General features: G+C 45.7%; 3 protein-coding genes across 4 annotated transcripts; 2 read left to right on the plus strand and 1 right to left on the minus strand.

Moving 5' to 3' along the window:
* Nucleotides 1-5,404: 5,404 nt before the first annotated feature.
* On the plus strand, nt 5,405-63,720 carry LOC119432683 (type 2 phosphatidylinositol 4,5-bisphosphate 4-phosphatase-like). 2 transcript variants are annotated; one of them, XM_037699849.2, is made up of 9 exons: nt 5,410-5,829; nt 17,057-17,208; nt 19,517-19,623; nt 29,270-29,414; nt 36,910-36,959; nt 52,117-52,201; nt 54,302-54,353; nt 59,182-59,290; nt 63,585-63,720. In XM_037699849.2, the coding sequence occupies exons 1-8, from the start codon at nt 5,757-5,759 to the stop codon at nt 59,262-59,264; spliced, it is 747 nt and encodes a 248-aa protein (XP_037555777.1). In that variant the 5' UTR covers nt 5,410-5,756; the 3' UTR covers nt 59,265-59,290; nt 63,585-63,720. The 2 variants fall into 2 exon arrangements, with proteins under 2 accessions (XP_049527064.1, XP_037555777.1); XM_049671107.1 differs by lacking the exons at nt 36,910-36,959; nt 52,117-52,201 and having other exon boundaries at nt 5,405-5,829.
* A 9,111-nt stretch (nt 63,721-72,831) lies between these two features.
* LOC119432700 (proteasome subunit alpha type-7-like) lies at nt 72,832-87,712 on the plus strand. Its single transcript, XM_037699860.2, has 6 exons — nt 72,832-73,050; nt 73,265-73,391; nt 73,468-73,592; nt 81,902-82,024; nt 86,508-86,684; nt 87,561-87,712. Exons 1-6 carry the CDS (start codon nt 72,946-72,948, stop codon nt 87,648-87,650), a joined length of 747 nt encoding a protein of 248 aa, XP_037555788.1. The 5' UTR covers nt 72,832-72,945; the 3' UTR covers nt 87,651-87,712.
* Nucleotides 87,713-98,384: 10,672 nt separating this feature from the next.
* Nucleotides 98,385-99,931, minus strand: LOC119432711 (probable nuclear transport factor 2). The gene is made up of 4 exons (XM_037699870.2): nt 99,683-99,931; nt 99,332-99,403; nt 99,039-99,137; nt 98,385-98,667 (listed from the first exon to the last, which is right to left on the minus strand). The coding sequence occupies exons 1-4, from the start codon at nt 99,788-99,790 to the stop codon at nt 98,554-98,556; spliced, it is 393 nt and encodes a 130-aa protein (XP_037555798.1). The 5' UTR covers nt 99,791-99,931; the 3' UTR covers nt 98,385-98,553.
* Between the last annotated feature and the right edge of the window lie 44,248 nt (nt 99,932-144,179).

The following is a 144,179-nucleotide window of genomic DNA, read 5'->3' on the forward strand; positions in this document are numbered from 1 at the left end:
TACTTATAATGTGAAACACGTCAAGCAGCGCAGTACACAATACAAATACGAGAGTAGCCCAGCATAAATATCGTCTGAAGCTGCATTCTCCCTGCTTTAGCAGCACGCCGAACACGATGAGAAGCCTTCGCTCGATTCCAGATTGCGATTCCATTAAATAGATGGCTATCAGTGTTTCTGTAAGATGTAAACTCAGTGACTGACAGCATTAAGTCCACCTGGCCTGTGCGAAAATTGTGGGCATGTACTTCATGCACCATTGGCAATAAACAATGTAAAAGCTTACTTGTTTTAACTTTTTTTACCAGTCGAGGCCTCTCGGTCACCTGGCGACATAATAAAGATATCTGTAGTCATGTTAGAGTACCGTTCACACGAATACCGCCCCGAAAGCAGTAACAAAATGCCCAAAACCAGCGAACAAGCAGCGCGACGAGCCCCACCAGCCGCTACCGCAGCGGCCATATTGCTTACTACGTAATGATGATGTTATTAGCATAGAGAAATAAATTCCTTTCTCTATGATATTAGTTTTGATTTTTTCAGCGCCATCTCTTGGTCGCATACTTTAGTTCACAACGCCACCACTGTTTTCCGTTGCACTGTGGAAGGTAAAGTTTCCCTGGTGTTCTGTGATGCTACCAATGCTACTCCCTACTTCTGCCAAAAGCGGCACCTACCAAAAGACACACACAGGGACACATAACCCGATAACATCGGCTGCAACCACCTGCCTATTGTGATTACCTGGGGTGAAATTTTTTCTCGGGCAACTGAAGGTTCATTCATTGACTGGGACAAGTATCAATCCTATGTGGACGGATGCTCACAAGCTCTCACCCTGCAGGAACTTACAGAACATATATGAGAAGCAATGCGAAAGGCCAGCACAATCTACAAGAAAGCACCTCAGAAACCTGCGCCCGACAGGCACTTCCCTGACTTATAGGAGGCACGCATAGATGCATTATATGCATACAGGAAAGAAAAATCAACTTTTAATCATCTGAAGCTTAAGCCCCTCACGAGACAAGCAAGTAGGCGTGCAAGTTACGCAGGCAGCAGTTGCAGGACTGCTGCAACCAGTTACACGGCCGGCTAAATAATCAAAGGTTATGGAACATTGTGAAATCATTGGAAGGTCGGAATAAAACTCGAACAGCCGCTGAAAATATTTGCTTGGCGTCCAAATCTACAGCATGTGCCACTGCCGATACTTGTGTCATTTTTCCCGCAACCGGCCAAAGATCCGGAATATCCAAAATGGTCTGAGGAAAAACACAGCAATGAAGCAATGGATGCTCCTTTCACGATCCAAGAGCTTATGACAGCACTGAAGGAGTCAAACAGTAAAACAGCACTGGGTCCAGATATGATTATACATACAAACAATTGCAGCAGCTCACAGAAGATCAACTGACTCCAGTTCTTGCCATCATTAACCATGCCTGGGAAGAGGGGGCACTTCCTGCAGAGTGGAAACATTCCTCTGTAATACCACTCCCAAAACCAAACAAACCCCCAACAAGTGCCAGTAATCTCCGTCCCATATCATTAACTTCAGTTATCGGCGAGGTGATGGAACGCATGGTTAACAAACGCCTCTCATGGATGTTGGAACATATTGGGGAATATTATCATTGGACCCAAATTGGCTATAGGCCCCACCTTTCTACACAGGACACACTTCGGCGCTTGCGCTCTGATGTGCTAAAGGACCCCTCACTATATTGGCCGAGCACTATTGTAGGCACAGACGTAAAGAAGCTTGGCCTTTGACTCGGTGCCCCATGACACTATACTCCGAGAGCTGGCTGGACTACCTGTAGGCAGAAGGCTGTACAATTAATTATGTTCGAAGGTTTCTGCAGAACAGAACGTTTGCTATAAAAATAGGTTCATTTACCAGTGAACCATATCCTAATAAAATAGGAGTTCCGCAGGGAGCTGTCATCTCCCCAACGTTGTTTAATACAACAATGCGTCCACTAGAGCTCGCATATCTTCTAAAAGAGGTACACTCCATCTCGGCAGGAATCTACGCTGACGATATTACAATATGGTTTAACGCACGAGATATCCCTCTGCAACAACAGCAGCTCCAGAGATGGTTAGATGTTATTACCAATTTCCTTGACAGACAAGGTCTCGAAGTTTCACCAGAAAAAACTCAGTTTGTAGTGGTTCTTAAGCCTACAAACTACAGAAAGCAACAATTTATTCGAGATAAAATTCAGCTTCATATTCGGAACACAAGCATCCAGCGCAACGAACACATCAAGATTCTGGGTATCATATACCAACAAAACGCAAAGTCCATGCAATGGGTAGAAAAAATGTTGCGCACGACAAGACAGACAACAAGGGTGCTGTGAAAGCTAACAAGCAGTGCATGGGGCCTATGCGGAGGTCAAGTCAAACGACTTGCACAAGCGCTGGTCCACTCAAGGTTCCTCTATGGCCTACCTTTCCTTCCAATCAAGCCGACCCAGCTCAACACAATTGAAAGCATCAACAAAACATGCATCCAGATCGCTACAGGGCTGCCGAAGTACGCAAAGGTCGAAGATCTCTACGAAACAGGTCTACTTCTCCCTATAGGCGACTATGTAGAACCTACACTGCAAGCCCAGAATGAGCGCCTTAAACTGACCCGTGCAGGAAGAGCCATCAGAAGTGACATAGGTGTTTGTAACGAAGACCTACCTAAAAGTCTGCCCGCCACTCCTCCATGGGAAGATATCACAGTTACCGACAACCATCCATTTCCGAAGCATATGAATCAAGCTTCAGACAAAGAGAGAAGGGAATACTATGCTCAAAGGCATACGCAATACCTCAAAAGCTTATCTGAAGAAGAAGAAATTATCTACACGGATGCCTCGTGCAGATCTGGAAGGGTCCAACACTGGGGCATTTTTGAACTTCAGTACAGGTGAAGCATCCTCATTTTCTATCACACAACCATGCTTGCTACCCGAAGCAGCCGAAGGGTACGCTATTGCAGAAGCATTAGCTTACTGCACCCAAATGGACTCATCGCCAAAAGCTATCCACGTCTTCACAGACTCTCAGCAAGTAATACAAACACTCCAAACACGAAAGAAGTTACCGGCATACGCCAGGTAACTGAGCCAAGCCTCCAGACTACAAAATCGATCCATCCAAGTAAGAATCCATTGTATTCCTAGACACACCAATATTCCGGGGAACAAGCTAGTACATCAGCGAGCCTTGCAGCATCAAAGCAAGGAACAACTCGGAGATGACACTTCGAAGCAATTCAAAACGTGCATCCAAGGCGACGCTTATGAAGCCAACTACAGAGCGAAAGTACACCGCCGGCGAGAATTAAGAGCTAAGTTAGCAGACGCAACAAAACACGCAGCCCTACCACTAAGGTCCAGCCGCCTCTACGAGTTCATCCTAAGAAGACTACAAACTGGAAGCTTTGCTACAATCCCTGTACTTCACCAGATGTACCCGACTAAATACCCCGACCCCGATTGTGCCTACTGCCAAGCCCCAGCAACCACGGAGCATATCCTCTGGGTATGCCCAATTCATAACTCAAGCCAAGCCGCTTTTATAACAAGAGCCCAAACTACGCTACCAAACCTACAGCAAAACATGCAGGAAACCGCCCACTGGATACTCGAAGATCCGCTCATCAGAGCCAGGCTGAACATATGGCTCAAAGGCTTGCGCACTGTGGCAATCCCCTGTCCAGCCCCTACAAGCTCACAAGAAGTACACCTTTGTTTACAAGTGTGTTTTTCGACCGTAGTGCTGACGCCGACAAGCGAGAGCACGCTGTATATATTCAAATAAAGTTTTATTCAATTCAATTCTGCCAAAAGCATGGGAAAGACGACTCGGTTAGACCGATGCCTCCTTTAAAAAAACGCATTAGTTCAGGCAATGCCGCCCGTTTCACATGGTGCGATTTTGCAGTGCGTTTTTCGCATACTCGTTAAGCATTCTGACGTCTGAGCGAGCTGCCTCCTATTGGTTGTCTGTTTCCACCGCTACAGTGGCTACCCACCGCATCTGCGTTTTTCGCAGAGAAGTTCGGCATGCCGAACATCGAAAAAAATGTCACAGTTTCGCCCTAAGGGCGAAGCAATGAATGCGATAGCAACACAGCAATGTCATACTGAAGTAAGGTGAGCGGCTTTGGTAGCAATATGAATTGTAGTAAACATGAGCTGGTGTGCTGCGGCGTAAGTAGACCGACATGAAGAGAGACTCGATGACCACGAGAAGGCGCGTGTGAAACGGTGGTGTTCATGAGAAGCGCTTCCCGTGGGCAGCGCGTGCGAAGGGACACACCTGTAGCGCTGCACTGCCGATCCGGGCAGCATTGCGTGTGTAGCGTGCGTTGGAAAATGTGGCCCGACTATTACGAACTGAATGAACAAGCGTGGTGTGAGCGCGCACAAACACGAAGAGATCACACTGAATGACAGCAGACAACGACTGTCAAAACGCTGGCAGCAAGCATACGCCGCAGCGGGCGAAGGTACGTGCGGTCTATCGCTTCAACGGAAACTGAGCGGCGAATGCACTTAAAGGTCAGAGCCGTGTGGAGATAAGAGACGGTGCGAGCGAGCGACGAGCGCGGTTGTTGGCAGCGTAAGAAGTGCGCCCCCCCCCCCCCCCCCCCCCCCGCCTTGCTCCCTCCGGCGCTGGCTTCCTGCTTCCTTGCTTGCGCGTGGGAGATTGAGTGCGTTCGCTCTCCGTGATAGCGCGCGTCTCCGCACGCTTCCTCTCGGGCTTACGGCGCGCGGCGAATATTTTATCTATAGGGAACCTCACGGCGACGGCGACGACGACGGCAGAAATCCGGTTCAAGTGTCCATATAATTGCTATCGCAATAAAACGCACGCACGAAAGGTCCGGCGGCCTATTTTCCGCACGTGCGAATTCGCAGACAAAATCGCACCATGTGAAACTGGCTTTAGCTATCTCAGCGGGTACATATGTTAATTTCATGTTTGTATTTAAAGGAGGCATTGGTTCAGGACAGTGGCTACGATGCCAGTCATTGCCATCATTCGGATGCCATCATTCAGTTTGTATGGGTGTTCTGTGGTGCAACGTGCACGCGACTACGACTTTCGTGGGCACTACATTGGGCACTATTCTTGGCGGTTCACTACTATTGTTCTCTTGTGTAAAGTTGGCACGAAATGCATGGCCTAGCCCTGTTTGGACCATGCACTCTCTGTCGTTCATTTCCCGCGCCGTAATCCATAGAATAAACGCCATAGAATAAAAAACCAGGAATAAAAATGCTACGACTCTGCAAGTCTGTCATTCGGTATTGATGATGATAGTGGGCACTTTAAGAAAAAAAAAAACTTTCTTAAATGGCGTGATTTTTTTTTTCTCAATTTTTCGTCAGGCGAACGGGTCTGTTGTGTGTGGTCGTATGTGCATTTTTCAATCTTTTATCTCGCTTGCTTTCTTTAGCGGTGTTAGTATTTTTACCGCTGAAGCTGACGCCGTTGAATCGGTTGAACATGCGGTTGAAGGCACAACCCAGCTGTTGTAGCGGTAAAGTTAACGAGTTCTGGCACAACCTGTGGCGTAACAGTTTATATAGGTGTTCTGTGGCATTACAGTAAGCGGAACACCTACAACTTACAACCAACGCAAGGTACCAACGTTCCTTATTTGCGACAACCAGCCGAGGCGGCGCCCGGCACTTTGCTGCGCTGTCAGTAAACGCTTATATCGTGCGCGACTGGAGATGGCGTACGCCGAAGTGGCTCCGCTACTAAGAAATGCTTCCAGCGGAAATTACTCGTCGATGTATCCGTCAGGTATGTAGTTTCAATTTTTTGTACGTGCTTACGCTAGTAATTTTGCATTCACGAAATGCAAAATACAATAAGCCCTTGTTTGTAAGCAAGTCTCTTTGTTACGAATTGCTGGATTCTTACCGGCGCAAAATCAAACGTCACACAGCGAAGCACAGACACGTTTGTGTTGTCTTTGACTTCTCTGTGTGTCCCGTTCGATTTTACGCCGGTAACGAGGTTTTTGTGGCTGAACTGAAGTGCGTGCACGTGGGGCGAAATATTTGAAGTGCCGTAGCAGCGAACTGCTTTTACAATGAAGCAGTGAAACCCAACGATAATCTATCGTTTTCAGACTTGTACACGTTACAGAAAAAAAAAAATTAACCGATTACAATTACTTCATTAAAACGTGTAATTGATTACAGTGACTAATTACTGCCTCATGAAAGTAACCGGACAATTACGATTACTTTTACGTTACTTTCCTCCCAACTTTTGTTAACATCGCACAAATACTGTAAATAGAACAAGCTGGCCTGGCTTTTTCATTGCTTCCTCTGTAGCCCTACACACGTTGGTGATTTTCGCTAACAGTTGCGTTTCAGAATTTTCGTCGGTCATCTTCCCTCGTTTGCTTTTGAGGAAGTCAGCAGCAACACAAAAACCTCGCTCGTTGTGCGCGCTGTTAGGAAGGGCGGTGTTTTAACGTACCGGACGGGGAAATTAGCTGAGATCGGAAACTATCCAATCACAATGGAAAGAGTGAAGTCTGAATTCACTGAACATGAGCATTCTTATGTGGTAGTGCTCGTGCCGCATAGAAACTCGAGACCATCGCGAGATGCAGAATGCAGTGCCGGCAATACAGGCTACGCGACTAAAACACTGAGCGTTTTCCTGTCTGAATATGCACATCCACGGGGCTGCTGCGTGGCACGACTGCGGATGTTCTACTGGAATTCCCAGCAAATTGAAGTGCTAAAAGCTGTGTTGCCATTACAGCTTGTCTCGTCAATAATGTAACTGGTTGGTTACATGTTTACGTGTGATTGGTTACTGAAATAAGTAATTTAATTACAATGGGTGTTACTGAGTAAGAAAAGTAATGAATGATCAATTAAAGAACTGCTGAAAAATGGTAATTACATGTAATTTGTTACGTATAAGCACGGCTGCTGGATAAAGAAAAAGGTGTGCCCTGCCGTGTCAGGCGGGCTGCAATGGGAGCTTATGAAGCCGTAGTTGCATTCTTCGCTGCTTGGCTGGGCCGAACAGTGCTAGCCATCAGTAATGGAATGCGTCGGCTTCCACGAGTGACAGCGTTCCCAGCGCGTTCCTGACTCATTTTGTATGCCGATCCCAGGCAACAGAACCGATGTGTGGCGCCACTGCGGATCACGCCATTTTCGATGCACGCGGCAGGCCACACCTTTTTTTATCCAGCGGCCATGGTACAAGTCTGCTTGTTTTATCTTGCTTTACTCGCAAACATTAGGCAGTGCTGCGAAAGTTACGCCATCGTGTTACCCGACCTCAAACTAATTGATGCCACCGGCACACGCTTAACGAATGCTCATTAGCACAGTTTTATCTTGCTCAAGCTGAGCCTGGAGCATAAGCACGTGAAAGTGACCGAGGCGCTTGCTAAGAATAGGAGAGCAAGGGCAGTAAACAAGATTTTCTGAGAAAATCAGGAGAATGCCAATACATGGGGGATGTATTCTTGGAGGATAGCTTTCGGCGATATCACTTTCAGTGCAGGCTTATTGGCCGGTTGAGCAAAACCGGATGAGCTGATTAGCTGGTTGAGTACTGCGTCACGCGAAGGTGATAGAATCGCCGAAAGTGATCGTCCGAAAATACGTCCCCATTTCGCCACAAAGCTTGCAGAATGGTATCTATAAACTTGTGTTATTGTTGGGATATGTACAAAGTGAGCATTGAGCACTGACTGACTTCGATTAACAAGAAGTTATTTAGTGAAGATTAGAATGGTCGGTAATCGTAGCTCAATTTCTGGTGTCCGTCTACGCAAGTGTGACTGTATTGACGGAAAAATGATATATATAAATCTATGGCACTATTTTAAAGGATTACTTTTTTGACCCTTGAGGGCTGGTATAATGTAAGGATTCATTTTCCTCGATTCTATTCCTTTCTTACCACCCACCGTTCACAACCAGCCGATCCTGGGAATGTAGGCAGAGTGCCGCTCAGACCACTGACAATGTGCGAAAAAGAGGAAAAAAATGGAGTAGACTCATTATATTACCCATGCCTAAGTATGCATAACAGTATATGCAGGTACTTTCAAACATTGAGCTTTTTACTATATTGTGTCAAGGTAGTATAATTATGTAATAACATGTGGCAACATCTCATTGTTGCCGGTGACAGATGGTACTGTGTGTATGGGCCAAGCTGGCTTAAAATATAATTCGAAGTCAGTAAAACCTTGTGCAGTGTCTCTCGACAATTATGTCGTCACTTCCAACTGGTGCTGCCTCACTGGGTGTTTTACCATCAAGTGACTGCACACTTCTGAAGCCGCTAGCCATAACAACTGCTCCCCCATCTCTACATCAACCGTTTTCTTTTTCAAACCCCTCTTACATTTCAAGAAACAGTGTCTAAAGGTACATCGGGTGTAGTTTTGCTTCCGTTTCAGTTGCTCCGCGGCTCCTGCCTACTGATTTTTGCACGTGTTTTTGCAGAAGGACGTTAATTTAACTCAAAGGGGACATTAAAAAAATGCTTTTGAAAAGTCAGGGAGAGCAGCATACGAAAAGCCTAGCACGAGCGAAGATACTGTTCCAGGAGAGCAGGCCTGGGGAGGTATTCTGTAAGAGTCCACCTAGTGGACATGTCCGTTTCGTCTGCTGCTGAAGTGCTCATTGGCTGTGTCGCGTGCTAAAGCGCACTCCAGCCCAGCCAATCAGAACAGCAGACAAAATAATGAATAAGGACATTTGCACAGGTGGTGTTCAAAATGTAAATGATTAGACTGCTAGTCAAGCTTCGGTCGGAGGTCGGTCTGAAATCGACTGCGTTCTCTTGTGTGAGCGAAAACTGCACGCAATGGGAAGGATTGCTCGTAATAATTTGTACGTGCGCTGTCGAAACGCTGATGGATTAAAGCAACTCACAGTGGGGAAGATAAAGTTGCAATTAATATTAGTCGAACACAATTACCAAAATAACACGCACTCATGAGCATCTACATTTGTTTGAGACATTGTTAAAGCTGCCAAGGCGTTGGATTGGAACATTAAACAACCCGAGAGAAGCTGCTGCTGTCATTTAAAACTTTTGTTGCGGAGTTGACTAAAATGCAAATTTTGCATTGTTTTGTTGAGGAAGTGCAAGAAAGCACTGGAAGCTAGCTTCGACATTACCCCCAATCGAAGTTTTACTTTTCCTGACTACCTAATTTACCAAAACTTGTGAAATCTGACAAATTGTTAAAATTCAGTCGTAATTTTAGTTGGTTTATGATGTTGCTAGTAGAATTCCAACAGAAATGTTTAACAGCCCGTAGAAAATCTGTTGATCAAATTGATCAATTTCTATAGGTGCAGTAATGAAAGAGTCAAGATGAGGAAACAAATACTGTGCCCCCGGGTTTGCCTGTCTAAACATGCCCATTCGCGAGGCTGCTGCGTGGCAGTATCTCGGGCGTTGTAGTGTAGTTTTCACCTAGTTAATACCCGTGTCATACGGGCGTTGGAAAGGCCTTCCAACCGATAGAAAGGTAAAGTTCGAGCTGCTACACGGGCGGTTTCGAAGGCCGCCGAGTCAATAGTCTATCGAGTCAACGGAGCACCCTACAACTTTATCGAAACCCCGATGGCCGTTTAGATATGGCAGCCGCATCGAGCGGTGCAAACGTTGCCACAGTTTTGCTACTCAACAACTTAAAAACTAAACATATATGTATAACAATGTATAAACAATTTATTAAAATGTTTAAACAAAAATAAAATCAATTTTTGTGCTTTTAAGTGGATATAATATTATTTAAGTTTTGGTAACATGAAAACGAAAATAAAGATCTGCAGCGCCACACATTTTTTGCGAGAAACGCTTGAACCACTCAACGGCCTTTCAAAAGTGCCGTGTGGCAGCGCAACTCCTTTGAGTCGATAGAGTTGTGGCATTTTGAAGGCCGTCGACTGGAAGGCTTTCCAAGTGTGCTTGTGTGACACGGGTATAAGGGTCTCTTAAGTTGTGTCGCTTGTTACAGCTTGTCTCTTCAATAAAGTAACTGGTTACATGTGTTCGTTTACTGATAAAAGTAATTGAATTACAATGAGTGGTACCGAGTAAACAAAGTAATTAATTGCATTTAATTCGTTGCATACAAGTCTGATCACAGTGCAGGAACGCCGGTATTTCGTATCGCTCTATGTAAAGCGCTGAGTCTTTATGACACACGGCGGAAGAAACTGTTTGAAGTGGTAATTGACGGCAGCCCAAGAATTATAAAGGTCTCTCCACAAGGTTCAGAGAAAACTAAGCTGCATTGGATCGTTAACCTAGCATCTCACACAAACTGCAGTGATGGAAGTACTGCGCCAAACTGCGCTGTGAAGGAATTGCTGCTAAATGCTGCAAGAAATTGTTATCACAGGTATTTTGCTATGCCTGCGCTGACATGCACCTGCTTCGAATATTCGAGCAGACTAATAGCAGACTAAAAAGACGAAGAAAACAGCTAATTTTGTGCTTCATTGTTCTTTGCTGAAATAGTATCTACTTAAAATAATGCGATGGTCGTGGCTGCCGGGGAGCTTTGAGTTCACCCACACCTCCCGTCGCCAAGCCTGATGTGCATCGTGCGTTGTCATGCACTCGTCGCGAAGTGTGCAATGCTAACAATTTTGTAAGTTTGGTGCTTTCTGCCTACACCGTTTTGTCTAGTAAGCGCACAAGCATAGTATAGGCAAGTTCGCGGTAGTTTCCGGCAGATTGACCATGGACCCGATCTTCACTATACTGTGGCTGGCAGTTTTGCGCGTGCGTGTGGTCACACGTCCGGCGTCCAAAGAGGTCTTTGGTATGAACATGCAGACAGGGAGCATTCCACCACAGCTTTCCTCCTGCCACTCCGCTGGCCGACCGACGCCTACTTTTCGTCATGGCCATGTTTTGCTAGGTCGAACCAGTGCCACTTCGTCAGGATCCTGCAGTGAAAGTTGCGATTTGGTACGGATTTGATGAAAATCTCTTAGCGGCGGCCATATGGCATTCTGAAATCACATTCAACTTTGTTGGCACTGAAGTAAATCAGCACGTCTTGGGAAGGACCCGGGACCACTCTCCCTTTATGGATCCACTAGTGTCTGTGGAGAATGCGGCAGTTCTGTGAGAAAATCCAAATTGGAGCAGGTACAAAAAAATCTATCAGTGCCGTACGGACATATTGCAATAGAACCGATACTTCAGCTAGTTGGCTGAATTGCACTTTTTTTTTTTGCATTTATTGATGCCTGTTTGTCACTGTGCACTTCTTTGGCACATTATTTCTCGCTACTACAAGTACTAGATATTTGTAGTCACTTCATGATCTGTCAGTGCTATCTACATGCCTTTGATTAGTGTTTTACATCTGGTCTGTGTAGTTTAGAAATAATTATTTTATATAATTATGGTGACGTCCAATTCTGAGGGCACAGCTGCTTGATGCGCCTTTTTCACGGTTGCTTAGTGGTTTCAACAAGTGCGTGTGGCGCATTTTATTATGACTAGGCAGCCCGAACATGAAAGAAAAGAATTGTGAAAATTGGACAAGGAAGTAGACACGTACTGGCAAGCATAGGTCGGCGCACTCACTCATGAATGCACTCACTCACACTCACTCGCACTCATTTCAAAGGCGTGAGTGCGAGTGAGTGCCACTGAGTGTGAGTGCAGGTGAGTGCGAGTGCGAGTGAGTGCCAGTGAGTGTGAGTGCAGGTGAGTGCGAGTGCCAGTGAGTGTGAGGGCAGGTGAGTGCGAGTGAGTGCCAGTGAGTGTGAGTGCGAGTGAGTGCCTGTGAGTGTGAGTGGAGGTGAGTGCGAGTGTGAGTGAGTGCCAGTGAGTGTGAGTGCAGGTGAGTGTCAGTGAGTGTGAGTGGAGGCGAGTGCGAGTGAGTGCCAGTGAGTGCGAGTGGAAGTGAGTGCGAGTGAGTGCCAGTGACTGAGTGGAAGTGAGTGCGAGTGCGCGTGAGTGCCAGTGAGTGGGAGTGCCAGTGCCAGTGAGTGCGAGTGAGTGCCAGTGAGTGTGAATGCGATTGAGTGCCAGTGAGTGTGAATGCGATTGAGTGCCAGTGAGTGTGAATGCGAGTGAGTGCCAGTGAGTGTGAATGCGAGTGAGTGCCTGTGAGTGTGAGTGGAAGTGAGTGTGAACGTGACTGAGTGCCTGTGAGTGTGAGTGGAGCTGAGTGTGAACGTGACTGAGTGCTGTGTGAGTGGAGCTGAGTGTGAACGTGACTGAGTGCTGTGAGTGTGAACGGGGTGAGTGCTTCTGGGTGTGTAGAGGTGAGTGTGAACGTGAGTGTGAGTGCAGGTGAGTGTGAACATGAGTGAGTGGAAGTGAGTGTGAACGTGGCGAGTGCTTGAACGATAAGCAGAGGTGATATCGGTTCACCTTGCTTGCGGAAAAATGGAGGCACGTTGTTTGTACAAGCTCACTCGCGGTGATGACTTATTGCACTAGCAGATTGTGCACGCCAAGATAGAAACCACTCACTAAGGTCGTAATAATCCAAGCATCAGGCATGAGTGAGAATGTATAATGAGATGAGCGGATATATTATATTGCGACAGCAATTATATGGACACTCCAAGCGAACTTCTGCCGTGGTCGAGGACGTTGTTGTGCGGTTCCGTATGATGTCCAAACACGGTAAAATCGTCGCAGCGTGCTGGCGGTCGTCTTGCTCCGGTGGCGGCCGCGTGGGTGTCGTATCTCGAAAGCAATCTGCGACGTGGAAAAAGGGGCGCGCGCGCGCGCCTCCTCTTCAAAGCGATTTGCAACGTGAACAATGTTCAACTAGAGCTGGTAACTTCTTACTGCACCTCCTTACTCCAGCGTTCTGACAGCGAGTTTCCGCAGTTATAGAGCGAGAGGCGTTCATGTTTACCTGTTCGCGCGTCACACCGTGCTTGTCTATTTAGTTAGTAGGCGAATGTTTACAAGTTGTGGGGGTCTTCCCCAACCCGTAGCGCGTGTAGTCGCAGCTACGTAGGGTTCGGGCGAATAAGGCAACAAGCGAGTCAACTCAACGTTTATTGCTGTTGGCAATAAAACACACTTGCAGAGGGAAGTCCGCTCTGTATAATAAGTAATAAAATAGGCTTGCCTCGTCGCGTGTGGTAGTCACGCAAACGAGGTCACTCACGGGTTTCAGCGGGTAAATCCGTATCGGCAGGTAGGTCAAGCGAGGTCAGAGAGGCCGGGGGTCTCTCAGTCGCGCTCTTTTATATCTTTTTACCTTTCCGCGAGGGGAGTGTCCTCCTCGCCCGCCGGATACTTTCCCTCTTCCCGCGCGGGAGACTCCCGCGCGCGCCGCGGGAGCCGCCCGGCTCCCGCGCGCGCGTTGTGCGCGCACGAGATGTCCGCCCGGCTACCGCCGCGTGCGCTCCGTTTGCAAGCGACGGGCGAGCGCCCGCGGGAGAAGGTGGCAGCGTGTGCTCCCCACAAAGTTTATACAGCCCATTAAACTACTATCCTTGCTTCGTATAGCTCTCTACTAATTTGCTATCGCAACCGAAGCTTCGCCTTACGGTCAAAACTGCGACATTTTCTTTAATACACCAGGGAATATGTATGGGCTGGAGCGCTGATGGCAGACATATCCAAATCATGACCGGCAAATTTTGCCATGACTTCCACTGAGTGAAGACGTTAATTACCGTGTGATTTGCTACAGCTTCGCTAGTCGTCCGCCTTCAGAGGGTGGAACGGCTCCTCATTTTCTTCCTGCTTCCCTCTTAAACGTACACGTACAGGCTCCTTATATAAACAGGCAGAGCGGAAGAGGGACTAGCCAAGTTAGCACAGAGTAACAGACACGCACGCTTGCACACGTGGAGAAAAAGTGAAGACGCAATGATAGATACCGCTTTGTTCTCCCTTTTGTGTTTGTTTCGGCGTTAAGTGGCTGACTATGCGGACAGTCAATCTCTCCCTCTATTTCCCGCTCTCTTGGCTCAATCCGACCGAAGGGGAGCTTAGCGAGCATGGGCGGCAAGCATGCCTAATGTCTAATGTCAATGTCTAATGCAAGCATGTCTAATGCAAGCATGTCTAATGTCAATGACAGAGAGAGTTTGGGGCTGACGTCAATGTTTATGTCACCATGAATAAAATGAAACGAAAACTTTAGTCGTGCTAATTTTGCTCTACTTTGCAGTGTTAATAAACCAGCTCTCTTTAATAATTTAGTCAATGAATCCGTTAATTTGTATTTATTAAAACAACCTTATTGCCTTCCTCTGCACCCATTTATACAATGCAATGAGTTATTTTGTGTACGGAAACCAAACAATATTGGCGTGCTCCAGCACTGTTCGAACAAGCATTTTGTAGGCCAGCAAATTTTATCTGGGGGCGAAAGACGAAGGTGTCTTCTCAGAAAGAAGAGTCGGTTTAGTGCTCAGCATGTACATTGATTTCCACTTTGAGGTTATTTTGTTAACATGGCTTTCCCATCGGAGGGCGTATGTTAAAGTGACACCTAAATATTTACGCTGAAATGCACAAGTGAGAGGTGTATCATTAATAATGTAAGTAAACTCAGATATCTGTTTCTTTCTTACTGTTAGCGTTATAGATTTTTCGGCATTTAGAGTCATCTGTCACTCCTGACACCAAGGAAAAGGCAGAATTTTGTATATGGTGATTATCACTGTGAATAATTTCGCGGTACGAAATACAATAGTCAGCGAATAGACGGATGTTACCATATAATCGGGAAGGCAAATTTTTTATGTATATTAAAAATAAATCTGGGTCCAAAACTGCCTTGGCGCACTCCCGATGCAACAGGTGCTAAATTGGAAGCTTCGTTATGAATATACACGAATTGTGAGCGGTATAGATCGGCACAGTGACTCATGAGTGCACTCACTCACACTCGCACTCATTTCAAAGGGGTGAGTGCCAGTGAATGTTAGTGTGAGTGCGAGCGAGTGCCAGTGAGTGGGAGTGCGAGTGAGTGCCACTGAATGTGAGTGTAAGTGAATGCGAGTGCGAGTGAGTGCCACTGAATGTGAGTGTAAGTGAATGCGAGTGCGAGCGAGTACCAGTGAGTGTGAGTGCAGGTGAGTGCGAACGAGTACCAGTGAGTGTGAGTGCAGGTGAGTGCGAGTGAGTGCAGGTGAGTGCGAGTGAGTGCCAGTGAGTGCGAGTGCCAGTGAGTGCCAGTGAGTGCCAGTGATTGTGAGTGCGAGTGAGTGCCAGTGAGTGCCAGTGAGTGTGAGTGCAGGTGAATGCGAGTGCGAGTGAGTGTGAGTGCAGGTGAGTGCGAGTGCCTGTGAGTTTGAGTGGAGATGAGTGTGAGTGAGTGTCTGTGAGTGTGAGTGGAGGTGAGTGCGAGTGCGAGTGAGCGCCAGTGAGTGCGTGTGGAAGCAAGTGCGAGTGAGTGCTGTGAGTGAGTGGAGGTGAGTGTGAAAGTGTGTGAGTGCGGGGCCTGGAAAAAATTATGGTGAGCGAGTGTGAGTGAGTGTTCTCCCACAATGCCGACCTATGCTGGCAAGCTACACTACACAGACACTATTCCATCTATGCCTTGGAGGACAGCAACAACAATAGTGTCCTTGTTTCTGTTCCATCTCATTTTGTGCTGCTTAGTCGTGCTTCTAATCAGCTTGTAATATATGGTGTCGATATAGTGCAGCCGCCCAATCTTTTAATATTATCACGCGAGTGCCGGCCAGAAAGTGTGCGAATGCCTTGCAGTGGGGCAGATGTGTCGCTGCGCATGGAACAGCCTAACAAACAATATGCTGTGACTAGAATGTGCTTTAAGCACATTATTATTAATGCTGGAGGATACAGTGCTCATGTCATGTTATTAAATAATTGGGCAGCTGTACGTTTCTACCTGTGAACATGAGTTTAGTAGATGAAACGCTTTAAGAGATAAACTTTTAGCAAATCAAACGGATGATGAAGCCAAGGACAGCTTATGGGGAAATTAACGCTTTATTGAAATGCCGAATTAACTGTGAATTTGGGTTAAATCTGCGTTTATCTTTATCTTCTTATATAATATTAAAAATATAGAAGCAAAGAAATTGCACTTAAGATGTATTATACTCGGATGCAAATTTTCAGAAAGTGCAAACGTATACGCCATTTTTTTTTCTTATTTTTTTCCGTTAACTGCATGCGGAGATTCCTCTTTGCACCAGAGCGAGAAGTTACTGCTCTAAAGTATTGTTTCTTTGCTCCAAACTGCCAATTTTTCGGCTCCAAAAGCATATATTTCTGCTCCGAACTGCTATTTTTCCTGCTTAAAGAACTGCTTCAAAAGACCAAGTACCGCTTCCATCACTGAAACTGTCAAACCCAGAAGCTCTGCCCCCTGACCCTTCTGCTTGGGCAAAAATTAGCCTCATTACTTTTCGTATGCACCCTGATCGAGGCTGTGTTAAGTCCGGAACTGTTTAAAGAAACCCTGCACTGTCCAGAATGTAACCAGTGTGCACAAAACCAAAGATGTGTTGTGTGGCTTTGAAAGACAAAGGAAACAAAGCAGTTTATCCTTTTTTGAAAATGCATTGTTATTCAGTAAGTGTGCTGAATAATAGAGCTTAAATGGTGAATAGTATGCCTGAGACTGGGGTGATGTCAGATTATTGCTGCTTGCATGTGCTAGCTGTGCTGGATGTTAGTGCTTGGCCACACTGTAGCATTGGCTGGTTTCTCTTGATGAAGTTTGATGAACGCTTCTACATTGCTGACCTTATGATCCTAAAATTCACTATTATGGTTAAAAAACAAAAGTTAGGCAGCATAGGAACATGTGTTTATTTTGACGCTCACATACTTAATTGATAAGTGCATCTCTAAAAATAGCAACATTTTTTAATGATAATTTGACAAAGATACTTTCACTTAAGCTGAATGAGAAATGAAAATTAATTGTGTGGTTTCATCTTGTTGCGCTGCATTAGCTTGTGTGTGTGCGTGTTGTGAAACTTACAAATAATGTGTGCATGATACAACACTTTTATGTGTAACTCAAGATGTTTTATTTCAGCTCCTGCAAGAGAATCCCCACCTCCATCATATGATGATGTCAGTTTTATACCATCCAGAGTAAAGGCATGTGATGTTTGCAGCTACCAGATTGACATATTAAAGCATGTCAATGATTATGTGGTTCCATGTCCTCGCTGCAACGAATTTACAGTAAGTTGGCCCATTATTTGCATGAATTTGCTTTTAGGTATCGCCAAGTCCGAAAGAATCCACCTAAAGGTTAAATTGTACACTCGTGCCTCAGTATATGTTCCTATACTAATTGTCTCACGGCAGTTGGAAACTTGTGTTTCTAAAAGCGGAAACTAGCACAGTATTACTGCAGACCATCTTATGTAGGTATATACTTGTTCTGAAATTAATTATATGCCTAAACACAGCACATAAGCATAGTGCCAATTTGCTGTATTTACATTCTTGACTCCTGCCCGCTGTGGCAACATTTTAACTTCCAATTTATTTTCACACTCTCGGTGTCCAAACTTACTCTGAAACCTTTCAATGCAGCATCCTTTATAGCTGCTGGCGTACTTTGTGCATAAGTAGGTTGTACTTACACTTGTTGCCTTATTTCAAAAATTGCTACTGGAGAGATCATGCCGAGTAATGGTGTTTTGGAAGGAACTTTGTCATGAAAGGTTTCTTGAACAATGAAAGAAATTGTGCAAAATATAAGCATTCATGGGTATTTGTTTGTATTCATGATACCACACAGTATTTTTTGCAAAGTGCTGTATGTTAGGATATTCAAACATACCACACTTTGAAAAAACAGTTCTCTGGAAATCGACAAGGTAGAGGAAGTTTCATGAAAAGGAAAATTGTCATCCACCTGAGAGTAGCACGAAGCCTTGATATTTGTGAATTTTCTAATTTTGATATTTGTACACCCCTAGTATGTATGTACAGCATACAGCAATGCTATTCTTTCAGGGCAGGCATTGAAAGTGTAGGCCCAAGACAGGAAGTATTGTTTGCTTTATTCTCGGTTCTGGTGATATGCTTTGGCTAGAAAAGATAATTAATAAAATGTATGCAAAGATAATTTATCTTTTCTCATATCCCATATACAGAAATTGTTGAAGTAGGAACTAGGTGTATCTAGTTTTTGCGAAACAAACATAATTGTATTTTGTGGAAATTAAAGCTGTACTCCAAAAATAGCACCAGAGGGAAATATCGTTTAAATTTGACTGAAGGATGTTTATGTTATTTCTAAATTTATTTCACATCATTACTTAACCATAGGGTGTCTCATTGTTACCAGTTGACGTATAGGGTTCCATGACATTTAGGGTGTAATTAAGACCAGCCAGTGTTTGAATTCAATTGGTGCCTCTGGAAACACTAAATAACCAATTGGTTATTGTTGATCTAGACAGCTAATCCTCTTGTTCCAAATATATGCGAATGGGTCAAACAGTGAAACTGAGGTGGAACTGTCAGTACTAATTAAACATGCAATAAGCCGGAAACGCAGCTTTGTGTCAGACTTTTTTGGTATCTTGCTGTGTGCCAACCACACTTAAAAGGTACTACAGTAATAGAAAAGAGCAATGGCCAAACCATACAGGAAATAACAGGAACAGTTTAAATCACGGTTCAGTGATGATTGTGTCAATGTGCCCTCTGGCACTGTAAAAAAACAAAAAAAAAAACAGCTTGCATTCCTTTCACGTTTGCCTTGACCTGCTGTGGTGGCTTAGCGGCTATGGTGTTGCACTGCTAAGCACGAGGTCGCAGGATAAAATCCTGGCCGCGGCAGCCGCATTTCGATGGGACCAAAATGCAAAAGTAGGAAAAGGAACATCGAGCAGAAAGGTTAAAAAATTTGGTTCATTTTATCAGTGCACGCAGTGCTATTTGGAAGTTGGTCTAACAGGCCTCACTTCTAAATAAACAAAAAGTTGGATAACCACAGTTCCTGCATGGTTCCCTTACAACAAGAGCTTTAAGTGGCTGGTGGAGCATATGGAAGAGCCTTTTCCATGGCAGGCAGTTTGCCATAAGTGTGGTAAATTTGTATGTTTGCCTGTAATTCATATATCTAAAGAAATTGAATTACAATTTCTTGATTAGATGCCTCAGTTCAAAACATGTATTTGATTTAGATTTGAAATTGAAATCTTTGCATATATCTCAAAATAACAAAAAGCAAATTCCATAACAAAAGAACTTCATTTTTTCTGGTGTGCATAACAAGAAAGGTCATGGACTTTCATGCGAGGCAACATTAGTTAACTGAGTGGCTACCAACAATGGTTGCTTGTTCTTGTCTTGTATTGTTTTGGACATACCTTTGAACAAGCTCACACAGTTTGCTCTTTTCTCTTGGTAGAGTCAAGCTTCTCTGTATGAGTTTAGAGTTGTCTCTAATACTTCATGTGAATGGAGTAATGCAGAAACAAGATGGCTGCAATGTGGCAGAACATTAAAAATTTTGGCGCACATTTTTCAGGCTTTAGGGAACCCCCCGAAGGGAAAACGGTACATACGGTGTGGTTGCAACAAGCTTTTGCAGTGTGTCAAAAGTGCAACCAGCATAACATGCTCAAGACCGGGATGGTGAGTCATTCTGCTTTGTTTATAGTGTACTACGAGCTGTACACTTTGAGGGTTATGCCATGCACAGTTGCTTGCTATATATTTATAGGCAGAACCCTGAACTGGGGAAGCACTTTTACAACTGCTATGCCTATATTTTATTTAATAAAGTGTATCTCTTCTGCATTGGTTAAAAAAAGAACCTTATCTGTGCCACCTGTACTTGTTGCTATTATATTGTTATGGGGTTAACAATATTTTACTATACATATCTTTAATTACTTTCAGGAAATTTTCAGTTCTGTCGCTGCTGATGGATTACGCCTAAAAGCATAAATTCTGCTGGCCACAGGTCACAACATACAATTAGCTAATTAAGAAAATTTGGCTGACTGCTTAGTATACAGTAGACTCCAATTAAGACTAACTCGAAGGGGCCGTAAAAATCTGTGTGTCTTATCAGCAGTTCATCTTAACTGAAGTGATCCACAAAACTCAAGATATACAAATATCCACTACACAAAAAATAAACTGCACTAAAACCAAGAGGGAGCTATAACAAGAGAGATTGAATTTTCATGATAGAAGGTATTGCTTTATGCACTCTTACTTAATCAACTTGGTAGTTTAATTCCACTGTCATAACCTGTGCACTGTTGCAAAAGATGACGTTTCACATAGCTTGCTAAAAGATTCTTTGGTGCCTTCACATGTTTGGAAAAAATATTCCAAAGCATTCAGGGCATTATCAGCTGCATCATGTGTGACCACCACTGGTTCTTGTGCCTCCTAGGCAGTGTCCTCACCACAGTTATGACCCTGCAGGTCTCTGCATCATTGTTGACGCTGGCATAGCTGTTCATGTTTACAGAAATGCCATTTGCTTATCATGTAGCTAGCAGAGTCGCCTCCTCCAAGTCTGCCAATCCAGGCCTCTTGCTGAGCCAAGTAGCAGGCATCAGAGGCAGCTGCAGAAGCTTGCCTCTACCAAATTGACAGTTTGCCTTAAGTGGACTTTTTTTCTATGCTGGGTCTATGGGACATCAATCATGCATTGTCATATCTGAAAATTGGCTCTGCCAGGTTCATTTTAATGGGAGCCTACTGTATTACTTTACATCTTACATTGCAACTGTACAATAGAAGCCCATTGATTTTGAGGCAATTGAGCAGGCATCCTGAAACTTGTGCCAGTTTAAAGATAATAATCTACAAAATATGCCTTGAAATACACTGGCATTCTATGTGCTAGTTTTCCAAAAAGCCTACTTTGCATGCTGTTCGACAAAACTGCTTGTAAATATACTTTGTGGCATATCTCCATGTTGCGAAGCTGGCTCTAGTTTCTTGATGCCTACTAAATGTGCATGTTTTTCGCACTGAAAGGCGTTCAGTTCTGCAAGTCCAACATATGGCCTAAAGTAATTTTTTATTTTCAATACTGCTGCTCCCCTTCGAGAGCATGGCAGTTGTGCAGTACAATAATTCTTCTGTACAGTGCAACACAAACAAAATGCAGGTTATACAAACTATACAATAAATATGATATTAAGATCAAACGGAATACTAATAATGAAGAAAAGAAAGGAAAAGAAAAGACGTGAAGTTTTACGAAAGATCGCCAAGGAGAATAACGATAGCACAGGTATCACAATGGGCAAGTAATGAAACAGAAGTAACTAAAATTAGGCTTCGAACGTTGGGAATCATTATGACAAACAAATAAAATGTCCTAAATGAGAAGGTTTAAAATTAAAACAGTGCACTTAATGACCTATGTGATTTGGCGCGTAACTAATGTCTGCCTCATCAAATAATCCAAGAAGCAGCAGAATCGCATTATCTGCATCGGGTCTTTTGTTTTTTTCTGTGTTGTCTGCAAAATAAACAGCTAGTTTAGTTGTGAATCGTAGTCAATAGTCTTGGCATTTAGCGTATATATTATTGCTTCTACAAAATTTTTTTTTGTTCACCTATGCAGGAAATCAAATTTTTCTTTGAAAATAAATCCATATAAGCAAGGTTTACTTTTTATGTAATTTTTTTCCCTATTTTCTTATTATTATTTGTGAGGTACAGAAAGAAAACGTTTTTGACAATTTACATGTTGAAAATGTAATTCTTATTTTACATTTGCGCTGCAGAGAGTGTGAGACTGCAACTAAAGTGGGTGGGGGTATGGCTGCAGGTATTTGACCCAATCCTACACTAAATATTAAAGGGCTGTCATCCTATTAAGATATGCCCACACTATCAGAAAATGTGTGTGAAAAGCTGTTTGCATTATCATGCGCAAATCTCATCTTGGCCAATCCTGGCAGTCCTGCCAGGGATCTTTCTACCACAGCAGTCACGTGATGGCTTCATGCCTTGCTCATGTTGCTTAGGCTGAGGTCGGCAGTGATTGCTGGCAGAGTCTAAAGAGGGTAGTAGTTCCTTACGGCACTTACTGACGAGATTGGTCAGGCTGCATCTCATTGGTTTATAGCTGCATCTCATTGGCAGCGTGAGGCGCGCCATAAAAAACAACAGCTTCAAGATACCTTAGCTTAGTAGTAGAAACATGTTGATATTTGTTTGCTCACGCAAAGAATGTTCTGCTGCTTGTGGCACAGTGCAAAGATTTTTCCGCTGGTGTGGTCGTACCTTTAGTATTGCAATAAATTTTGCAATAAGTTTCCCAAAAGTGCATTCTTGCTGCGCAAGCACAGCTATTGGCCTTTGTGAACACTACAGGCATTTATGAAATTGTCACAGCAATTCCCATGTATTATGATTTAAGTGCATGCTCCTTGAATGTAAGTTCACACATAAATTAATCAAGAGCTTCCCTGAACTCTGCATTATCCTCCATAGCCGAGATGCTTCATTGACATGGTAAAATTAGTTAATTCTGTCACTCTGTGTGTCCAGTCCATCATGTTGCAACTGTAGATGTCGAAAAATGCCAACTAATAGCAACGCTAGCGATTTTTCTAAGAAAAAAAAAAGTCATAAAATGGGTATGGATTAATTCCTGTGGCTCAAACGGCTTCAACTCAACACTCTTCTGGATGGAACACAGTGGCGCGCGCTGCTTGGTGATTTCTGCGACAAGGAGCGGCTTGAGACTCTCCGCTTCTGTACCTCTGAATAGATGCTGAGTGTACTTGGTTGCAATATTTTGGCTCAGGAATGACTTGGTAATCAGTGTTGTCTAAGCACAGTGTCTGGTTCAGTCAAGAGGCACCGCTTTCCTCCACTTTCTAGAGCTGGAGTGTCTAGTGGGGGAACATTCTACAAAGTAAGTTGTCTGGTGAGTTAGTACATGTCCATGAACATGAAAAGACAAGCACCAAATAGCACGAAAACATAGAAGACTATAGGATGAATGTTTGACACGATCACAGGAACACTCATCCTGTCGTTTTTATTATTTTTGTATTTCATGCCCGTCTTTTCATATTCATGAACACTCTCAAACCTGCCAAGTCTCCTGAATTTTCCCTAAGGTTTACAAATTTGAGCTTGTTTTACAATTTTACGAATGTTGTGTCAAGTTTTGCTACTGTTCATGAGAAATTTTCGCTCGTCAGTCTCCAAATCTTCCATTGGAAATCTGATGATGAAAGGATGCCAAAGGGGTACTTGCTTCACAGACAAGTTCCTGAAGTGGGCAAAATCAACAACAGCAAAGTTTATGTAAAAGTCATTGTCATCTTTAAAGAGTGTGTTGCTTGTCAGTCTTTGCTGTTCCAAGTTTGCTGTTGCTTGTGTGCAGTAACTAAAGGTAAATTGTCGTTTACCTGCAGCGGTAGCCTAGTGGCTATGGCATTGCACTGCTAAGCTTGCGATCGCAAGTTCAATCCTAGTTGTGACAGCTGCATTTTGATGGGGTGGAATGCAAAAACGTTAGTCTACGTTGTATTGAATGCACATTAAAGAACCCAAGGTGGTAAAAATTAATCATTAGTTCGTCATTATGACATGCCTCATAATCGGGGATATGGTCTTATAACGGTTCAGAAAGTGAGCCGTTCTCTTGCCCTACCATGATTGCTTATAATCGCACTTATGCTGACAAACGTGCGATTCCGACCAATAATGTGAGAGTAAGCAAACAGCTTGCTTTCTGAACTACAGTGACGCTACCGCTGCGCAAATTGCGCCGAACTGCACTAAGAGGTGAACCGATATCCTGCTACATTTCAGCAAAATATGAGAAATTTGCGCCCACTTTGCGCCAAAAGGGTTGCTTGGGCTTTCGAATATGAAACTCAAATGCCATTTCTCCGCACCATCGAAAGCAGTATGTTGTGCATGGACCAGTGGCTGCGTTAGCTTTGCAGTGGACTGAGTCAAGCCTGCCCAATTAAGCCTGCAGATTGTACCTCAAGTTATCTATTTGTGCAGATAACTAATGGCAAATACCCATTGGTCCAAGTTGTATAATTGGCAAGACAGCAGCAGCCAGCGTCACAAAGTGGGGAGGAGAGGCTAAGAAAGCCTCACTTTCAAATAAATGTCCGACAATTACGATACTCCCTAATGCGAAATTTGAGCGCAGCTGTATACGTGTTTTCATTTCGCAATATATTGAGGCAAAGAATTTGAGACTGAAATAACTGCACCGACTGGCAGTGGGGTAGTGCCGTCAGCGCCTTTGCAGGGGGAAGGGCAGTATGGGAACGCTGGTATGATGAGCGGCATCGGAGCCAGCTGTGGAAGAAGGCGATGACAAGCGCACAAGCAGTGGCACGAGCGTGTTTGCGCAGTACGCTGAGGGACGCCGACAAGCCAGCTGTGGAAGAAGGCCACGAACTCGCGAGCAGTGGCACAAGCGCGTTTGCGCAGTTACGTTGAGGGACGCCGATGCTCAACCCAGAAACGGGCACCTAAGCGCTCTAAAAGCTGTGCCCCCTACCTCCACTGCATTGTTCGCGCTTTAGATAATCAAAACCCCAGCAGACTAGCCTTATATAACACGGTATTTTGGCTCATAAAGTAGTGCCAATGAGCGAGTCTCCGTTCTGCAAACCTAACCAAACACTAAATCACGACATAATACCTGTATATTTAAACAGTCAGCTCATGATCTAAAGCCCACAGACTTGCTAATAATAGAAGAGCACATGATATTCAATGGTTTCATTATAGAGGTGTAACACCAAAGTTGTAGGAACATATGAATGTCAGCAAAACGTATTGTAGGCTAGCCAATAAGCACTTACACACTTCAAATAAAACTTTACTTACAACCATCACTGGGATTTGAACTCGTTTTCCTTTGGCAATGTGGTCTTAGAAGCTGGACACACTGTGCTATCGTGTAAAATTCATGTGGTAATTTGTGCAAGGTTTTGCCCTCCACGTACTCTGGGAGTGGTGGTGCCTGTATAGATAAATTCACAATTGTATAAATAGGGGCACATAAAAATACACATATGCTTTTTCCAGCCAGTGATCACTGTGGCCTGAGGTGTGTTCACTACATGGTGTCAGAAATGAAGCCGGCCGGCGGGCTAACTGTTCCGCTGATCACGCACGTCTGTATGCGCCATGCTTTTTTGCCGTGCTCTGTCGCTGTATCATGAGTACCGGCGAAACTAACGAGGGACTGGACACTGCTGCCGTTTCTCTGACAGTCGTTCAAGGCTTGGCACTGCTTCTATGAGCACCACCACCGCTTGACTTCCAAAACTCAGGCTCTTAGCCTATGTGGATGATCCAGTATGACGATTTCTCCTTTACTACGGATCTCTACGTCGCACAACCGGAAATCCAAGTGCACGCAATGCTATGCTGCCTGTGTCCCAAAATCAGAGATATTATCGCCTGTACTATGCTCGGAGAACCGATCTCGGACGTGTTTGCGATGAAGAAGGCCTTTACCGACCACTTCATATGTCAGTTAAATAGGTTGTACAAGTCACTTAAATCGCTGTGCCCAGCAGCCTGGGGAGACAGACAATAGATGCATTTTCCCCACACTTCAAACCCTAGTCAAGGGTTGTAATTACCAGTCATTTGACATCTAAAAAAGGCTGGTCAGGGACAGATTCATTGTTGATTTGCTGTATCGAAAACTCTCAGACCAGTGTTGTCAGAATCTGCGACTGACTTTGCAAGAAGCTCTCACAATGGCCAGGCAACACGTAAATACCAAAAACAAGCGGAAAGCTCATAAATAATCTCCACTTTCCATCGATGTTGTCCGTCTGAGAGGGGTGTCGATCTCTTGCCACCACGCATGCAACACCTGTGCATCAAGCGCATGTGCTATCAGCGCTAAGTGCTTTATGCCCCGACAAGCTACTTGCTACACAGTGAGCACTGCAGTAGACTCGATCGAGCGATACACCGATGTTATCGTCAATGCAGTAAAGAAGTGTCTGCATATCAAGTGGAAAACAATCAAAAGGCATGAGGCATCAGGTGGCGTGTGCTTGGCTTTACTCAGGTTCTGCAAATTCGGCTGGCCAGCAAAGTCAAGGCTATCTGGACACCTGACAGCATACTGGAAGCATTGTGCCAAGCTCGCAGTTGCCAATTCCCTCCTGCTTAAAGGCGGCAGGGTCGTAGTTCCTGTGGCGCTTCAGGATGACGCCCTCCGCCTGATCCATGAAGGACATCTTGGTGTGTTCTGCTTCAAGGCAACAGCATGTGAGTCAATCTGGTGGCTGGGATTCAGTTGTAAAATCAAAGAAGTTGAAGTTGTGGACAACTGTGAGCAGTTTGCAATGGTAAGGCAATAGTGAGAAGAGCCAATGTTGCCGTCACCAACACGAGATCATCCATAGCAACAAGTCCACGCAGACCTGTTCCACCACAAAGGTCAAGACTATTTGCTGGTGGTCAATAATTATTCCCATTTATGGGAAGTGCTGCCTCTAAGTGGAACTTCCAGCAGTGTGATTGCCACTACATTGAAGAGCACATTTGCCTGTTTCGACACAGCGACTGCGGCCAGCACTTTTCTTCATATCAATTTGTGGTGTTTGCTTTGGAGTGCAGTTTCACCCATCGCCCAGGCAGTCCAGCATTCCCACAGCCAAATGGGGAAGTTCAGGGTGCTGTGTGAACAGTGAAAGAACTATGGCACAAGAATGCTGACCACTAGACGTCATTGCTTGTATTCCAGGACACTCCTGGGTCTAATGGTTTTAGCCCTGCATAACTCCTGATGGGCAGATGTCTTCGGACCACATTGCCAAAACTCAAAAATAAGCTGGATCCTCAATGGCCAGATCCCGAGGTTGTGCTCGAGCAGGACACAGCCATGTGGCACAGACAAGCGTCCGACTTTGACCGTCACCGCGGATCCTGGGAGCTTCAAAAGCTAGAACCAGGCCAGCGCGTCTAGGTGACAGATGCAAAGGGTACCGCAACAGTGTTTAGCATTGGACAACAGTGCCGAAGCTACATGGTGGAGATGCCAAGTAGTGTTCTGGTGTCAAACAGGCGTCATCTCGTTCCCCACAGTTCACCTGGAATGCAGGCTTATGGGGATGGCGATATGGGTGACCATATGTGCTACCCAGTGAAGGCTGAACTTCAGGTGAAAGCGGCATGCCTAATCCGGAACACGCTCGCACAGGTGTTGACGCTCCCTGTCGCCTAATTCCTACTGTTCACAATCAAGGCGAAGAGTTGTGCCACTAAAACGACTGAATTCGTGCGAATTTCTAGGAGGCGGGATGTAGTATAATGTATTAAGGCAGTGCTATGTAGCTTAGGTGATGCTGCATACTGTCTTGTGCCTGTATAGATATGATACACGACTGTATAAGTAAATGCGCCAATACATACACAGGAGCTTTTTCCCACCAGGGATCACCTTGGCCTGAGGTGTGTTCACTACAATGGTCCGCATGGATCTGAACTAAGCTGCGCAAGCATTGCACATAAATTAAAAAAATGTAAGACATGTTACATATTAATACAGTTAAACCTGCTTATAACGAACCTCTATATAATGAATTCCTGGATATAACGAAATTTTTCTATTCCCCACCATTACTCCATAGAAGCACATGTATTTGAGACCTCTACGTAACGAAGTGGCAGCGGGAGACCCTCTCGATATAACGAATTTTCCCCGCCGACAACCTAGAGATTTCGCCCCAAATTTTGTCATGGTTGCGCGAGCAGCAACCGGAAGCACCTTCTCCGCCGCGACGGAATGCGAAGCGAGCGCATGTGTGCGTGCGTGCGAACGTGTGCGAGGCAGGCCTGCGTCCCTCGACCCGGCGATCTTGCCGCCGCGGGCGTGACCTGTCCCCCTCCCTTCATTCAAACCTGAACCTGCCGCTTGCTGCAGCTGGCCTAGCCTGTACTCCCCTTTTCCAGTTGATGTTGCCGACGTGCTGGCAGACGCTGTGACACGTCACACTCGATGAGCGCGGACACGCGCTGTCAAACGCTGGCGGCGTGTGGAAGCGCCGCTGCAGAAGCGAGCAAAGTGACCTTCGTGCTGTTGTCTATCGCTTCAACACAAACTGAGTGCCGAGAACACACAGCACGCACAAAGCTACGAGCCGCCGACGCACCTACACTGCCTAGACTCTGTCCCAACGCAGATCGCTTTCAAGATATGGCCCGCGCGACCGCGCGCCGCTGCGCAGTACGCAGTTGATGCCAGAGTACAGTACAACGCCGCCCACTGGCCCCCCTCCCTCGCTCCCTCGCTGGTGCCTTGAACGCAACAGAAGAAGGCGCACTTCCTCCCTGCTTTTCTTTCGTGCGCGCGCAAGGTTTAGATGCGGTCGTCGGCTCCCCTCGCACGTTTTTACTCGCACATACAGCATACGGCGCACGGCAACTGTGTTATCGCTCTTGGACTTTATACGGAACATCTATGAGTCAAAACAAATTTTAGGGCCACAATGCATCATAGACACCATCTTTAGATGGTAAATACGGATCTCAAGGGCCATACTTTTGTTGGTGGAAACCGAAAATATGTCATAGTTGTCGCCCCCGGCACTTTGGGCGGCCAATGCCATCGTCAAGTCACTAAGCCAATCGACATGAAAAGTCAAAATGGCTGCTCGGGCCGGCGCGGGGTGGCAGTTCGCAACGTATGATGCGGGAACGGTCCCACAGTTGTGACGCAATAGCGGGGCAACCCCTTGGGGTTACCGATGCATTGGGTTCTATGGGAGCTGTGCCAGGACCGGCCGAAAACGACATAACAGCCGGGAAAACGCAGCACCCGGGAACGGAACAGCGGGATCCTACTGTAACACTATAAGACGCTACGACGCCATCGTGAAGCTCGCTCTTCGTTTCCGATGCCTCGCGCTTGTGCGAAACGACACGCGTCCACGCATCCAGTACGTACCTGGTGTGACATTCCAAGGATGAGGGCTTCGACGAAAACAGAAAACGGGTGCGCGTTACAATCGAGGGTGCGTTAGAATTGAGTAAATACGGTAAGCGTTTCTTTTTCGAATTTTCGGGCCGAACCTGCACATAACGAAATCCTCTTTATAACGAAGTTTTTCGGCCGAAAGAATTTGTCACTTTCGTTATATCCAGGTTTAACTGTAGTTAAAATAATTATAAAGTCTGGACTATGTAAAATAGCGTTGCTTTTTCTTTTTTCCCTCATCTCTGGTAAAACATGTACCTTTACTCTGTGTGTTTATATTTTTAACAATAATTTTGCATTCTTTTCTGGTGTCAGTGGTGCAGTCATAAAGCCCGAAGGTTATCCAGCAGCGAAGGCAAAAACACAGCGGCCAGGAAATCGGACGGGAGAAGAATTGACAGAACCACATGCAGAGCCTTCATACAGATTTGTTTGTGGGCACTGTCAGAGTGTTTCTGTGGTGAGTGTGTCTGCATAAAAATATTGCAACTTTTATGTTGGTGGTTACGAAATAGGGGCCTCTTAGCCTCGAATGGCCTACAAAGGTATCTATTTATGTTGTCTGCAAGGCCCTTGCTCATTTGTAATCACACCTTGCCCCCACTGCTCTTTTGTTGGCAACTGCCTAACATGGCAAAATGAGCCTAGATACTACAAATTAATAAGTGGTCTTTGATCTAGTGCACTAACAAAAGTAAAATATACAATGTCCTCAAAGGATTGAGGCAGGTGTGAGTGGCTTTACCCATGCTCAAGAAGAAAATGGATGACTATAATGAGACATCTGGATATGCAGGCAAGTGAAAAGTATGTTGAGGAAATGCAAGTATGTCTGACGGTCATGTTTTTTTTTTTTTCTTCTTTTTTGAAGCACCACTATAGAGAAAAAAAAAACTGACACCAAGGAGACGGGACAAGCACTACCGCTGGCTGACGTTATTCTAGACATGCATTCATTTATACCATGTGGATATTGGCACAGGTAGAAAGGACACCACTTAGCTTTGATAGCATAACTGAATGACAAGGATATTATCCAAGGTTAAAGTGTGTGGTCCAAGTAGCCCATAAAGTGACATTAGGTGGCATAAGTGACCTCTTGTGTTTGTTTAAGTAGTCTTATACTGTATGTAATCTTTACTGTACCGCAGCGATGGCCTAGCGGTAGAGCATCTGCCTCGTATGCGGGAGGTATCGAGTTCAAATCCCGGTGCCGCCGGGAACCCACTGGTTTTTCTAATGGGTAGAGATGTCCACTGGCCTGGTGCTCGGCTGTCGTTGGGGTCCTCATCTCGAAAGAGGGCCCAATAGAGATTTCAGCTCTTGTCTCTGGGCGCCTCTTGTCCAACCACAGACGGCCTTGTAGACGAGCATCCGCCGCGGCTGTGGGAGGCAAGTGCTGCCGCCGGGCACCTACCGGTAAAATAGGTACAAGCGCGCTTCCGGCCTGGTGCTCGGCCATTATGGGAACTCAACGCTTGAAAGGGGTGTTTGACCTCAACCCGAAGGTGCCCCCACCTCAATAGGTTCTTGGGGCGCCACATGGGAAATGACCGCCATGGGAGCGGCCCAGACATCACTTTTTTTCCGTGCTCACGTTGGTTTCGACGGGAATTCAGGGCGCAGGCTCCTTTCCCAAGCGCATCACCCCAGAGGAAAGCCGAACGCCAGGCCGGAGCACGCTTGTACCCATTTGAACCAGTGGGTGCCCGGCGGCGGTGGGAATCGAACCCATAGCCTCCCGCAGCCGAGGCGGGAAAAGTCAAAGGTGGGGGAGAAGAGGAACTTGTCAAGCACCAACTGCTACTAATTTATTTAGCATATGAAATCCCTATAGACATATCGAGTGTGTTCCACTAAAGCTTTTATGGTCTTGCTGATCTAGCTGATTTGTTTGATGTTTCATGATATCACCAGTCTTGCAGAACCTCACCAAACATGGTTCAAACACTGATGATCAGTGATGAACCAGTACGTCATGGGGTAACAAAGCAGGGCACAAAGATTTCTTCCTGTGCCACTTTGAAGCGCTGTCATGGGCACCTCGGCTAAAAGCCAACGATTCTGTTGATAATATAAAGCAAGTCCAAGGTAACAGTTTGTGTCAGAATGGCAAAGTTTATTGGAAAATTTTTTTTAAACTGTAACGAAGTAGGGCTTCACAGCACACAGGTTGGTTTCACTACGCATCTTGGCTTTTCTTATTTACACGTTTGAACAGAACAAACTGTATCGCAAGATTGCTCTCACATAAAGAAGCTTTGCTCTCTGAATCGCCAAGCTTTCTTTTCTTTTAACACTGCCCTTTTGAAATAGACAGCTGGCGACACAATAACAAAACAAAAATTTGTCTTTGTTGAACAGGCGCCTTCTGCCATCTAGTGTTGTTTATAACCACAGAGCAGAGGACAAGCTCGAATCGTCTTGAGAGCTACACGAGAATTAAAACAGCACTGGACGAGTTGGGCTTATCATTCGTCTTTTATGCAAGTGCACATATGACGAGCTTTGGTTAATGCAACTTAAAGGGAGTGGAGGGCGAAAATAAAAATGCCATATTCAACATGCATGCATGTTAGAGAACTCAAAACCTAAAAAAGAAAACACTAAAAAGATAAAACAAATAAATCCTCACCTGCTAGGCACAAGTATATTCCTTCATTGTTATGATGTGCTATGGAATTGGACAGTCCCACGTATAGCGGTGTTACTAATGTTACTGTTGCAGGTCTCTTCAGTTCTTTTGCTGGCATAGCACAATAAGCATGTCAAGAAACATTTAGGCTGCATCTCAGCAAAGCTATTGCACTGTTAGAGCACAATGACCACTGACTGACAATTTTTGATGTGGTTTGACTAAGAAATATTGTAAGCTAGAAACGCTAGATAATCAGCCTTTTTCATGATCGCTTAAACCCCCCTGTTGTAGTGGAAAATAGTACCACATGTATTCATCAGAATGATACTGAGTGCTCAAATGGGCATCTTTATTTTGCACTCATGGCATCCTGTGAGGTGTGACCATCTTTGCCTTGTGAGGTACTAAAGGTTGGTTCAGGAGAATGCCAGGAAATGGGGAGTTTTAGTATAGCGGAAAATAGCAAACGCAAGGATTTAGCGTTAACGTTGCCTGCTGCTAACTGCGCATGCGCGGAATGTAAACGTTGCCAGAACTTTTACGTACGTACGCTATTTCCGGAATATAGCGTTCAACGCTAACGCACGCAAGGGATTCCGTACGTAGGGCAAGATGGCGGCGCCTGTTGAAGAGAGAGCTATCCACTTCGGATCTATCGAGTCGTCGGTCTGCACTGTTCGGCTCATTCGTTCCCCACTAATGCTTGTGTTTGCTTTAGATTTGTGTGATGATGCTTCGACAACAGCGTACATGCGACAAATAGACGTTGTTTTCGATATATGTTCCCGATTAGCGGCGGAGAAGGCTTAACGAGAGGGTTTGCTCGTGTTTGCTGTATCCGCTTCGAGATGGCGCCCAAGTGTATTTGCATTAGCGGTAGCGTTTTGCTCTGTTCCGCTATTCTAAAACACTACCGTGTACCGCGCAGTGCAGCCTTTCTTTGTGTTAGCGTTGCTTCGCACGTTAACGCTAACGTAAGCGTTTTCCGCTATACTAAAACTCCCTAATAAGGGGAAAGCGTTATGTTGCCAATGAAGTCCTGTAGCTTTTGTTTTTCTGTAGTTTGAGCAATTTCTGCCTGGTTTGTTTTCAACGTGAGGCTAGCTTGTGCCTCATGCAAGGTGCTTTGCACATGTGCTATTTGCATTCAGAAAATATGCTTGAAAAAATGAAATTGGCATCTGGTTTTGTCCCACGGTTGATATCATAGTCATGCTATAGACAGATTTTAAGAAGGTTTCCTTATTCCATTGTAGTTTATTTATAGAATCATTTAAGAACAATTGTTCTGTAATACCTAATGAGCCATTAAGGGACCCTGAAAATATTTTGACGATTTTGTACAAACGTATCAAGTCATTAGGGTTGGCCCTTCTGATCGTTAATGACGCATTTAAGCATTCCGCGTAAAGCGTGTAATTTATTAGAAGGCTTTAAATATATACATCGCTACCGATCGCAGTGGCACTGTTCCCCTGAGATATCAGCTGCCCCTGACCAAGTGATGCGTGGTGACCATATGACGTCAGTAGGGCAAGCTATCCGATTCCCTGCCCAGGGCGTAATCAATAATTTTTCCAACTATAGGGTGAACAAATGTTGTTTGCAATACAGTATAGGCCACTTATAACGTAACCGCTTATAGTTCAGGACCGGATATAATACGGTCTCTTCAGACTCCCATTAATTTTCCCGTAGCACTCTATGTCTACGCGTATCGGTTATACTGCAGTTGCGGGACACAAAATACCGGTTACAGTGCGGCTGCCTGGAAGTTCGGCAGTCAACCTAGACGGCAAACGCTCCCCTCAAGCCACTAATACCGTATTTACTCGAATCTAACACGCACTTTTTTTTCCGATAAAACAGGTCCAAAAATTGCGTGCACGTTAGAATCGAGTACGACCCTAATCTGCGTTACCATATAGCCATCAGCATTTCAAATTGGCCGCCTTGCACGCACGTCGAGCCTAGCTACCGTAGCTTCCTCCATGTGCTGCAGTACACGTGCTGAGGCAATCGTCTACCGTCTGTCTTTACGTTCTCTGCGTCTGCTCTATCAGCATGAAGTACCGAGTTCATCATGATGCCGCATTTAAAAGGAAAGTGATCACGTGTGCGGAGACGGACAGAAATCGGGCCCGCATCACGGGCATTCGGAGAATCTGAAACTTGCGTTCTGGACTGGTGCAAACAGAAGGAGAGGATTTTCGCCAGCAAAGCAATGCAGAACGGTTTCAGTGGACCGAAGCAGGATGTAATCTGCGACGATCCACTTCGGCGATATGATTGCCTTGGCCCTATCTTGAAAGAAATCTGCGACGGGGAAAGTCCGCCGCGCGCCGTGTTTTCGCCGCTTATAGGTCGCGTTGAAGCGAGAGGCATGATAGCACGAAAGTCAATTCGCTCACCGCGTTTCGTCACTCAAGCATTTTCACAGTTCGTTTCCGCGGTCAATGAGCGAGATGTGTTCATGTTTGCTTGTGCGCGTGTGACACCGTGGTTGTTAATTTATTTAGTAAGCGAATACGGAACCCTAGAGTACGGTGACAGCGACGGCAGAAATGCGCCTGCAGTGTCCATTACGGCAATAAAACAGTTGTTTTGGTTATAGTGCGGTACCGCTTATAGTGCGGATATTCGCGACTCCGGCGACTTATGTTATAAGGGGTCTACACTGTAGTTGGAATGTTAGTTAATTTGTTTCTATAAAAAGGAAGCAACAGAAAGAGAATGCACAAGCACAATTTATCACTACGCTCAAGCACTTCCGGCACACAGCAAGTGTCGTCTGCTTGTGTTACAACGTGCTCCGTCTTGACGCGAGTTGTGCGGTCTGTGTTGGTCTCGATCTGTCTTTTCGCAAGCACCATGGTTCGTCCTTGTGTTGTGGGCTACAAACATAGCGATCAGCGACATGTCAAGCTGCAACATAGTGTCCCTCAGCAAGACAAACATGCGATTGGAGTGGCTGCTGCGCTGGTTGTTGGTATCCGACTGGCACCAGCATCTACGCGTTTGTGGCCATCACTTCATGCCGAAGGATTACTACCACAATAGTGTTTCGCGTGTCTGGTGTGCGCGTAAACACAAGTGCATGCGCACTGGGCCTGGCCGTTTTATGGAATGAGCAGAGGACACAAACGTGAACGGCCTGCACGGTGCAGCCAACCAAACACAGAACTAATATACCGTATTTTCCGGTGTATAAGTCGCAGGTTTATTTTTTTCAGAATTTTTCGTCGGTGCGTCTTATAGAATGGTGCAACTTATGTACGTATTTTTTCTTCTTCTTCTTCTTTCAAAAAACTGTCATCAAATCGGATTGTAGGCTATGGCCACGCGAAGCATGCTGGGTTGACCACTTAATTGCTAGGGGTTCTGTGCGCGCTATCGAGATACCAGGTTCTTCTCGTGATCGAGTTCCCGAGTTCCGTGCGAGAAGGACCGAGCAGCAGCGCAAGCGGCGGCAGGCCGACCACGAGTCGACCGACCCCGAAGATATCACATCTGCAGATAGCTTTCAAGATATGGCACGCACTGCTGCGCAAACTACACAGTTGCTACAGTACAAGCCACCCCCCCTCTCCCTTCTGCGCTGCCTTCCTGCTTTCCTCCCTTGTGCGCCATTCAGCTCACCATCGCACGCTTTCACTCGCACATACAGCATATGGGCTGCGGGAACGATGTTATCGCCCTTGGGCTTTATACGGAACATCGCGGCGATTACAACGGCAGAAATGCGCCTGGAGCGTGCATATCATTGCTATCGCAATTATATAGGAATGGCCCGCATATGCTTCCGCATGGCCCGCATTCACGGAGTGAAACGTCACTAATTTTTTAAAATCGCTTACCGAGCGAACAGATGCATCTTATGCACCAGTGCCACTTATATACACTTATGGGGGGGGGGGGGGAACTGCCATTTTGAGCGGGGTGCGACTTATAGCCCGGAAAATATGGTAGTAGTAATGAAGTGTATTCTACTATGCTGCTAGTGTAAATTTTTGGCAGCAGCGCGATCGTGAACACGTGTTTCTATATGTTTAAAATGTTTTACACTTGGTTGCAGCATTATTAGCTCTTTGTTTGGCTGGTTAAGCTCTGCTCCATCAGGTGGCTGGACCGTGCAGGGCAATCAGGCATCTCACGTATGTCTATGCTGAAGCTCCTTTATCACATCAATAGTAGTATGGAGGGGCTTTAGTTTACAGCTCCACCCATCCGTCAAACCCAACCCACCCAACCGACATGCTCGGCACTGCCACAGAATGCTCGCAACGCATGCTGCTTCTATAGCTCTCGCTTGGGATCGACTGCCAGGCAGCTAGCAGAGAGGTTGGAAAGGCCTTGGGCGCTGGCTTCAAGACAACTGGAAGTAGACAACAGGACGTCTCATCATGACGCAGAGCCAGTGGAGGCGGAGCTTAGCCCGCCTCCAAAAGTATGGCTATGGAGAAGGGTAACTTGTAAACGTCTGTATCGCTCTTAATGTGAGACTCTTCATGCAAATATTGGTGCGAATGTTTTACTGTAGCTGTACCCTACGTGTTGTGGGGATGCGCAACTCTAATGCGTCCCCTGATGTTGCTTTCCTCGCATGGCTTCCGTCTCCTGTAATCCGGCTTTGCCGCGTGGCTTAACACTTGCGGCGGTCGGTGTGGTTGCAGAATAGTCTGAGAGATGGCGCGAGTGTTGCACTGCTAACGCCACCTAACGGCAGGATTACTCAGCCGCAAAAGGGAGCAGGCTGTTTCTCTTTGGCTTGGGGCTGACATTCCGCGCATACGCCGACACGCTCTCTGCGAGATATCTCACGAGGCTTCAGAGTGGGTCACCGGAATGGACGAACACGATCGTTTGAATGTGCTACCGTTCGTGTGACCGTACACACGAACGACATAGGCGTTGGTGTACAGCATGGGAGCGAACATATTAGCTCACTATTGGGTCGTGTTTAGTCGGACTTCCTCGATCTGTCGCGCGCCCGTTGGAATGTTCTATGGGTAGTAATTTAGCTAGCAGGCATTTGCGTATGAAAGGTGTAATAAATGCCCTTTTGATTGTCTGCACTACTGTGTGGTCGTTCCTTTGCCCCAAGAGCATGTGTGAGATCCCACAGCGTCTACAAAATTTGACCAAACCATTTCAGGGACCCTTTAATGCTATAAATACATACTTAATATAAATAATTGACTCATTATAGTGAGATTTCTTTTTACTTTTGGATATACATGCATCATTTAATGGTATTTTGATTACATGTATTTGAATGCAAGCATGTCATGGACTTTTTTCTCTGTTTCATGTGCAGTTGGATGCAGCACCTCCTTCTCGCTTTCGCTGCAGACATTGTGGAAAGAGGTACTGAATCTTTTGCTGATACTTATCATTATCGTGTCATTACCAACCTGATCACTGTTGCTCGTGGAGGAAGGAAAATGACTAGAAGGGAGTGTCATGTGACAATCTTGGAACTTAGTCATAAAAAAATGTAAAGGAAAGACCCATGGGAAATGGGCCCTTGCCACGTGATAGGCAAGCGGTAATTTCTAGCTACCAAGTGCACGAAGAGTATGGGGTAGTGTAGAGCGAAAGAGCAAGTGGGGGCAAGGGCCGACTGTGGCAAGGGCACCACTGAAAGCTACCACAAGCTCTACAGTGCCTACCATGTAAGGCCTATTTCCCAAGAATCAACTTGTAGGTGGGCCCCGAAGGAAAGGAAGAGTGGCATCAGAGAAGGGTGCCTTGCCAAGGCTGCTTGCCTTATGTCATGCACCCTCCTAGTCTTTTTTTTTTTTTTCCTTCCTGCATATTGTTGCTGCTGCTATGTCATGTTTTGATGCATTTTGTCCACTTCCTGACCTGCTTTGTTCACTTTCTGGTATCCATTTTTTTTTCTTGGTGTATTCAACCATGCTTATTTCGCACACAAATTTTATGAATTAGGGAAAATATGTAATCAGGAATATTAAGCTAAAGGGGTTGAGACATCAAATTTGTGGCTTGCGCGTTCTTTGTTTCAAACATTTCTTATTGCTCCAGGAAGCATGACACACACTCGAAGATTCATATATTCTTGGTAAATAATATCACATTATTTATGTGAACTATTTTCGATCTTGGTTTCTGGGTGCCGAGTTGGACAGTGACGTCACTGTCTAGGAATCTTGGTCACGGGGGCCGATTAGGCTGTGACGCACGTACTGCTGCATCGTGTGCTCTCGCACACACGTTATGTACCAGCGCAGGCAAACAAAATCACGCGGACAGTTGTCATGGCTAGCTGTGACAGCTGCGATTCCTACTCTACGTCTGCGTCCAATGTGGCTCACTGCACTCTAGACTTGAGGCTCTCTAGGCTTGCCGGTGTTGTGGGTCACCGCTCGTTGTACGTTACTCTAATGTGGTATGATGTCTAAACTTTCGTTACGCTTCCAACACAGTGACGTTGGTGTCAATCGCGCTAGCGATGGGTCTCGATCACGAGAAGGAGCATTTAGGTTCTATTTGGAAGCGAATTAAAATATATTTTAAACGTTTGCTGTGTCCAGCACTTTATGTTGAGTATCCTTGCATACAGAGGAAGCCTACAGCAGGATAAAGCCTCAAAATTTGGTGTCTCAACGCCTTTAGCGGCCATGCGGCATAAATCTTGCTTGTTGTGTTTATTCCGCGTTTCCTTACTATTTGACTTGACGATGCTTCAGCAGCAGTGAAAGTGCTGAGATTACTTTAATTTGCTCCAGAAATCAGTTACCGTGCTAACCACATCGTCCCACTCCAACAACTCTAAGCAGTAGGCGTGAGGCAAAAGGCACATGACGCATAGGTCTTATGCTGTTCGTTCTGATTGGTTGACCATGGAGATCATACTATGCATGCTATGTGCATGGGTAGACACGACTTTTAAAGAAAAGCGTGTTTTATGCTTTTTAGGACTGCAAATAAGTTCCAGCTCTGTGCAGTATTAATTCAAAACATTTACAAATGACATTAAGTGCACTGTCTGATGGTTTACACGATGGACATTCTTCACTTTGTATCACGTCGAACTCTGTGCCGATTCAGGTTTGTCGCCGCGCAAGACGGTGCATAGCAGCTCACTTATTTGCAGAATATTGCGTTCCAATTCTGTCATACGAGAAAAACTCATTAGGGAGTTCTAGCCTATCTGTAAATGTATAACAGCTTACTAAATAACCATGACGGTTTCCCCGGAGATACTGATATGCATATCAGCACTGCTTTTGTAATCTTGTGACACTGATGTCAGGTAGAGCAAGAAAAACTATAGTTACAATGAAAAAAGTTCTACTATCTGCTAGTGCAAAGGACACTGGCAGCAACAATCATTAGCGTATACAGTACTAGTATACACTAATGTATACGCTTTAGTACTACAGTATAGACCACTTATAACGTAACTGCTTATAGTGCACTTTTCAGACTCCCGTTAGTGCGGTCGTTTCAGACTCCCGATATGTATACACGTATCGCTTATACTGCAGTTATGGGAAACGAAATACTGGTTACAGTGCGGCTGCCTGGGAGTACGGAAGTCAGCGGAGACGGCGAATGCTCCCCTCCAACGGGCGCTCCAAGGAGTGCTCGAGGAAGAAAGAGAGACGAAGTGGAGGAGAAGGGCACGTGGTGCGAACGAACAGCCAGTGAGGCTGAAACCAGAATCTTGAGTTCGAGTCGTGAAATATCACGGCGTGCATAGCGAGCGAGGGCCGCAAAACTGCCAACGCTCGCTTCACGATAACGGCAGTAAACAAAACTTCAGGGAGCGAGCACTCGACCTTCGCTCCTCGAACGGGCCGGACGTGTTTCGAGCGAGCCTCCTCAACAACGACCACCACCGAGGCCAGGAGCAGGGAAAGCAGCGTCCGTCTCGGCTCCCTTTTTTCCTCGGCCTGGAAGCCGGTGTCCAGTGCGGATGCCGCGGTCCAGCTGCGGACCGTCAACTGGGCTTTGGAGGTCGCCGAAAGTCGAGGGCTTACGGCCATCTCACGCCGCCTAGCAGAAGAAACCCAGTAATTTAAATAACTCTGCATCTGACGAAAATAAAGTTTTCCTTCCTCCTCTGATGGTCGGCTAATGACTCCGAGTTCGTCGCCATTTTTACGAGACGTTCGCCCCTCCACGCTAGCCTAGCTCTCCGGCATGAATGCAGGATCGGAGCGAGACGCAGCTGGCGTCGGCAGCGCGCATAGCTGGCGTGAGCTGCACACCAACATCGCCCGTCGTCATCAACAACTCTCACCACCTACCATATCAGCAGCATCACCAAGAAAGCACCGAAACCTCCACCATTGCCTGCCAACGACTACAAAATCGTTGTCAGGATCCGGGGCAGTCTCGACTGCAGCAAAATTCACTCCTGCATCCTACGCCAGATTATCCTCAAGGCGGCCGGCCTACCAATTAACGAGCACACTGCTCAAGACCAACTTCGCATCAACAAAATCAGCAATACCATCCTGTTGAGCGTTCCGAATATGGACCGGGCCAACTTCTACAATACCATCCGCACCCTCAACTTCAACGGAACCACCTACGAGGTGGCCACCCACGTAGCTGACCCCTCGGACACCTGTCGCGGCGTCATCCTCCTACCTATAGACTCACCCGAGCAAGCCATCCTCCCCACCCTCATCAGCTACAATCCTGACCTCACAGTAGGATCCGCCAGGCGATTGGGCAACACCGAGTCCATCCTCATTACCTTCCATGGGAAGCGCATCCCCTACTACATCAACTACGAGGGTTGTGCCCTCTGCTGTATCCCTTACCGGCAGAAGATTGAGGCTTGCACTCGCTGCCGCAAAGTCGGCCATTGCCAGGACGTGTGCTCGTTCTCGACAGACACATGCTGCCCGAATTATGGAACCCTCGACCCCTCCATAGACCACGACTGCAAACCGGTGTGCATCGTCTGTAACGGTGCACACCCTACGGGCTCCCAGCTGTGCAAGCAGCGCAACAAGCCCCAACAGACTCCCTCCAAGGCAAGGAGCCAGCAAGCACCCTCATTCCCGGCCATAGATCCTGCCCAAGCCTGCGCCAGGAGCAGCAGCAAGACCCCAAGGCCCCACTCTACCTCCCAGGGTAAAGCCTGGCCCGCCCTACCACCACCATCGCCGCCTCCCTCAAAGCAAGCAACACCCCCACCCCAGGTAAGCTGGGCTAGGGTAGCCTCCACCTGCTCCTCGCCATCTCAGCCCTCCAATCTCAAAACATCTCTCCTTCGAGAGAACACCACTCTCAAGGAGGAGATTTGCCAGCTAAAACTGGCGCTTCAGTCCACCCAGCCGCCCTCCACCTCCCAACCTTATACTCTCCCATCATCGCAACCTCTCGCACCATCACTCCCACCACCTACCCCTATGTCCAACGAACCGCCCTCTCCCATGGATGTGGCTCCTGAATCTCAGCCACCTACGACACCCTCTCCCCCCAACAAACGCAAAACCCCCAATACGCCGCGCACGGAAGATCGCCTAGATGATACCCTCCTTGGGTTTAACGATCGAATAACCACTCTTGAAACCAAAGCCCACCAACTACAACAAGACTTCATGGCCTTCCAACAAAGCTGCACCGCGCAATTTGTCGCCCTTAATGACAAACTCGACCGCTTTCTTGAGTCCATCATGGCACAACTAGCCACTCTCACCCAAGCCATCACTCCACCCCCAACTAACTCCCCACTCGCGCTCCCGAGTGATGGCGAGTAGTCCTGCCCGCTCCGAACTCGTAGTCTGGCAATGGAACTGCAAGGGGTTTGGCCATGTGAAAGCCAGCCTTCAGCAGTACATTGCCAGCTGCAACAATCCGCCTGCCGTCATCGCCTTACAGGAAACCCATGGAACTGTGCGATTCACTAGTTACAATATCATGCAAGCAAAATGCAACACCAAACCTAATACAGCCGTACTCATACTTAAACACCTAACCGCCACCCACTCTAAATTCGAAGACATTGACATAGAGCACGACTTTATAGAAATTCTTCCTTGCAAAATTCCCACTCCGGCATTATACATTCTGAACGTTTACAGTCGCCCTAAAGACAAACATCACAAATCCGACAGACTATTCGCTCATGCCCTCTCTGCTGCCGGTAAACACCCCCTCCTAATTCTAGGCGACTTTAATGCCCCTAACCAATTATGGGGTCATTCCAGCAGTACACCCAAGGGCAGAGCCCTCTGGGCACACATTTAAAACCACCGCCTTACACTCCATAATGACACTGACATACCCACACGACTTGGTAACAGTGTTTCCAGGGATACCTCCCCCGAACTAACACTCGCACACAGAATCCAGCACGCCAACTGGACTAACTTGCAAATCAACCTCGGCAGCGATCATTACATCATCCAAACAACCTTACGCTTCCGCCACAAACCCCTCGCACCAAAGCCCCTCAATCTCACTAAATGGGACCAGTTCCGCGATGCAATGCAAATGTCCACCCCTGCTGACATTGCCGACATCACGAAATGGGTCGAACAACTCCACGCCGATACACAGGCACACACCACAACCCTCCCTCTTGACACACCGCTCCCCACAGTCGATGCCAGGCTCCTACACATGTGGGAAGCCAAGGCATCTCTCCTGAAACGCTGGAAAAAGCGCTGTCACAATCGAAGGTTGAGACTTAGAATTGCTCAGCTCGATCTCCAAATTCAAACATATGCCAACCAACTGACTAACCAACAGTGGGGCCAAATATGCGACAGCATACATGGTCAGCTTAGTAGTAAGCGGATGTGGCAACTATTACGCCACCTCATAGATTCCACCACCTCACGCACACCACAACCATCACATAAGCAAACTCTTACATGCTCACAAAGACAACTCTTTGCTGAGCTTCGAGAAAAACACCTTCCCCCCGCACGTCGTTTCTCCATTCCCCACTACATCAGCATACCTAATCCGGACCTTACTACACCGATCACAGAAGCCGAGGTGCGCTACGCATTGGCTAACCTCCGCACGACCTCTGCTCCTGGCCCCGACCAGATTAATAACAAAATTCTCCGCAACCTGGACGACAATTCTGTCAAGGCACTCACAATGTACTTCAACCACTGCTTCGACACTGGCACCCTTCCATCCTTGTGGAAGGATGCCAAAGTCATCTTTATTCCCATACCCCACAAAGCCGTAAACACATCAAACCTCAGACCAATCTCACTCACCTCATGCATTGGCAAAACTTTCGAACACATTATCCTCAACCGCCTCAACAAATATGTTGAGGACAACAACCTCTTTCCACCAGAGATGGTGGGATTCCGCCGCTTCCTGTCGTGCCAGGACATTATGCTTCACTTGAAGCACGACCCAACCCTACTCACGACACACAAGCAATTGTGGGTCTTGACCTTCACGGCGCTTTTAATAATGTGGATCATTGCGTCATACTTCGGGAGCTCAACCTTCTGGGGGTAGGCGAAAGGATCCACAATTACATTGCCGCATTCCTCTCCAACCTCACCGCGACAATATTTATTGGCGCGAAGCAATCCCCTACCTTTCATCTTGGGAGCTTTGGCACGCCCCAGGGGTCCGTGCTATCTCCCCTGCTCTTCAATTTCGCCATGCTCCACCTTGCACGCTCCCTTAAAACCATTCCAGGACTGAACTTCTCCCTATACACGGACATCACCCTCTGGGTCACAGGTGGCTCAGACGGTGAGATTCAAGATGTCCTGCAGGCCGCCGCCGATAAGGTGGAAGCCATTGCGGGATGCATGGGTCTTGTCTGTTCCCCCGAGAAATCTGAAATCCTTCTCCTTCCTGCCCACACGGGCAACCGTAGACACAATCCCGACATCCACATTCTCCTTGGCAACAAACATGTCCCCAGGGTGGACAAGCTCAGGCTTCCCGGTCTGCATATTCAGAGCAATCGACACAACATGCACACCCTCCAGACACGCCAATCCACCGTCGACAACACTCTCGGACTGCTCGGCCGCGTGTCCAACCAACACGGCGGTCTGGGGGAAAATTATCTTCTCCGATTAATACACACCTTTGTCATCACAAAGGTAACTTACACACTCCCATACTTACACCTTCTCAGAAAGGAGACTGACTGGGTCAACACCCTCCTTCGTAAAATCTACAAATTCGCCCTAGGCCACTGAGTAAGATAAACAGGAGCTACTCCTGTAAGATACTCTGCCGCCGCACAACGCATTCGCTCGGGACAAACCGTGCAACGCAAATTATACATCGCGTAGCGCCATCTGTTGAGGCGCGTGGAAAACAGCTTGCTTCCATGTGCGCATGCGCTGAGTGGCGGAGACCGGCAGTGACGGCGGCGCCGGCGCCGCAGAACCGGCAGCGCGGCACCCGTAGAGTGTGTCGTCTGCTACAAACGTGGACCCTCGGCCGTCTCAATTTGACAGCAATCAAACACAAAAAATATATGCGCACAAATAATAAAAGTGCAAATAAACACGTGGTAGCGCTTTTATGCACGTATGCGAAACATTTTTACGTGTCTTTAGAGGAAACAGACGATAAATGATGTTGTACAAAAAGACACAACAGAAGTACTTGTTTTTCACTCTACGTCTACGCGGAAGTGAAGGTGCGAAATTTTCGTCTTCCTCGCTTTGTTTAACATGTCTGCAGTATGTTTATTCATGCCTGACGGAACAAGGTATCTTGAAGAGACTGAGCAACAGGACAGTGTTTTGTTCCCGGCTGTAAATCTGGGTATGGCAAAGGACGCGAGAAGTTTTCGCTGTTTGCGACGCCATCTGATCTTCAACTACTGCACCAGTGGCGTAAAAAAATTCCTGAAGGTAAGCGAGCGCTTAAAGCAATGGACAAAATATATTCGCGACACTTCGAGAAGCAGCTTATTCTTGATAGTTACTTCAACAAAGACAAAGGCGATGTCCTACTTAGATGTAAAGAAAACGCCTCGACTTCGAAGCGGAGTCGTTCCTTCAATTTGTTTAGGGAAGCCTGGCGTAGCTCAATGATGCTGAATGCCAGGAAGAACCAGAAGACGCCAATGTGGAAGGACGAGAGGAGCTCAATTTAAATTTGCATACAACTACACACAGTGCAGGTGCCTTTCCTTGTCCAGAGACATGCCGTAATGTAGAGAGAGAGAAAGAAAGGGAAAGAAAGACAAGGAAGTTAGCCAGTGTAAATACCGGCTGGCTACTCTGTAAATTCTCAACCTCGCCTTCGAGATGATTCCCCTAGTTATGCAGACACATAATCAGAGCTTCTCTTGTGAAATAATGAGTAGGAAACACTGGCAGGAATTCCCAATTATTATGTTTAATGAGAATGTGGGGATTCTGCTTGCAAGAGAACCGGGCGACATGAAAAGCACCGTGAGAAACAAAGAAGCAAGCGAAGCATCTTAGCACTTGATGCGTGCTCAGATAAAAAAAAGTGATAAACGTCAGCTTTTGCATAAAAACTTCTTTTCGCTGTCGTCTGTCATTGCTTGAGACCACCCGAACTGCCATTATATCGCCTTACCATTTGCTATAGTTTTTCTTTCCGTCTTAGTTTCCGTAATTTGTTTATTTTCTGTTCCTGTGCCTTGTAAAGTTCCATGTAGGCCCTGCATTTGGCCTGTATAAAATAAATTAAATAAAATTATACATGACTTGTTTCTCCTGCTAACGTCACTCCGTGAACCGCAAGAGCTATGTACACTACAGGCGTCAGGGCGTGCGCGGAGCAGACGACAAAACGGATAGGCAAGCAGATGCCGCGAGAGAGTCCCCGCGCCTTTGCTCCTTCGGTTTGTTGGGCCCGTCTCTCCGCTGCAGAGTTTTTCATCATTCGTAGCGCCGTCTGGCGAACACGCCGTGAAGCAGGAGCCGGCATTGCAGGATGTGTCCCTTCCAGACGAGCAGAGTCGGCGCTCCTGTCTTATTCCGTGCCCTAGGCCTCCCACTTCGCACGCCCACGGAACGGCTCATGCAGACCGGTACCTTCAACACCCTCGACGAGCTCGTGGAAGCCCATCTCACCTCCCAACAAACCCGCCTTTCCAAATCGAAAACCGGACAACTCCTTAGGGCATTTCTCCACCATCTCACTCACCCCAAACACACCATTCCACAGCACATACACGCGAATTTACACATACCACCACTCCCTAAAAACGTGCACCATATACATCACATCCCACGCAGGAGGCAAAGGGCCAAGGCCGTACACAGAAAATTCTCCAATTCAACCGACGTGCTCTATGTCGACGCCGCCGAATATAGCACTGGCTCCAAATATGCCCTCTCAGTAATAAATTCGCATGCCCAGTTGGCTACGGCCGCCTCCGTCTATGCTTCTTCTCCGGAGGAGGTGGCGGAGGCGGCCATAGCCCTGGCTTTCGCTATTCCAGATTCCTCCGTCATTGTCAGAGACTCAAAAACAGCCATCAGCAATTTTGAAGCGGGCAGGGTGTCAAGGCAAGCCCTTTCCCTAACCCTCTCTCGCCCTCCCACACAAGACGTAGGCCTGATTTGGACCCCAGCACACGCCAGCGCCTGAGGATTAAGGGAGCAGGCGCGGGCATTAGGTGAGTCGCAAATCGTTGCTTTCGAGAGGCTGTTTTCCACGCGAGATCGCCTTCTCACATTCCACGACATCTGTGCACATTATATACTCGATCGTCTGACATTTCCTCCCTTGGCATGTAATTCTCCACGTAAACGCGAGATCCTGAGGCGGCAGCTGCAGACTTGCATGTTTCCCTCCCCTCACTTTCTACACGTCATTCACCCTTCTCTCTACCCTTCCCCGGCCTGCCGCTTCTGCTCAGCGGCCAAGGCCAATCTCGACCACATAATGTGGGGATGCCCTCAACACTCATTACCCCCTTCCCTTAATAATTTAATTGCTAGTGAGGAGCAGTGGGGGGCTGCCTTGCGCAGCTCCAGGCTTGACATTTAGGAGGCCATCCTGGGGTGGGCTGAGAGGGTAGCGGAAGACTACCTCGAGTAGACCCCTTCTCCCCTCTACCCCGCTGCCCCTTTCCTTGCAAAATGGATAAATAAAGTTGTTACTACTACTACTCGGGGAGCAGGCGGCTCCGGCACAGCACGGCGAAGGGCGCACGCGGAGACCGTGGAATGTGAGGGAGGAAGGCAGCGGGGAAGCGGATTTCGCCTCGGCAACTCCGCCGCTTCGGTGGCTCCCCTCGCCCTCCCTCGTAGCTCCCTCACTTTCGACTGTCACCGTGCACGCCTGCCGCCGTGCAGGCGCCGCCGCTCCAGTCGGCCTGGCGCCAGCTCTCCGAAGCTTCGTTTTCTGCCGTTATCAGGAAGCGGGCATTTGCCGGCGTGGGCAGTTTTGTTGGCTGGCCTGGGACAGCGCAGCTGCTTCCCTCTGCACCGTAGCCGCAGAGTGCAAGTTAACACGTGACTAGAAAGTAGAGGAAGCATAAAGGAGACAGAAGGGTTCACTGCCATTTTCTACGCGTGGCTACGGTAGCGTGGCTGAGACGTCGGCATGTACATGCATGTTCTCGCACAATGCAGAATCGGCGACCTTGCCATTTGAGAGAGGGTGAAATTTCCGCCGCTTTTTTTTTTTTTTTAGATGCGAGAGCATCTTATGCTTGGGGCAGTGTCCGTTCTGCGGCGTCCGCACCCATACTGCGCATGCGCAACTCCCTCATTCTCCTCTCCTACGCAGGTGTGCGCTCTCCTCCTCCCTCACCCTTTCTCTGCCACAGGTGTGGCGCAGCAAATCATTGCATATAACTCTCTCTCTCCCTCTCTCTCTAAGGGTACGTTTGTAGGCGGCGCAAGTGTCGCAGCGCAGTATAAAGCACGCGTTCGCTGTGCTTCTGTCATTCTCTCTCTGTGCAACGATGTGCGAAACGCCATGAACAACGTCAATGTCGGCGCTAGTTGCAGCGGCAGCGCCACCGCCGTGGAGCAGAGGAAGGCTCGGGAAGCCGAACGTAAACGTCAGCGTCGGCAAGCGGACCCCGAACTTCGGGCCAGGGAAGCCGAACGTAAACGTCAACGTCGGCAGGAAACTTATACGGAAGCAACAGGGGCTTGACAAGCCGAAGTGGAACGTCAGCGTTATCAAGCCGACCCCGAACTCCGGGCTCGGAAAGTCGAAGCACAACGGCAGCGTCGAGCGGCAGCTCCCGATCCCGAAGCGACGAGGCAACGCGAGTCTGCAGCCAGAGCAGCAACACGTTCGAGGCCATTACAACGCCCGGGCTTCGACGGTGCTGATGCGCGGGTCAAGTGCAACTTCCTCGATCGGAGCTTCGGGCGCAGCTGCAACGTATGTGACCGGCTTTGGTTCGACAACAACCTGAGCAAGGTCGGGAGCATCCAGAACGAACGTCAGCCTAACGCAGCCGTCGGCGTGCTTTGACGCCAGTTCAGCAACAATACAATACATTCTCAATACATTCTCTCACTCTAACTTTCATTGGGTTGTGTTGCCAAGTGAAACGAAATAGAAACTCGATGGCACCCCCCGCGATGCTTTCGCATCCCACCATGGTTGCCCATAGGGTGAGATGATGTGATTTTTTTTTTTTTTTTTTTTTGTTCACGCACGACAATGAGGGGTGCGCTTACTTACTCTATGGCGGTGCCGGAGCAATGCCGGTCGGAGGCGTCGCCGCGTGATTTGGTTCGAATTAACGAGATTCAATTGTAAATTGAATACAAACGTTCTAGCCGCATTCCTCGACTGTTGCATACGCGTGGCGGCTTGGTGCACATGTTTTGCATATGTGTGGGCCTTGAAAATGGTTGCTTTGGTTATAGTGCAGTACCGCTTATAGTGCGGATATTCGTGACTCCGGCCACTTACGTTATAAGCGGTCTACACTGTAGTATACTATTTATTTATACTAGTACAGTTGAACCTTGATATATCGAACCGACCTATAAGGAATTGTGTATATCGAAAAGCTGTGAAATCCTGTTAAAAGCCTATGCAAATGTATAGGGCTGGTGCACGTGTATATCGAACACAGGACGGTGCATAGCACTTCTTTGTGCACTTTGAGGTCTTCTGGCGCCTTGAGGTGGGGAAGAGAATCGTGTGCTGGGGAAAGTACGGAGGAGCACACTGAGCGCATGGCAAAGCAACGCCCCCTAGAGGAAAGTCTAGATGGCGTTGAGTGTAGGGGGGGGGAAACAAGGCGAAGCGTCGCGGCAACCCATACGCCTACGTGTTACCCGCGTTCACGAAGCGAAACGTCACTGTAACTTTTTTTTTTTCACTTCTTGCTTCTTGTGCGCCTCATGTGTGCAGTCAGTTGAGCCCCGTCGAGCTGTTCGGCTAGCCCGCATCAACATTCCTTCTTTCTAATTTTCATGCTGTCATCGTGTGGGTTGAATGCCTATTCATGGTGTCATTTTCCGCAAGCGATGGCCACTGCAAGTGTAAAGAAAAGAATCAACATGGACTTTGCAATGAAGTTGAAAGCGATCCAGCTTGTTGAGGCAGGCGAGAAGAAGTACATGGTAGCAGATGACATTGGCATCCTGCGCAGCATGTTTAACGTGCTTCTGAAGAACAAGGAGAAGATAAAGCTGCAAGCCGCTGACCAAACAAGATTGGGAGCCTGTCGTGTACACGCTCCTGCCCACGAGAAAATCAAGGAATGTCGCAGGGCATATTTTATATATGAAATTACCTATCTAAGTATTGAACTTTCTTGTGATCCCCTTCAGATTCGCTATATCCGGGTTCAACTGTATATGCTTTAGTACACTTTCTGCCCTTCTGCAAGAACAATGAAGCGACACAAACATTTCTCTTACGTTGTGTTTGAAGAAAGCGTCACACAAGATGTCACTGCCAGCACTATTGTAACATGTGGTGTGCATTGCAATTGTAACCATAGTAATGGCACCCATCAAAAAGCGTCGTTGAGTGCTGTCTTGGGAAGGCCACAATGAGAGAGCAGCTTTTGAGAGTTGAACTAATAAACCATGCTTCATTGGAAGCACCATAAGTCGTTGCTGGGTGAGTGAAATGCGAAAGGGTATGCCTATTTATTTTGCCTGCTTTAATTCTTAATCTGTAAATTGAATAAATTTCATATGCCTGCATCAATTTTCATAATTTTTTTTTTTTTTGCATTCACCTCAGTACCGTACAAGGAGCCCATTGTTGTACAACACTTGATGGTTAAAATAGTGTCACAGGGCCTTTTAGGTTAGATTGGTACTAGGAGTATTCATTAAAGATTTCCCCTGACCTATTTCCTGTGGACCGAGAGCAATGGAACTTGGCACAGTTATTAGCCCTTTTCTACATAGGTGCCACCTTGGGACACACACTTCTCCCATCTCTTTATGCAGTGTTAAATACCTCACTTGTAGAAGTGGACAAACTGCTCCAAAATCCATGTTGTGACTTCAGAAATCAGTCTCATCTGAAAAATGCTTGCCCTTCAAAAATGACTTCATTGTTGGAAAAAGGCGGAAGTCCGGTGGTGCAAGGGCTGGTGAATAAGGGGGATGCAGTAGAATTTAAAATCCGCAGCAGCATGGCTTCCATCTGAGCAACATGCGAGTTGTGAATTGGGGCACCGTCTTGCCGAAGGCAGACATCTTTGGCGAGCATGCCACATCTCTTGGTTTTGATGGACTTCAGTAATTTCCACAGCAGTAAAGCATATTATGTCCCAGTTATCATGGTACCTGTTGCTACACTGTGCTGGTCCCTGAAGACTGTGAGCATGACCTTGCCTGCCAAGGATTGGGCATGTGCTTTCTTTGTAGTCGGTGACCCCAAATGCTTCCATTGCATCGATTGGACTTTAGTCTCTGGATCACAGTGATGGACCCAGCTTTCTTCCTGTGTGATCACTCTGTTGAAAAATTCCTCCTGGTTTCCATTGCCCATCGTCAAAAGAGCCTGGGAGCATCAGACTCGTTCCAGTTTCCGGAAAGGTGTGAACAGCATCTTCATATGCCTAACGCTATGAAGATGTTTTTGAATTAGTTTTTAATATACCCCGCACTAATCTTGACATTTTGGGCTAGGTCTCAAAGGGTTACGTGGTGTTTTTCTAAAATGGCGTCTTCTGATTGCTGAATGATTTCTTGATTGATAGCAGAGTGGGGTCACCCTGCAATTGGAGCTGTTTCCACCGAAATCTGACCACGTTTGGACTCACTATGCCAGTTCTTGACTAATGATGTCCTCCCCATGAACCTCTTTCGTCTCATCGAAAGTCTTACTTGGTGTGCAGTCTTTCAAGTAATTATGGCTTTAGTTTTGTGTGCCTCGTGCTTTTACCGTTCTTGTACATATTAAATCCTTGTTTGCTGTGCTGCCAGTCGTATCTCTCCTCCATCGAGGGTAACGCCTGCGCGCAACCCTCCGGCTCCCAAGTAAGAAGGTGACAAACTTGTTGACTGCTCTGTAATCCACTGAGTTCATTAACACACCTTGCACCACTTCAGCGCCCGTAAAAGAAATAGCTTAATCAGTCCAGGGTTGCGAATTGGCAAATAACCTATAGTGACTTACATTATTATACATGTGCAGTTTCAGTATCCTGCAATAAAAAGAAATGGGTCAGGGAAAACCTTTAATGAATGCCCCTTATAATTGCGCTTCTTTGATTGCGAATACACAAGAGCCTTACTGTAATTAGAATCTTGGTATTCTAGAAAGAACTGAAATAAATACAGGAGGCAATGCTACCTCTAAATTGCATACCTGCCAAGTCTCCTGGAGTAGTTGTACAATGTAGATTTTGGCCATTTTGTACAGTTGAATGGCTGAGGAACTTATCTCCTGGAAATTGGGCTCACAATGTATATGATCATAATGTTATTTTCCGGTGCTTTATAGGTGCTTATCTCTTATTTCTTTCTGTTGTGTACAAATATTTGTGAAAGGTACTTTTGCATATTCATTTATTACAGCTTTCTCTGTGTTTGTTGCCAATAATATAATGAGAGAAGTTGACTGCTGCATACGTGCAGCTTGGCAAGCAAACGTGCAGCTTGGCAAGCAAACAAAGCATGCAGGCTTAGGCTATAGGTTGTTTGTGTGGTCAATTCTTTAACTTTGTGGCATATTACAAGTGCCTAATAATTGCTTTGCACATTGTCTGGTGATATGTTAGGATACCATGACATTTAGCAATGTAAACATGGGATGTCTAACTCTTTGTATGTAAAATGCACATATGTGTACCTGTAGAGTTCATATCCTAGTACAAATAAGGAATCAATTGAATTGCCATACATGTGAATGTCACGGATGCATAATACGCATAATTGAAGGAGAACTGAACATATCTCAGCTGGCGCACGGTGAAATTCAGATAGTGATAGCTTTGGTCTATGTTGCAAGTGGAAATCCTCCCCCCCTTTCCCCCCCCTTTCTTTCTGTTCTTCTTTCTTTTTTTCTAGCTCTCCCTCATTCACACTCTTAACACATGCAGCGCTCTTAGAAGCATTACCATAATGTGATGTTCATATTTTTTTTCACTGTCACTCTTTTACAGATCCTCTGTTGATCGCTCTAATAAGAAGGCTTTTTTTTGCATCTTTATTGGAGCGGTTCTTGTTGTATTTGTGATGATTCTCATGGTATGTAGTCATTGTTTTGACCTTGCATATCTCGATACATTAACATGACTTAAAAGGGAAGCGACTTTTAATTTTTATTGCATCCTTTTTTAATATTGTGCATGAGATCACTTATTATGAATAACAGTGCTAAATATGCAATACACAATCATTAATGAAGTCTTTTTTCTTATACTAAGGCTCCAGTTTCTCATACTTTGTTATAGCGCAGTTGACAGCAGTATAGGCCAACGTAGGGGTGTTATACCAATGCCACAAGAGAATTTCTAGAGGTCTCCATGTGGGACTCTATTGGCCAAGTGGATGCTGCTACATTGCTGCCAATGTAGCAGCATCCACTTCAGTGATGCTTCAACAGCCATGAGTCTATAGTTTATCAACAGAGTAGCATAGAACCTTATTGAAATGTGAAAAGCTTCCAGGTGGCAGAAATAAAGCAGGTGTGCATGCTGTCATCTGCTGTCTTTCTCCCTAACTCACTAAACAATGCATCTGAAAAAAAGTCATAATAATCATAATGCCAAGAAATTATCAACCATTAAAAGTAATTTATTCTCACACATCAAATAAATGGGGGCGGCTGAACCATGACAAAAACGCAGCTAGAAGCATCAATGTTGACAAAGCACAGAAACAAATTCAACTCCAGTCTTTGAAAAATTTGCAGATTTAACAATAACATGGCTTAAAATCAAACATTAATTCGGTGAATATTTTAAAAATCTTGAAGCAATAAAAATGCAGCAGTTACTTTAGGTTAATTTTCTGGGGTTGTTGCTCTTGGCAACACAGAACTGTTGCTAACAATGCTTTCACCATAGTAAGTGCTTGGTACCAAATATCCCAGTGTCCACTGGGTTTGCTGTGGTAGAACTGCTCAAGTCTGATCAAATTGGAAAATTAAAAAGCTATTGACTTGCTGGTTATTAAAATGTGCCCATGCCATACAATGATTGCACAAATGTTATTATGTTGAAAATAAGCTTCTGTAACAGAAATAAGCAATGTGCACTTGATCCTTTACATTTAAGAAAGTTGTATGCTGGGTGTTTTACTAAACTGTGTTTCCATACTAAACTAGAACTGAATATTTAAGAATGGAATGGTACACCTTAGGTGAAAGAGACCAATGGTATATTGTTCCGAGTCGTCTTGAGTTACTTCGAGTATTTTTTAGTGCGACTAGTGCAGCTAATTAGTTAAGTTTAATTATTCAAACTTTAAATATTAATTTTAGGGCATAAGTCATATTTGAAAAATTATAGTGCTCAGAAACATCCAATAAAGTGGTTTCCTTGACATTATCCTCTCCTGTTTTTCTCTCTTTCTCTCTCCCGGGCTCGGAAAAATAAACCTTCGATGTATAAAAAAACTGACATAACTGTGCTCTGGTGCTAATGGATGGCAGTGCTCTCAATTGTTTTATAAGAATGAACCCCCATGAACATCGCGGAAAAAAAAAATTGAGCAGCCGCAGCATCCAGCGTACGTCAGCGCCTTTGTTTTGAAGATTGAAATCCACCACGGTACTAAATGATAAGAGAGAGTCCGGTACTGTACACAAATGCAACCACACTTGTTGACTTTTTTACAACTGGCATGTGGACTTCTTTTTACCACACAGTGCTCATATTGTGTTTCGTACAGCAGTAGCCAGAATTTGCTTCCTTGTACACTTCATATATGTTAATTTAGTTTGCACTGTCGACATGTGTGCCTTCTTTAATATTTTGTGCCGATTCCATCAGCCGACTAATATTACATGGTTCTTTGCTGAACTATTTTTCTCATGTACCCTCAATATGCCTATTTAACAAACTGCCTGCTCATTGCTTGTAGAAGTAGCTTGTTATTTTCTTGGAAATTTTTTTAAAAGTGAACTGCAATGAATAGTTCTTTCGAATCGATGAACATTCCATGACAACTGGTGTTATTGAATATATTTATATTAATATGCATTATTCTTGGCACCTTTGGTTGCCATTGCCATTTTGTAAGGGGAAGTTGCAATTTCATGGCTGCATCTATTGTTTCTTTTAGCTTATTTGTATTTTGTTGTGCATAAACCTTATATTCTTTCTTCTTTCTGTCTGTTTGAAGATATCTACCATGATGCTAAAGCACAACTCAGGCTATTGGTGGGCATATCTATGTAAGTGTGAAATTTTTATAGCATTTCCACCTAGCTATTTTGTCCTTCATTAGTAGGAGTGCTGTCTCATTATTGGTCTCAGAGGGAGGTCACAGTTCTGAATTAAAAAATGCATTTTGAGATTTTTGTTGCTTTCAGTTTTCTGACATGTTCTTCACACTTCTCTCTGATAAAGACTATCAAAAATTGCATCCATGTTTGTTGGCTTGTCCACACCTTAAGCATGCTGTTGCATATCACGGAGAAAGTGCCACTGTTCACTTTTGTTCAAGTGTGCTCATGCTTTTGGAAGAAAGCCCAGCGAGGAATGTGTACCCTGTGATTGGAAACACGTTTCTGCACTTTCTGACTTTGTGCGCTGCCATAATGTGTGGTGGCACATGCATAGAGCCAAAAAACACTCGAAATCCAAGAAATAGGGTATCTCAAGCAAAAGGAAGCACCTACTGGAATTGGTTTAGTCAATGTCATGTAAGATTTCAGTGGAATCGCAAAGGATGCCAGAGCTAACTGTGCTAAAAGGTGAGAAGTTCTTGCCACAGATCAACGCTGAATTGCCGGGCCAAGTCCAGCACATCCTGCAGGATGATTTTTTATGAGCTTGTAAGCATTAAAAATATAATTGCACTTGTTTGAAATATTTCAGGTAAGTTTTCTTATATTGTGCTTTTTTGCTAAACTTTTTTCTTCTTAGTTTTTTATGAGAAATGTTGGAAGTTATTTCGGATTTACCTTTTGCGGTGACGCTCAATTGCCCAAATTGTAGTCGGTCCACCACTCGGGAACTATTTCGCACATTTAGACACCATGCAGAAGAAGCACTCAGGTAAACGAACGTATGTTAAGTTTTTTATCATTATTATTTATTTACTTATTCCTGAGGCTCTAAACAGTACTCCTGGATTTGCACTGCAGGTCTGTAGGGTCCTCATAGTTGCTGTTTTCTAAAGTGCTTTCATCGGAGGACATTTCCTGACCCTCTGTAGGTGAAATGTCTTCATCCATGGTGCTAAAATCATCTAAATCATTGAACTTATATGAATTTCACCCATAAAACGCATGTGCAGAAAATGCCGCCATCCTGTCTGCACTTCAGGCCATAAATCGCATGAAAACCCTTAAAGCATGAAGGAAGGAAAAAGAAAAGTGATGTCCTCGTCTGGAGATATTAAGAAGTGTAACTACAGTTAAACCTCAAAATAATAGTCGGTAAAATCGGTAATTTGCTTTGTTAATCGAAATTTAGTTATATCCGACCTTTTATGCAAATATTATGTCGATAAAGTTTTCTTACACGAAAGGACCACAAAGTTTTCTGAATTATTAGGCAATCAGAAAAGGCTAATTTGAAGGAGTCAAAAATTAATTTTGTTGAAATTGAGAGTTGGCGATGAAGGATACCATTTCAGCCGTGTCGTCTTATATCTTCACATTGGTGGATGAAGCGGAACCAGCCACGCTTTCATGTCCACTCCACCGCTGCGGCTGATAGCGTCGCGGTATCTCCCGCAGGGGGACAACACTATCATGAAAAGCGCCGCCAGCGGGGAGCGAATGCTTCGTTTGCCTCTCACTTTAACGTGTTTTCGAAACTCAATATTACATAACCTCCACTATTAATTTAAATGCGTGGGAAGACAATGCACAAGATACCACGACCACTCTTTGCACGTGGGACAGATAACCTCCAAAACATGGTGCGCTGGCTGCATTGCGCTCAGCCACGCTGACAGTAGCTGTGACCGTGCTAGAAACGTAGACGCCACACTAACCTGCCCCCCCCCCCCTCTCCTCCTCTTCCCCTCGCTCGCGCTTGATCGCACTACCACGACCTTGCTCCCCTATCTCCCTTTCCTTATGCTCTCGCGGGGAGACTGCGTTCAAACCACCATCCTTCTCCGCTCACCCTTGCACGCTTTCACTCGCACGCAAAGCATACAGCAGACGGGGGGCTTTAGGATCTTGTCACTCTTGTACTTAATACGGAACATGACACTGCTCTGCTTCAGCAGTTGCTCTTAGTCATGTGGCGCTCGATGTGAGAGATGCGTTCGCAAGCAGTCGCTTGTAATTCAAACATTTGATCATCCGCATCCACGGAAGTTTCCATTGATTGTCTCGGTATTCCTTCACGGCAGCAGTGAAATTTTGTTGTATTGAAATTGTGTCTAAACACACTTCACTATATATGGAGATTCTAAATACATGGTGTTCTATGGACAAGAAGTTATATTAAAAAAAAGAATTCGTTATAGCGAGAATTTCTTTATATCGAAGTTGGTTAGCTTGAGGTTTAACTGTATTATAATGAAAAAGCTCCCAAAAGCTGGCGCTACCAACACAAATTGCTGGTGAATGCAAGCATGTGCGCGTGTCGGGCGCTGCCTGACATCTGATTGGAACAGATATTTTCGTGTGTCAAGTGCTCAACACATGACCACAAAATGTTGAAGGCTGCTATGAATGAGGTATTTCTTCTAATAATGGATAAAGCTGGATGTCAGTGGTACAGCGTTTGCATTTTGATGTATGAAGAGGTTGCTTTTGATGTATGAAGAATCTGTTCAAGCCACTGTTCTGGTGTGGATGCCTCTCCTGAAAAGCAGAAATATTCATCTGCTTTGGGCCCTTTCCCATTTTGCTGTAGTATCATGTGGCACATGGCTATAACAACTATGATATAGGATGCAGGTGTAACCACGCTGCACATAGCTTTGACTATATGCTTTAGCTCCCTTATGTACTCAATCTTGTGCTACTCTCTGCAGAGGTACACTGGTAAATAAACAAAGAATAAAATGTGCACAGTAATTATACAAAGTGTGTTTCTTGATCCTCTATGAAACATTAACTTGGTGTCATGGAAGCCATTAGTTGTGCCCACTGGTGCTGGTTGAAATGGCAGCAGAAAGGACAGTAAACAAAAGCACATAAGCATCCACATCAGCACAAGATTTTCCATGGTGCCTTAGGCCTAGATCTCACATCACTGCTTGTGGCTGAGTCATTGACCATGGCATCCGGTCACATGATGTTCCTGACAGAAAGCATGAATAGGAAGATGGCAGCTTTAGTAGCAAGAGATGATGGCCTCTCTGACAGGGGCGCAAGGCCGAGATACCAACAGCTCTTGCCCTGTTCTCGGTACTCCACAATTCCCACTGTGACTATTGTTACTAAAAACAGAAGGGGAAAGTTTTGTCCAATTGCAAGCGCAGAACAAATTAGATGCTTGTTCACTGCCTCCTTCGGCCATTGGAAGAGTTAAGCTTAGATAAACTTTATTCATATGGAGGTGCATATATGCATCTAAGCTCATGGTATGAAAAAAGTATGGGAAGTGATAACAAGCTAGTTCTCCATGATGACACTGATATTGCCTTTTTTGGCAGTTTATATGGCTGTTTATCTGTTGGATTGATGAACTTGGTTTCATTTAGCAAATGTTTTGATGCTTTGCCAAAATACTAACGCTAACTCCAAGCATATCGTGCCATTTAAGTGGTAATTCTGTCTAATTTGGGATGCAGATCTGCAATGCCAAAAAAAATTGCCAAAGAAAATTTTTTTAATGGATTTTTAACTGAATTTAATGAATGGACATGAAAAAATTGAGCTTGTTACATAGTGTGCTGCTCACACGCTATGTTTGCTATTGCAGCCATTTGGCTTACTTAAAAGAGGCATCTTTCTTTATTAATGCCCCACCACATCTCCCCCTAAGATTGTACTGTTATGTTTTATTATTCAGACATGTTCAGTGAATTATTGAATTGGCTATTGACCCTTTCAGCACTGTTGTTTTTTGTTATTACAAAACGAACATGATTTATTTTCGGTTATTCAGAATGGAAAGAAAATTACATGGATAATGACAAATACAGTTTTAGTATGGTCCTCACAGTCCTGTCTTTGTTTTTAGCTCCTACCTACCTAGTTTTGTTCTGATGTGCACACTTCTGAGATAGCCTCACCGTGTCATGATAAAAAAAACTGCTGCTGCAAGCGTACGAAAAATGCCAGAAACACGCTACGGTGCGAATATTTGAACAGAGAATTACCAAGGTAGCGGTGCACAAAGTCCAGGAGTCGCCCCTTTGATCGGCGGATGCGTGGCGCAACCAAGCCCGTGAAGTGCGCTAACACAAACCCAGACTGAGCAAACCCAGAGGGATGAGAAAATGTGCTTCTAGAAATGTACAACAGATGGCAGAACTACCCCGTACATAGCTTGCCAACTTCATGTTACTGCGCACATCCGCCCTGATATAGTGGAGAACGTACCCGTATGTCAGTGGCTCTGAAAGGGCTAAACGAAATGTTGCACAGCAATATCCATCATAAGGTAAGACAACCATTCATTACTCAAGCTCGCTGGCATCAATGCAAGCCAGAATGTGTTGGATAGCAAGCTGGAGAAGCAATGTAATGTTTGATATTTTTTTGCTGTCAGTAAATTCCCATCGGCAACCACATTGGGTATGTGAATATTGTTCAATACTGGTCATGGTCATTATGCTTATCCAGAGTAAAGCTAGAGTGCATTGTGCATTTCCTAGCTGTATTAGTGTTTACAAAAGGAAGCTCACCAGGAAAGATAATAGGTGTGTGAAACTTCTGTTCATTTTGAAGCAAAAGAAAAATAGGCAGGGAGATGGTAACTTGGTGTGTAGTGGAAGCATCATTGTGCATTGCCCTAGTCAACACATCAAGAACTTGAGGCAGGATGATGCTAAATGTTTCTCAGATGGTGAAAACATAAAAAAAGAAAAAGTAGTAGTACCTGTTCACATGGTGGCACCTTTTTCTTTTTTTCTCTCTACTTTAGTGGGACTTGCCCTTGCAGTTCTCTTCATTTTCTATGGCCTTTGGCTGCTGTGCCTAAAGAAAAGCACCGTTGAAGTGCGATAACAAGCAAGCCAGCATCAGTGACCTAGGTAGGTCAGTCAGTGCCCCCCCCCTTCCTTTCACATACACTTGTGATGCTCAAGTAGATGAATATTTTGCATGCATTGCTTTTTTGTGTGCACTGGTACCAAAAAAAAGGCATCATCATTGCTGATGATAAAATAGTGGAGAACCTACTCATCCATGTGCTATTTCTGGTATGCTGCATGACATATTTGTTTTGTCTTTTGAATCGTCAGTATTTTTCACAATTTCCCCACCTTAATTGCTGCAGATGTGTGAAAACAATGCGGGTCAATGATATCAGATAAAGGAAGGGCTTAGGATTGTGGGGAAAAATAATTAAAAATCAGAAATTTTGAGCAAGTCGGCCATTTCGTTGCTGTGTCCCCCTTAATTTCCAGTTTTTTAACGTTTTTGGATGATACAATTTGAGATTGGAATAGTGATAGATAGATTAGATAGTGGTATGTATTATCATCGAGATTCTACTGTAGTTCGACAGGTTTTGTGCCGAGTCGCTTGAAATCTGTGAAGGTAATCATAGCGCACCGATTTATCTTGCTAGCTCATCAAAGCTTTGCTTATACCAATTTCCACAGTGCGTGGATCCGCATGATTTTTCTTTTCTCTTTTGAAGGTGACTGTTTCATAACAGCATTGTCTGTTGCTCGCTCTTCTGCTTGTCTTGCATTTTCTGTGAGCAATGGGCCGTAATTCATTATATACCCGAATTTAAGTCAAAGGCCAATGTGTATGCAGTGGAGCGCAGTAGTCATGCTGCTGGCAGAAGAAGTAAAAGCTGCTCGCTATGTCTTGGCCAAATCGCGCTTTCTGGGGGCTGAACATCAGACAGCTGCCACTGCTTTTAAAAAGCTGTTTCTCTTTGCAAATAGCGGACATGTATATTTACTGTTAACCCAAGTTATCTAATGCATCTTCTCGGTCATTACCTTCTTACTTCAAGTTTGGTCTTTCAAAAAATGCTCCCATAAAATTTATCCCACATTTTAAATGCTGTGCTTTGGTTTTTTATGGAAATAAGTGCAATTTTAGCCGCATTTATATGGACATGGTAGAAGTGTATCGTATTCATTTACCATATTGCATATACCTATACGCCACCATTTACATGAATGCACATTTTCCTGTCCAGCCAGCTATTGCCATCTAGTGTCATCTTTGAAAGTTAGCGCTCTATGAACATGCTTTTGCTGTCGCTTGAAATGCACCAAAAGGACCGAAATGCACTGAATGTACCAGACACCCGCAAGGTGTCGCGTACATGTCAGGTTCTCTTTCATTTGTCCGTGTGGACAAATCGACTCGACATTTATTTTGCGGAAGCATTACGTATTATATCTGGATAGTAAAGTTTCCTGCATGCTGCCATTTTCATTGGTAGCCGAGCGTGGCTGTCTCGGCTACTATCTTCTCAGAGTGAACTGGACCACGTTAACGCCATGAATCAAGTAACTCACTGATCTTTATCTCATTTATTATTGACAAAGAAGACACTGTCTAAGTGTGCGTCATAAGTCCTGGTACATTATGTTTCTGTTACATGGGCAGCTGAAATGAGCATTTTCCATCCCAGACTACCCCCTTTTGCCGCATTTGATGCAATATGCCATCCTAGCGAATTACCTCGTTTACATGAGATTCGATGTGCTTGAAAGTTAATACCATACGCTTCTGTCGCATTTATGTAAACACGGCCTATTATGCGAGTAAATAACAGCAAATTTCAATTAATGCTCTCTATGCCAACACTTTTTTTTAAGAACAACCAAAAATTGCAGTTTTATTTATTTATTTATTTAGCTATTTTTATTGAGAAACGCTTTTAGTTTTGTAGTATCAGCAATTCATTGCGTTTCTTTTTTTTTTTTTTGCTTCTCCTCTCTCTCTTCTTTTTGAAGTTTACGTCTTGTCCCAATGATTCATCTCAATTATTATTTCATGGTTGAAGAACAGTTAGAAGAATTCAAGCAATATTTTCGTTGTTCTCCACATGACGCATCATTTCATGGGCGACAAAGAAAGGAAATCGCGGGAGTGCAGGGGGCAACGCATTTCTTTTGAGCCACATTCATGTGCAAGAGGCTGCCATCAGCTCAAACTCCTCCTCACTCTCGTCAGTACTAACTTGCAGATCTGAAGACGAGTCACTTGAGCTGGAAGACACATCCAAAAAAACCACACTTAGGGCGCAGAGAAAGGCGCTTGCCCGTCCCCGCTGCCGCAAGTACTGCGCACCTACATTTTTGAACCCCGGGGAAGCCACACCTCCATTGCGTTTTCAGCAACGGCAGCCACGAACATTGATTTTTAATGAAGCTTTCACCATTTAGTAGCAGAGCATTCAAGCCAACATAAGAAAACATCTGCCACTTCTGTGTGACATAGGCAAAATAAAGTTCCTGGATGAGTGGGACTTGTGGTTGGCATAAAACACTTTCCTGACGTAAGCGTGACATCTCAGCAAGCATGGAGAGTAATTTCAGCCCTCTAGCATCTTTCATTGCTGTGCTAGGCTTTCCATGAGCAGGGAACTTGTAAACTTTTATAACACAAAAACTAATGCAGGTCCTTTCAAGCAAATTCAGAAATTTGAGCACTCTGTGTCAAGAAACAAAAAAGTTCACTCTGATGCCCTACTCCACCTTTACATAGCTTCCACCTGTGAACCAAAGTTTTTTAATAGTTTACCTGAAACTCATGCAGATGCTATTCATCTGGTGCTTATCTGTGCATGCACTTGCCTGCTTATGTAGGCTTTGTGAATATTCTTAGTTGTACAGTACCTTTTGTTCACCTTTGCTTTGACTGTGCCTCTATGTAGTAGTTGGGGGCATACACATTCAGGGCTATCTTGCGGCATGAATTTGGGAGAACAGTTGTAGGGTTCCCTTTTATAAAGGGACGTGGCAGTCTTAGCCTTGTGATCCAGAAAGCCTTGTTTCATCATATAGACATTCCAGAAGCCATCTCACCATCTCATATGTCCAATTTTTAAATTATATTTAGTATGTTGAAGTAATCCACAACATTCTCTCACACACTTCAGTCAGTGATTGAATTTGCTCTTTTCCCACCCCAACTTTTTCTGTTCATGCACATGCATGCTTTTTGTCATGGCTTTTTTTTTTGCTGTAATACTTTCAACATTACTTCTTCAAAGTGCCATAGACTCTGCATTGTCTTGGAGCACTGTAATCTGTTTAAAGTTCTCTCTGAACAAATTTCCCATGTGAAGAGCCATTATTGTTGTTAGGCTCCTTCCTTTGGCTCAGTATCAAGCAGACAGGGCTTCCTCACTTCTGAGTTGATACTCATTGCATGACATTGCTGCATGTGTTAAACATGACAGATTATTACGGCCATATTGTTAACTAAGGAAATTTGAAATTTCCTGATTTATCTCAGTGACCCTGTGTATGTGCTTCACCGAGACAAAGCTTCCATGACGTAATATATTTGCACAACTCATAACAAGGAGAAGTGAGCAGAAAATTAAACAGGGGCAAGGAAAGAATGAGTGCTCACTTAAGCTAATTTTTTGTTGTGGAAAGCACTTGACTGTATGCATAACACAACTCTCTAGGTATTTGCAGTGACATTGGTCTGATGAGCATTCATGAACATTAGCCTGAATCTGATGATAAGATCAACGTCGTCATTCCTTATGTGTAGGATAACAGATGGGTTAAAAACTGAATTTGTCATATTCTCATACGTTAAAGGATGTGTTACTTATTCATTGAAGGTCATTTTGTCGAATATGGGATGTTTCAAACAGTTCACATGCTACTGTATCTATGCTTTTCGACAGCATAGTTTGTTTGTCCACTGTGTTCAGAACAATGAATGAGTTGGCAGCAGTCATATTTCTGATTGAAAGGTTGTTTTCCAATGTCCTATAATTAAATATGGTCCTGTATGCCTGATGAATTTATACCTGCATGGCAGTCATCTTGTATGTGGCACCCACAGCAAGGCTTTGTGCAATTTCTTTTCAAAAGACTTTGTCTAGTAGTAGTTTCTTGAAATACATGGACACAGGTGTTTAAGCTTATAGGGGGCATAATATTAGAATTCCGTATTGCTATGCTACCTTTATCAGGTTATGCAAAGCCTTGTGAATGCATGACATAACTACCATTTTGTTTGTGTACTGTGGCCACTACTGACTATTTTTTGTTAATCTTATGGATTATTTTACATTGCTTTCATTAAGCACCATAATAAATGTGACTTGGCCTTTGTGCTATATGAACTCTTCCCATGTGACACACCAAAAACTTTTTTTCTTTTTCCCAGAGTTGCTGCTCAAGGGATACTAACTTGTGGCCTCCATAATTCCCTTCAGCTTCGTAACTGCTGCACTGCAGCATCTTCAAGACGTTTATAGTTGGTGTTAAATGAGTGTATGAATAAAGTTCTGCATTTGATTGTACATTGCCTGAACTTACATGCATGCATATTATTGCGATAGCAATTATATGGGCATACCAGGTGCATTTTTGCCTTCACTGTTGCTGTCCCAGTGAAGTCGGAAGTGCAAGAAGAATGAACAGCCTGCACAGTATGTTGGTGGTCATGTGATGTGTTGTGGTTGCAAGGGCCAGCTGAGGAGGATGGTGGCTTGATGCTCAAACTTTTCCCATACGTCCAATGTTGGAGGTCATGTGACCAAGCCTGCGCTGCCCTGCGGCAAAGCTAGAGATGGAGGAGAACCCTTGTGTAGAGGCGGAGAGCGTACGTCTCCTTCTCTCACCCAGTCATGGCTGCCCGTGCAGCTGGGCACATGCGCAGCCCGCTCAACGTGGAGGTCATCTGCTTCAGGTGCTAAAGCAAACCGCGAGCATGCAAGGGCGAGCTAAGATAACAGGTGGCTTCATGTAACTTACACATCCATTGTTGGAAATCGCGTAATCAGAGTTTTGAATATGCATCACGGTTGAAATGTTGAAGCGAGTAGCGGCACAAAACATTTGCTTTGGGACAAGGATGCATGCTCCCTGTTGTCGGCACTCCTCATCATACCAACGTTGCAACATCAAGTGCTTGTGGTCAGCAAGCGAGATCTGTCCATGTTTGAGTGCACATGACACCATGATAGTTTAATTAGTAAGTAAATGTTTACTGCAATTTATATGGCTTATAAAAGTATGAAGCTTTGCGTAATTGCCTTATACTTTGCTATCATTATCAGTGCTTCGCCTTTCAGTAGAAGCTGACCTTTTTTATTTAGTTTCACTTTAAAGGAAGGGCATGAAGCATGCTATACAATAGTACTTATGTGAATGATTCACAGGTGTGTGTGTGCTTTTACATGTCCCTCTTTGAGGCTTAGCAAGGCAGCCGTCAATGTCATCCATTTATTGGACATAAAGTGGTCTACCATGTGCGCAATGTATTTGAGGACATAATGATGACTTCATGAATGGCATTGGTATTTCAGAAAAAATTTAAACACTTGCTCCAAAATTTTGTAATTGTTTCTTTCACCGATTCACAAGACTGGAATAAAACCATCTTCAGCCTCAACTATTGTCTGAATTTAGCTTCGACAACCGTTCCGGGCTTAGAGCAGATAGTGCATGTTGATGTTGTGCAGTGGTTCCACAATAGTAGCCTTTAGCAAGATTTTATCATTGTGTGGTTGTTTGTCTCCCTCTCAGTGATGCCCCCTATACATAGCGGCGTATTGTAGGTTTATATTGGGAATTAATTTGCCAAAGGTGACGTGGCCTCGGAATGCAAATCCAGCTGTTCCGGTGTCGTACAGGCCTGAGGGGAGCAAGCAAATCCCTTACTTAGGAGTTGCGCCTAATAATGTCATGCACAGAAAGCTTGGGTGTTGACTCTGCCATTTGAAGCTGCTCCGCAGTGGCCATAATAGGCTTTTTAGGCTTCTCACTCATGAAAACTCAACTGCCTAATCTTTCTTCTGACCACCGACAGCACTTGCTTCTCTTTGTCTCAGATGATAATTGGCCACAAACTGTTGTCTTAAACCAAAAAGAAAGTATGACAACAGAGTCGTGGTCGGCATGCAAGGCAACTAGGACAGTGTGCAGATTCATCTCGTGTTGACTGGAAGCTGATAACCTGGTATAAATACTCTAGATAGGTGACAGAGGGTTTGGTGAAGACAAACTTAAGCTCCTAAACAGGTGGAATTTGAATGTTGATGTCTGTGGCTATTCAAAGCCGTGTCCTCAAATGCCTCGTGCACCTGGTATATTGAATAACAGGTAGGCATATAGTCTACTATGTAGGCCTTTATATTGTAATCGACGCTGAAATTAGCTGCCCCTTTAAGTTCAACCTTTACTGAACGTTGCAAGTTCTTGTTATCAGCCTTGGTATCAAATGTGGCCAAGAAATGCATGCTAGCTTTTCTTCCATTGTATAGTATGGCTGTTGTAGCAGAAACTTGGCATTGGACCATGATATTGTTTTAGGTACCTTCCTTTTTCTATAGGTACATGGTATGTTTGCTGACATTTGGAGATGCAAAATATTTCAGCATTTTAAGTATAACAAAATACATTACCAGTACATCTGGAATTTGCTCCTATGTTTGCATGCTTATTTAATAATGAAGCACCTACTAACACCCTCTTTTATGGATTGAAAGGGGACGGGGTATCCCTTGTCAGTACATGGTTATCAATACATGGCTTTGATAACTGCAAGCTGATGTGAAGCATGAAACAGGTTGGACACGATATATAACAGTGGTGTATCTTGTGTTCTCGTGTTTGCACTTCACTTTAGCTGGCAGTTTTAATATGAGTAGCTCACTCGCTGGTCCCCAGAATATCCATACTTTCTCTTTTCCCACTAACTTATGTAGGCTTGTTTAATATCTTAAGGGGGGACGTGGCAATGGAAACTTTTTTTTTTATTTATGGGAATAAATTGATTAAATTTGGCATGCAGGTGTGATTTGTGATGACTGAAATCATAACTGAAATCAGTTTTGTGCAATCTATTAGTTTTTTAGTTACTACCATTCCCAAATTAATTAATTACACATACAAGGTGTGTTCGAAAAGGAACCAAACTTTTGAAATAGCACGCCAACCTGCAGAGGGAGCGCGCAGCGGCTACTGAGCCCGTGTAGCGGCAGGTTTAGACAACAAACTGCCATTTGCTGCGTTTCGCTCTGACTGTTAGTTGGCGAGCTACTGCCGCTGAAGTGAGCACATGAACAAGCTGTTCTTCGGATTGGTGCCAAAGTGAAAATGAAAGAATTGGAAGAACAGCATGTGTGTGTGTGAAGTTCTGCTACAAACTTGGGGAAAATTTCACAGACATTTCAGTTGCTTAGCCAAGCATACGGGGAGGACTGTATGAGTCGCACGCAGTGCTATGATGGTGATGTTGGTTGTGTTTTTTTACTGCAAAGGCACTGACCATCAGGAATTTGTGCCACATGGTCAGACGGTAAACAAAGAAGTTTGCCAGGGAATCTTAGCACGTTTGAGAGATTCTGTGCGCAGTAAGAGGCCTGAATTCTGGGAAAATCGGGCTTGGATGTTGCATCATGACAATGCCCTGGCTCACACGTCGCTTCTTGTCCGCAGCTACTTGGCGAAACAACACACTCCTGTTGTGCCCTACCCACCATATTCTCCGGACCTAGCCCAAGCAGACTTTTTCTATTCCCCAAGCTTAAAACCACCTTGAAAGGACGTCGTTTCCAAACCGTAGAGGAGATCCAGGACAATGCGAGAAGAGACCGGCGCGCCATTCCAGAAAGTGCATTCCAGGAGGCTTCCCAAAAATGGAAGAAAAGATGGGAAGAGGGTGTTGCCAGTAGAGGGGACTACTTTGAAGGGGACAGCACCTAAAATGTTGTACCATAAGCAGTAAAAGTGTTGTAGCAAAAGTTCAGTTTCTTTTTGAACACACCTCGTAAGTTCGCCAAGATTTTCACATCAGCATGTTCACGAAGGCCCATTCTGTGCAATAAAGCTATTGGTTTAATTTTTGAATGCCGAAACGAGTACCAAATTGTTTTTTGAGCTTTCCTATGCATATTGTCTTACTAACAACCTTTGCAAAAAAAAAAATTGTAAATTTTTTTATGAGGTGCAGATAAAAATGAAGATTTGTTGCACTCATCAATGTTTCAGGATCTAAGTGCAAAAGACAATGATTTTGTCTTCATTCGTTGTGAAATGGCACTGGGATGAATGGAGTTCAAAGCTTGATTTTTTTCGCAAGTTTTGATGACAGCACTCTAGGAAAATGCTGTATTCTCGATTTCTATCGCATACTTTGTTGCATTTCACCACGAGGTGAATGAGGGTCCGAGGATCACGAAAAAAATAAATAAATCGGATAGTCGAAAATTTTGACCAATTTGACCACTTCAATTGCCATGTCCCCCTTAAGTGTGCACCATCTTGCTTCACAGTAGTACTGCCAAAGTTTGATTGGTTCCATGCATCGTATATTAGATTTCAGACAGCTATTGAGGTTTTGACATTGACACGACATCGACACTGATGAGCTAGTAATATTTTATTCAGTGGAACGTCATTAATACATACTACTTGGCAGGAACACTGCATAACTATGCACTAAACAGTATGCACTAACCGGCAACTACAAATTTGTATCATTACATGCGTTGCTGTAGTAAACACCTAAAATATGCTGCCTCCATTCTTTTTTGTTTTTCCTAGCGGTGAAATATAACCCTAGGGTCTTTCACATGATGGTGCAAGAGAGAACTGCTGATATTGAGTAGTATTTGGAAACTTTCACAAGGAACAGAACAGCAGAGTAGACAATCTAGTATCGACTAAGGAGGTTACACTTAGGGCCGTATTCTGAAGTGTTCCACTTTGGCGATATTTCTCTTTTCGCTTTCAGGCGCGCGCTGATTGGCTGGTTGAGCAAAATTGAATGACGTTGGGCTCAACCAGCTAATCAGCTCATCTAGTTTTTCTAAAACAGCCAATCAGCGCGCGCCTGAAAGCGAAATATCACCGAAGTGGAACATTTCAGAATACGTCCCTTGTTGAGTTTTTTTTTTTTTTTTTTTTTTCGTGTGTGTGTGTTTGTGTGTTTATATGACAATCTACTTAGAACCAGTGTGTCTCCTACTAAGCGCATGCCGTCCCTGTTCCAGGATACTTGCTGTATGCATATGTGTTTGTTGGCAGACTGCACTCGTATTGTCATTTTATTTATTGATACTGTCAGCCCCATTACTGAGGCTATACAGAACCAGAAAGCAAACAAAATAGAAAAGGGGAAAAAAAATCGTAAATGGCATAAATGAACATCATTGTTGCATACAGACCAATAAACAAAAAAAGATACAAAGGCATAGATACACAAATTACTAGCGTGGCATTCATGACATATGCAGGTCAAGGCACACACTAATGCACACAGCTACCAAACACAACCAACCAGCTGGACATTTTTCATACATGGGAATAAGACAAAATGCTATGGCACATGGTTGTTGAATAGTGCACCAACACCACCAAAAAAAGGCACTCGGAGTCGTGGCCTCTACAATAAAATTGGGCAGCCTGTTCCATTCTGCAGTTGCATGAGGTAAGAAACTAAATTTAAAATGGTCATTGCGTATTCTTGGGAGTGGTACATATGCATGCTGCCATGACACCATGATGGTTCACTGGTACAGATTTCGAAGCAATCATCACTGTTCACGTTAATGTGCTTATGAATAAATTGTTAAAGAAACTTTAGTATTTCTTGCTTGGTTTGCAACTCCAGTAATGGAAGATTGGCACGCTTACGTAGTTCAATTGGGGAATAAAAGGTGCAATATTTGTTAAATTTAAATCTGGCAGCAAGGTGCTATACTAGTGGCGCACCGATTGGGGGGGGGGGGGTTCGGGTGTTGTAACCCCCCCCCTGCCAGAGATCCTGGGTGCGCGCTACTGCGCTATGCTCTTTCAAGTTCGCGACAATGGATGGACATGACTTTCGCATACTCAACAATAGACCTTCTTAATGTTTTATAAGCAAGACATTTGATTTCTGTATTTGCACCGCAAAGGTCTTGTCTTAAGGTCGACCGCGCTTTTAGGGACTTGCAGCATGCAGGATCGATGTGGGCATTTAAAAGTAAATCTATGATAAAGGTTAAGCCCACATATTTATGCTCCTGGACATTTGCAAGTAGGTTACTGCTTATTTGATAGTGAAAGCTTAGAATAGTTTTATTGACAAAACTGCTGATTTTTGCATGTTTATCATTTGCCCTTTGTTGCACCAATTCACTATTTTCTGCAGCTTCAAGATTATGTTCTCGTCAATTCTGTTTTGAACTAAGTTGTATAAATGCAGGGATAGGTGAACAGCCTTATTGGAATGAATACATCTTTAGGCAAATCATTAATAAAGAATAGGAAAATCGGGAGAGGGCCTAGGACAGCATCTTGAGGTACTCCAAAGCTTACAGTGGACAACACTGATTTACTGCAGCCGATCTGGACAGATTGTTTTCTGCAGCTGACATATGAAGAGAAGCATACAGTGATACTAGAATTTCTGAAGGTGGAGTTGATCTTAATTTAGAATCGGAAACCTTATCAGATGCCTTTGCAAAATCTAAGAATGTAATATCGGTTTGACCGCGGGCGGCAGTTAATGGTCTCAGAAAAGTGGACAATTTCGATAAGTTGCGTAACTGGACAGTTCATTTTGAAATCTGTGTTGGCGCAGGTAAATAAGATTATATTTATTGGGGTACTCTGTTAGAAGCTTAGTTAATATATGCTCAAGTAATTTGTGTGAGCATCTGTGCAGTGATTTGTATACGCGCATGTAGCTTCTTGGCTGTGGTTTGCAACTCCAGTAATGGAAGATTGGCACGCTTACGTAGTTCAATTGGGGAATAAAAGGTGCAATATTTGTTAAATTTAAATCTGGCAGCAAGGTGCTATACTAGTGGCATAGTCTGTGGCTATGTTATTTGCCAAGGCTGCCACCATGGGCTCCATGCGTATTATCTTTTGCAGGAGATCGTGGACATCACAGTAAGCCTCTATGCAACAAAAATTGATCATTGTGTGCACTAATCTAGGGACGTATTCTGAAACGTTCCACTTCGGCGATATTTCGCTTTTCACCTTCAGATGCATGCTGATTGGCTGGTTGAGCAAAATTGAATGACGTCGGGCTCAACCAGCCAATCAGCTCATCCAATTTCGCTAAAATAGCCAATCAGCACGCGCCTGAAGGCGAAAAGCGAAATATCGTCAAAGTGGAACGTTTTAGAATATGTCCCCTAGCAACGCCTTTCTAGAGGAGGCGTTGCCCCTAGTCACGCGTTATGTATTTGTATACACCATGATTTGTATTCGCGACCGTGGTCACGACTACGTCTTAACCAATGGTATGTTTTAAACGGGTACAAATTGATGAGCTTTTACTGTAACTTTGTGTAAGGGCCACGCTTTTTCTTTTTTTTTTTCAAAATTAAGACGAATTATCAAGGTGCAAGCCATGCATGACTTGTAAGAAAAATAAATCTTTATTTTTGTTTGGTCTAATTGTGGCTGTATACAGAAATTTGAAAAGCTTTTATTTTGGATTTAGGCTCATCTTCGTCACTGGTGGTGTCCACACTATTGACCCTTTTCGCGGAGCAGTTTCTTCTGGAGAAACGAGATGGCGCTTTGGGCGGCGCGCCATACGTTGCCTCAGCGAAAGCGCACGAATACGAAATCATCACCGCTTCTGCCCCGTTTTTGTGCCATCAGCTGTCGGAAATGCAACTGGGTTTTCGCTCACGCACTGTGCTCCATTCATGCTGCAAAATGTGGAGCGGTGGATTGAAGACGTGTGTAGTAGTTCGCTGCAAAAATAGTGATTGGCATATCAAGGAATAGAATGAATATGTGTGACCAAGTTCACGAACCATTGCTACATACGGACAGCCTCTGTTGCCGGCCCTTCTCAATGTACAACTTTCCTCGTGAATCACTTATCCGCCAGCGTTGTATCGCTAACCTCCTAAGAAAAGACTTCAACCCCAGGACGTCGGCAAGAGTGAGTACCGCTCGTTAAACAATGACAAAGGGAGTTGCGCCGCTTCTTGGTAAGTTTAGCGCATGTTATCTACACACATCTACCCTACTCGCACGCAAACTTACGCACACTCTATCGCCAACGTATTAAGAATATGTGAATGGGCGCACACTTGAAGCAGCGCGCCAAATCATGGGTGACAGCGGCTACACCAACAGCACACCAATGGCCGAAGGCGAATGTTTCCTGACGGTCCACAGCAATGAGAGCGCTACTAGCAATACTACATGTTTGCTACATGCTATTACAAAGTACAGAACAGCTACGTTCCAAGCCTTGCGTGCAGCAAGTACAAATCTATTGCAACTGAGCACACCGGCGAGCGATTAGGCATAAAATAATCAGATAGTGACCGCACCGACGAACTCTACTGAGTCAGAAACGTGACAAGCCGCTGCTTCATAGTATTTGCCAAATAAAGAATGAAAAGCAACACACACTGATCCTGATTCAATTCGTAAGCGGAAAGCTTGAATAGCTTGGAATACATTTCTAGCCTCGTTTTTAGAACAAGCACCATATATTACGCTGCTCGCGCCGTTTGGACAAAGGTTATTGAACTCCGAAAACGCTTTTACAAGTCCTCTGAAGCTCTGGCCAAAGCTTCGTGTCGTCCACCCAGTCGGCGTCTACGATGTCTCCCGGAACAGAGGTTTCCTGAGGCGCGCCGGGCGTCATGTACATCCATTGTAGACACGGAGGCAGCTGAGGCAAGCAATGGATGCGTCACCACGTGATCAAACATGGCAGCGCCCACCATGGCGCCCACGGAATCGCCGCGAAAAGGGTCAATAGTCCACACCATGAAGGAAGGAAAAATAACTTCCCCCATGGTCCACACGAAATGATTTCTCGGCAAGCTTGGCGCCGACGCTAACAGCGCCAACTGCTAGCATGTGTCATGGCCTCCAAGATTAGGCTGCACGCCGCGCCGCGCCGCCGCGCCAGCGCGCAGTTTGATTTCGATTGTCATGCATTACCTGATGGCCAAACATAGAGAGTGGCAACTCCATGAAGGAAAATAAAGTTGTTCTTTCCTCCATGACTAGTACCCTGCACATGGCCTCCAAAACTGGGAGACTCGCGTCGTGTGTTTCTGGCTCCCGCAATCGCTTCTGCCGCATGCAACCAGCAAAAGCATAGCCTTTGAGATGTGCATTTGATATCTAGAGGACGCAATTACTGGAAAGTGGATTTCGACACATTTATGACATGTTTCCAGCTCGCGAAATTGCTTTTGCCACATTCAACCAGCAAAAGCTCTTTTTCAAGTCGAGTACGCTCAGGAAGCATAGCCTTTAGGGCCCGTATTTTAATTCCCTATGAACTATTCAACTTAATTTGTAGATGATATTCAAACAACGAAATATTTCTAGGTGACAAAATACATATTTAATAAATTATTGTACTTTCTGGCATTCTTCAGCGCATCAGTTCATGCACGAGCTACTGGTCGGTTACGAAGTCAACCGTTAGCCGTCGAGCCGGCCGAGCTGCAGCATTTGGCCAGTTCGGCGTGCTTAAAATTGTGTTGTCATTGCCTACTTGGTAGATAGCGGGATTCGTTGCTGCTTTAGTTTAAATCATGGGCACTGCACGATATGACCGGGCAATCACTGTATTTTCTCCTGATGGTCATCTTTTTCAAGTCGAGTACGCTCAGGAAGCCGTAAAAAAGGGGTCTACAGCGGTAAGCATTTTCTATCCCCTTGTAGGGATGCTTTTCGCATACCTGGCGTAAATGGTATTGAAAAGCGGCATCTGAATGAAGCGGTTTGGTGTGTTTTGTGTGAAAAGGTATTGCGGCTAAAAAGTAAAGTGATAGAAAGTGGTATAAGCTGCCCGCATCGTACGAGTTCCTGGAGACGTCACTGTGTGGTTCTTTTTCTTACCTAATGTTCCAGGTTGGCATCAAAGGGGCAAATATAGTTGTCCTCGCCGTGGAAAAGAAATCTGTGGCCAAATTACAGGAGGAAAGGACAGTGCGGAAGATCTGTCTTCTTGATGACCATGTTGTCATGGCCTTTGCAGGTAAGCGTTTTCGTATCCCTGTATTCAGTATGGTTGAAGCCTGGTCGCATGAATTGTTGTTTATACTTCTGTAAAGGACTTACCGCCGATGCAAGAATACTGATTGACCGAGCTAGGGTGGAATGTCAAAGCCACAAACTCACTGTAGAAGACCCCGTCACGCTGGAGTACATCACCCGTTACATCGCCCAGTTGAAACAGGTATGGTTGTTTCACAATTTTGCATTAATGTGCCGCTTTGTGAAGTGAAGACGTTGGAAACAGAGATGCCAATTTGCCTGTGCAAATAATTTAGTTTGGTCCAGCATTTCTGCAATGCCGCTGGACAACCGCACGCAATAGCTTTGATATTAAAAAAATTTTTTTTTTCCAAGATTCAGCCGTTTTTCAGGCACTAGCACTACCAAAGTGGCAGTAACGCCTGTCATTAAGTTACTGCCACTGTGGTTCTGGACAGTGCTTTGAAGTGAATGTTCTACAGGGCAGTAGCACTACTTAAGGAGCTTGAGTAAATGGCAAAATACTGACGTGGAGAGCAATAAAATAATGTTGGTAGTGAAAATAAAATATGAGAATCGTCAACACTCGTGAAAATATAACTAAATTTAAATGGCAACTTTTGGATTGTAAAAAAATTAAAAAAAAGAAAGAAAAAGTTTCACTGTTTCAAATTTGCAATACTGCAGTGTCAAAAAGACACTTTAAACACTAAATTAATATTTGTATGCATTTTATTTTTGGCACACATGAAATACCTACCAATAACAAAGAAACGGAACTGTGGAATTTCGATCGGTTAATGACTGAGAAGCATACAGTAATGGTCACATAAGGTATTAAGATATCCTTATAGGCAGCCAAACTGTTCAGGTGTTTTGCACTAAGAGTGTGGGCATAAAGCAGAGAAACTTAACTCGAGTATCTGGAAAGGTATAAAAAATAGGGTTGGTGTGGTGCAAATTTCTTTTGATTGTGTGTCATTCTTATCTATAACTCTTAACAGCCCAGCTATAACTAGTACTCATGATGCACGGCAAAAGGAAATGGGAGTAGTCAAGTTCACAAGGATGGCCTGGTGGGCTAGTTGGTAAAGTATCTTTATGGAGTAACAGGGCACACAGACAGGAACAGAGTAAAGAAATAAACAGGACACAGCGCTAGACTACAACTGATACCTTATTGAAAGGAGCAACACATATAAAGGCTGACACAACCAATGGGAAGGCTAACAAGGCCAAACACCAAAAAATGTGATGAAAAAAGGAAAAGACACTCGTCATGTTGCCCTTTGCCCTGTACATAGCGACATCCAGATACTCAATTTCCTTTTTTGAGAGCGACACTGAAGGCGTGCTCAAGAAATTTTTATCATGTTAGATTTCATTTGCTTCTGTCACTTCACTTGTCAGCTTGACCTCTCTCTTAATCACTGAACACTCCCCATAGACCGGTTCACAAGCACAACTTCTACAGTGTAATGACAGGTGGCCTGAAACGACAGTCTTTCGAACCAGATTCTTGTGTTCCCTAAGCCTGTCGTTCACACACCTACCCGACTGGCCAATATACCATTTCCCGCAATCCAAGGGGAGATAGTAAATTACGCCTTCCTCACAATTAACAAACTGCTCCCTATGGTTTATTGAGCGTCCTGCTTTCTTTCATCAGGATTAACCATAGAACAAATTTCTGAAAGCTTGTTGGGGGCAGAGAAGATAACTTCTACACCAGTGCACTCGCCTATTTCTTTGAGATTGTGTGCAATTCTGTGCATGTAGGGCATCACTACGAACCTTTCTTTATTTTTCTTTATTGGCTGTCTGCCCTGGTCACCATGTTTTCACCATGTTGTCCTGGTCAAATCATGTTTTCGTTTGGCAGAGAGCAGTTTTTTTGCTCAGATCTCTCGCCTGGTGTCTGATGGCTACCCACTTCATCTGCTTATATCACTGGCTCATGGCTTGCTCAAAGAAATAAAGCGCGGTAACCAGGACAGACAGCTGATAAAGAAAAAGTTTTGTAGTGGTGGCCCTACATGCACAGAATTGCACACAATCTCAAGCAAATAGGCATGCGCGCTGGTGTAGATGTTATATTCTGTGCCCCAAACAAGCTTTCAAAATTTTGTTCTATGGTTAATTCTGATGCCAGAAAGAAAGCAGGATGTGCAATAAACCATAGGGGGGAGCAGTTTATTAATTGCGAGGAAGGCGTAATTACTCTCTCCTCTTGGACTGCAGGAAAATGTATATCGGCCAATCGGGTAGGTGTGTGAACAGCAGGATTAGGGAAAACAAGAATCTGGTTGGAAAGACTCATTTCGGGTCACCTGTCTATGGGGAGTGTTCAGTGATTAAGAAAGAGAAGGACAAGCTGCCACGTGAAGTGACAGAAGCATATGAAATCTATCGTGATAAAGATAATTGCGTAATCACCCCTTTAGCGTCGCTCTGAAAAAAGGAAATTGAATACCTGGATGTCCTTATGTATAGGGCAGAGGGCAACATGAGTGTCTGTTCCTTTTTTTATCTTTTTTTTTTTTTTTTTGGTGTTTGGCCTTCCCATAGCTGTTTCAGCCTTTATATGTGTTGCTCCTTCCAATAAAGTACCAGTTGTAGCCTAACGCTGTGTCCTGTTGTTTCTTCACTCTGTCCCCATCTGTGTGCGCAGTTACCCCCTTCAGGGAGTAGTTAAAGTAGGATTATTACAATGCATTGTTCTGACCCAGAAGTAGTAAAAAATAACACCAAGAAATCGGTGTAGGTTTAAAGGGATAAAGCTAAAAGAAAAAGGAACCTTTGTTTGATAGCTGTCAAACTGGGAAAATTAAAATTTTTATACCATGTCCAGCCAGTGGTCTGCTCTTCTAATTTAATTTAGTCTGTAACCTTTGGAAATAAACAAGTAGTTAAAGGTTCTTTGCAACATTTTGACATGTGGTAACCTACCTGCCCAGTCACTAGGTAATATTATCATGAGCAGCCAACCTCAAATATGCCCATGTACATTCAACAGGGAACTTACAATCTATGTCTAAAGATTGCTTTTCTTTTACTGTGCTTTCTGAAGCAGAAATAAACACTCGCCAAAATCTGGAAAGATAAAGAAAAAACAAAGGTTGGGGGGGGGGGGGGGAGGTTCTGAGGCCCATATGAGTCCCTTGTTCACAGTAACAATGAAGATGCACAGTCCTTGCTTATGTACTGGGAAAATGGTGCAGTGAGCATGGGTAGGTATCTCGTAGATTGCCCTGTGTCCTGTTAATCGAGTGTGGTATTGTCTGGATGTAGAATGATTCAAGCAGTAAGTGTGTAGATAGGGATGTTTCCCTGGGGGGCGATGATAGCTGCTGCGTCTCGGTTGATGATGTGGTCTGTCTTTTCGTGATGCTGCCGTTTTTTATGTGGCTCCGCGATAATGTCGGTCACACAACAGCTTTTTATTACTAATACGTACTATTTAGTGAAGAGGAGCCATGACTAGCGAGCCAATGCTGAATAAATGCAGATGAGACCAACAGTAATTCTATTATTAAAAAAAAATCATAGGAGCCCTGTGTGGGTGTGCAATCACCTACATTGTGCTTACACTGGCATTCTTAAATGAATTATGAAAATGATGCAGTGCTTTGTAAATCTTGCGGGCAGTCAGCAGAGCACTTAGGAGAGTGTTTTTGCACATCGTCAACATTTAACAGCACAATTTTGATTTTCAAAACCATTTTTCTCGGCTATTTTAATGTTACTCCCTGCAGTTAAAAGTGCTATGGTCTCACTCTGATCGTGAGCAGGTGACATGTTCACAGATGCACATTTAAGTCAGTATGTTCTGACATGCACATTTGTTCAAGTACTTTTGCATTTTAAAAGTGGTTGTTTTGTACAGTGCTCAGCCAATGAAACTCGATACTCATAGCATCTGGCTGCCGGCGCTTGTTGGGCCACCAGTGAGCTCTGGTGAAAGCAAGCTGGTGCATTTATATGCTGAGGGCGAGAGGGTTGGTGACGCATGGAGACTGCATCCAGATGACAGTCGTTTGGTCTGTGTTTCGCAGTGGCACCGCCAGGGCACTATAAGCCGCGGTTCGCAGCACTTTAATGAGTATTCTTTCATGATGTGCTAGCATGGCTCGCGGTTTCGGAGTAGGGCCAATGTGCTGGAGGCATACTGCATGCTTTTTAAAACAGATGAATGAGCGCAGAAGAAATAAATATTAACTTTCATTCTTGAAAAAAAAGTAGCCCAGAAAAAGAAGGCTGCCCTCGCTCATGGCTTTATGCATGCTAGATCTGCCCACTTTGCTTTGGCCTCCTATTATACTAGTACTTTGTCATGTTTCCACGAGCTGCCACAACGGCCGCCATCCGGCGGGGCAGGCTGTTAAACAGGCAGACGGTGAGGTCGGTATGCGGTATTTCCAATCTGAAAATGAAGGAATGTTTGTCACTGATACATTCTTATTTGGGCGTGATATGCAAACACGAATTCCGAATAGTGGTGCACAATGAAATCATTGGCTGCGTATGATAGAGCATTTGAATGACTGAGCACGCAAATGAGCATCACTGTGTTTCGGGGGTCGATGGCGTGGCATCGATAAGGTGCTTGAGCAGCTGCTCAGTGCAGCCCTGCCGAATTATGTTTTACAATGGAGAAGCAGGAAATGTTAACTGATACGCAGTTTACTGTGTCTGCTCAAATCCCTCCCTCTGTATTGGTGGCAAGGTAAATTCTCCAAGGAAAGCACTGCATACGTGGAGTGACTATACGTAGCAATACATATGTAGCGACTATATTGTAGCTTAGAGATTACTTACTACAGTATAGGCCACTTGTAACGTAACCTCTTATAGTGCAGGACCGGATATATTACGGTCTTTTCAGACTCCCGTTAATTTTCCTGTAGCACTCTATGTATACACGTATCGCTTATAGTGCAATTGCAGGAGACAAAATACCGGTTACAGTGCGGCTGCCTGGAAGTTCGGCAGTCAACTCAGACCGCGAACGCTCCCCTCGAGCCACACATAGTGTACTCCGATGTAACGCGTGCGAGCCGAGCTCTGCGACGTCGCGGGGGCGAGCAACCAGCGTCTATACTCCGACACAATGGAACCAGCGTGTCTGGCGCCGTCGGGTGCATTCCAATGTTCCAATAGCTTCGTTACTATTTTACGTCCGCCGCGCCGCGCCAACCACGCATCCCAGCATTCCTCGCTCGGAGCGGGCAGAATGACGCAATGGCAAGAGCGCGTGAAAGTGCATCCGCCGCCGTGGCTCTCTGCGCATTAACAAGTATGGTATCACGCGTGCACAAGCAAACATGAACACATCTCACTCGATGACCGCGGAAACTCTCTGTCAAAACGCTATAGTGAGGAAGCGGGGCAGCAGCAGCAGCGAGCTAATTGACCTTCCTGCTACGTCTCACATCTCTAACTAAGCCGCGGAAACACAGCACATGGCGAACTGTGCCCCCGTCGCAGATGGCTTTTAAGATACAGCGGTGCAGGGGGGCGCGCATAGCCACCTGGAGTAGAACGCGCCACCCCCATTCCTCCCCTCCCCCCGGAGCCTTGTGCGCGACGGAAGATAGCGCGGTTCCTTTCTGCTTTCCTCCCTTGCGTGCACGAGATTGAGCCGCAACCGCGGCCTCACCCTAGCACGCTTTCACTCGCACATACAGCATACGGCGCGTGGCAACGATTTTATTGCCCTTGTACTTTATACGAACCCTCACGGCGACGGCAGAAATGTCTCTGAAGTGTCCATATAATTGCTATCGCAATAAAATCGTTGTTTTGGTTATAGTGCAGATATTCACTACTTTGGCGACTTACGTTATAAGCGGCCTACACTGTACTTGTGTGTCTCATTCTCGAGTTTAGGTGCTAGAAAAAAGGGAGGCCAGCGATCATACCTTGTGTTACTAGTCCTCCAGATACGCTGGTGCTGGTCCCATCAGGTCGTGAATGTAGACTCGACATTACTCCAGTCTTGTGCAGTCAATGTCTGGTGCTTCTGGGCAAATACCAGCCATTTGGCTTTGTTCATGCCAGACAGCATTGGCTTCCTAGCCAGCATGCGGCTGCGGAGGCCACCTTCATGAAGACTCCGTCGCACCGAGCTTGTGCTAGTGCTAAGGCCGAGGTCATTTCTAATCTCCTTCGCAGTCGAAAGTGGGCCGTAATTTGCAGCATTCAGGATGCGTTCGTCTTCGTTGGACGTCGTAGCTCTTGGTTGGCGTCCTTGGGGCAGGTTTTTTAGGCGGCTTTCATGGCGGTACGCATTAATAATCCTGCCAGTTGAGGAATACGCGTGCTCCATAACTGTCGCAATTTGTTACTGCGACATGCCTCTGTCATACATGGTAACTATTTGAATATGATCTGCCAAAGATATACCTGGCGTGGCTGATTCAGTATAAAATTCCGCATGAATAGTTCTGTCCTTTTAAAGAATTTACACAATCACGCGATTGATAAGGGCGGGTGTCCTTCGGGTCCGAACTATTAGATAAGACGGCTAACCGTCGGTCATTGTCAGTATTTTTTGCCACAGAGGCTCGAAGCATAACATTATTTATTGGCAGCAGCAACGCGTCATGTGCCATGAGCACATGGGGTAAGGGGCGTATCAAAGAACGTCTTGTGCTACTTGGTAAGCTTCTAGGCTGATTTTACGCCAGTGAAAACAATGATCTCGTGGACAGTGCCTTTCTCCTGATTTTCACTGCACTTCCGCTGAAGACCATCATAACGTAGACTGATGCCCATTCATATGATGGCGTAAATTAGCCGGCTTCGGTTACAGGGAGAAATTTGGTGAATGGATGAATGTATTGCGAGGTTTAAGTGCAAGAGAACGATCTACTTTTGAGGCTGTATGGCGTGTTGTTACGCCCATACAGACATTAACGCAAGTACAAGAAACAAACAGAAATCTTGTGCACCAAACACTGTTTATTGAGTCGCTCACACTTATCAGGCATATTTCACATTTTGCAAAGAGTAAAAGATTGCAAGGATACAATTAAAAAATGTGATGGAACAGTAAAACCATGAAACTAGAACAAAACACGTGCCTAAAAGACATGGTGCAAATTAATATACTGTGCAATACTTCTCTTTCAATAATATTGCAGTGTCCACAATGAATACAGAAGGTAAACTGAAATATTGTGTGCATCTAAAATGCTCAGTCATCAGAAAGGTATTTCTCGCTCTATCTTTTCAATAAACTTGTGAGGCACAGCGTCATTTCGGGAAGGGAGGAGGGGAGCCTCATGCTCAGCAGCGCAACACCATAGTTTCGCACTTCAGCAGCTTGCCTATTTAAAAATCTGCCCCTACGAATGTTGGCCGACGTGGCCACTCGAGTTGATATAATGAAGTATTTGGCTACCTATATAGTCCCAAGCTACAGAGTCGTATGCAAAAGGGTGAATGCTGAAAGCCCTCGCAGTCTCGTGTTTTATTTGCTTTTCTCCTGTGTTTTCTTCCTTTTTTTTTGTAGTAAGTCCCTTAGATGGTTCTCTGCACCCATTTTTCTCGTTTTACTGAGCATGCAATATGCTGCAAGCACCTTAACTCTGCTCTGAAACATTGCGCCACCCTAGCACATCGCGAAAACGCTAATTAAAAGCCTTTGTCACACGCACACAACCAACCTCCTGCGAAAGTACGACCGCGGCATGTCTGCTTCGAGCGGCGCAACAGGCGAGTGCGGTGTAGAAACTTCGGCTTGCAGCTTTTCAGCAGTGCCACCGCGAAACACAGGCCGAATGACTGGAAGCTAGATGCAGCCTTCATGCGTCACCAACTCTCTCGCCCTCAGCGTATACCCCAATGTAACAGCTCGCCTTCACAAGCGCTCACCGGTGGCACAATAAGTGCCGGCGGCCAGGCGCTCCGAGTATCGAGTTTCATTTGCTGAGCAGCACTGTACATTAGTTATGGCACTCCTATTTACTTTGTGTCATTGTATTGACAATTGACTGACTAGGCTTCCGAAGTTAAGGTATTTCTTTAAAAAGGCCTATACTATAATAGCCTAAATGGCATCATTGGAAACATTTGTGCCGTTTTCTGTATGTTGATGGAAAACAAATATTGTTGAAGTAATGTAGTTGCTTATTGACCTAGAGATGCGGCGAGTGGCTGTGTGTGTTTTTGTGGCTTATCAATATTTGTTATTCAGCACTGGACAGGTCTGGTGCACACCTGCCCTGTAGCAATGAATGTGCGAGAGTTGCAGTTGCTCAGGGTCCCATTCATTGTATTCAGGCCAGGGTGCATCACAAATGACTCACAGTGAAGAACTTTTGTATGCATTCTAATAATTATTTTAAATTAGTGTGAAAGAAGCATGCTACTAATTCTGCATTAATCCTTGATATCTATTTGTGCACTTTCTTGTGCTTATGCATGTGTGTGCATGCGTTTGGGCACACAGGTCTTTGTGTACAGGGGTAGTGTCACTGAAACTGTCTCCGATAACTTCTTTTCTAGAGGTACACACAGAGTAATGGCCGACGACCTTTTGGGATCTCTGCACTTATTGCTGGGTTTGACTTCGATGGCACACCTAGGCTCTTTCAGACTGATCCATCTGGTGTTTACCATGAGTGGAAGGTGGGTTTCATTTTATAAATTGCCTTGTTTGCTGTTGCATTTGCAGCCGTTCGTCTGCGGAGGCATAGTAACAACACAGTTTGAAATGCATTACTAGTTCTATTCTTCATGTGTAATAATACGAGTGCAATCCGATGCCTTATTAATATTATTAGGGAGTCAGTTTTTGTGCTTTTAAGTATTGAACTTTTAGACAAGTTGCAGAAAATGAATCTTTTTGCTTGTTTTTTTTCTGAGTGCGATCCTCAACCCCACTGAGTTGGTTTGAGCCTCCTAGCACACTCTGTCGTTTTTAAAACATTGGTTACCTTTAGCTGGGACACCCTGTATAGAACTTGCTGTATCTCGCTCCAGACATCGGCACTTATGTTACCCAAAATGCTCCGCATGCATGACCGGTAACTTTTGAGCTCAGCAGAGCATGAATAGACCTGTGGCGGTGGAAGCAGCAGCTGTGCTTGTGCAAAGCAAGAAGTAGGTAAAACTTGCTTGACAGGCCAGCGCACACATGCACCAGCACCCCAATTGATGGAATGGATCATTGTATGCTCATTTGCAAGTGTTAGCTTCTCCATTGTCTGAAATGGATTCCTCGCTGCTTTAATCCAGGAGCCTGCTTTTCAAGTCAGTAGAAAAGCAGATACAGGGTGCGTACAGGCCCTTGAAATTGAAAAGTGCGCTTTCAAGGCCCTTGAAAATCCTGGAATTTCGTGAGCAGTGCACTCTGATATCGACATTGCGACCTCCTTTCTGTGGTAGATTGGCGTCTATCTGACAAACTCCCCATTTCAGAAACAATACGCCAGCGCGAGCACACTTGGTTCCGTTTTGCAGAACTGCACGGAAAAAATATAAGGCTTCACCGCGTCAAACCGCAAACGGAGCGAGAGACCCGTGCCGCGCTTGGTGCTGGCTCAGCTGGCAGTGTTTACGCTGATTTCCTCACCCTATCGTACGTTTCACTCCTCACCCGTCGGTCTGCCTTGTCCCACTTTCACTCTTGCGCGCGAGGTGAAGCTAGTGAAGTTAGAGAGCTATAGTGGAGCAACTTTACCACTGATGCTCAGTGCCTTTGGGTAGGTGAAGTTTGTTATATTATTATGAGAATAATAAGTGCAATAACATTACCTATGCTGAATGTTTTAGAAATGTTTGATGAACCAGCCCAGCAAATACTGCAGAAGCCTGAGCAGCTGTTAACCCGCCGTGGTTGCTCAGTGGCTATGGTGTTGGGCTGCTGAGCACGAGGTCGCGGGATCGAATCCCGGCCACGGCGGCCGCATTTCGATGGGGGCGAAATGCGAAAACACCCGTGTACTTAGATTTAGGTGCACGTTAAAGAACCCCAGGTGGTCCAAATTTCCGGAGTCCCCCACTACGGCGTGCCTCATAATCAGAACTGGTTTTGGCACGTAAAACCCCATAATTTAATTTTTTTTTGAGCAGCTGTTGTGAGTGTTTGTTGTGTTAACTTTTAATATTGCGGACTTGAGAAATGATCAAGACATGTTTTACAAAATTGCAATATACACCTATTTGTTATACAGTATAGACCACTTATAACGTAACCGCGTATAGTGCAGGACCGGATATTGTATGGTCTTTTCAGACTCCCGTTAATTTTCCCATAGCACTCCATGTATATGCATACCGCTTGCAGTGCAGCAGCGTGAGACAAAATACCGGTTATAATGCTGCTAACGTGGGAAAATCTCGCCGACAAGGGCGGTAGCAAGCGCGCTTCTCAACGAGGTGCACCCACCGATGGGAGAGGAGATCGAGGGTGATGCGGAGGAGGAGCATGAGATGCGAAGCACGAGTCCAAGGGCAATAAAATCGTCGCTGCACGCCGTATGTGCGAGTGAAAGTGCGCAGGGGACGCGCGCCTTCACGGAGAGCGAATGCACAGCGGAGAGCAAACGCGACTTCCATTGCGCGAAAGGCCGTGGGGGTATGGGAGGGAGGGAGAGGGGGGGGGCGACGCTGTGCTGCGGCACCAAATGCGGATATTGCGATCGGGCGCAAGGGCAACTGGCGACGCGATCTCCCACGTGAAAGAAGCCAAGTGGGAAGGCAGCGCGGGAGGGAGGGGGGAGGGGGCGGCTTCTACTCTGCCAACAAATGTGTTCGTGCCTGTGCCGGCTGTCGGTATTCTCGCGTGCACCGTATTTTGAAAGCGATCTCCACACGGCTCTGACCTTTGTATGTGCTGTGCTTACGCCGCGCAGTCCCCCCCCCCCCCCCCCCCGTTGCAGCGATAGACCGCACAAACTTGGCCGCGTTTCCCCACGCCCGCGTTTTGACAGTGGTTGTCTGCGGTCATCGAGTCTATTCATGTTTGCTTGGCGCGTTGGCACCACACTTGTTAATTCAGTTAGTAAGCGAATGTGTCAAGTTTATGCAGCCGATACAACTACTGTCCCTACTCCTTATAACTCTCTACTAATTTGCTATCACAAGTGATGCTTCGCCTTTCGGGTGAAACTGAGACATTTTTTTTTTTGTCTGCTTCATGCGAAGATCGTGGGTACTTGGACATTCACCTTTCAACGTTCGTAAATTTAAACGGATGCAAAACTCCCAGTCGCACACTTCGATTCTCGGATACGCGCGGCTGCTTGGTCTACATGTTTTGCATACGTGCAGGGCTGGAAAATCGTTTTGGTTATAGTGCGGTACCGCTTATAGTGCAGATATTCACGACTCCAGCGACTTACGTTATAAGCGGTCTACACTGTATGTCGGGAGCACTCAATGACATCGCGACGTCAAATTGAGGTAGACCAGAACTACTAGATGGCGCTATTTATTTTCCAGTTTTGCTAAAACAGCCAATCAGCGCACGCCGTTGGTAGAGGCGTGGCTAAGGCGATAGTATCGCCGAAGTGGATCGTTTCAGAATACGGCCCCTGGAGGCATTTCATATTAAGAGGCACGGATTGTATCAGTGATACACACGTTTTGTCCTTTCAACAATGAATTTCAGCTATTTGATGGATGGTCAATATCTGTCAGGCTTCAGCCTGCAAATATATCAATTGAAGTTAACACCTTCTACATGTCATGTCTTTATGCTGAATTCCAATGCCAGGTTTGGAGCACTTCTGGAGCAAAATTTTTCAAACATTATCTGAAGAATTTGTGAACACCCGCCATGGTGGATTAGTGGCTTTGGCATTGCGCTGCCAAGCACGAGTTCACGGGATCAAACCTCGGCCGCGGTGGCCGCATTTGTCGGGGGCGAAATGCAAGAACGCCCGTGTGCCGTCCATTGGGTGCACGTTAAACAACTCCATGTGGTCGAAATTAATCTGAAGTTCCCCACTAAGGCGTGCCTCATAATCAGATCGTGGTTTTGGTGCGTAAGGCCCGTTAATTTAATTAGCAACAACGAAATGCTTGCAAAAGCGAGACCTTGATGTTCATGTGGTCATTTGTATATCTGTAAATAAAATTGTAATGAATTTCACCTGTCAGTACTTGAATATATAGACGTCGGGGGGTGGGGGTTGTGCAACTGACTGCCCCCCTCACCCGGTCGTAAGATCTCCCGGGAGGATTTAGTTTCTTCAAACTTGGCAGGTATGTGGATGGCGACTACGCAGTTTTGAAGGCACGTGGCCAACGCGCACTGAGTCAAAAGGAAACTACTGTTAGCTGCAACTGCTGCGGACGAAACTATTGTGGCTATCGACGCGATCATGGGTGGAGACTACGCACTAATGAAGGCACGCGGCCAGCCGCCAATGCTGTGTTATGCACAGCCGTAGCTTTGTTTCGGTTGGACGCCGGCGCCGTTTTAACTCTTTTGTGTCGCACATTTTCGGTGCTCCACGCTCGCCGAGCTCCAAAACTAGTACCAGTAGTTGGCTGTTGGAAGCTTCGAGCACATCAGCCCAATGTTCTAACCACTAGGCCATGATCGGTCGCATACTATTCTCATGCCAAAGCCGTCTGTGCTGGTCTGTGCGTTTATTATAATATTTTTCTTTTTTTAAATCCTCCAACGTATACGTCAGCGTGCACGCTAGCGGCACTAATCTACGAACGGGAGAAATGCACATGGTAAGTTACGGCCTGCAATATTAAAGTGCAAAAGCTGAGGCGTGCTGCCTGTTTTGGAGGCTGGGCAGCTACAAGCTGCTGGTGAGTTTATTGCGCAGTTCGCCTGTTTCTGTTATGGACTGCGATGTGCTTTTTGACACTCGGACATGGGTAATGGAGGTTCCTTGGATCAAATGCACCTCGTGTTTGCCGTCTTAGCTACGGCGAGCGCGGAACCAGGTAAAATTTATCAGTGGCCCCCTGAACCCCAGGAAGGGCCTCTGGAAACCACTTTAAGAACCCATGCCCCCCCATGCCCTGTAATAAATTTGTTTTAATGGGCGCATAGTATCAGTCAGAAGTTGCACATTTCCTGCTTTATGAATCCTCTGCTGTGTTCAGAGCCTTACAGAAAATGCATGTTGTTCTGTTGTAATAGGCAAATGCCACGGGAAGGAGTGCCAAGACAGTGCGTGAGTACCTTGAGAAGAATTATTCTGCAGATAAGATGGAGTCCGACGAAGGTGCAGTGAAACTAGCAATACGCGCTCTACTGGAGGTTATCCAAGGCCACAACCTGGAAGTGGCAGTGATGGAGCGTGGAAAGCCATTGAAGGTAAAATTTGTTTGCACTGGTTCTTGTATTGTGCCATTTTCTTTCCACAATACGTAATCTCACTTGCAAGGGCTTTGTTGGGGTAATCATTTTTCATGACAGTTCCACTGAGGCCACTCCAAGTTTGGTAGATAATGTTGGAAGGCCATTGCTACTGTGGGGCGAACTACGAGACATGGCAGGTTGAGTAGCATAGTTGGCTAAATATGTTTTGTTGCACCTGTCAGGCGCAACAAAACCTGTTGAAAATGCACCTGTCAGGTGCATTCTCAGTAACAGGAATCTGAAATTGCAACACATCACGAAAGAAAGGATTAGAGAAGACTAGCAAATGTGTTATGAGCTTTACGAGTTATATGCAGCTCTCACTTTGCTGGCGCTCTAGCTGCTAGTGCCGACTAAAGCTATGTAATTGCACTGCACAGGTGTGTAGCACGTGTCATAGAAAGGTGCCATCACCACCAAGCACAAGTCATCTACTGCAAAGCCAGGCATTTATACACTTGCCGGACTGAGAAATTTGCACGTTCTACACTCGTGTGTTCCCATCATCGGTGAACTGCAGTGTATTCATTATTGCAATGCAGCATGCATGTGCTGACAAAGACTCAGTTGTAGCACTGACATTTGCTCTGATGCCCATATGTGTTGTAGCTGTATGAAGGTGATATGGACACATTTTTTCAATGTTTCATAGCATTGTGTCGCTTGCTTTCAAAGCCGAAAGAAAGTGCCATGCTCAGATGAGTGGTTCAATAGTAAAATGATGAGTGCGTGATTGGTGCGTGAAGTTAGAACTGCTGCTTTGAGCAGCTGGTCAATTGAGAGCATGTCTATTGCAACACGATAGTCACCGTTTCTTTCTTGTTTTCCCAGATGCTGGAAGCAAAGGAGATTGAAAAGTATGTTGAAGAAATTGAGAAGGAAAAAGAAGATGAAGCTGAGAAAAAGAAACAGAAGAAGTAGCAGCTGCTTCCTCGGAGTGTAACCAACAATGTTTTATCAGTAAATCTGGATTCATCATTGTATGCTGCTGTGAAGTCTTGTTATTTGTTACCTATTGGTGCATGCCATGTACAGTGACAATTGCAGTATGGAAAAAACAAGAAAAAAAAGTAAACAACTTAGTTTCATATCAAATGCAAATATCAGTTTCACATGTTATTTCTCTAGATACACATTGCCCTCTCCAAGCTGTGTCATATTGACGCGAAATAAGTTGGCACGTGGCGACACTGGCCCCTTGATGCTGTTGATGATGAGTTTTCACAAGGCGCCGATGTCATTGCCGAGGGTAACGGCAGAGAGCTCCCTTGAAATCGCGGCGTCGCGGTTGTATGGCCTGGCACGCTGTTGAGGGGCCTTTTCCATGGTAGTGGCTTCGTCGTGGAACTCTGCAAGTGTCGTCGTCCGATTTCGAATGAGGCCAGCAAAGATTTCCTCTTTGACGCCGCGCATTAGGTGGCGCACCTTCTTTGCTTCAGTCATAGAGGGGTCCGCACGTCTGAAGAGCCGATTCATGTCTTCTACGTACACCGTCACTCGCTCAGTCGGGCCTTGAATTCTTGACTCCATTGCTAACTCCGCCCTCTCCTTCCTGTCCGCCTTGGTGAATGCATTGAGGAACTGCCGACGAAATTCTTCCCATGACGTCAGTGTCGCCGCGTGGTTCTCGAACCATATTTTCGCGGAATCTTCAAGAGCAAAGTATACGTAGTGTAGCTTACACTCGTGGGTCCAATCGTTGAGGTTGGCGACCCGGTCAAAATGGTCAAGCCAGTCGTCGGCGTCCTCTGAAGCACTCCCGTGGAACAGATTCGGCGTCCAGGTCTGATTGACGACCACGTGCGATGCTGCAGTAGCGGCAGGAGGTGGTTGGTTCGTCATTCTACTTCGTTCGGGTAGCAGACCGTGCTGTGGCTGGAGTCCCTGGAGACGTCGGCTGGTACGTACGTGCACAGGGGTAAGCTCGGCCGAACTACTCGCCGGGCTTAGGTCTGGGGTACGCTCCGGAGATCTTAACATCGACCGTACCCAGCACTTCCACCAGAAATGCCACCCAGCTAGTACAGCTAGAATAGTTGACCAGCAACAGATAGGCAAAAACACGTCAGCCTTTAATAATGGCTGGACCTCGGAGAGCGCGCACGCAACCACGAACTTCGTCGTTCTCGCCTCAAGGGGCCAGTGTCGCCACATGCCAACTTATTTTGCGTCAATATTTGATATTTGCTTGGTGTTTTCAGTGCTGAAAGATGTCAGTAGCGTGGCGTAAAGCTCAAAATTAGCTACAGCAACCAGAGCAAGAAGTGTGAGCAAAATGTAGTTGCCATGATTAATTTCTAGTAAAAGAAAGGCTAGCAAGTCGCGACACATTAACATTTAATCACATCGAAATTTAGAACATTTAAGACACTATTGGAGCTATAGTCATTGGCAAAGCATAGGCAAAGCAACTGGTGCTCGACGGTTGATTGCAACTGCAATTCCTACAACACTCGATCATCTACCGGGTAGAGCAATTGTTCAGGAGCAGGGTTGTATTCTAGTCAACTGCTAGGCTCCCGTTGGGACTAACGAAAGGCTATAACCCAACCAACCCTCCCTACAAGAGGAACCACACCATGACTGGTCAAGAGTTTAGGGATGGATCCTCTAAAAATTGACTCGCCATCCCGGCCCTGCGAAAGTGGATGTCCAGCGAAGCTGTTGAAAGCCACCACTACAACTGCTGAGGGGGGTATGATGCAGTGCTTTATGGCTTTAGAGTAATGGGAGCAATGGTAATTTTGACATCACGCTGCCAGCCATAGCGGTGCTGCAACAATGTTGAAACCAGTTGCTAGGCTGGTTATGTTATATATGAAAGGCTAGGGACGTCACTCCAAGCTGCCGTCGACGCGGCAACTTGCGCAACAGTAATCTTTACCGGGAAACATATGCGGGGAACTCTGTATGTGCTTCGCATTGGTATCGGGAGCGCCTTATCAATTGTGTAGTTCAGATGCTTGTTCTTTAATGAAATATATGCTGTTCTGCATTTTGTATGCGTGATTCCAAAGAATGTAAGCACTGTTCGCTTCACCTTGCCGAGTGCTTGTAGCCTCTGCCTTACGGGGATACGAGCCATTGCTCTGCCCTGCACTGCCGCCGGGATTGGTACAACATTGTTTTCTGTCAACATTATGCCACGTAAGAAATCCCGGGATCCCAGCCATAGACAGCTTCGCTGTAAAAAAATGCATGATGTACCTCCCCTTCCTCTCTTCACGCTTCAAGAAATAGTTCCTTACACCAACATGAAATGGAAGTGCTTTTGTTCAGCAGCAATAAGTGCACTGCTGTTCTTTAAGTGGCACGTGGCACTGCATTCTTGACCTGCGACAAACGTGATACTTTCTATGTAATTTTCTTCAAGATATGCACATTCACTGGAAAATTGCTGCAGATTCTTGCATTTAATCCCTCACTTCCAAATTAGAACTTCAAAAATGCGTTCATGTACCATGGCACTCAATATGAGTTGCAACACGATTATCTTTCTTTTGTGTCTGTGTAGGCACTGCCATACGGTGCCCGTATGGCAGCATGGCAGTACCTACACAAAAAAAATTCTGAACACCATTCTGATTACTGGTAGCACCCCATGTTACAAGAAAAAATGGCACTTGTCATTTTTATTATTGAAAGAATTGACGGGCAACCCATATTGAGCATGATAGTACATCCAAATTGTTGCTACACCTGTTAGTCCTTCAGGCCACAACAGTGAGCAGGATAATTACTGTATTAGTCAGTTTGTTTCTATTGCCTGCCTTTATTACCAAGATTATAATGGCAGCTTGGTAACTGGTAGCGTATGGCACTGGCATACACAGAAGTATAAAGATTGTTCACACCAGAATAAGTGCTCAACCATGGCCATTTAGCCTGTGTCACTGTCCTGGTAAGCCAGTGTGTGAAAACATTTAGTATTAAACAAAAATACCAGAAAGCTGAAGTTAAGACCAATTGAGGAAAGGAACTTCAGGAAACTTCTTCAAAAGCCATACAAACATTAAACCAAAGTACTGCCTAGCTAATTAAAAAAATTTGTTTACTGAATGACCACACATCCTTTGTGGAGAAGATGCACTTGTTAAAGCCTTGAATAGAATAACTACAAACTATTTAATTATCAAGATGGGAATTAGTGCCTGAATAATTTTAAATTAGGTTTCTTTTTTTTATTTGGCTTCACTGCAGGACAATCATTTTGTGCTGGCTGTAAAGGTTCTTATGTAAATCACGTGCAAGATAAGCTAAATGCAGATGCACAGTACTTGATGTTCACAAATCTCTGATTTGTGGACATTTTTGTAGGGTCTACAATAGTTGGGTTATAACTATGAGGCTTCTTGTTGAGACAAATTTAAATGTTCTTAAAAGTTTCATTGAAAGCAACTACTATTGTGACAGTCTGCATTTACATGCATCCTTAATATATCAAGAAAGTTATAAGCATGGTGTTTTACATTAGCATTGCTCAAGATTGGTTTTCACTTGAATGCCATTGTGCGCTGTTACATTCTGCCCCTGCAAGTGGGCAAATTGAACCTAAGTTTTATTTTCATTTCTGAGGCTTTGACTGTGATGTTACAAGGAGCTGTGCTGTTACTAATAGCAGTGATACTAAAATGAACTGGGACGTTACAAGCAGCCGTGATGCTACAAGAAACTGTGATGTTACAGTGATATCCCGATACCTAGCTTAGTACAGTTAAAGCAAACAGAAACCATAAAGGGATGATTGTCCAAGTCAGGTGATAGTTTCGTGGTGAAACACTGCTGAGATGTCCAGTTGTGGGTGACGCGAGTGTGTGTGTAACCAGAATGGTGACGATGGCATGACTGCAACAGAAATGATGACAGCATGACGACAGCAGCACAACGAAGGTGGCATGACATCGGCAGAATAACGATAATGGCAGCATGATGAAGACAACAATGCAATGATGGCAGCGTGACAATGGCAGCATGATTACAATAAATGTTACAAGGAGCTGTGATGTTAAAGCAGTCGTAATGTTACACTGAACCGTGATCTTGCAAAGAACCGTGATGTTACAGGGATATCACAATACCTAGCTCATAAGTGCTTAGTGCAGTAAAATTTTTAGACGATACTGTGCATCCTATAACGTGCTAGTGAGGTACAACAGAGGTGCATTTTGTGTGTGGATGTGTGCATGCATAAAATGTTTATTAGAGAAATGTTTGGTGTGCCTGCGTGTACACAAAGGTGTCTGTTTTGGCGGGATTAACAGTGTGGTGCAGTAATGCCATGTTATGCTTCTCCATTTCTGTTCCATCCACTCATTTCACTGTTGATCTCCACTAAAAGGGCACTGCAGTTGAGTATCTCCGGACATCATGCCTGCTGTTAGATGAATGTCCCGGCTCTTATAGGCTCCATGGCCGAAACCAGAATTCCTGGTGTGGCTTTCTTCCACTTCTGATTGATTTGCGTCACAGTGACCGTCCTTGAAGTGACGTGCACAGGTAAATCTGGGCCAGTAAGCAGCTCGTCCTTCTAATATGAATAGCATTCTTGGCAGTCAGACCAGTTTTCTTTCTGCCTATTTATCTAACCAAAAATATGTGCATCCCGAAGGTAGTGCACTCTATAATTATAATGTGGGCCTAACCTCATTCACGGCGCTCTTCATTGAAAAAAATAATCCTCTAAAATTTATTTGGTGCTGGGTGGAATCGAACCCGGGTCACACTCCTCAAGCACAGCAGCCCAACACTTTATTGCGTTGCACCACAAATGTTTTTCTTTCTGTATTGCCTATATTTGTCAATTGAAGTTCAAAAATAGAACTATACAGATACAAGTAGAGCATATTATAAACCCTCAAATAACTGCATATTATGTCGGCTTGGTATAGGCTGATGAAAGGTGACTAATATTCTTTCAGCATTTTTAGTGCTTCAATGCATGACAGCCAGTCCAGTAAAGGGTTCTGTAACTTTTCTACATACAAACTAATAGACTCTTTAAAATATTCATGCACAGGACATGCGTCAAGATCAGCATGACGCACTGCATTCTACTACTACGCCATATGCTATTGAGACCAAGAATCGTGACTGAATTGTATGGCATTCTGTTTTAATCTTCAATTAGGAGGTATCTTCTGCCGTGCGCGTCAAGCAGGAAATCATTTTTGGTGGTCTACTGAAGAAAACATCATGCCAACGGTCTTGGAGGCAACGCCCACACTTCGAGGGCCTGGTGCAGCGTGTCCAGAGGGAAGTGTGAGAGAGAAGCTCGGCTGCAGTACACGCGGCTCATACACACCGGCGCACGGTGCAATTTCGGAGGCCACGCAAATGACTTCGAGGTGGCGCCATCAGATGGTGCAGCGTGTCCAGAGGGGAAACACGAGAGATCTCCGGCTGCAGAACACGTCTCATACAAGATGCGTTTCGGCTATTCGCATACTTGGATAGTCATTGTAGCTGAGTTCTGTCTCAATTTTTCTGTACAATGGTTTTCTATGGAATGGCTGTAGCATCGAAATCTACCGGTTGTATCCGGTAGATTTCGAATCCGCCCCTGCTTCTGGGTAACGCATACTTGGTCGATCACTCTCAGGAATAACGATTTTAGTGCGCTCTATTGGCTAAGCCAGCGCACAGGATGCTGGTTGATCCAAAGCCGTCGGCTGGATGCTACGTCACGTGAAAGTATCCTCGAAATCTACCGAGAATGCAAGGCACATATTCTCGGACTGTCACTTTCGTGTGACGTAGTACACGGCGTGTTAAATGATTCGAGCATTCTTGTTCAACCAGCCAATCAGCTCGCACTGAAAGTAATACCCCCAAAAGGGACCGTCCGAGAATACATCCCCAAGGTGCACCACCTTGCGTCTCGGTTGACCTCTCGGCCATGACCAATGGTTGGCTCAAGGACGCACGTTGCAACACACACTGACCTCTTTACTCTCTCTTGCCTTCTTGCTGTCAGGATGTCTTACATTTAACTCCGACTGCAGCTCTGAAATCATTTTACTTATATATCCTTTATCACCGAAGTGCTCAAGCAAAGCACCACCCAAAAGAAGTGCAGCAGTCACGGCCGTTAGCCCTCATTTTCACCAGCTTGACCGCACACAGAAGGCAGGTAGCAGCAGTTCATCTCTGCCTTCGCTCTCCGAATGCGTACACCACCAATGAACTCCACCTGATCCACATTGTGGCACGCCCTCTTGCCAGGCAAAATGGCAGTGTTAGAAAGATGCAGTGAAATCACTCACGCAAGAGATAATAGACTTGATGACTGTTGCGTGTCATTTGCAGCTGACCAGCAACGTGCACGAAAAAGTATGTTAAGTACTTGCTGGCGCGGGTCCACTTCCAGATTTTGATGTGGAAGCAGGCGGAAACGCTGCCTTCGATAACCTTAACGGCACTCAACGCTTTCCCTGAGCGAACCGTGCTTCCCAGAAGAGCGTCACGTCCCCACATTGTCCACGGTGCAATTCATCTTGGGTGAACAGCGTACGTTTAATTTTGGGAGTGCAGATCCGTGATCTTATCGGCGCTGGTGGCATTTCTGGTGTACCCATTTTGGGGAGTGATTTAAGATATGCTAACTTCCCAAACACATATATTGAGTACGCCCCTGGTAGCCGGACCCTGCCTCCAGGCAGGGTCCAACAGCGCGCCTGGTGCGGGACAGTGCTCCCAACAATCGTACCTGCAACGTTCCTCTGCCGCGACGTTTCTGCGACCTGCGTGGTGCTGGCGCATGAAACAACAGAGCCGCGACTTTTGTAGCGATGTCTTCCGCGATTCTTACCTACCGTTCACGGCCGGCTGATCCCACTTGAGAGGCCGTACCTGACGACTATGTCACAGGAATGCGAATAACGGTGCCGCGAATCGGCAGCAAGTAGTATAATTTGCATCATTACAAACAGTAGACCCCAGCAAAGGTGCACTTGAAAGGAGTGCTGGCTGCCCCAGTGGTTTTGTTATAAAAGGGACAGCAGAAAAACAGCTTGCCTGCTTTACTTCAATATTTCCTTATGCAATTACGGCATTGAAAATTTCTAATGGTTATGCTACATGCGAGACAATTTTTTTTTTCACTGGCTTTTACTTCCCAAGTCTACTAGGTGTAGCCATCACCTCTAGTCAAACCAAAGAACACGTCACAATTATTACCGACTCCCAAGCAGCTTGCTGTAGCTACGCCAGAGGCAGAATATCTTCCATCGCCGACCGACTCCTCAAACAAGCCTCCCAATTCCCCGACGTTGAAATAGCATGAACTCCAAGACACGAGTCCCTCCGCGGAAATAGTAGCCCGAGCTCATGCCACCCGCTCGCCACAAGAGAGGGATACAGCCGCATCTATGGAGCCCGTACCTTTACAACGCCATATTACACCACCACAGATTGAACAGACGACAATACCCACCCCCACACAAGACCCTGTCACACGAAGCAGTAGCATGGCGACAATTACAAACCAACACATACCCCCATTTAAGCAGATTACACACAATACACTTTACACTATACTCGTACAAATGCCCCCCCTTTTAATGACTACGCTTCCCTATATCACACCACATGGGCATGCCCCAAAATACAAGTACCCCGCAAATACCCAACTCCACACCCGACCAGTGGGAGGCCGTGCTGACTAGCTCGGACCCTCGTGACCAGCAGCAACTGGTGTGGCGGGCCCGGGAGACAGAAAGAGCTCCAAGAGCCCTGGACGGAGGGCGCCTCCCAGCACAAGCAGAAAGACACCTGCTTGTTTTTTTTTTCTTCTGAATAAATGTTATTCCTCCTCCTCCTCTACTAGGTGCTCACCAAGCAGCCATCCAAGCTTCTTTTCAAGCTGCCACATCACTATCAGCATACAATTACTGCTGTGGAATGTACAGCATCAATACAATATGACCATACTAGCCATTGGTTATCAAGCTTGGTGCTCCTGGCTTACCTTGAGGCGATGGGCTTCATGGCCCAACTCTAAAAGCTCCAGCAAACACTCCTACCCAATCATCCTCTGATGACGTAGTCAAGAGAAATGGATAATTTTACCCACATCAATGTGTTTAAACATGATGTAAGAAACAACCAAAAATTAAGTATAACACGGGAAAATGGCCTGTTGCCCTTATATTTCCAGTTAGCCAGATCTTCATTCTATCATTCATTTATTCTGCTCAGATAACGAAAAAATGTCCAATGTGCCTACGCAGCCATGAGCATTGGGCTTCAACTTGATTTACAGCTCCTTAACTGCAAGAAGCACCAAGGAAAACGCCAATTTTCTATTCTGCAAAGTAGGTGATTAGAAACAGCAGCAGACCAATGTTTACAACTGCTACGAGGTACAAAATCTAAATTAATTTATATATTGAAGCATTCCAATATAAGTGCTTCGCCAATGTTTTGTTTGAAGAGCTTGCTGTAGCATCTAAATAAATTCACCTCAATACCCAAAAGCAAATTTTTGAACAAGCTGTAACCACTAAGACAAATATAACCAAACATGCTGATTTAACAAAAAGTGAGAACAGATGCTAAATCCTCTTTCTTGTGGAATTTGAGAGTGAATGCAGACTGATAACGCAATCCACAGAGCACCTGTTATACAGGTTGTGCAGTGCTGAAATTGTTGCACATGGCAGCTTGCAGGTACAGGTCAACTCATGCAAGAATGGGCGATTTCAAAAGCAAGTGAGTGCTAATCATGACTGCATGAATGCACTACTACATAGCACACCGAATGCTCACTGAGGCTGTAAACCACATTCGCACCAGATGTTGCTGGATACACTCAAAGCAGAAAGTTTCAGTTAATAAATCTTCTGTGCTACAGTAAGAGAAATGCAGATAATTTTTCAGCAGGAAGGTGCTAAGCACATTTTAAAGGTTTATGTTATCATTTTTGTCTGGCATCAGTTAATAATAACCTGCAGTCATTCCCTGTGTGTTGGTAGGTCAATAGATGACAAAACGATTACATGAGCCAAAAAAAAAAAAAAAACCACTAGATGACAGTAGAGAAAAAAAATCACTATATTTAGATTTACCAACAGTAGCCTGGAATATGCTTGAGACCTAAATCTAAAATGACAAAATATGAGAATTCCAGTATACTTAAAAATTACTACAGCTATACTGGACAAACAACACTAAATCAGACATAAGGTAAACATGCGAGCGCTTATTCACAGCTACATTTATTGGTGAAAAAACATATGAGGTGGTATCAAAAAGTTTCAAGACTGGCTCCGTTTTGAAGATTAGCAATTTATGTGCTTTCGAACACTCTCACCTTCGAAATAATCCCCTTGCACGGCAACATAATGCTCCCAGCATCCCTGAAAATTTTAGAATTTGTCCTGGAAGTCTTTTCTGGAATGAACACTCTTCTGCAATTTGAGCTCAATATAAGTTGCGTCAAAATGGCGACCTTAGAGCTGGGTCTTTAATTTTGGGTAGAGAGAAATAAGCAGAAGCAAATCCTTACAAATGCCCAGTCTTTCATGACGAAGGTCATCACTAGGGACGAAACTTAGGTGTACGAGTACGATCCCGAAATGAAGCGACTTTCGTCGTGGTGAAAAGCCCAATGTCTGAACGTGTCTAACCAAAAAAGGTTAGACACGTTCGCAGCTCGACAAAGTGCATGATTATAGCTTTTTTTTTGGCATTCACGGTATTGTGCATCAGGAATTCGTCCAGATTGGCCAGACTATGAACACCATTTTACTGCCAAGGTTTAGGGCATCCACAGGAGGCCGTTCGGAGCAAACTGCCCTATCTGCGGCGCACGAGGAGCTGGATGCTGCACAATGACAAGGTACCCTATCACAAATCAATCCGCACACGAGAGTTTGTTGTTGGAAACGAACATGGTTTCTACCCTACTTGTCAGATTTGGCTGCCACTTCTTTCAATCTCTTCCCAAAATAAAAACCTAGTCAACATTCTAGCACGATTGCCTTTGTCAAGCTTGAATCACAGAAGAGTGCTCGACTCCTTAAGGAAAGAAGACAACCAGGTCATGCTCGCAATGTGGCAGGAATGCTGGAGTGCGGTATTGCTGCGCAAGGGGACCATTTTATAGGTGACAGTGTTTCAATACAGATAAATAAATCTTCAGAACAGAGCCAGTCTCAACACATTTTGATACCACCATGTAAACACACACACACACAAAAAAGAGAAACTTGAAACTGCATTTTTTTTTTTTGCAATTTGTTCTGTGTAGTTTTTTCACCAATAAATTTGTAGTTATGTGTCAGCACTAGTGTGTGCCTTACTTAGTCCTTGTCTGTTTTAGCACTGTTCGACCAATATGAGAACACACACAGCAATTAGCCCAAATTTCCAAGCGACATCTATCCTAGATCTGCAAGTGCTGACTTAACACTGAACGTGCATCCACACTAGACATGCACAGTAAAAGCCTGTGTTCTTACAGTTGTAAATTATTTCAAGTCCAACGAGTGACAGACAAGTATGCATCCATACTTGTGTGTTACTTCTATGAACCACCATGCATCTCGAAAGGCAGCAAAGTGCATGATGCCACAGTATTCTATCAAGAAGCATGGAAATAGCAAGCACATGAGCCTTCTCAAGCATGCATTTCAAGCAGTAAGTCACATTTCGGGATGCCTGTGAAAAAGGAGCGAAATGTACATTTATTACAAACCACGCATACAACTTTCAAAAGCAAATTGGGGCCGTCTCCTGAGCCAACTGTGCCGTAGCTACCGGAAACAATACGGCAGCAGAGCAGGTGTCCCCTGCTCTACACCGCATGTTGTGCCACTGTTCTTCCTCATGCCGTGTGGTGCAGGGCTAGCCGGAAGACATCATGCTCCACATAAAAGCTGTCCCCAATTGGCTTCAACACAAACACCTGGTTAAATGTATGGGCTGGATCATCGTCAGTCTGCAGAAAAGAAAGAAAAAAAGCCACTATTACTTGGGCCCACTCTATCTGAAACTCCCCCGTAAATGGTTGTAAAGGGCCAAATATTCACGAATTCCCACAAATGTCTTGTTTAATGCACACACAGCTATCAACACAGATGACATTCATACTTCTTTGCCTTTGGAGCAAAAATGTGCTCATGCTTAACATGTCGACTCCTAGTTGAACTGCCAGACACTTGAAAATGATGCACCAGGTTTATATGGTCATATCAGGAATGTCAGCTCTATGTAAGCATGAAGTAGCTGGGTATGACAACTTTGGCCACTGAAATGTCTGCAGTAACATTTTAAAAGAAAACCAGTAACTGTGCAATAAATCGAACTCACCTTGAGCTGGCCTAAGACGGATATTAGGATACCACCGTCGAACATTGGTTGACAGTCGATGATAGTAACAGAGTGGCATATCTTCTGAAAGCCCAAACCCTAGTCAGACACGGGAGAAAAATTGTTTGCTATTGAAGGTGCGATTATCAGAAAGATCACAACAATGCACGTTTCTTCCTATTTTGGGGCTGCAAGTCACGCGCTTACATCCACGAAACTGTCACTTAGACAAAAAGAATTCATGGTGCACTGAACCAAGTAGCCGCACTCGCTAAATAACCGGTACAACTTACCTGTATTTTTTCTAGTATTTTCGTCCGTCCAAAAATCTGTTGTCCTTCAAATGTCATCAGTGACTTTTCTTCCTGCAAGATGAGAACGCACATAACAGTTTGGGCGTACTTGAACGAGCATGCGAAGTCCTGTTTTAGTTGATCCTTGTCAACGGGTCATGCAGGTCTCCACCCACAAGCACGGAATTCCGTTCACTACGTGCAACATTGCCTAACAGACTCATCACTATGCAATCGGCCGAGTTCACACACAACATCTGGTGAACTGAGAATCATTACTTGCACTTGAACCGGCATTAGATTTCTCATATCAAATCCCTAGCCTAGAAGTAAGAAGCAAAGATAGCTTACATTGTACAGCGTCCCCAAATTTGGTCGCAAGGCAGGATCATCGAACATAGCATAGTACTGCTGTATAAAAGTTTTGCCGATTGTGTCGTATTGTGGATTTAGCGACATACTTAAAATCGCCTGTGACTTAGTGGTTTCTAACACAACCACAGCAAGAAATAAATAACCGCTGCCAGTAGGCCTAGCACGGAGAGAACGGACAGAGTACCGACAGCACCGGACTCCGCCACTCCGCTTGCTAACTCCCGCAATTAAGGTGAATTTTAACAAATAATATTCAACAATTGTTAAAATTGTCTTGAAATATTCACCATTTTAAATAAAATATTGTACGATAGCGTTTTTAGTAGGTGAATTTCGCAAAAAAAATTAATGCCTCCTTCCGTGCCTCATTTTTGAATGAGCACTGGGTTTCCGGTCTTCCGGTCGTGTTTTCCGGTGGCACCGGGTAGAGTGGTCGAATGGGCCAGACCACGGCCAGACCTACCATGGGCCAAACTACAGTGTACAAAAATAGGGTAGGCCAAACCAATACGGACGGCGCTCTCCTGCTGAGGCGCAGCGTGTGGAAAAATTGTGCGAGGGCGCTGCGAGCGCTTAACCGAATTTTCAACGTATTTTTGCTGCGGGCGCCGAGGCCGATTGCGCATTGTATGCTCTTAAAATAGTGCTTTATTTCAACTGAAAATATATGTTTCCATCATTTTGCCACACATATATATTTCAGGCATGGATTATACAACAAGACGTTATCAATTTTGCTGTTATTGGGAAGTGCGTCGTCTGCTAGCCAGCGCGTGTTCGTTAGCCGGATGCCCTGTTTTTATTAGTACGTTTTTTAAAACGTCTTTATTTACTTTGGTGCGCGCAGGACTCTTATCAGCCGTTACGAATTGTAATTTTAGCCCAGTGAACTGCTGTATTCAAAATAGTTTTCTAAAACTAACGCATAATTTTGTCACAACAGCCACCGATCTGCAACATATGAAGCTACACGTAAGAGAATTTTATCGTGTTGTTTCACGCCCGCTTCTTGTTGGTGGAATATTAAAGAGCACGGACAATAATCGAAGAAAATAATGTTATAGCAAAATAAACCAGGTTTATTAGCTGTGTGGCGCGATAAAGAGAAGCGGATGACTAAACTTCTCGATATATATATATATATATATATATATATATATATATATATATATATAATAGAAAAATTATGAGATAGCTTAAATGCACTCATTGAAAAAGTAAAAACTCTCGACCAGAATAAGCGTGTTTGCAGTAACAAACAGGATACCACCTTACCTTACCGGTGGTGCCGTGTTTGTGGGAGCGCGCACGGCAGCTTCAAGCGACGGCCAGTGGCTGTAGGCCTTATCACGGATGGAACTACAGCATACTACAATTCTAGTACACTCTAGATGGAACGTTCCGACCCCAGGTGTACCAATGGGCTTTCCGAGAGATGGAATCACGGCAATGATTGGACGCTAATATGAACAACAGTGTTAGAGAAAGGATATTACCTATCTATACTCAGAATGAATCGGGGAGACTGGGAAGCAAAGACCAATGTAGTCTCCCTGGCTGGTCTGGCGATCTCCTTCAATGTGCCATAAGTGAAATGAAGTAGAAACATACAAGTCTCATCGAAAGCTATTTGCTATTCACATCGTATTCGAGTCCAGAATTCACTATTAAAATTTATCGAATAGTCGTTTCTGTTCGAATGTAATGCATAACAGCACCTTTAATTCTTGGGGGCGATTAACCGATGCCAGTGAGGACTGTTCCGAATGATTCTGCTGCTTACGAGTCGCGGCTGTTGAGCAGGGGCGCGCCAGTTCCTGAGCGAATTAACGTTCGGGGGTGGATGACTTCTGCTTAACACGTCCCTAGCGGCCAATCAATTTAAACGCCCCGTTTCGAGGCAGCCTGTAAATCTGCTAACTCGATTCAGGCAAGGAAAGCTTTTTTTTTTTGAACAGTCTCACCCTGTTTTCGTCCCATTAAAAATGAGTGGTACATACTGTAGCGCACTTGTCTCCTTCAAAAAAGCAAATCTGTGTATATCTCTACGTGTATGTGAGGCATGCCGTTCCTTTAACGGCTTCATTATTGTCGTTATATGACAGTGCACCGGATACATAGCTGAAAGCATATATGTCATAAGAAGCCAACAAACAATGACACCAAGGAGAACATAGGGTGAATGATTTGTACTTACTAATTGAATTAAAGAAATTATAAATTAATGGGAATGAAAATGGATGAAAAAATGATGTTCTCCTTGGTGTCATTGTTAGTTGGCTTCTTATGATATGATTAATAATAATAATAAAAAAAACGCTTAACCTTGCACTCGGCCGCGCAACGCTTGAAACAGCGAAGCTGGGCGATCGTAGCCCAGCATTTTCCGGAAGTGCGCGCGAACTTTTCATCTTATTACTGAAGATGATGATAATTTCTTTTCGCGCGTCTCGGACTTACGGCCGTCACTGCGCGTTGCATAGCGCAGCTTGCAACACCGACACCGCATTCCAATGCCGACACCGCGTTTCAGGAGACCCGCTCCGTGAATGCGTCTCTCCTTCATAGTGCACAAAACCTCTTCACCTCGCAGAGCACGAGCGTACCAACGCACCAGCTGTGGACGAAGACGACGACGCTCGAACGCAATCATATGGTTCGCATAAATGCATATTCTGCAAGCGTGGCTGTATAGCCTACTGGTTACGACGCTCACTTTGGGACCGCGGGTACGCGGGTTCGAATCTCGCCTCAGCAAGAAAGTTTATTTTATTTCTTTCTTGGTAGTTTCTCGATACGCACCGCGAATTACGGCTGGCCTAAACAGCTTAATTCGCTGTTAAAATCGGGCCCCTCGGTCCCCTTTCTTCTCGTTCATTACATATCGAGGATTCGAATCCGCCGGCAACATTGATGACTTCAGGTCGTGGGCGGAAACTTCATTTTTCCAGGGGGGGGGGGGGGGGCTGGAGCCCGCCAGCTTTCCGAAACCTACCCATCCTACCCATGCATACATGGGTAGCTACATATATATATATATATATATATATATATATATATATACATACACACCCGTTGCTAACAATTTTGTATTTCTCGCTTTCTGGCGAAAGCAATAAATCGACACTTCAGGCAAATTTTCGGCGTTGTCGTCGCCGTGATGTTCCGCATTAAATTTAAAAGCCATACAAATGAGCGACCCATACACTGGGTGCGGGAAAAAGCACGTATCAGTGAGCCGAAAAGGATGGCGGCTTGATGGGCATTATCTTCCCGCGCGCTCAATATTCGAGTTAGTTGTAGGTCACCTAATCAAACGCGGATGGGAAGGAGAGCACGCGTATTATCCTCTAGCCCTGCCGTAGCTGTGAAGGACTGTGCGCCTGACGCTTATGCGGCCCGCGTGCCATATCTAATTGTTGGTATAATCATTGGGGGGTACAATGATAAAGGGCGAGCAGGGATGGCTGCTAACTTCATGTGCACTGTCTTCCTTGCCGGGCTGTGTTTCCGCGCCCCTAGTGCTGCAGAGTTAAGAGACAGAGGTCATTGCAGATCACTGATAGAGGCCGTCTGTAGTGGACATAAAAATCGGCAGATGATGATGAATCTATAATTTTCGGAGGTGCGGTGAATCGCGCGGCTGTACGAACCGTTCGCCTCCGCTGCCGGCATTCTTCATAAAGCTTGCGTTGTGAAAGCGAGTGCTCAAGGTCATCCAGTGAGGTATTTACAGGTTTATATGGTCCGTGCATTACACTATGCTTGCTATTTTAATTTTAGATGAATGTTTACTACAATTTATAAGGCCACTATAACTAAGGTAAGACTCGTGTAAGGGCCGCACTTTTCTGTCGCGATTTTGACGGGCCTTTCATGGGACCAGGAGATTTAACCTAATTTTTTCCAACTACGAGTATGAAATCCACCGTAAACCTCCGCGATCGCCTCCTCTCGAGATCCAGTAGCGACGCGCGAAAGTACGCTGCGCGCGACAATTTGCTGTTGAGCCCGATCAGAATCAACGTACGGAACGCGATTGCTTCTCGGTTGGATGCCTCTTTTTAATATTGGCTGCCAAGTTCTGGGTGCGGCCCTTACATGGGTGCGGTCCTTACACGGATTTACACGGTAAGAATCTTCCTTCGTGCAACTGTCTTCTACTTCGCTATCACTAGTACTCCTTCGCCTTCCCAGCCAAACTGCACTGCTGCGCATGACTTCTAGAGTTCTATTTATTCTGATTTCGAGTGAATCCGGCTTGGCATCATTTCGGTCACTCAGTGAATTCTATATAAAGGCGTTTCAGCGAACACGTACTTACCAAAATTTTTAAAGGTGGCCTGTGGAAGATAGCACAATTCTGGTTCATGAACTCGTCTACTCGAAAAGGTGGACATTAGTTGCACAGAAAATTGAAGTGCATAATCGAATAATTAACAAAATTAACCAATTAAGTTCTTAGATAATTATCTTACGGCCCATGTTGCAATTTACAAATTCTTGCCGTGGACTTCGGATCCACTTGGAACTAATTATCAGGCTGACACCAGTGTCGAGATAATAATTCTCTAACTTTGCGGAGAAATGCATTGGCGTGCCAGTAACTTTCTCAACAAAATGTCGTTTTATGCATTGAAGCACAAAAATATGAATAGATATATAAATTAAGGGGTTTTACGTGCCAAAACCACGATATGATTATGAGGCACGTCGTAGTGGAGGACTCTGGAATAATTTAGACCTCCTGGGGTTCTTCAACGTGCACCTAAATCTAAGTATGCGGGTGTTCTAGCATTTCGCTCCCGTCGAAATGCAGCCGCCGAGGCCGTTATTTGATCCCGCGGCCTCATGCTTAGCAGCCCAACCCCATAGCTACTAAGCAACCACGGCTGGTAAGCACAAAAGTAAGTGGAACGCCAATGTATTTCTCTGCAATGTTCCGGAATCAATATCTCGGAAATGGTGCCATCCTGAGAATTAGTTCCTAGTGCATCCGCCTTGCGAACTCCACGGCTAGAATTTGTAAATTTAAAATTAAAAATTAAATTATGGGGTTTTACGTGCAAAAACCACGATCTGATTATGAGGCACGCCGTAATGGGGGACTCCGGAAATTTGGACCACCTGGGGTTTTTACAGTGCACCTAAATCTAAGTACACGGGTGTTTTCGCATTTCGCCCCCATCGAAATGCGGACGCCGTGGCCGGGATTCGATCCCGTGACCTCGTGCTCAGCAGCTCAACACCATAGCCACTGAGCAACCACGGCGGGTAATTTGTAAATTTCAACATAGGTCATAACTTAATATGTTACAAAACCTAATCGATGAATTTTTGTTAATTAGTCAATTATGCATTTCATTTTTTGTGCAAGTAATGTCCGCCTCTTCGAGTAGACCAGCTCATGAACTAGAATTGTGCTATCTGCCACAGGCAACGTTTAAAACTTTTTTAAATGTGTTTACTGAAACACCCCCATATTTATGGCCTCTGCATGCAAGAGGCGATCTTGCCATCTGTAATGCGTAAAAGTTGTAAATAATCAGAAGAGGTCCTTTTTTCTTGTTTTTCTTTTTTTTTTCACCAGTCGTTAGCATTGCTTACTGGAAAGAGAATCAATATTGAGACACATATCACTCACACACACGCTGTTGATAGAGGACTCTCCCGAAGGGGTGACTGAAGTTTGCAGGTTTTTTTTTTTTTTTTCAGGGTCAAAAAAGCACGCAAGGTAACTTGAAGTGAGGTGAACATACATCAACATATTCATTTTCTAGGCATAAGCTATCCATTTACTTGGCTACCTCCTTCTCTTTAAAAAATATAATAAGCTTTGTCCTGCGTATATATTTAAATATACTGTGTCTGTGCATGGTTTTCTCAGCGGAAATTAAAAAAAAAGGTTGAAGTGAGGAAACACGGATGAGGTAGCCGCCGCTGGTGCCTCTAATACGCTTGTCCTCATATTGTCAGGATTTGCCGAGATAAAGCGAAAGTATAAATTAAAGGCCGTGCACGTCCGCGCCAACAATGATGCAGTAAGCTTGTAGCCACAACAAAAGCGAAAAGGTAGAGGCAACGCAAAAGAATCCTCAAATTATGTGGGTAACAGAACTCCGGTAATGACACTTTAGGGGTGGGTTTTTGGGCTGATCGGTTGTTTCGGACCATCCCATGTCTTGCCTCCGCTTTTCACTGTAAATAAATTCACTCTTCATCCGTAACAAGTGGTGGAGGTGCGGGGTACTGAACGCCCTGAACAACCCAGTCCTCCAAGATCTTCGAAGAAGAAGACGCCTGGCCGGACTACCACCAGAGCCAACAAGCATGGCCAATGCCCAAGCAGGCCGGTCAACGAGCACCAACGAAGAGGGCATCGATCAAGTCAGCCCGCGACCAAGACCACCTAGCTACTGGACGCCGGAACCCCGCATATTCTCAGGTAAAGCAGATGAAGACATGGATGACTGGCTAAGGCACTATGAAAGAGTAAGCCGCCATAACGGGTGGAGCACGCAAGCGCAGCTTGTGAACGTTGCATTTTTTCTCGCCGGCACCGCACTACTTTGGTTTGACAATCATGAACGCGTGCTGACCACTTGGGAGACCTTTATCCAGGAATTGAAAGCCTGCTTTGGTGACTCGAATTCGAAAAAGAAGAAAGCGGAACACACGTTATCGCGCAGAGCGCAATTGCCTGGCGAAACATGTACAACGTACATTGAAGAAATATTAAAGCTATGCGGAATTGTCAACGCGAATATGTCCGATGAAGACAAAGTGGGACATCTGTTAAAAGGCATCGCCGAAGACGAGTACAATTTTCTAATCACAAAAGAAAACCTGAACACTCCTTCCGAATTCCGGCAGCAATGTCGCGCGTTCGAAGTTCTGAAGACCCGCAGGATCTTACCAAAGTTCTGGCGCTTGGACAACGTCACCACCGTTGCCAGTATGGACGTCGCTGCCTGCGAGGACATCGCCTCGATCGTGCGTCGAGTGATTCAAGAGGAGCTAGCGCGACTACAGGGAGCAGACGCTGCTTATCAGTGCGCGTTTGACGAAGGCATTCCAGACACACCACCATCCTGGTCGCGAGAACGTCGCAGCGAGCGCCGACCGCCATCTGAGGAACCACATTTCACCAACGCCAGCTTTCCGTCCCTCCCGGCTACTCCCAGTCGCCGTCAGCCTTCACCAGTCCGTCGTGGTACAACAGACTACTACCCAACACCACGACGTGCTGCAGCGGAATACTCGATGCCACGACAAGCTCCTGCGGAATCTTACCCGGAACCACGCCGGGAACCTGCTCCATTTACTTTCAACCGGGACCTACCTGTCTGCTACGCCTGCGGTTCCCGAGGACATATTGCGCGCTATTGTCGCCGCCGCCCGCAGCGAGCGCCACGTTTTTCGGCATACTCGGCTCGTGTGCACGAAGACGCGCCCGCGCCATTTGGAGTTCAACCTCTTCGGCAACAGTGGTCGTACCACTCGCGCGATGAGTCCCCTGTCTCCGAGCGCAGCCTTACACCGCCGCCGACCCGACTGCGCCGTTCGCCATCCCCGCGCCGTCGTCGGTCGCCTTCCCCGCCGCAGCTGGGAAACTAGCTGGTGCGGCCGATGGAGGTGCGGTCGCGGGACGGTCAGACTCGCCAATTCCTCCGTCTGTTGTTATGCTGAAGAACAAGGTGTGCGTGTGTATAGACGGTGTAAATACTACTGCTCTTGTCGATACTGGTGCCGCTATTTCTATTATGAGCCTGCGCTTCAAAGATCGCTTAGGACAGAAAGTTATGTTTGCGTGGGATCGTAAATAAACTTTTCGTGGAGTTGGCGGTGAAATGTTACGCCCTGTTGGCGTTTGTTCGGTTTTGGTTGCGATTTGAGGACAGAGTTTCAGAGCGGAGTTCACTGTTTTGGCCCACGCAACTCATGATGTTATTTTAGGCATAGATTTCCTACGTGAATCCAGTGCTACACTTGACTGCGGGTCTGGAGAGATTTTACTACGGAGCGCGTTGCCAATCGCCATACTTGATGATTTGCAGATCGATCAAGCCGACGTGCTCTCGCTTTCTCAAGATGTGTTCGTGCCTGGTCGGACAGCCATGTTTGTTCCCGTGTGCTCTTCACGCGTCCGGATGGGATCATGCAGCAGTCTTGTCGAGCCAGACCACAACAACGCGCTTAAGAAGAATGTGTTGGTCCCTCGATCTGTTGTTCGAGCCATCGACGGGCGTGCATTCTTGTGGACTGTGAACGCTTCTACGGAGCCTGTTGCCCTGCCCGCCGGCCTTAAATTGGGAACATTTGAAGAGCAAGCCACAATTGACGTACGAATAGTTGCAGCGGCTTCAGACATCAGTCGACCATTGCCCAACTATTCGGATGACTTGCGACGTATGATTAACAAGTCGTTGCCGTCTTCCGAGCAAGATGTACTAGAAGTGCTTGCCTGTTACACGTCAGTCTTTGATTTTGCTCAACGCGAGCGGTCTCGGATGTTGCTGGAATCCCGCATGCACCACCGCATCAACACAGGGGAAGCGACTCCGATACGTCAGAAACCCTGTCGCGTATCTCCCACGGAAAGAAAAGTGATCGCCGAACAGGTCGATGACATGCTGCAGAAAGACGTTATTCGGGAGTCTTGTAGTTCTTGGGCCGCTCCTGTTATACTTGTGAAGAAGAAAGACAACTCATGGAGATTTTGTGTCGACTACCGCCGCCTCAATGCCGTCACAAAGAAAGACGTGTATCCCTTACCGCGCATTGACGTCAATGCTGTTGACTGTCTCCACTCCGCCTCGTACTTTTCGTCGGTTGACCTTCGGTCCGGGTATTGGCAGATACCGATGCACCCGTCTGACAGAGAAAAGAGCGCTTTTGTTACGCCTGACGGACTATTTGAATTTAACGTCATCCCATTTGGTTTATGTAATGCCCCAGCAACCTTCGAGCGATTTATGGACTCCGTCCTCCGTGGTCTCAAATGGGAGATCTGTATGTGTACAAGATTATTGATGTATGTGTACAAGATTACATGATGTGATTATTTTCGGCCGCACTTTCCACGAGCACAACCAGCGGCTCGGCGTTGTTTTGGACTGCATCCAACAGGCTGGCATCATTTTAAACTCTAAGAAGTGCCATTTTGGTGAGCGTCAAGCCCTTGTGCTGGGATATCTCATCGACAAGGACGGTATACGGCCAGACCCCCAAAAGATTTCCGCTGTTCGCAACTTTAGGAAGCCGAAGACAGTGAAAGACCTCAGAAGTTTCCTGGGCCTTTGTTCTTATTTTCGCAGGTTTATTAAAGACTTCGCCCAGCTTGCTTGTCCCCTGACTATCCTGCTTCGCAAGGACACTCCCTACGTATGGTCCACTCAGTGCGAGGCTGTCTTCGAGCAGCTGAAGTTTTTGCTCATCTCTGGGCCACTTCTCCGCCATTTCGATCCGGAGGCGGTCACCGAACTGCATACTGATGCCAGTGGTGTGGGCGTTGGTGCTGTGCTCGTCCAGTTTCACGACGCTCGCCAACACGTCGTTGCCTACGCCAGCCATACTCTGACGAAAGCAGAGAGAAATTATACAGTCACGGAACTGGAATGTCTTGCTGTTGTTTTCGCCATCCACAAGTTCAGACCATATTTATACGGCGGCCATTTCAAGATTGTTACCGACCATCATTCTCTCTGCTGGCTCGTTGGACTGCGTGACCCAGCTGGCCGGTTGGCTCGGTGGGCGCGGCTCCATGAATACAACTTTTCCGTTGCATACAAGAGTGGTCGGTGCCACACAGATGCTGACTGCTTATCTCGTCTTCCCGCTCAGAGCAACAGCACTGATGATGACGATTTCGACGACTACCTAACTGCCATCTCATCCGACTTTCCTGACTTCGCTGTCTTCCAGAACGAACAACAACACGACCCTTCACTCAAGCCGATTATTGATGCGACTCACAGATTCGAACGGCCTACGCCATTTGTGATTCGTGACGGTCTGCTTTACCACAAGAATTATTCTGACAATGGTGCTCCACTGCTCCTCGTCGTCCCAGAATGCCTGCGCCTTGCGGTGCTTCGGGCCATGCACGACGACCTTACTTCCGGGAACCTTGGATTCGCTCGAACGCTCCACCACCTCCGACAACGTTTCTATTGACCTCAATTGTGGAAGACAACCAAGCAGTACGTTGCCAGCTGCGATGTCTGCCAACGCCACAAACAACCGACTACGGCTCCTGCAGGAACTCTACAACCAGTTAGACCGCCGACTTCGCCTTTTGAGAAAGTGGGTATCGATTTACTCGGTCCCTTCCCCCAAGTCTTCCACCGGGAGCCGCTGGATAATCGTGTGTGTGGATTACTTAACACGCTATACGGAAACAATGGCACTCGTCTCATCTACAGCAGCCAATGTTTCGGGGTTTCTTCTGCATTCTATTATCCTCCGCCACGGAGCTCCTCGTGTGGTGAGAAGTGATCGCGGCCGGCAGTTCACCGCTGACGTCGTGGAAGAGTTAGTGCGCCTTTGTGGAACTCAGTATCGCCATTACACGCCTTATCATCCGCAAACCAATGGCCTAACCGAGCGCACGAATCGTACCCTCGTCAACATGCTGTCAATGTATGTCTCAGCGGATCATAAAAAAAAAAAAAATACGGTATCCCAGTTCTTATGATCCGCTGAGACAATGTATGTCTCAGCGGATCATAAGAACTGGGATACCGTATTACCGTTCATAACGTATGCCTTCAACACAGCCAAGAATGATGTAACAGGATACGCACCTTTCTTTCTCCTCTACGCTCGCCATCCTCAAAGTTTCCTCGACACCATACTTCCTTTTTCACCTAACGAAGCTGCTTCTGTCGCGCAGATATTGTGTCGTGCCGAAGAAGCACGTCGACTCGCCCGGCTCAGAGCCCTATCGTCGCATGCTCATGCCAAGGCTCGCTACGACGCACAGCATTCGCCCGTCAGATTCGCCACCGGTGATTTCGTGTGGTTGTGGACACCGGTTCGGAAAAGGGGACTTTCCCAAAAGCTTCTCTCCAAGTATTCGGGCCCGTTCGTCATTCTCAAATGCTTGAGTGAAGTGACCTATGTCGTCGCTAAAGTGACAGCTGATAACCGCCGTTCAGGCAAGACGCAAGTTGTGCACGTTGCACGATTGAAACCGTACCATCAACGTGCACTCTGACTCGCTCGGTGAGCTTCATCTGCCCCGGAGGAAATTGTAACGCCGCACAGGAAGCGTAGAAGAGGAGGTAGAAGCGGCGCGAGGTTTTTGGGCTGATCGGTTGTTTCGGACCATCCCATGTCTTGCCTCCGCTTTTCACTGTAAATAAATCCATTCTTCATCCGTAACACTATGAGTAATAAAAATCGGGCCCCTCGATTCTCTTCTCGTTCATACATATTGTCATGTAGTAGTGACAGTGAAGAGAACAGTCGTAAAACTGTGTATGACGAAACTGATTCTTCATTGGGCGAACCTGTGCCCACCAAAGCAAGCTACACTCGAAGCACAACGATAACGGCGAACACAGTCGGCGATCGTCGAAATCTGATCAGCGGCGAAACGCGTCGGCTTTTATACGTGAGTCATGGAAAGTTCCAGATTAATCCCTGGTGCCCGCGTGTCTTCCAGAAAGTTCTAGACAATTCGCGTCGCTCATACAATCAGATTACATGAGCATCGGTCACCACAGACGACGGATAGAAACATCGATAACGTTCGAGAAGCTTCCGATGTAGGCGCGACGTGCGCCGAGCGATAACGTTTAACATTTGTTAGCCGATGGAAAGCGGCCACAGGTGAAAGATAAACATGTATACGTGTAAATATATACAAACTGCTCTGTTCAGCGGACGTGCAGTTGGGAACAGCATTACATGCAGATTCGAAATATAAGATAAGCATAACCTATTTTTCTGGGAAATCAGTCTCGAGAATAATTGTACTTTATTTACATCCTTTCGAAGGAGACAGCTACCTTAATTCTCTTTATGCGATATATGATGATGAGGCACCCGCGGCGTTTGAGATTTCACCACCTAGGGTTCTTTAACACGCACCTAAATACAAGTGCGCGAGCGTGTTTTTTTTTTTTTCTTTCTTTCCCATTTTGTCCCCATAGAATTCCGCGGCGCCTGGATTGAAGAAGTGAGCGCCAGTTTGAAAGCCCAATGCCATAGCCAATATATAACCACCAATTAAGCTACCGCACCAGATTTTTTTTAAAGCTTGGAAAAAAGAATTAACACGGCTTACGGGCCAAAAATAGTATATATATATAATAAATAGGTAAATAAAACTGTTCTCGGCGCCCGAGGTTCGACCCAATAAAAGACCCCGTACCAATTACTCCGCATTCTGTTACGCGAGGAAGACGCAAACATGAACGGAATGTTGCACTGGATTTTTTTTCTATAAGTATACTTCACGTAAATCTGAGAACAGGGGTACAGCTAGGGCGCTGGATGGGGCAGATATGTTTTATTTGCTAAAGCGGCAAACGGCAGGAGTACAGTTTTTTTTTTTGTGGCTTTTTTTCGTCTGCGTTTCGCAAATCCTATTGATGGAAAACTATATGCGCAAGAATACACGCGAGACACACATGCTGCTTTAAGAACAAGCAAAATATTTGGGCTCCAAGGCAACTAAATAATATAGCAGAATGAAAGCCGACACTGCGGCCACAATGCACGCGCAATCACCATGCGGCATAAAAAAAAAAAAAAAGAAAGGCATTTATTCTTGAGATATAAATACACGTCATATGTAATAAGGAACACCTGTTGAGCGGTCTGATCGCAAATAGGAGCGTGCGAAGCAGTACGAACGACCCACCCCGCCGAGCAGAATCACCAGCAGTTTCCAACGGCGCGACTACGGTGGCTATAGAAGGGGGAGGTGAGAACAACGGTGACTCAAGAACCACTGAAATGGGTTCTGACGTGGGTACTTAGTGAAGGAAACACTAAAATATGGTGGTAGAAGCCATAGTCATGACCATGACTCAGCAAAAATGACAATGACTCAGCGAAAAAAGATTAACACTCAAATACCAATGCAATGGGTTCGGATGTGGTACTAAGTGAAGGCAAAGCCTAAAGGTCAATGGTTGAAGTCATAGCCATGAGCATGGCTTAGGCTTTCGCCTTAAGGTCTCCTAGGCGTTGCTAAAGGGACTGCTGATGACTCATGACGTGATGTAATGACATGCGTGTCATGTAGGTCATGAAAAAGCCGCCTACGTCTTGGTGCTCTCATGGTCGTTTCGTTAACTTGGTATGCTCCGCGCACACTGCTTCGCATAACATCGATTCCCACAGGGCGTGGGATCTGCCGGCTTTTTTCGCTGGTTTTGATCGCACGCGTTTTACGTGCTTTCACGAATCGTCGGGAGTGAAAAAAAAAAAAAAAATGATTTCAGCTAATGCGAAGAATATCATGCTAGTGGTGTGGGCAAATAAAGCTGCACCAATTTCTAGGCTCGCAGTGAAGAGCTCCTTAGGTCATATTACTGCGACTCACTGCATCTTGCTCGTCAAATTGGTTAATACCAATATATGATGCTTCAGAAATCATTCCACATAGGACTTAAGTAAACAAACTTATTTTAGTCGCCAATGTGATGAACTAGAATGGTGGTGACTATGAAGAATACTCAAAAGGACGACAGACAGCACTTCATTATATGATTCAATATAAAGGGTGTCCCAACTATATCATGCACCAAGATTTAAAAATATGCAAATGCCACGTAACTGGACAGAAGCAAGGCAGTGTCGTTTGCCGTCGCCTGGAGATACTGAGATTATTTCTTGCATTCCGCCTATAGTTTGCCACAATGTGCTTTGGAGCACATTGTGGCAAACTATATAAAGGAATTCTTAGCTGAAAACAATGTGCTCACGGAGTTTCAGCACGGATTCAGGAAGGGTTATTCGACAGTAACCCAATTGGTATCAGTGATTCACTCGTTTGCTTTATCTCTCGACAATAATGGCCAAACGGATGCAATATTTTGAGATTTCACAAAAGCCTTCGATAAGGTTCCGCACGACAAATTAATCTTCAAACTTAGAATTATTGGCATACCTGACATTTTCATAAACTGGATTATTGCTTACCTGACAAAACGCACCCAGTACGTTAAAATTGGTAAACATAGGACGGCCACTCTTCCAGTCACGTCAGGGGTGCCCCAAGGTAGTGTCTTGGGGCCCTTACTGTTCCTAGTGTATATAAACGATATCATTAAAACCATAACTTCCGGTTTGCAAATTAGACTGTTTGGCGATGATTGTATTTCGTACAGTGATATAACTTGTCAGAATGATCAGATTGTCCTCGAAAGGAATTTAGATAACATATTGCTACGAGGCGGACATTACCAGCTGGGACTCTCTTAAAGAGAAGATCCGCGACCTTTTCGGTGACAGCACTGGTCGGCAGCTTGCTGCGCGGAATGAACTTGCGACTCGTGCACAGACATCCTCCGAGTCATACGTCTCGCACATCCAGGACGTTATCCCTCTTTGCCGCCAGGTTGACGAGCACATGCCTGAGTCCGAGAGGGTTTCTCATGTGCTCAAAGGTATCGCCGACGATGCTTTTAACCTGCTCGTCTATACCAACGTTGATACCGTCGACACAATCATCAAAGAGTGCCGGCGGTTTGAACACGCGAAGAGCCGCCGTATTACCCAAAGATTCACCCGGCTGCCCAATACGGCTGCAACTTCATCGTGTGATGCCGTTCGCCAGCCGCCCACCTGTGACCACGTTACTCGCATTGTTCGTCGCGAGATTGAAGCCGTCTGTCCATGACGTTCATAGTTTCGTGGGGCTTTGTTCCTACTTTCGCCGTTTTGTGAAAAACTTTGCGGCGCTCGCACGTCCACTCACTGACCTTCTCAAACAAGACGTCCCGTTTTGTTGGGGTCCTCTACAAGCTGACGCCTTCTCTGAGCTCATCGCCGCCCTAACGACTCCACCTATTCTTGCCCATTTTGACCCAGCTGCTCCCACGGAAGTGCGCACAGATGCTAGTGGTCACGGCATCGGTGCAGTTTTAGCCCAAAACCAACGAGGCGTTGGCCGTGTTATTGCGTACGCAAGTCGTCTAGCTCCTATCGAAATCTGAACGCAATTACTCTATTACGGAACGGGAATGTCTTGCCCTTGTCTGGGCGGTTTCGAAATTCCGTCCTTACTTGTATGGACGCCCTTTCCGTGTTGTCACCGATCATCACGCTCTCTGTTGGCTTTCTTCACTGAAGGACCCTACTGGACGACTTGGTCGTTGGGCGCTGCGCCTTGATGAGTACTCTTACTCTGTTACCTACAAGTCTGGCCGCCTCCATCTGGACGCGGACTGCTTGTCCCGCTACCCTGTTGACCAACCAGAGGGACCGGACATCGAACCTAACCCCTGCGTTATGTCTATGTCTCAGTTTCTCCAGATTCGTGACGAACAACGCCGTGATGCTTCTTTGCGATCGCTCATTGATCGGCTGGAATCCGCACCTAACGACGCCTCACTGCGCATGTTCGTCCTCGTGAATGGCACACTTTACCGTCGTAACGTCCAATCAGATGGTCCTGATCTGCTTCTCGTTGTGCCTAAACAGCTGCGTTCAACGGTACTGCGTGAGCTTCATGACGAACCAACTGCTGGTCACCTTGGTGTGTCCCGCACGTACGACCGTGTCCGGCGCCGCTTCTTTTGGCGCGGTCTCGCCCGGTCTGTTCGACGCTACATGACCTCTTGCGACAAATGCCAACGTCGGAAACGTCCTGTCGCACCCTCTGCTGGACTGCTTCAGCCACTCTCCATCCCGACCGAACCATTCTTCCGTGTTGGTTTGGACCTTCTCGGTCCTTTTCCTGAGTCACGATCTGGCAACAAGTGGGTCGCCGTTGCTATCGATTATGCGACCAGGTATGCAATCACTCGAGCGCTCCCCACCAGCACTGCTACTGACGTTGCCGATTTCTTGCTCCACGATGTTATTTTTCACCATGGCGCCCCTAGCCAATTGCTCACAGATCGAGGCCGCGCATTTTTATCACGAGTAATCGACGATCTCTTGCGCTCCTCCTCAACGCAGCACAAGTTGACCACTGCCTACCATCCCCAAACAAATGGCCTCACCGAGCGACTAAATCGTACCCTCACGGACATGCTCTCAATGTATGTTTCATCTGACCACCGTGACTGGGACCTGGCGTTACCTTACGTGACCTTCGCGTACAATTCATCGCGTCACGATACCGCCGGTTATTCACCCTTTTATATGCTCTTTGGCCGTGAACCGACGTTACCAATGGACACCCTACTACCGGCTGCTGCCGCGCCGCCTAGCGAATATGCACGTGATGCCATCGCTCGTGCCGATCACGCGCGTCAGATCGCCCGCTCTAGGCTGTTGGCCTCGCAAGCGACCCAGAAGCGCCTCTATAGCCGCGTTTACATGAATGCGACAGAATGCGACAGTATCGCATCACATTTCCTAGCGCATCACGAGTAATTCGATGCGCCAGCGTTTACATGTAGCGCATCACCCGGCCCTGGTGCGCTGGTGGCGGCACACGCACATCCAACGCAAAGCAGCGCTTGCAGACGCTTCCGGCGTCACGCCACGACGCAGCTCGGCGAGTGCCCAGCAGATCCACAGCAAATTGCGTTTCCTATATAATTCCTAATGCGATGTGATCGCGTTTACATGCACTGCGAAAGTCGACTTACGCGTCTCAATCCACCCCTGCCTGGCGCATTAATGTGACGCGCTTTCCTAGCGCATTAGCCGCGTGTACATGGATGCCATGCACTAGCAAGTTTATGTGATGCGATTCGATGCGCCAGTTGTCGCATTCATGTAAACGCGGCTTATGACAGCCGACATCACGACGTTCGCTTCTCACCCGGTGCCTTAGTTCTCCTGTGGTGTCCATTCCGTCGTGTTGGCTTATCCGAAAAGTTGTTATCTCGATACACGGGTCCATACCGAATCGTCCGCCAGGTCACGGACGTCACCTACGAGATTGCTCCCGTCTCTCCGACTTTACCGCCTGCGATCGCTCCCAGTGACATAGTTCAAGTCAGCAGACTGAAAGCCTACCGCCCTCCTCCTAACGACAATGTGTGAAGTGCGCCGAGACGGCGCTTCCACCGCCGGGGGTAATGCTACGAGAGAGACATTCAGCCTGGGGCAGACGACGAAGAAGAAGGTTCTCTCTGGTGCTGGTGGCTGTCCACCATCTTGTCTACTGTGTCTCTCCCATACTGTAAATACGGTGTCAGTAGTCCCGCCTTGTGTCGTTTTACGTAACAATATTGAAGTGGTGTAATGAATGGGGTAAGTTTGTTAACGCTGATAAATCCGTATTTCATCGTATTACTCGTAAAAAAAAAAACCACTAACTTTTTCTTATACGCTAGGTTCCTCAGCTCTGCGTGAGACTAACAACTACAAATACTTAATTAGGTGTTATTTTGACTTCCACATTGTCGTGGAACGTGCACATTAATGATATATGTTCTTCTGCTTTCCGCAAACTCTGTTTCCTAAGACAAAAGCTGAAAAATTCCCCTCCTAATGTAAAATTACTGTGTTATTTTTCATTTATTAGACCAAAGTTAGAGTACTCATGTATATCATGGGATCCTTACACTAAGTCAAATATTGCGCGTCTTGAAAAAATACAAAGAAAGGCAGTTAGGTTTATATTTCATAAATTCGCAAGACTGGACTCTCCCTCTAAAATGATGACCGAAAATTCTATACCCACTCTTGAATCACGCCGAAAGCAGCTAAGGCTTGAATTCCTTTCCCTCCTTCTCAACAACAGGCTTGAAATGAAACCATCGACTTACATATAACGCCTGCAATAACACGGCACACAAGACAGCATCATCCGGACTCACTAACACCCTATTATGCTCGAACTGATACGTTTAAATTTTCTTTTTTTCCCAGAACAATATCAGACTGGAACGACAGTTTACAGACACAGTGTGACTAAATATTGTATAATTTTGTACTTGCTTGTTCCTAATTTGTTCTCTTTTTTGTATGTATTCTATTGCCCCTCTGCTTGGACCGAAAGGTCTGCAGTATGTACTAAATAATAAATAACATAATTTCATAATTAGCTTTATTCAATAAACTTCTCAAATATTATAATTAGATGAAAAGTGTAAATGAGAAAATTGTAGAGAAACTTGAAAAACTACCGATACAGCTTTCTTTTGCTCAATACGGGCTACATAAAAGTGTTTTTCCGAGGGTGAAAGAAGCCAGCGAATCCACACAAGTGCCTCGAGCGGCCAGTCGCGCGGCAATTTTGCGTGTATTCGCGGGCCTCGCTCACGCTCGGAAAAACACTTTTATGTAGCACGTATTGAGCAAAAGAAAGCTGTATCGGTAGTTTTTCAAGTTGCTCTACCATTTGCTCAGTGACACTTTTCATCTAATTATAATATTTGAGAAGCTGAATAATTATTTAAGACTAATAATGTAATTAGGCGGAATGCAAAAAATAATCTCAGTATCTACAAGCGAAGGCAAACGACATTGCCTTGCTTCTGTCCAGCTACGGGGCATTTGTGTATTTTTAAAATCTTGTTGCATGATAGCTGGGACACCCTGTGTATGATTCATCTGGGGTTCAAAGTGCAGCTCGCAGATCTTCGAAGTCCTGTCTAAGGCCTTGTCTGCACGGGGCACGGCCCGCTGCCACGCTTTAAGTGCCTCATTGTCATCAGGCACCGAGAAAGGGATGGTTTTAGATGCGAAGCAGCTTATGGCGGGGGCTTTGTCCGTCCCTCCCGCGGCGTTCCACACCCCCACAGCGCATGGGCGTCCCCTCCCCCTCTCTCTCCTCTCCTACGCTGCCCCCTTTCTCTCCTGTAGGAATCTTCTACTGTACGGAGCGGCGCCCGCGTCCCACACCCCCACAGAGCATACGCGTCCCCTCCCCCTCTCTCTCCTCTCCTACGCTACCCCCTTTCTCTCCTCTATGAATCCGGAGCGGCGCGCACGACAGGTGGTGCGACAGCTGCATACTCCGCTGGGGGGGCCACGGTAGTTCCGCGGTATGAAAATGACGGAGCGCGCGCCTCATTCTCTCTCCTGTGCAGCGCCGCGATGCCGCTGCCGCGAAACCATCTCCCGCTCAAGCTAACCATCTTCCCGCTGCTTCGCATCCACACATGGTTCCCTTTAGCGGGAGATGGAGTATTTTTTTCTGCTTTTCTAGCAGAAACATAGCCTGTTGTGCAGCCCGGCGCAAAACAGTGCGTCTGTCGTTTCATGCGACTTGCCATTGCTTCTTACGGCATGGCAACATGTAAAAATATTGTCACCACAAGGAGGCACTACTGCACAGAGTGAATGCCAACAGAAACGAGCGTGTATCAAAAAGAACCGAACAGAAGCTTGCCAACCGAGCGCACTCGCTAGCTCCGGCAGCAGCCAAACTATAAAGAGGAGGCATCTTAGTGTCGACGCGTGCGCCACCACTCGGTATCATGAATCACTGCAACACGCGCCGCGCTCTCCGACGGCTGCGTTGCTCCCACCTCCCCCTTTTAGCCACCGTAGCCCGACCTTGATGTGGCCCAATCCACTTCGATCGCAGCGCCGCCACACTATTTTTCGTCATCGGGCCATAGAGTAACATACGGATTACAAGGGCTCTATTCTGGACACGCATGGCGGCTGCACGGCCGCCATTATCCGCCATCTTGGCTGTCTCATTGGCTGTCCAGAGGTCACGTGTTTTGAAATTTGTGCCGGGAAACGGAAGTTTTGCAAAATGCAATTTTGCGTTTTCGTCAGAATGACGAAACGTGACGTGGAGCTGCAAATTTTATCGACTAATACTGTTTTGTGGTCCTTGGCACCTATATTGCGACTTTAGCACTTTAAAAAGAAAGTGGACGGTAGTGCGCAGAAGCTCGTGCAATGCATCTACAATTTCGCGAATATGTGGTGGCGTTCCAAGATAGCCGGCATGTCAGCTTGTTCATTGGCTGAAGGAATATACCGTGAGGAGCGTCACAGGAAGGGCCGTTTCGTAAACGTCAATTTGACGTTGCGTGACGTTGCGCTGGGCCGCCATTGCAGAGATTTTCCGCCATAATTTGTGGTGCGACGAGCCGCGCGAATTATGGTAATGAGCGGCCATATGCAATGGCAGTGGAGAGGCATGCGTATCGCCGCATTTCCCCTGTCATTTGGGGCCATAAAAATCTTTTGTTCACAACGCGTGCTCATAGCATTTGCATCACTCTCGGGTGGTGTTGGCATTTGTGTTTTGCACTATCATTTTTATTAAAAACACGTTTATTTGAAATAATATTGGTTGAAACTAGCAAACTTTCTGCGACTTTTTGCGCTTTTCGCTACTGCGTTTGTATTGTAATCAATATTAATGTCTTTTCGCGTCATCAAAGGCTATAACAACGGTGACTTTTTAATTTACAAAAAGAAATGTACGCAAGACGGCGCCTTGAAGTTTCCTCTCGCGGGGCGAGTAAGCAGCGAAGTGTACAAGAGATGGCAGTGCCGGCGTTTGCGTCGCTCAAGCGGATACCTGTAGCGCGCGCAACGGTATCGAGGATATTCGGCCGCTTCTCAGCCGGACAAGGCGGGCTGAGTCACTTGCGGATCACGAGATAGCGATAACGCGGCCTAGAGCGTGCGCTGATCATCACTGGCAGGTCGCGTATGTTGTCTCAAGGTAGAAAGCAAGCGCGTGGGCGCCAATATACGATGACTCATTCAGTTTCCCGAGGACACGCATCCTATAGCTAATGAAGCAGACGACAGCCTGCGCGCATGCAAACGACGGAAGCGAGAAACGATTTTGATGGAATAATCGTGCGCTTTGAGCTAGCTGCTTTATTTTTACTGGGGAGGAAAACTGTTTTGCTTTATCAACCACGCTAGGTTCAATGCCTACATTACAGTTTCTAAGGCGAAACGTCAAATTTGCGTCACGTTACGAAAGCAAAACGAGGCCATCCGCGCCATTTTGTAAGCGTCGCGCCTACGTCACGCCTCGAAGAAAATGGCGGAATGTCCAGAATAGCGGCTCAAGAGTGGCCACTCCAGCCTAAAAGCGGCCGAGCTACGCAGCTTCATGCCACCCGCTAGAAGGCAATACAACACTCCCTGTCTCCAAGGGAACCCGCGTACTAGTTATCTACTGTAGTAACTTTTCTAGTGCCCTATACGTCTTACTTGTCTATGTGGCTGTAGACGTTATCAACGGGATCAGCCGGCCGTGAGCGGTGGATGATAAGGCTAGTATATAGAATAAAGCACAGGCATTGGCACAATGCATCGCTACAAAATAACGGCCATGGTGTGATCAGGCAAGGTGACACTACAAAAGATGTGCGATAACGTCTGCGTGGTCTTTGCTGGGTTCGTCTGCCAGAACGTCTGTCTTCTTGGCTGCTGCTTGGTAAGAAGGCCTTCATTAGTTGTTTTTTCCCTTCATTACTCTGCAAATTGCTCATGTATTTGTCACTTCAGCCGTAAGTTGACATTTGTCGCATTGTGCTGTTCGGAGCAAAGAACTTTTTTGTGTTCTTCACTTCGCGCATGATGTTCGTGGATTGCTTCACATTATGTAATAAACAGCACTTTGGAATGCTGCGCAGCCCGTTTGCGAGAAAATCGTTTCTTGGCCCGAGAAAGTGAGTCGGCACACGACGGTACACGTAGTCTGAATTCAATGCATGTGTGTGCAATTGTGTGAAAGAATGCAGTTATGCTTAGGATCGTTATTCGTGGCGTGCGCAGATTGCCTGAAGCCTTTGCTACGAGCGCAATTAGACAGAACTTGCGAATTGAGAAGAATGTTTGTAAGCTGTGGTTACGACGTATTCTGAATAAACACTCCTGCCTCAGTAGCGCATGCATGGCACCGAAGGCTGCTTTTTAATATTATTTTTTTAGCTGCGGCAATTGCACGTGACTCATTTCGCGAAAGGGCGATGTGAAGTGCGTAGGAGAAAATATGTGCGAAGGCGGGAGAGAAGACGGGAGAGATCATGCCGCCCGTAGTCAAGTACTACGGGAATTACTGCTGTGTTGCGTGGTGCAGTAACAACGGCAGGACAGGGAGGGAGCGTGGTTGGCTGACAACTGCAGTGAGCAGCCTGAATTCATTCCTTGTTTGCTATGCAGCCCGAAACTACCACTTAATAATAAGAAAGGTACGCTTCAAAGGACGAGCGTTGTTTTCCTATTTAATGCTAATGCTGTCTTCTGAAGTTTTACTGTTCTGTGGGGTTTTTCATAATATTGCCTCTTTATTCCTTTTGTGAAACTCATTCTCAACATATGGCACCTGTATTGCCATGTCTTGCACTTTGCAGTGCAACCATTTTTCTGTGCTTGCGTTCATCGAACGTTGCGAAAAAAAAAAAAGTGTGCATGTGCTTACTGAGAATTTGACTTGAAAATAAAATGTTTCGTCCCTTCCAACACTTGTAATGCTTATTTAAAATGTCTGCATAAACACACAGTGGCATCGTGTGCTTGCTGCTCTGGCGGTACAGCTTACACGAAGCTACTCGATGCATGCAAGCAACGCGTTAAAAAATCGAAATATAGCCTCCGGGACGAGCACTCGCACGGAAGCAATCTTGAAGGCCGTGTAATGTTTCTAATCACCAGAAGATAGCCTCCGTGGCCTGCGTGGCTGCGGGTTATTTGGTTTGCTCGTTTTATTCCTTATTCTATGTATATGGGTTACTGTAATTCATGTTTTCAGGTGCGAAGTTTTTTCGTGTTTGGTGCACTCTTGCAGCCCCTGTTACGCGTTTATCTTAATGCAACAGCCACACATGCGCACGGTAGCTTCCGTTCCGTATCATTACGGGCTGTCCGGATGACAAAAGCGCGCGCGGATTCACTGAAAACAAGACTAGCGTAAGGAGATTTTAGTTTATCGAAAGAAAAATAGTTGCCAGTGTGTTCAGTTGTAGCGCCTATTTTAAAGAAAAACCGCTGCTTGCATGCGAAATTGTATCACCTGTTCATAGTGAATTTCAAAAAAATCTAAGGGACAGGTGAGATCGCTTTTTAACAGCGGAGCTGTTGTAGGTAGAGGCTGCGCCGTTCGTCTGTCCGTCCGTAGGTGTCACGCAGGTCACGTGACCAGGGGCGCGATCTTGTACGCGTTCCAAAATGGAACGGAGGCGTTCCGTTCCATCGAGCCGCACACGATTGGTCAATTTGAACGTCGCGGTTGAAATTGACCAATCGTGTGCGGCTCGATGGAACGGAACGCCTCCGTTCCATTTTGGAACGCGTACAAGATCGCGCCCCAGGAGAGGATGAGAGCCGCGCCCGGGGAGGGCAGGTCACGTGACCAGCAGAGGAGGAGAGGCGCGCTGGGGGAGGAGGAGACCAATCAGGGCACGCTAGGGGAGGAGACGACTAATCAGAGGCCGCGCTGGGCGCGAGGAGGAGAGGCGATGGGTATTGACCCTTGTCGCGGAGCAGTTTGTTTTAGAGAAACGAGATGGCGCTCACGGCGGCGCGCCATACGTCTCTTCAGCGACCGCGCACGAATACGAAACCATTACCGCTTCTACCTTGCTTCTGTGCGATCAGCTGTCGCAAATGAAACGGAGTTTTCACTAACACACCGTGCTCCAATTATGCTAGATTGAATCATGTGGATTGAAGGCATGTGCAGTAGTTGGCTGCAAAAATAGTGACTGGCACGTTAAGGAGTAGAACGAATCCGTGTGGCCAAGTTCGCGGACCGCTGCTGCAACTGTCCGAACGTGTTACCGGCACTTCGTGATGTACGGCTTTCCTCGAGGATACAGAAATTTGCTCATCCGCCAGCCTTGTATCGCTAACCTTCAAAGAAAGGGCTTCATCCCCATAACGTCGGCAAGAATGAGTACCACTCGTTAAACAATGACAAAGGGAGTAGCACCGCTTCCTGTCATATTAAGTTTCGCGCACGTTATCTATACACATCTGTCCAAATGGCAGGAAAACTTACGCCCACTTTATCGCCGACGTATCAAGAATAAGTGAATACTCACACTTGAATATATGTGCACTGTATACACGCAATAAATGACGGACTACACCTATAGCGCACTAATGGTCGAAGGTGAATGTTTCGTGGTGGTCCACAAGAGTAAACAAGTTACTAGCTGTAATATATATTTTCTACAAGGTATTACAATGTACAAAACAGCTACGTTTCAAGCCTTGTGCGCAGCAAGAACAAATCTATCGGAAATGAGCACACCCGCAAGCAATTAGGCAGAAAATAATTAGATAGTGGCCGCACCGAGGAACTTCACTGAGTCAGACACTGACAAGCCACTGTTTCAAAATACTTGCTGAATAAAGAATAAAGAGCAAAACACACTAATCCTGACTGAATTCATGAGCGGAATATCTGGATAGCTAGTAATACATATTGAGCCCCGCTTTTAGAAGACGCACCATATGAGTTCGCGCTTGTAATTTCACTGCATTGTCCGGACATTATCATTGGTACTGAATCCTGGCTGGATGACACAGTTTCAAATACTGAAGTGTTCCCAATAGGCTACACGGTTTATCGCTCGGACAGGAACAGACACGGAGGGGGCGTATTCATACTTGTTTCAGATAACTTGCAAAGCTGGCCGATCGATCTTTGCAACATAGACTGCGAGCTTGTTATGTGTAAAGTTGCTTCACAAACTGGTAGGACAATTACAATAGCCTCGTTCTACAGGCCCCCAGGAAATGACAGTGCAGCTATATCTAGCCTGTCTGAAGCACTGGCGTCAGTTTCTTATGACGTGGTTCTACTGGGGGGTGACTTCAACCTACCAGACGTGTCCTGGGGCCGCGGCCGGCCGACGAACTTATCAAACTCATCGTTACATTCTGCCTTGTTGGACCTCACAAGTAGCTTCAACCTTACTCAGTGCGTCGGGTCTCCAACCAGAGTCACTGCTCTGTCATCCAACACCCTCGATCTCCTCTTCACAAATGAAGCTGATTTGGTGTCTCCGCCTATCTGTGTTCCCGGTATCAGCGACCACGCTGTCGTTCTAACCAGCGTTTCTTATCCACACCAAAATAGAGCTCGGCTTACTCCAAAACTGATATACTTTTACGATCAGGGAAACTACCAGTCAATGAACAGTGAATTAACTAATTTTCTTCCAGCTTTCACAGAGGTTTGCGCAGAAAAAGATGTTAACACTGCTTGGAGCGTACTGAAAGATAAAATACTTGCACTAATTTCGGAGCACATACCATCAAAATTTCTAACTGCCAAACGTCGGAAAGATAAACCATGGATCACCTCCGAAATCCGACAACTCCTTAGAAGAACACGCCGTCTTCTTCAGAACCTCAGAAAAAGCAAAATGCCAGTTCCTTCTGAAAAATTATTTTCTGTCCAGCAAATTTGTAAAGCGAAAATTAGTGAAGCGAAGCGTCACTTTTTCAGTACTTTAGATGCAAAGATTCGAAACAATGACAAAATCATATGGAAGCTTGCCAAAAAAACCAGGAAAGAGAAAATTGGTATACAATGCATCACGTCTGACAATGGCACGATAACAAATGATGAATTGATAGCCACTGCTTTCAACGACTATTTCAGGTCCGCCTTTTCTGCTAATTCCGCAATGAACAATATTACGTTACCGGCATGCGCCTCAGTTCTTCAGGAAATGCCCGATATCACTTTATCAATTAATGGTATTTTTCAAATCCTTACCAGCCTAGACACAAACAAAGCGACAGGTCCTGACGGCATACCCAATCGCGTGCTGAAAGAATGTGCTAGCTCTCTTAGTAATCTTCTTTTCACAATGTATATGACGTCACTATCTGAAGGAATCATGTCGGACGAATGGAAATTTGCTCATGTGGTTCCTGTCCATAAGAAAGGACCAAAAAATAACTTGGAACAATACCGCCCAATTTCTCTCCTATGTGGCGCTTCGAAAATTATGGAACACATCGTATACAGTAACCTAATAAGGCACCTGAATTCGCAAAACTTTTTTATGCAGAACAGCATGGCTTTCGCGCCGGATTTTCTTGTGACACACAGTTAACGGAATTTTCTTTTGACATAACAACTGCATTAGATGAAGGTACTAGCGTTGACTGCTTGTTTTTAGATATTAAAAAAGCATTTGATCGGGTACGACATGATTGTATAATACACAAACTTCAGCATTTAAAAATTCCCGCTGACCTAATGAACTGGTTAAAAAACTACTTTGTAAATCGCAGACAGATAACAGTGGTAAATGGATGTTGCTCATCACCTGTTCCAGTCACGTCCGGAGTACCGCAGGGGTCTGTTCTGGGCCCGTTATTATTTCTTATTTTTATTAACGATATTCGTAAAAACATCCAGTCCAACCTACGATTGTACGCAGATGACTGCGTTGTTTACCGCTCGATAAACAATCCAAGTGACATCAAAATTCTTCAACAGGACCTTAATAAAATTTCGAACTGGTGTGCTACTTGGTGCATGACCCTAAATGAATCAAAATGCAACTACGTGTGCTTTTCTAGGAAAAAAACTGACGTTTCCCATTCTTACAGAGTGAACAACTCAACCATTCCGAGCGTAACAGGGGCCAAGTACCTCGGCGTTCACTTCTCAAGCGATCTTACTTGGCAGGATCACATTGCTGAGATTGCCGCTAAAGGGAATAACACACTAATGTTTTTCGCTCGAAATTTTCACCCCTGTCCTCTGGCAACTAAGAAGTTATTATACACGACATACGTGAGGCCTATTCTTGAGTATGCGTGCACAATATGGGACCCTTATCAGGACAACCTTAAATACATTCTAGAGCGCGTACAAAACCGAGCGGCACGCTTTATCACTGGGAACTATCGCAGATCTAGTAGCGTCACAGAAATGAAAATACGCCTAGAGGTTTCGACGCTAGCCGAACGCCGGCGTTGCTTGCGTCTCAAATTTTTTCATAAGGTTTTTTACAACAATACTGGCATTAATAAATCAAAATACATGCTTAACCCACATTACATATCCCATCGCCGTGAACACACATTAAAAGCAAGGCCAATAAAGTCAAGAACGAACTTGTTAAAATATTCTTTTTTCCCCAAAACCATCAATGAATGGAACGCTCTGCCTGAGGACACCGTTTCTAAAACATCAAATTCAGACTTTTACAGTGAACTGCTTGCCATGTGATCAGTTCGTGTGTTTTGATGTTATTTTTTTTCCCGCGTTTGCTGGCCTACTATATATATTTATGAGAGTGTATATGTGCGTATGGTGTGTTTATATATGTATGTGTGCACATGTATGTGTATATATGTACATATAGTCCGTTTCTTTCTTTTTTCTTTCTTTTGATTTGGAGACAGTTATGCTGCCTGTACTGTATTATTCGTCACCGTGTTCTTTTTGTTATGTAACCTTAATTACTATTGTTTTGCATTTGTATTGTCCCCCCCCCCCCACTGTAATGCTCTCTGAGCGAATGTGGGAATGTATAATAAATATAATAATAAATAAATGAATGAATAAATAAATAAATAAATAAATAAATAAATAAATAAATAAATAAATAAATAAATAAATAAATAAATAAATAAATAAATAAATATACGATGCTTGCGCCGTTTGGACATAGCTTAATCAGCTCCGAAAGCGCTTTTGCATGTTCTCTGAAGTTGTGATCAACGCTTCGTGTCGTCCACTTAGTCACCGTCTACGATATCTCCGAAAACAGAGGTTTTCTAAGCCGTGCCGGCGTCATACACTTCCATTGTAAATAAAGAGGCAACGGAGGCAGTTGAGGCAAGCAATGGACGCGTCACCACGTGATCAAACATGGCAGCGCCCACGGGATGATCGCGAAAAGTGTCCTTTAGCCCTTTCGGATAATGCGCAGAGCTGCTGCTGACGCCGTCCGCGTTTCCCCGCGTTCGCGTCGAAGGCGCGTGGTTTCCGTGACTGCAGCCGATGGCTCTGGCGGCGGCTCGGCAGGTTTCAACCAGAGAACTGGACACTCGTCGAGTAGCGTCGGAAGTCGCTGCCTCTTCTCGCCTCGCAACGTTTCAATATAAGTTTGTGTTGTAGATCTGTGTTTACTTGTGTTTACGCAATTGCATCACGTGCAGCACATGCACATGTAACACTCGTACCACTCGGTGTAACTAACACAGCTTCGCTGTTCGACCATCTTGACGGAGTGGAAGGGAGGTATAATTTTGTTTTGGAGCGACCTGTATTTCTAGAAAGTGTGGCACGCCCTTTCTAGAGAAACAGTTCATTGTTCGTAAGACGGACATTAGCCGCGTTTACATGAACACGACAACTGGCGCAACTTTATAGCGCATCGCATCCATGTAAACGGGGATAATGCGCTAAGAATGCGCGTCACATTAATACGTCAGACAGGGTTGGATTGAGACGAGTAAGTCGACTTTCGGAGTGCATGTAAACGCGATCGCATCGCGCTTTAAGAATTATGGCAAATGCAATTTACTGTGGATCTGCTGCGCTCGCCGAGCTGCGGCGTGGCGAGACGCTGGATGCTTCTGCAAGCGCTGGTTTGCCTTCAATGCTCGACACCGCTACCTTTGCACCAGGGGTGATGGGCTGCATGTAAACGCTGGCGCATCGCATTACTCGTGATGCGCTAGGAAATGTGATGCGCTACTGTCGCATTCAGGTAAACGCGGCTATTCATTAGGTCAACAAAACTGATCTGTCTAGCCATGTTTCTCCCGTTGTATATGACATAGTAAATTTGCGGCGTAATGGTCCCACAATAGATACAATTTAGAACTGCAGTGGCAGTTCAGGGCCACCTTGAAACGAAAAGGCAAAAGTTCACCTGTATTGACCCTTTTGGCGGAGCTGTTTGCTCTAGAGAAACGAGATGGCGCTATCGGCGGTGCGCCATACGTTGCCTCAGCGAATGCACCCGAATACGAAACCACTACTGCTTCTGCCCTGCTACTATGCGATCAGCTGTCGGAAATGCAAGTGGGTGTTCGCTCATGCACTGTGCCCAATTCATGCTGCAAAATGTGCAACGATAAAGGGAAGATGTGTGCGGTAGTTAGCTGCAAAAATAGTGATTCGCATATTAAGGAATGGAATCAACCTGTGTCGCCGCTGCTACATAAGGACTGCCTGTGTTGTCGGCCCTTCGCGATGCACGGCTTTCCTTGAGGATAAAAAAGGATAATTCATCCGCCAGCGCTGTATAGCTAACTTCCAAAGAAAGGACTTCAACTCCGCAACGTCAGCACTTAAGAGTTAGTACCGCTCGTTACAAAAGGAAGTAACGCTACTTACTGGCATAGTAAGTTTCTCGCACGTTATTTACACACATCTACCCCTACTCTCACGCAAACTTACACGCACCCTATCGCCAACGTATCAATAATAAGTGAATGTGCGCACACTTGAATCAATGTGCTGAAGCGTGAGTGACGGCGACTACACCAAGACATGAATGTTGGAAGCTGAACGTTTCGTGACGGTCCACAGAGTAAGCGATGGACTAGCGATAATACGTCTTTGCTACAAGCTACCACAAAGTACAGAACATTTACATTCCAAGATTTGTGCGCAGCAAGAACAAATCTATCGCAGCAGAGCACACCCCGCGCGCGATTGGGCTGAAAATAAACAATCAGATGGCCGCACCGAGGAACTTTACTGAGTCAGAAACATGGCAAGCCACTGCTTCAAAATATTTGCCAAATAAAGAACGAAGAACACACAGATCCCGATTTAATTCATAAGCGGAATATTTGGACAGCTTGGAATACATTTCTGGCCCCGCTTTTAATACAAGCACTGTATATGCTGCTCGCGCCGTTTGGACAAGTCGTAATGAGCTTTGAAAGCACTTACATGTCCACTAAAGCTGTGGTCAAAGCTTCATGTCGTGCGCAAAGCCACCGTCTAAGATATGCGTCGAAACAGAGGTTTGCTGCGCTGCACCGGCATCGCGCGCTGGCATTGTAAACGCGGAGGCAACGACGGCAGCTGAGGCAAGCAATGGACGCGTCACCACGTGATCAAACATGGCAGCGCCCACGGGAGCGCCGGGAAAAGGGTCAATATGAGCAGCTACCCACAATATCACAGGATCGCCATGTATTATGGCGAATGTCGATTCGAAATGCTCCAGAGTGTGGTGTGCGGGGGGTGCCGAGTGCACGTCTGCGTGTCTGATGGTAGTCGATGGAGATTGGCGTCCCAAAGCAACACAAGGGTTTTGAGAGGCCGTGGACGAGCGTTCTTGTATTCCGCCAACATCAGAAAACGCGGTCGGGAATCGAGCATGGCACCTTGGGTATGGGGAACTTAATGCGTGGTGTCTCGCAAAGCCCCGCTTCCGAAGGATGGCGACAATAGGTCGTAAACTAGTTGCGTGAATGTTCAAACATTTACTGGTTGCAGTCAAGTTACATGCAGTACGAACTTATCACACGGTCAACCGGCAGGAACTGCAGCTTTCATGTTAATAATTTACATTTTGTAAATATGCCGGTTTTTTTTAGGCCATGGAGCATTTTCAAAATTCGCCTGTGGCAGATAGCATAATTCTAGCCATTGAGCTGGATTACTGAAAGAGGCGTACATTGCTTGCAGGAGAAATTTAATTGCATAAATGACTAATTAACAAACTCACTAATATATATAACCTTTTAATTAATTACTTTACGGCACAAGTTGCAATTAACGAATGGCAGCGGGCGAGTTCGCAAGGAGTATCCACTTGGAACAAATTTTCAGGATGACACCAGTTCTGAGATATCATTCCCAAAGTGTGCGACGAAATACATGGACGTTCCAGTTACTTTTCTGCTTAATTCAATGCATTAAACCTCGGTTTGTAAACAAAGTAAGTGGAACGATAGTGCATTGTTACCGCAGGTTTCACGGCACATATCGAAACCCGTGAGATCCTGAGAATTCTTTGTAAGTGGATATGTCTTGCAAACTCACCGGCTACAATTCGTAAGTTGCAATATATGCCGTAAGGTAATTCATTAAAACGTTCATTTGCGAATATTTGTTAATTAGTCGGTTATGCGTTTTGATTTCTCGTCCGCCACTTCGATTAATCCACCTCAAGGACTACAATCGCGATATCTGCCACAGGCGAGTTTTAAGTATTCTGTATAGTGTAAAAAAAAAAAAAAAAAAAGAGAGAGAGAGAGAGAGAGAGAGAGAGAGAGAGGAGAGAGAGAGACCACCCCGTATATTATTACTCATATTACGGCGACCAGTGCACATTAAACCACATGCAAGTGCTGGGGCCGTATTTTGTAACGATTCATTTCATATTTCGTTGTCCCCCCTCTCCGTCATTTTTTCTGACGAAGCTTCCGCGTTGCCGCTACCGCTGATGAAAATAACTGAAAATGAAATGGATCGTTATAAAATCTGGTTTTCTTGATCTCGTTCTCGAATGATCAAACTGTTCGTTGTACGCCAACCTCAATACTGTTGTGCTTTACAACGCTAGAATGCATGACCCCCTGCGCTCGCAATCGATTAGTGAGCATGCCACTGTGGCTCAATGGAGTTCGGACAAGGTCGCGGGTTCCATTCCCGACCGCATTCCAACAGCTGTGCACTTATACACACACAAAAGTGTTATTTGGAGCGCACGTAAGTCGCGAAAAACCAGCTCCGTTATGTGACGTTCTTCATCGTCTATACGTGACCTTGGGAGGACATAAGCTGCTTGTTCAAAGCTGCTTGTTCGGGGCGCCTTCGCTTCGAAGAACTACAACCCATGGATAAGATGTGCGAATTACCTTAAGTTCTTAGTTTGTAAAATAATAGCAGTTAAAACTCCTATGCGTGCGCCCAGTTCCCGTGCTACTCGCATACGACATTGACTGCGATCGTCCTTAAAGCTGCCAAAAGAAGCATTGGTGAACTGCTAGAGGGAGGCTTCTGGGAAACTTAACTGAAACGCCAATGAATTTCGTAGCACATTTTAAGGACGGATATTTCGAAAGTGGTACTAGACAGAAGATCTGTGAAGCATGCGCGACTTCACTACTGCTCGGCTTCAATTCCACAGCTACAACTTGTGCCTTGAAGTGAATAATGAAAAACTAATTAGTGAATATGTTAATTAGCTACTAGAACACCACGATTTGTCTGACAAGTAATGGCTGCCTTTTCAGGTCCTGAACAGGCCGAACTGAGATATAGTATGCTCGAATCAATGCTTTCTTTTACATTACATTCCAACTAAATAATAATTCCGGTAATTTATTTGCCTTTGCCAGTTCGTCCAAATATTCTGTTAGTCCAGTGTTTGACAGACGCTGCTCCTCATTATCATCGTGCGGAGTGAGCCAGTGAGATCGTGGAGGTTTGCCTCAGTAGTTCGGCCACGTGCCTCTGGCAACTCGCAATTGTTTCTATGCACACTAACGCGCACGCAGAGATGCAAGGCGCACTGGTATATGTCCCATTGTTTTTGAGCCTCCGCTAACTTTCGATGTCGCATTCCACTAGGTGTTAAAGTCAAATTTGTCGGAAAATATTACAGCTGTGAGCATGCACGTGACATGTAGACGTCATAAGGTTGGTCCATAATAAACACATAAAATACATCTCTCACGTGGAAATTGGAAGGCCGAACCTCCGGAGGGAGCAATGATTGCGGCCACATCGCATATGCACGTAGGTAGACTGTAGCAGGAAGGTAGACGGAAGGCGTTGAATGACCCCTATATGCTGCTGCTGTTGTAAAGCATTGCTGAAAAGATGCAAAACGCAAAGTAAGAACCATGCATGAGATGTTACTTGGTATTCTTACAGGCCCCGGCAAACTATATATAACCTTATAAGTTATACATGAATTTAGTATTGTGTCCAGTTTTCGATCAAGGCGCTAGTCTGATACACTGGGCACCTTCGATTATCCGTCCTTGACATTCCCGAACATAGAGTTAATATACTGACTCTAGAGGACAAGCTGCCCATAGGGCCCATGCATTAAAATCGGTCACCGCAAGAACGCCGCCTTTATGATACGCTGATGTTGCCAGCTCCTGAAACGCTTGCTATACTTGGCGATAGTAATCAGTTTTAATCTGGCAAACTATAGCTTGTAGTGTGTGTGCAGCGGTGTGCGCGTGGGTGTGGGAGGTGTTGGCCATGCAGCCGTGCAGCTGGCACCTACGCAACCCAAGGATGATCCTGTTAAAATTTCCGGTGGTTTGTGGTTTTCAACGGTCACGCACTGGAAAAAACCGTATAGCTGTTAAGGCTTCCCTGTTTGCTGTCGCAAGTGTCACTTGATGAGCAATAGGTAAAAAAAAAAAAAAATGCTGTACTGTGATGCTTCTCGAACGATTGCGATGCATCACGGAAAGCTGTCTACTCGCGTGATGTTCTGAACAAATCAGACACTTTTATTTACGTGTGAAGGGAAATTCCAGAGCCCTTTGGAGCTTTAGTCTTGCACAAAAGGCATGAAGGTGCCATCGCGTCAACCGATGTCGTCGCGCGATCACATGTCAGAGCTAAACTATACCAAACGAAACTACCACGCATCCGAAAACACAAATAAAAATAACCGAAACCAAAACTCGCGTTATGCGTTATTGAATGAATGAGTACGTAGTGAATTGCATAAATTACCTTAGTTAGCGCTTCCTGTAAGATTAATATTCACACGTCACCTTCATAAAGCCATCAGGTATTCATTTTTTATGACACAGCATAAGGCGACCTATACTTGTTTTTATCTCAAAAATAATTGCGCTGACCACATTAACGAGTTACGAAATGGCGCCGACAAGATGGCGGCGCCCTAGCGGTCCCCCCTTTCTCGGTCCAGCTTTGCCTCTAGAGCCAGTTATATTAACTCTACGGTCCCGAACTGTCCGAGACGCTGCATATAGGTAACGCTCATCGGCTGCATAGGCACCGCCTCGGTACGAGGGGCCTAATGCTAACAAAGAAACCTTGCGGGATCCGAAACCACGATTCACGCCGCTTGGTCAGCGACTCAGATTATGCGGTTCTTTTTTTCTCATGCTACTTTACCACTACCGGCTGATATCCCAAGAAGCCATGCATGCGTGCTGTACAAGCAGTACTGCTTTGAGTCAGCAGTCAAGTCAGCCCTTAATTCAGAAAGGCTGTATCGTCGTACCAGAGACTTGCTTGGTTGGTTGTTGTTGTTGTTGTTGTTGTTGTCTGGTGGAAAAAAGCCCTTGACCCACATCTTGCACTTCCTTTCTTCTGCCTGAGCCCACGGCGCATACCTAGGGGGGGGGGGGGGGATTGGCGACAGAGATCAATATGCAAAAACCTCTCATAGAACGAAAGGGAAAATAATAATAAAATGTAACAATACTGCTAAGTTAAAGGCGTCCAATTTTTTTTTTTGCTCTAATGGCATGGCGGTGGTTAACCAAGATGCCATGTGACAAACGGTCAAACTAAGCGAGCGAAAACAATGCCCCCCCCCCCCACACACACACACACGCACACACGCACACACGCACGCACGCCTGTAGAATAAACGCTGCAAAGTTAACGAAATATTGTAGCGTGAAGGCACGATTAAAAAGGAAACACGCAGACTCACTTCTTTGTGATTGTGCCTTCGCGATATAAGATATGTCGTTAATAGCCCAACAACAAGTCCTCGTGCAGCAAAGTTAGAACCCTTAGTTCTAACAAATAAGAATAACCTATTAAACCTACAATAGTGTTGCAAAGAGCGCATACCAATTGGGAGATTATATGCACAGCATATCTAAGAAAAAAAAACTAATTTAGCTGCATACTGCGGACGGTACCCGATAAAAAAAACCCCGTTGTTCCATGGTATTGGGGAAAATAGACAACTTGAAGAAACGTGTAGGCTGGATTTCCAGAAAACGACAGCAAACAAGAGAGAAATACCACTCTTGTAACATTCCTGTATACCATAGGCGGAAAGTTTTCATTTTCCCGGGGGAGGCTGGGGCCCGACCAGCTTTCCGAAACCTGCCCATGTATATATATGTACCCTTTGCTAACAATTTTCTTTTTCTCGCATTATGGCGAAGACAATTATATCGGCACGTCAGGCAAATTTTCGCTGTTGTCGTCGCCATGATGCTCCATATTAAATCCAAAAGCCATATAAATGAGCAACCCATACACTGTGGGTGCGGGAAAAAGCACGCAACAGTGAGCCGAAAAGGATAGCGGCTTGATGGGCATTATCTTCCCACGCGCTCAATATTCGGGTTAGTTGTAGGTCACGTAATCAAAGGCGAATGGGAAGGAGAGCACGCGTCTTCTCCTCTAGCCCTGCCGTAGCTGCGAATGACTGGGCACGGCTGACGCTTATACGGCCCGCGTGCCATATATAATTGCTGGTAATCATTGGCGGGTGCAATGATAAAGGCCGAGCAAGGATGGCTGCCTTACTTCATGCGCGCTGTCTTCCTTGCCGGGCTGTCTTTCCGCACCCCTGGCGCTGCTGAGTTAAGAGACAGAGGTCATTCCAGATCACTGACAGAGGCCGTCAGTAGTGGACATAAAAATAGGCAGATAATGAAGATGAATCTAATTTTCAGAGTTGCGGTGAATCGCGCGGCTGTACGAACGATTCGCCTCCGCTGCCGGCGTTCTTCACAATGCTTGCGTTGTGAAAGCGAGTGCTCGAGGTCATCCAGTGAGGTTTTTACAAGTTTATATGGTGCGTGCATTACACTATGCTTACTATTTTAATTTTAGGGGAATGTTTACTACAGTTTATATGGCCACTATAACTAACGTATGGACTCGTGTAAGGGCCGCACTTTTCTGTCGCGATTTTGACGGGTCTTTCATGGGACCGGGCCATTCGACCTCACTTTTCCAGCTACGAGTATGAAATCCGCCCTAAACCTCCGCGATCGCCTCCTCTCGACATCCAGTAGTGACGCGCGAAAGTACGCTGCGCGCGACAATTCGCTGTTGAGATCGATCAGAATCAGCGCACGGAACGCGATTGCTTCTCGGTTGGATGTCTTTTTTTTAAATATTGGCTGTCAAGTTGTGGGTGCGGCCCTTGTGGATCGCACCCTTACACGGGTGCGATCCCTACACGGATTTACACGGTACGAATCTTCCTTCGTGTAATTGTCTTCTACTTCGCTATCACTAATACTGCTTCACCTTCCCGGCCAAACTGTACTTTTTTTAGTACTTTGAGTCCGAGTGCAAGCGCTACTGCGCATGACTTCTAGACTTCTATTTATTCTGATTTATAGTGAATCCGGCTTGGCATCATTTCGGTCACTGGGTGAATTCTATATACAAGGTGTTTGAGCGAACACTTTCCAAAATATTTAAAGGTGGCCTGTGGCAGATAGCACAATTCTGGTTCATGAACTCGTCTACTCGAAAAGGTGGACATTACTTGCACAGAAAATTGAAGTGCATAATCAAATAATTAACAAAATAACCAATTAAGTTTTTAGCTAATTTTAGCTATGGCCCATGTTGCAATTTACAAATTCTAGCCGTGGAGTTCGGATCCACTTGGAACTAATTCTCAGGCTGACACCAGTGTCGAGATAATAATTCTCTAACTTTGCGGAGAAATGCATTGGCGTGCCAGTAACTTTCTCAACAAAATGTCGTTTTATGCATTGAAGCACAAAAATATGAATAGATATATAAATTAAGGGGTTTTACGTGCCAAAACCACGATATGATTATGAGGCACGTCGTAGTGGAAGACTCTGGAATAATTTAGACCTCCTGGGGTTCTTCAACGTGCACCTAAATCTAAGTATACGGGTGTTCTAGCATTTCGCTCCCGTCGAAATGCAGCCGCCGAGGCCGTTATTTGATCCCGCGGCCTCATGCTTAGCAGCCCAACCCCATAGCTACTAAGCAACCACGGCTGGTAAGCACAAAAGTAAGTGGAACGCCAATGCATTTCTCCGTAATGTTCCGGAATCAATATCTCGGAAATGGTGCCATCCTGAGAATTAGTTCCTAGTGCATCCGCCTTGCGAACTCCACGGCTAGAATTTGTAAATTTAAAATTAAAAATTAAATTATGGGGTTTTACGTGCAAAAACCACGATCTGATTATGAGGCACGCCGTAATGGGGGACTCCGGAAATTTGGACCACCTGGGGTTTTTACAGTGCACCTAAATCTAAGTACACGGGTGTTTTCGCATTTCGCCCCCATCGAAATGCGGACGCCGTGGCCGGGATTCGATCCCGTGACCTCGTGCTCAGCAGCTCAACACCATAGCCACTGAGCAACCGCGGCGGGTAATTTGTAAATTTCAACATAGGTCATAACTTAATATGTTACAAAACCTAATCGGTGAATTTTTGTTAATTAGTCGATTATGCATTTCATTTTTTTGTGCAAGTAATGTCCGCCTCTTCGAGTAGACCAGCTCATGAGCTAGAATTGTGCTATCTGCCACAGGCAACGTTTAAAACTTTTTTAAAAGTGTTTACTGAAACACCCCATATTTATGGCCTCTGCATGCAAGAGGCGATCTTGCCATCTGTAATGCGTAAAAGTTGTAAATAATCAGAAGAGGTCTTTTTTTCTTGTTTTTCTTTTTTTTTTCACCAGTCGTTAGCATTGCTTACTGGAAAGAGAATCAATATTGAGACAGATATCACTCACACACACGCTGTTGATAGAGGACTCTGCCGAAGGGGTGACTGAAGTTTGCAGGTTTTTTTTTTTTCAGGGTCAAAAAAGCACGCAAGGTAACTTGAAGTGAGGTGAACATACATCAACATATTCATTTTCTAGGCATAAGCTATCCATTTACTTGGCTACCTCCTTCTCTTTAAAAAAATATAATAAGCTTTGTCCTGCGTATATATTTAAATATACTGTGTCTGTGCATGGTTTTCTCAGCGGAAATTAAAAAAAAAAAGGTTGAAGTGAGGAAACACGGATGAGGTAGCCGCCGCTGGTGCCTCTAATACGCTTGTCCTCATATTGTCAGGAATCAAAAGAGGTCTTTTTTTTCTTGTTTTTCTTTTTTTCACCAGTCGTTAGCATTGCTTACTGCAAAGAGGCGGGCATTACTTGCACAAAAATTGAAATGCATAATCGACTAATTAACAAAATTCACCAATTAAGTTTTTAGCTTATGGCCCATGGCCTTATGCCTTATGGCCCATGTTGGCCCACCTTATGGCCCATGTTGCAATTTACAAATTCTAGCCGTGGAGTGCGGATCCACTTTGAAATAAATCTCAGGCTGACACCACTGACGAGATATTATTTCTTTAACTTTGCGGAGAAATACATTGGCGTGCCAGTCACTTTCTCAACAAAATGTCGTTTTATGCATCGAAGCACAAAAGTATGAATAGAACAAATTATGGGATTTTACATGCCAAAACCACGATCTGATTATGAGGCACGTCGTAGTGGAGGACTCTGGAATAAATTAGACCACCTGGGGTTCTTCAACGTGCACCTAAATCTAAGTATGCGGGTGTTCTAGCATTTCGCCCCATCGAAATGCAGCCCCCGTGGCTGTGATTTGATCCCGCGACCTCATGTTTAGCAGTCCAACACCATATCCATTGAGCAACCGCGGCGGGTAAGCACAAAAGTAACTGGAATGCCAATGCATTTCTCCGCAATGTTCGGGAATTAATATCTCGAAACTGGTGCCATCCTGAGAATTAGTTCCTAGTGCATCCGTCTTGCGAATTCCACAGCTAGAATTTGTAAATTGCAACATGGGCCATAAGTTAATATGTTGAAAACCTAATTGGTGAACTTTAAAAATTAGTTGATTACGCGTTTCAATTTTTTGTGCAAGTAATGTCCACCTTTTCGAGTAGACCAGCTCATGAACTAGAATTGTGCTATCTGCCACAGGCAACCTTTTTTGAAAGTGTTTGCTGAAACACCCCGTATTTATAGCCTTAACATGCAAGAGGCGATATTTCCATCCCTAATGCGTAAATGTTGTAAATAATTAGAAGAGCTTTTTTTTTCTTTTTTTTGTTGCCAGTCGTTAACACTGCCTACTGGAAAGAGGATCAATATTGAGACACATATCACTCACGTGCTTTTCACACGCCGTTGATAGAAGACTGTGTCGAAGGGGTCACTGAAGTCTTCAAGTTTTTTCAGGGTCAAAAAAGCACGGAAACTAATTTGAAGACAGGTGAACATACATCAACATATTCATTCTCTAGGCATAGGCTATCTATTTAGTCGGCTACCTCCTTCTCTTTAAAAAATATAATAAACTTTGTCCTGTGTAGATATTTAAAGATATTGTGTCTGTGCATGGTGTTCTCAGTATAAATTAAAAAAAAATGTTGAAGTGAGGAAACACGGATGAGGTAGCTTCTAATGCGCTTGTCCTCCCATTGTCAGGATTTGCCGAAATACAGCGAAAGTATAAATTAAAAGCAGTGCACGTCTGCGCCAACAACGGTGCTGTAAGCTTTTAGCCACAACAAAAGTTAAAATGTAGAGGCAACGCAAGAGAATCCTCAAATTATGCGGGTAACAGAACTCTGGTAATGACACCTTAGGAATGAGGGCGGGGCTCAGCCCCCCCCCCCCCCCCCCCCCCCCGGAAAACTCCGGAGGGGGCTCGAGCCCCGGAGCCCCCCCGTAGTCGGCGCCTATGCTGTATACAAGCCGATATTACTGGGAAACCAGAATTCAGCCTTGAAATGAGACGCAGAATTTGTGTCTACGAGTAACTTTCTATTTCTTTCGCAGGCATTATTTGGCTAGCTAGCATCTCAAAGATGCCTTATATATTCAATGCAAAACTAAAGCGGTATTTATGTTTTTTTTTTTTGCTTACGTTATGGCCGCAAGCACTGTTTGAATACTGTCGGCGTGTGTTCTTACGAGCCGCTTTAGTTGTACGAAGTGCTTCGGGAATACCGGCCACGTACTGCACATGCCGCTGCGTTTCTAGGAAGCGAGAGGTGCAACGAAAGTCAGCAAAAAAAAAAAAAAAAAAACGAATACGTCTCGGCGAGGGCGTGAAAAAACCATCGGCGCCGGCGGCATCGATACAGCTGTGTGACGTCACAGATTGGTCTCGGCGCGGGCTTAAAAAAATCGTTGAACTGTCCTAAATTGGGAAGTTGGCGTAACGCTTTTACATACTTTGAAAATGTCGAAGCGTGTTTAGGGCCGCTTTTTGACAATGCACGAGTCAATGCTTAGAGGACGCGGCACTGCATATATATATATATATATATATATATATAGTGGTTCAGAGATGAGATGCTATTTTCTGCTACGCAGATGGGTGCACGGCTCAGCATCCAGGGGTGGGGCAGAAGGGAGAGTAAAGAGAGGTAAGATAGGAGTGGGGAGATGTTGGTAGGTTGTGGAAAGGTTCAGCCGCACCAACGTGCCATGGCTGGGGACCGCAAGGAGCAGATAGATGGGGGATCGGCTACAAGGTGGGAAGTCCAGCTGCAGCAGAAAACTCGAGGAAGGCTTGAAATGCTGCGACTGGTGATTGGCGGGGGAAGAGCAGGGGCCGTATTCTGAGACGTTCGCCTAGGCGAAATCAGCGTGCGCGCTGATTGGCTGGTTGAACAAAATTCAATGACGTCGGGCTCAACCACCCAATCAGCTCATCCAATTTTGCTAAACTAGCCAATCAGCGCACTCCTGAAAGCGAAAAAAGAAATTTCGCCTAGGCGAACGTTTCAGAATACGGCCCCAGGTCTTCCACTGAGTTGGTTGGAAGGACGAGGCGGTGATATGCGGCTGTCATCGCCTGTCTTGGAGTAGCGAGTGCGGGACAGTGGCATACGATGTGTTCCAGGGTCTCAGGAGATCAGCATCTCCTGCAGGCAGGTGATGAGACGCTCCCTACGCTGAATGTTCGGGCGGCAGGCCATGCGCTTCCTGTCCTGAGGCGCAGGAGAAGTGTCTGCTCTTGCCTGATAAGTCCGACCTCGGGGAGTGGCCAGGGTAGCTGGCCGCTGGCCACACGCGTGTCCGGGGGCACCACGGTCAACAGTTTCAGCAGTCGGTACCGCGTGAAGTCCGATGCGGCTACTGCAGTGCTTACTTCAACCGGGTCGTGGTAGGCCGCTTTGGCAGCTGCATCCGCCTCTTCGTTTCCGGCTATACCTGCGTGTGAGGGGAGCCAGTGGAGTGAGAGGGGGATGCCACTCCTCTGGATTGCAGTGAGCCTGGCCAGGAGCAGGGCCACTGTGACACCTTCTCGATCAGGTTGAAGCAATCCCCGGAGAGCCGGTCGGGAGTCTGTGAAGATGGCCACGGGGACCTGCGTAGGGTGTTAAGCAAGGTAGACGACTTCCAGGTGGATACCAGCTAGCTCTGCTGCTGTGGAGCTCACAGCAAATGGGAGGCGGCACTGCAGGGTCTCTCCCGTTGCGGGGACTACGCAGGCTGCTGTTGCCGAACCAATGGCAGGGAGGACAGATCCATCCGTGAAGATGTTGATGTGTCCATCTAGTTCGTGGAGCTTGGACAGCGCTGCCTGCTCTAGCTCGCATGCGAGGGTCCTCTTCTTCCGTTTGCCTTCCAGCTGGAGGTGGACCCCGAGTGGCTGCTGGTGGGGAGGTGGTGGCATCACTGCTGTGGGAGGATGACCAACCAGCTCGTCATACAGTGCGTAGATGCTGCCCATCCGTGAGGAGGGTCGGCTCCGCAGTCTGCGTACCAGGGCATCGCCATCCGGAGTGTGGTGAAGCCTGTCTATGATGAGAAGGCCCTGCCGTAGCATGAGCAGTAAGAGCGGCCAGGCCTGGGCCTCTGCCAAGGAGGCAGCCACGGGTGACTTGCGTGGTAGTCCGAGGAATGTTCTCTTGGCTATCCGGTGCTCCATCTCTAGCTGTTTCCTGCGGGTCGCCGTGAGGTTTGCCAGAGGGAGCGCATAGACAAACACAGTGGTGGTGGAAGCAGTACTGCATTGTAATAATATTGATACATGCTTATACACCCCCCCCCCCCCACCGCTCTCCCTCCACTCCTCCCTTGTCTTTTATAGGTCAGGTGACTGGCGTTGAGGTCGCTAGGTGAATGTATGTGATGTTCCAGTGTTCTACGCGCTGATTGGTAAATAATTTCAGTGCATAGCGGCTTTAAAAAATGACAACCGTGTGTATTGTTCTTTTATGTCTCCTCTTGTATATAGCGGTAAACAAGAAAAATCGGACAGAAACAGTTGCAGCCGTTTCGCGCTTGGAGGTCTAGCACACGCTCGTGCCGTCTGAATTTACTTGCTTTTAACAGAAAGGAGTTGGCGACTGTACGTCGGCTTGCCTGTCTGCATGCGTGACCGCTATCAGAGTTCCCTCCAAAGGTTTGTCGGTTCAGTTCCCGCTTGAGAGAAATGTGTTCTCTGATATGTTCACATTACAAGACAACCGTATCACTTCTCTAGCACGCGTGTACACCATACTTCGCCATCTTCTGACAATGTTTGCATATCTTCCGACAACAAGCGAGGGAGAAATGCGAGTGTGGACCAAACGGAAAAGAAAAGTGTGGTGACATGCTATATAGCCGGCGTTCTATGCATCCAATATCCAGATTACGCGATGTAGCGAATCGCATTTCGGTGCAGCTCAGCGCCTTCTTTTTCTGGGCACCTGCTAGCTGCAGCGCCGAAGTGCGCGTCTGCGTCCCGGGCCCTCTCTAATCCGAAGAAGCGAGAAGGTAATGAACTGTGCGAGTAGCTACGTGCACCAAGCGTACGGGACTTGATGACATCATCAATGCAACGTGAGTGCCGTCATTTTAGATAAATTGAGTGCCCTGCTTAGTATCACAGAGAGGACAAAAATATTACAGCTGCTAATCTATCCCGCGTATCACAACGCTCTTTTGTTCACGCGCAGTGCATCACCCTGTTGCCAAAGCACCTTTAAAGCGAGGCCACAACAAGCGAGGCTATAACAAATAGGTTGGGCGATTTAAACGCACAAGTAGTTTGTAAACACACGCAATGCTTACTTATGAAAAACAACAAATACATTCTGGGGTTTTATGTGCAAAAACCACGACGTGATTATGACGCACGCCGTAGTGAGGGACATGGGCTGGATGAAGAACGGCAGATATCGCATTTGAAAGGTTTTGCTGCATTTTCTTGGGAAGGGAAGGGTAGAGGTAGGGGGGGAGGGGGGTGTAGCGAGCCTTTTTACGTACAAAAACAACGCTTAAGCGCGCGTGTGTTTTTATAGGTATGAATGCTCCCTGGAGAGGTGGGGTGGGAGAGAGAGAGAGAGATGGGTTGTGCAGCGTAGCATATATAGTATGCAAAAAATGGCCGACACAATGTGCAGCCAACAGCGACTGAAGTATTCATGTTTGTCAAAATGCCTTGACAGGAAATCACGCGAAAACCGATATCAGCATAAGGCCGCCATGCTAGAGTGTACTAGCCATGCTGCCTGTTCTCCCAACTTATTTTTATGCGAAAGCATTGTATGGCCCATTACACGAAAAGCCGTCCTAGTCGGTGTGACCGAAATCATATTTATGTCCACTGCAGGACGGAGGCCTCTTCCTGCGATCTCCAATTACCCCTGTCTTGCGTTATAGCTGATTGCAACTTTCGCCTGCAAATTTCCTAACTTCATCTCCCCACGTAATTTTCTGCCGTGCTCGACAGCACTTCCCTTTTCTTGGTATCCATTCTGTAACTCCAATGGTCCGAATGCCGAAATATGGAACCATAAATGAACGACGGCGCAAAGCGTAAAAAGGGAGGGTTCCTATAAACAAAGTGAACTAAAGGCTTTGAGGAGGAATTCTGTACATTTCCTTCAGGGCGGGAATCGAACCCGGGCTTCCGGGGTGCGAGACGAGCACGCTTCCCCGACGCCACAGTGGCAACATGGTTCCGGCTGACTAAAGGTGTGCCTAGTGCGTGCGTCATTGCACACGTCACGTCGCAGCCATCTGGGTAACTTAGATATCTATTGCTCAGGAGTGAGCCGGATCGATTGAGCCGCTCTTAAAAAAAATTGAGCCACGGTTCAGTAAAAGGGAGCGGCGGTTCTTTTAAAGATGAAGCCGTGCCGAGCCGTTCCGTCTGAGCCAGCACTTCTGGCTGCGACTTCGGCTGTTCTCGAGCATTCTCCGCGTTCCAACCGTGCGACCACGTTCGCTCGAGTTCCAGTCGGCTCGGACTCAGCTGCCGTTCTGTTTTTGTCCTCTGCCGTCGCTCCCACCGAGCTCCGCTCCGCTAGAGTGCAGCTCCGCTCAGCTCGTTGGCTCACAGCTCACAGGGGCGAGATCGCACAAGCATCTCGCTTTCCGAACGTTCGCTTGCGCGCTAGTGTTTCGCCAGCACCGCAATTTCGTCTGCGGTCGTCAGCCCGGCGAGGTAAAGCCCCTTAAGATAGACTAGAATTAGAGTGTACTAGAATAAGGTATTCT

This window comes from Dermacentor silvarum, chromosome 1 (assembly GCF_013339745.2).
Source record: "Dermacentor silvarum isolate Dsil-2018 chromosome 1, BIME_Dsil_1.4, whole genome shotgun sequence".
Lineage (NCBI taxonomy): Eukaryota > Metazoa > Arthropoda > Arachnida > Ixodida > Ixodidae > Dermacentor > Dermacentor silvarum.

Coding starts and splice junctions, on each gene's coding strand:
- LOC119432700 (XM_037699860.2), top strand. CDS start 72,946: ATGGGCACTGCACGATATGACCGGGCAATCACTGTATTTTCTCCTGAT. Junction 73,051..73,264: donor TAAAAAAGGGGTCTACAGCG/GTAAGCATTTTC, acceptor CTAATGTTCCAG/GTTGGCATCAAAGGGGCAAA. Junction 86,685..87,560: donor AGCGTGGAAAGCCATTGAAG/GTAAAATTTGTT, acceptor TTGTTTTCCCAG/ATGCTGGAAGCAAAGGAGAT.
- LOC119432711 (XM_037699870.2), bottom strand. CDS start 99,790: ATGTCGCTAAATCCACAATACGACACAATCGGCAAAACTTTTATACAG. Junction 99,404..99,682: donor ATTTGGGGACGCTGTACAAT/GTAAGCTATCTT, acceptor CTCATCTTGCAG/GAAGAAAAGTCACTGATGAC. Junction 99,138..99,331: donor AAATACTAGAAAAAATACAG/GTAAGTTGTACC, acceptor GTGTCTGACTAG/GGTTTGGGCTTTCAGAAGAT.
- LOC119432683 (XM_037699849.2), top strand. CDS start 5,757: ATGGCGTACGCCGAAGTGGCTCCGCTACTAAGAAATGCTTCCAGCGGA. Junction 5,830..17,056: donor CTCGTCGATGTATCCGTCAG/GTATGTAGTTTC, acceptor GTTTTATTTCAG/CTCCTGCAAGAGAATCCCCA. Junction 52,202..54,301: donor TATTTGTGATGATTCTCATG/GTATGTAGTCAT, acceptor GTCTGTTTGAAG/ATATCTACCATGATGCTAAA.